Here is a 110,230-nt window from a genome sequence, read left to right on the forward strand (position 1 = left end):
TATCAATGAGGTGCAAGTTTGCGAGATGTATTACAATCCATAATCGTTGCCAGTTACGATGGCAATTCGTCACTCAGTTTGAAGAAAAACAGTAGAACAAGTTGAGGAAAAGCGAAGAGTGTTATCAGGGTCAATGGTCACGGGTGTAATATGGATATCTATTCAAATAGAATCCTCAGGTACCTCATTTCTGTACGCCCCTATCCCTATCCATAAATGAAGAACTTCCGAAATCAGCTACTGTCGGATTTCCTGGTTCTTGTGAATCTCCTCCACAACTCCTTGATCGACGTCCCACCTCCTAGAACAAAAAGAGGGCAAGAAAAAGACAGAAAGCGAAACGAAAACTGAAATACGGCTGCATCATTAAATTTAATATGATACTCATTTAATGAAATTGTTGCCGATTTGTTTTGAAAATACACGCGCTTGCCTTGCTCTCCGCTTTTTTCCCTTTTCCCCAGGAAGCCCCTCAGCTCCTTTGGGTTTGACGCCTCCTCCGAAGAAATACTGTGAGGGCGGCGAGCTTGTGTCCCCTTCCCCTCCACACTTTAAGGCCAGGCTTTGGCATCAGAAACAGTTTCAGTTCTTGTTTCGGTTCCACTCTCGTGCCAAATGCGGGCGGCGTTTGGGGGTGGGGCTGAGAGAGTGCAATATTGCGAACATGGCCCGATAATGACGACAACGTCATAGCCATTGACGCCGACGTGGGTTCGAATGGAAATATGTATGCACTGGCCGCAGGCTGAGGACGGGTGAAGAAGGCTAAAAAGAATAGGTACACCGCCGGTGAGGAATGCTACCGAAAAGTAGTCCCTTTTTCTTCATAAAAGTTGAAAATCCAAATTTAGATTTAGAGTTTTAAATTAAGAAACTTAAAAGCGTGCATTGGAATACATTTGGAATTTAATGAATACATTTAAAGTGGAACATCGTAATAGAAGAGTACATATTAAGTGTTATTATGAAATCTTATATTTCAAAAACCTGTAGTTCACAACACTTATTTTAAAATTAAAAGTCTCATTAAATTAAACTGTAATACCATTGAATATGTTTTTATTCCGATTTACATAATTATAAATTATTATGAAAAAAAATTTGTAGAAATGAATAAGTGTCTATTATTTCAGTGGTTACACGTTAATGCTAAAGCCAAGTAAGCCAGTTCCACCACTTCGAATTTCGTTAAACGATTCAACAAACGACACGGCTTTCTTTCAGTGCGTTTTGGGATCGTAGTTAGTGGCAAAAATCAATCTAATGACAGCAAAACGCAAAAAGCTCTGAAAGTGTTAAGTGGCTGCTCATTAAACTTTATGTACTGACTTGCTCTTCGCCGGCTGTTCGGTTCGGTTTGGATCCGTTCAGCTCGGTTCGCTCCTGTCCCGCTCCTCGAAGTGTGATTGTGTGTGGGGAGGAGGTTGGTACTCGGGGATGGACCTTAAACGATTGCCCGACCAGCGTCATTAGCACTTTTAACCGCATATTACATTTAGTAAAGCCTTGATTAATGAGTTCGCACATAATTTTTGTGCATTTGACCAGCTCCAAGTTCCGGCTTCCGTATACGAATCGGTATCTGGGGCTCCCAACGAGCGGTCTTTCTTTTGAAAATCGTATCTTTCAATGAGTCGCAGAGACAAATGACACGTGATTTTATTTGATTTACTTACATCTGCAGCTCAATTTTCAGTTTGGCTTCTGGAGAGTCGAGTATCTCGTTCTCCCGCTTTTTGTCGCTGGCCTTTCTTATGGCCAACAGTTCCAGATACAGTTACAGATACAGTTCCCTGCTTCTTCATTCGGCCCATTATCCGAAATGATTCGATCATTAGCGACGTCGTTCCTGGTCGCAGTCCGGATTGTTGTGTTCTCTTGGCATTACGGATAATTACTGGAATGTTGTGACAACATCCTCCTGCTTGGTCTTCAAATTAGTTAATTTTAATGGCCAGATATATCGCAAAATAAGATTGAGACATATAGGGAAATGTTGTAGGCGAAATGCTTTATTACTTCTTCGTTTTATGAGCTTAACAGTTGGTAGCGATAATTGAAATCAAAATCTTAGACAGAGGTTTTCATTTTGGAAAAGAAAATGTATTCCTAACGGAATTATATAAAAATTTAAATACGTTTTAATAATGAAAATATTTGTAATTTTTTTCTTTTAATTTTTGCTTTATTTTTTTTTAGACAAAACCACCTTTCCACTCTTCTTATTCAATTTAGAATTCAGGTAATTGGGATAATTCTTAAAACGCAGGCCATTATTTATTAATAAGGTGCAGTTGCAACAACCATTACAATTCAAGCAGGAAAGATAACTATAAATTACCTCCTTTTAAATACAAAATATGGTGTATCATTTGAAATCTTTCTGAACTTAAGTTGGCATTTATAAATACACATATGCATTATTTTCAGTTTTATATAGTTTTGAGATATAAAACGATCAATGTTGCCTTTAAAATGGAATTTTATTATAATAAACATAACATAATTAGGAATAACTTATTCTTAAATATAAAATTAATCATACTTAAATAAATGCATAAATAAGAAAGCGTGATAGGATTGATAAATTTAATATATCGTAAACTTACAATATATATTTTTTTTCATAATTTTAAAACAAGTGCTTTTTTGTGAACAATTCAAATAAAATTCATAGTGTTTAAAAATATTTAAAATATGGAAGTTTAAGATAACAACTACAGAATCTTATCGAGCTATGTATGTACATATGTATATTATCATCCATTTTATAAAGATAAATTGGTAAATAATTAAAACAATAATTGTAAAAACTCATTGCTAAGATAACTACAAATTAAAAATTCTGCATCTACATTCACTTGGCGGTTTTAATTTCCGGTCCGCCGACGGCAAGTGCACGCCGACTCTGTCGGATCGCAAGCAACCATTTGGTCCAAAGCAAATACATTCTACTAATACTAGCACTCACACTAGCACAACAGCAACAGACACAGCAATAGGAGCTGTCAAAACGGCGGCCATATTGAAAGTCAGTCAAGTATTTCGAAACTCGGAGGGGCGGAGCCAATCGACGCGCATGCGCATGGGGCAAGTGCGCGTGTGAGCGAGGCGACAAGTGTGTGCGTAGAGTGCGTCGCATGCTGAGCGGCCATGCCACCGTTATTTCTGTATCGCTGTGTTTTTGATGGTGTGGAAAAGAGCGCTGTACCTTCGACTTCGCAATCGCATGCGCGTCGCACGGCTGAGAAGGAGGAACTGCACAGGTCCGCTCGAGGGTCCGGGTTTCAGGTCCGGTAGCGAGGTCTCGAAATCGAAATCGAATTCGAAGTCGAAGTTTCGATGGTGTGGGTGCGCTCTCTCCAGGTGTCTGTCAGTGTATTGGTGGTTGGCTGCACTGGTATTGGTGCGATCTCCGAATTTTCATCTTCGAATGATTTTCGAACTCGATTCAAAACCAGACTTGGATTCGGTGTTCGGTTTGGTCCCATAACTGGTTTGCTCTGGGCCCAGTTTACCTGCCTTCTATTCGGGTATCTCTGCATCTGTATCCGTCTCTTTGCATCTGTGAATGTGCTAAGTCCAAATGCGACTCCAATTTCGAGGGATAACCACTGCAGTCGGTTAGGCGGTTGCCCGAATCGCTTTTTGGGAGGTAATATTCTATTAGGAGCTCATTTGGCTGATTGCCATCCAGAATGTGTAATGGCTTTTTTGCACAATTGAATTCGGCACTGGGAAGCAAGCAAATGAAGTTTGTTCTTCACTTCTAATTATCGAGCAGTCCCCTTTCATTGATTTATGGGAATTGATGGATCGAGAGATGGATCGATGGCCGATCGGTTGATGGATTGTGTGAACCCGGTCTTCAAGCACTTGTCCGCTCGCATAACATCGTATCGCGCTGTCTTTATTATTAGCTCGAGTGGATTTCTGACATCTTGCTTTGTTTCCTACAAATTCTCAACCGGTCTCAATTTTCTTTCCGTAATTAATGATTTATCTTAGTTTTCTTGAAGTGTTGTCTTAATTCCAGCGAAGTGATTATTGATAGTTTCTCCATGGCGCTCACTCGATCCGAAAGTGTGAGATGTCTCAAGTGTCTTAGTATCCATCTCGGGTTGTAGTTTGCTTGTTCGCAAGTGGCGGTCACTGGAGGTAACTATATATTAGCCTTTTACATCTATATTTTGTACCTCCCGTTATTAATAATTATCCCTTATAATGGGTAATTGGACATTTGACGGATTTTACAAGATCATATAAAAACTTGAATGATATAAAATTCGTTGGAATGGTTTCTGCATAATAATAATAATATATCAAAATAACTGATATACCTTATAGAACACTTGGAAAACAACAAAACTATAAAATCATTTTTATCCTTTTAAATTAGTTTTTAATGGCAGTTTTATGATATAGTCATAGTGTGATATAGTCCAAGTGTTCTATAATATAGAAATGGAACTCTTTATGATGAAAAACAACAACCTCTGTATATTATTTCTATGTTAGCTATGTATATTATGTGGTGGTACCATGCTTCCCGTTTCGACTTATATACTACCAGGAAAAGCAAAAACACTTTTTGGAAAGTTTCACGCAGATAGCCCTAGAACTGAGAGGAAAGTTGCGTCGAAACGGAAAATATCTACCTTGCGACGTTCCAAACATCTGTCTGAAATTTATACCCTCTGCAAGGGTATAAAAATACAAATGGGTTCTAGGCAAAATAAAAATTCAAAAGTTTTTTGTTATGCAAAAAGAGTTCGATTTAGAATAAATCGATTTTAATGAAACCATTTAACATTTCGATTACCTATATTTTTTAAATAAATTTAATTATAAAATTACAAGTAAAAATCATTTATTCGGTTTTACAATGGTTCAATTATTTTGTATTTTTTAAGAATTGTTTTATAGATTTTGTTCAAATAAACAACAAACTAATGTTAGTTTTGGTATATGCTCTCGCAAATTATGTTTTTGCTCAATCAGTATGGATAATTTGGCAGGAATTACAAAACTGTCCCTCGAATATATCTTTGTAATAAGCCATTCAACTCATTATCACACCCCATCGAATATGAGACTCACGTCATAAGTGTGTACTATTTAAGATCCATATCTCTTCACTCAGTGGACTAGGTAGGATTCATAATGAAATTCTATTTGAGCGCCAAGTAGGAACCATTTTAATTAACTTCAGCAGACCGAAAACCAAATAGAAACTCAAACTTGTCAGAAATTTGTGGGAAATACGCGTTCCCTCGATGTCGCTGATTCGGCCATGGAAATGCCATATTCACATTCGCATCCGTGAATCCAAATTGGCAGCTGCTCAAATCGGTGGCTATTTATGTCATCTAGGGATGCGTTGTCATTGCCTTGAACACCTCTGTGAGAAAGCTGACATCTCTTCCGCCAGCAGCCATAGAAGGATGTCTGCTGGGCATTTTCCAAACTGAAAATTCTGCCTAAATTATTCATGTGATTCTGTGACATAAACGTGAGCACAGTCACTGAATTTCGCGATTACAAATGGCTGGCGATTACGCCAACAATGAAATTTCAATTTGTTTGAGCTCCTGGCTGGCTCAAAGATCGGGTTGAGTCAACCTGAAGTGAGTTTATGCGGGTGGAGCAGCTGCTGATCGTGGTCTTTGGGTCCGGGGCTCAGGTGTCTGGGTCGGCCATTGGTCAGTGCTTTGTTAATGCCAATTGATTAATCGCTTATTATGATGTCAGATTATTAAGATCGTTTCAAAAATGGTCCGCAGTCGAGGCCTGCAAAATACAAATTTTTAGTGACTTCAACCACGTGAAATTGATATATCAATTCCGTGCTTACCCTCTGACGTAATCATTGGCCTTAGAAATAGTGTACAATAAAAATCCCTGGGGATATACAAAAACTATTAGTTGAATACAAAATAATTAAATTAAAAAAACTTACCTTCGCTCTTAGGAGCTCCAGACAGGATTCACTAAAATAACCCATCCTAATAATAGACGCCTCGTAATAAATTTTTAAATACTATATTTTTATTATAAATATTACAAATAAAAACAAAATCTCATTTGTAATTTAATTATAATATTCTTTATGCTTTCCGCATTGCAGCCCTTCCACTGCGTTCTCCGTTCACTTCTTTACACTAACGTTTAAATTTTATTTACAACAAATTGTTTAGCTTCCACATTTCGTTCCCATTTCGCACAAATGCTTGGGTTTATTTAATGTTTTAGTTTGTTTCAAATATATATATTTTATTCAACGCTTTCAAATTTTGTTTCTTGTGAATTTCTACTTTCTATATATTTTTTTCGTTTCATTTTTTTTAATAATTTTCATAATTGAAACTTAAATAATTAGTTTCTTACAGAATGAGGCCGAAAGTTACGTATCTGGATTGAGTTGAATTTTGCTCTCAAAGTTGTTTCGCCAATACTTCGCTAAGTTTTTTCAGATTTCAGATTTCTCTTGACTATTCTGTTCTATTGCAAATCACAAATCCTTTCACCTGGGATTGGGAATCGGGCTGGGAAGGGAAATGGGATTTCTGGGGAATTTACAAACGAAACACTTTATAAAGTTACATGTTTTGTATTAGGCTTGTTAAATATATATATCTACATATAAACATATGATACTTTATAGTTTTCCATTCCGTTCTCCTTTTTTTCTCCTTCGTTCCTTTGACTTTGGTATATGGATTTCCACAGATGGCGTGGAAAATGAGTTTAAGTTACGTACACATACATTAATATAGTTGTTAGGCAAATATTCATATATAAATCGTTCGGTTGCTCTTTCAAAATGGGTTCCCTACTTTCTCGTATAATAATGCATTTTAATTTACTACTTTACAGGGGTTTTGTTAGAATTCATTGTTTATACATATTTTTTGTGTTCCTCTGTTAACAATTTTTATTTCTCTTCTTCACCTGCCAATTGATATTTTTTTTAATTCGGTATACTTTATATCCTTTTCGACCTAATTCGACTTTTGTTTTTTGCAAGAACTAAAAATTGCACAAGAAATTACATATAAAAGAAAGTACAGAGATAATGGGTATTAAAACCAAAAAAAAGAGGAACTCTCAAATCGGTTAAGCTTAAATATCCACTTGCGAGTTTTCTAAAGTTGAATTGCCGTAGAAATTTACATACATTTTTTTAGGATGTCCAATCTTTTGCTATTTCTTTCTATTTATAGTTAAGCTTCTGCCAGATTATGGGTTTTGCTTTTATTATATGTGCAAAACGATTAGTTTACTTTAAGCAACGCTCTTTCGTGGTTTTGGTATTTTTTTGTCTAAAAGTGCGACATTCACCTAGATCAAAGTTTTCTGTTATTATGTTCAGAGCTATTTAAAATGTATAGGTTTCACGAATTAGCATGCAATGGATTGTGACGCCATTTGTTTTGTATTTTATTTTTATTGGATTTTACTTTATATTTTTGCGCTAGGATTGCTACAAACATTGATTTAGTTTAATCATTATGTTTTAGGCTTAGGTTTTATGCTGGGGTGTATATATAAGTTATTCGTACAGTACTTATGACGCGTAGAACTAATGTTGTAGTATATATGCTTCATATATATTTATTTATTTATTACTCCTTGCCTTTAGCTTTACTTGGTATCATTTAAAGTTATTCATATATTTATGTGTATATATATGCATTATAGTTAAATATAGCTTATTTAGATCTGAGGTCACATGAGTTGGTTTTGTTTGAGTTTTACGCTTTACTTGTATCTTTATCGTAATCGCTATCTTTACGTTTATCTTATTTCGCTTTCTCCACTTGCCTTTCGTGTACAATTAAATAATAAGTAGAAAATAATAACAATTAACTAAGTTGTAGGTAGAGTTCTCAGCTCGTCTCTTTGTTTAGTTTAGTTTAGGTTTGTTCACGCGAAGTTCAACGGATTGGATAGTTAATAGATAGTCCTCAGGGATCGAAGTAAATTCATTGCGCTCTCCGAACTAACGTAAATTTTATTTAGATAGAAATTTCATTTAACTGGATAGACTCCGTCGATTCTACTGCGGACTGTTGGGTGGCGTTATCTCGTCGCCTTCGCCTCCGGATCCCGGCTCGCCCTTCGTCTTGTTCTCCTTCTTCCACTTCATGCGCCGATTCTGGAACCAAATCTTTATCTGGCGCTCCGTGAGACACAGGGCGTGGGCGATCTCGATCCTCCGTCGACGGGTCAAATAGCGATTAAAGTGAAACTCCTTCTCCAGTTCTAGAGTCTGGTACCGGGTGTACGTCTGCCTTCCGCGTTTGCGTTCTGTTGGTTCCAAGTAAATAAAAAAATGTTCACAATTAAAATCAATGCAATGCATGAATGGCCACCAAATCAACGACAACAAATTCTACAATATCTACAGGTCCACTATAGTGCATACGACAACCAGAGCTCGAGTAAATGTATATATACTTATTTATTTATTGTTGTCTTGTATTTTTTTGTTCTTTTTCTCCCGGAGAATGGGACGAGGGAATCAGGGAATGGGTAACACAAAACCACATGAAGCGAGGCGCTGCGACTCTGAAACTGAGGCTGATTAAAAGACAACCTTACCGAATTCGGATATTTGTACTTGTCAAAAAAAAGAGAAAAAACGGAGCCTACAACAGGTCTGTGATGAGAGGTAGGAGGCCGAAGGGTCTCCCCGATAGGAACTCCGGGTTTGATTTTCAAGCTATACCCTTTTTAGAGGTATAAAGACTATAAGGGGCATTCAGAAAATACTTATTAAAGAATAGCATAATCATAAACAGTTTGTAAGTTTCGTGGTCTTTTAATTTGTTTAGTATACCTAGGTTTTGTTGTACTAATTAAATTTATATGTTATAAATTCTATATAAATTATACTCATTTTAGGTTGGAGCAATCATTGTTCGTTTATGCCCGAATTTCGGTTTTACTTGTGGATTAAACTCGGCGGAGATTTCATGGGCATCAAGCGGCGAGCAGACAAGGTAACTAATTATGCCCCAATGCGGTCTGTCCGTCGTTCATCTGCCCGTCCGTCCTTCTGTCCGTATCTTTGTCCGTAAAGCAGAGAGGTATCATGCCGCTGATTCAGGCAAGTGCAGTTTCACCTTCGAGTCCCGCTTCAGCCCCTCGAGCTTCTCCCCTTTGGACGGTAGCTGAGCATAACTGTAAAATAATTCGGCATAATTACGAAGGCTGCCCCTCCTCCTCGAAACAGCTCCATTTTGAAAGCAACCAACCAAATGAGTTCGGCGCCTAATGACACTAACTATAATTATAATTTCGGTAATGACAAAAAAAAGAGCTTCGTGAAAAGGTCGGGAAAAAATATGTCAAATATAATACGCAGCAGCAGCAAATATTATAATTGTCAATGGCAAAGGTAGGTAATTGAAATGGGTTGCTAGCGTGAGAAGCCATTATTCGGGTGGAGTTTTCCCGCCCGCCTATTGACTGGTTTTCCTGAGATGGTTTTTTGGGCTTGGAAAATGCCCGGCCGGAAATTAAAAGGCGACCACAGCAGCATTGGCATTGCGGTGGCTTTTGAACAACAACCACGCCAAGCGGCAATCAGTTGGAGCCACTTCACCCCAAAAACGCAGCCCCCGAGGTGGGCAGTCTTAACTATTTTTTAATAACATCTTCAGCATTTGTCTTGCTCAACTCGCTCGACCAATTTTTTCTATTTTAATATTTTATGTATTTTTTGTGTCTTCCATCTCGGGCTCGAGGTCATTACATCATAAGCTTTTTTATGTATTTTTTCTTTGCTTTTTTTTTGTGTATTTTATGCGGCAACCATTAAGGCGCGCGGGTCCAAATCATATAGAACAGGGGGAGGAGGTGGCGATGCACACAGGGGACCAGCACAGCGGTGGTCAGAGCAGCTACCTTCTTTTAAATGACACGGCTGATGCCATGTCTATAACCCGAGGCGTTCGCATTTAATCATCATCAGTTAGACGAGTCGCTGTGCCGGCAAAAAATCTTGAAAAATTTGTGGCAAAAAGCGTGCGTGGTCATCCCCCTCGGCTTCCGCACCCATCCTTGCAGTCCGCGAAGAATCCACGGAGCGAAGTCCAAAGAATTGAGTATTAGGTGCGGATTAAGAGCGGAATAAATGGGTTGGACTTTCACCCCAGATGATATTCAGCAAATGGGAGGAGGTACCAGGGAGTATGATATTGGAAAGTATAGAGTGTATACGCAACCAAATATTTAATGTTTATTTTAATTTAATCATAATCGAATACCAAGGCTGACAATTATCACTCACTTTCCAAATCAAATACACTTCACTTGCGCCAGCCCATTACCATTCCTGTGCTTCCCATCTGATTACTATCTTATTCTCCACCGGTACACGTTCAGCACATGACCATTTCCATTTTCATTACCATTTGCATTTCCACTCCCTTTCGACGTACAGAAGCTTTTGCTAATAATTAGCAACACAAAGCTGCACGCCTGCCCCTCATGCATTGCAAATAAATGATTATTTTAATTGAATAAAACACCTACAAGTTATGCACACAAGACGTGGATCTCGCTGGAAAACTAAATACACTCGAGGGGCGGCGGTAGTGTCTGGAGTGCATTGGCAATTTAAGAGCGGGCGCTCTCAGAAATTTGTTTTTAATGATGCCTTTTCACATTTCATATTTCCATCACTCAGAATACAAGAAAAAACATATGTATCAAAAAGAAGTAGGGAACAACCATGAGATACTTGTTTTTCTATATACTTTTAAGGCGAGTGGTGATCAGTAGGGGCGCCCCTTTCTGGGCAGGAGCTTCGAATTCAGCGCTGAGAAATTATTATAAACGCATTAATGGCGCTTTGGGAAGGGACGCCAGGAGCAGGGGAAAGTGGAACCTCAGGTGGAGGTATCAACAACAGAAATATAATAAAGGTGAAACAATTAATATGAGGAGTAGCGATATATGTGAAGTAGCAAAGGCAAACCTCAGAGGTTCTCCGCTCCGCTCCGCTCCCCTGCCACGCCCCCGCCCCGCTGCCACTCCCCCGCCCCTCTCTGACGGCTCATACATCTAAAGTGGCTGAGTGGTTGACTGGCGTACCGAGTGGACCGAGAGCATTAATGCTTTTTGATATGAAAGCGTATTGTAATTAAATTGCGATTAGGCCACCATTTTAACCATTTTACTCGTTTATTACACTGCTCCGGCTCCATAATGGATTTTATTTCATTTGCTTCCCCTTCCAGCCCTCCGTCTCCCACCAACCGGGCACACACAATTACATTAGCGGCAGCTATTGGCTGTACGTGTGTCGGTTAACGTTTAAAGGAAATCATTAAAATAATTGCTAACAACATTTTATGGAATTCGTTGAAGCAGGAAAAAATTAAAAAGCATTATTTAATAGCTAAAAAAATTCTATTTTATAATGCCCACAGTGAATTATTATATTGGCACCAATTGCTTTTTCATAACACACGCGCTACGCTGTGCGGAACTAAAAAAATGGCCAGCATCGTGCATCGAGAAAGTGAAAAAAATGCAAAAAAATCCTAGGGGGAAAATCAGGAAAATAATGGCACTCTAGGCCTCGGTATTTAATATGAAATAGATGTTAAATGGATTGGTGTTTTGTTTATTACTGCAAACTTTGAAGATAGAAGATATTTCTAAAAAATTTTTATTTTCGTAACACATTTTCAATCCAGTTTCTATTCGTAAAGAGACAAAATTCGCAGACAAAATAGAATGGAATTACTGCTAATAACCTCCAAATAGATGACTTGGCCCCAGGTTAAGGCTATATCCATTCGCAACTGCAGTTGGGTGGTCGCCGCAGCACCGGCAGTTATCTTAGCCAAAAACACACTCGTCATGCAACAAATACAAAATGCATTTAGCAGCAAGCAAAACGAAACTTAAACAAGTACAAGCCGTCGAGCAAAAAAAGCTCACATCAAATGCGAGTAAATGTTTTTTTAATTGCGGAAATTACAGACAAACGCAAGCCGCCGCAACAAAGCTGGAAAATTATTATTATTTATGATCGTAAGTTGATAAATTTTTCATTCAGCTGAAGAGTGTTCGTGTGTGGCATTTTGTAAAAAACAAGACGAATACCGGTGCTTGATGTCACTTTTGTTCTCCCCGCCGTTCTGGTCCGAATCTGCCAACTCATTCGATGACTTTGTGCTAACTAAACAGAGGGTTAAGGGAGGGCTTCGGCGAAAAATTGAAGTGGGTGCTCCGTTCTAGCGAAAAAGTTTTCCTCCAATTTGATTGTTTTGCATATTTGACGTATTTTTTCCGTCGCAAACTTTTCACTTGATGTTTTTTCACAACCTTCGGGGAGTTTACCCAAAAGGAGCAGGAATAAATTCATCCCAAAATCCTTCTGAGGTTTGTTGTCAGCTATTTCACTTTTTCCCTTTTTTAATTAAGTTGAAGAATTTTTGTTTTTATTATTCGAGGTAAGAGCAACAATTAAATATTGCCATTGACCATTTGATTATTTGTTGGCAGTCTTTTTTAATTTCCATCTGGATGCCCTTTTACATCTGGTTATATTCTCAGGAGACCCGACAACGTTTTTAATTTGGGACTTGTTAAGCACTTAAGAGGGTTAAAAATCGACGAAAGTTGACAAAAAATGGAGCCCAAAATCGAGGAAAAGAAGAACTAAAAGGATCGCCAAGGAGTTGACTTGGGGCTTATAAATGCATTCATTTCGAGGAAATGTGTAGGGGGACTTCAAACTTTATTTAGTTATCGTTTAAACAAAAGCAAAACGTGAACTGGAGGGGAAACGGAAAACTATGCGCGCCATCTGATTGTTGTTGCGGGCTATTCTTTTTTCGGCCGCTCCGCTTTCTTACCACCGTTTCGGTATCCTACACTTAAAAAAGTGATGGTCATAACCAAAATGTATTGTATTTAAACGGCGTAACACGGCGCTTCTTACTTATTTACTTCTATAAATAAAGCAAGATGCGCTTTTCCCAGTGCATGCCCTCCATTCCCCATTTTGGATGCTCACTGGGGCCATGGCTACCCATGTCAAAACATTTGACAGCTGACTAAAACACGCTATGCGAGAAACGCGAGAGAGAGCAGGCATTCAGTCAGGCTTATACTTATATCAAGTATCCCTGAGCAGCTGAAATTTCCTTCTCTGTCTCTCTCTCTCTCTCTCTCTCTCCCTCGCTTGCCATCCCGCTTTCTCTAATGGCCGCTGGCCGGCAGCCATTGAAACATGTGGCTGACACTGACGACGTCAGGATGTTGGGGCGGAAACTGGAGAGGATGCCCTCGTTCAATAAGAATTAGGCTAGTGGGCCTGGGTGATTACAACTACGACGAAAGCAATTAAGGAATGCAACTCAACTTCAACCGAATTATTTCAAAAAATATAAAGCAATATCAAGCAGAACTAAAACTTCTAAAGTTCGCAAGCATTTAAAAATCATTTCATTGTAAATAATTGGAAGTACAGCCTAATTTTCTAAGCTTCAAAACTCTTTTATAATGATTTATTGTTGCTGTATTGGTTTTAATTAAAATGTAATAATTAATTAAATTACATTTTAATTAAAATGTAAAAATGTTATTAAACATTGTATTAAATAGTATATATTTTCTATAAGCTTTGTTTATATACATTATAAACGATTCTACTTTTGAAAAGGTACTTAAATGGTAATTTTTCCTAATTGAAATAATTGCAAGGGCTTCAATTTCAGGTCCTGCCGTCCTTTTTCCCAGTGCTGTGCATAACCTCAATTAATATTTCCTAACTAGTTAGGATATTCCTGCATTCCTATTCTGCCATCAGATACATTTTTAAAGGAATCGAAACGCCGAACTGCGACCGCAGGAGGCCCAAGAGCTTCCTCACTTCATTGCTGCATGAATAATATTCGTAATTTGTCAAAAGGTTGGCCAAATCCCAAAATACAAAAACAGCAGCGGCCCCGAACAGAACAGAAGATGAAGAAAAAATGGAATGCGAAAACAGAGCTGCGATTGAGCCACATTCGGGAGGGCCCCGAATGCCTCTCCCATGTCCAAAACTGACCCATCTCCGAGTTCTGGGCCCCCAAGGACCTTTGGCGAGCTGTTGCCATTACTTTGCGCTCCTCAGCTGGCCACAAAGCCAGGGGCGGGGCGGGGGCGTGCGCGTGGAGAAAGGGGGTGGCTCTGCCAAAATAAAAGCGAAATTTCCTCTTCGCATTTGCTGCGCTTTATTAAACTTTTCCACCCAGTGCTACAGAATGTTTGTGTTTGTTGTGGGTTGGAAATCCCCAAAGTTCCTGTGTCATTTTTTGTGCTTCACGTTGCTCAAATTTTTTGACAGACCCTGTCAGAGGGGTGAGTTTTTCTATATGTATGCGAATATATTTAGAAAAAATCTTCACGCACTTGGCAAATTATCTTTTGATCCGCCCGCTTAAATTGCCAGCGGCACAAAAAAAGGTGATGGTAAAGTGATTGCAACTATGAAATACCTGGTATCCTGTTTTGTATCCCTAAATCGGATATATTTCCGCCAAGTATTTTTGGTTTAAAATCACACTAATATAGAATTTTTAAACCTATTCGTTTATGATTCGTTGACTTATGCGACAGCAGAGTAAATGCAAATGAAGAAGAATACAGCCTTCCACAGCTACAATGGAACTTCGGTATAGGGTATGTATGGCAGAGGAAAATACGTTAACACAATTTCACTTTGGGTGGACACATCTAAGCCGGGCCAATCGTCTGCCTAAGTAGTTGTCCTCTGTCCACCGCCCACTGTCGCTCTCGTGCCATCGAAAAGTAGTTTGCGCGCAAATCCTCAAGTTAAGCAAAACTCTCCAGGACATTAAGTGCAGCGCCAACAGACAACAAAGTCCAAGGATGGAAAAGTTCGCCCTCCGCTCCGTGGATCCCGGCAAATGCCAAACGGATGATGGCCGGGATCAACGTTTTACCAAAGCCAGAGCAAAAGTTTTTCCAGCAGACAACGTGCAACTTTTTGGCCAGCGAGAAGTTCTTTTCATTGTCTTGAACCCCACTGACAGCTTTCAGGGGTAGAGGAGTGGAAACTGTCGCTTATAATGCGCACAATGAAGTGCACTTTTCCCGCTCGTCCTGGCCAGAATTGAAAAGTGCTCAGCTTTGGCTCTGCTGGCATAAATATTTCCATTTTGTGTAAGCGAGAGATTTCCCTGGCAATCTCAGTGAATCACAATGAGCGGTTCTGACAGCGGCAATAAAAAATGCATTTACTCGACAGCAACTACACCAAACTTTAGTTTCCCAATAAATGCACTGTTCCCAATTTAAGTGTTCAATCTTACTCGCTCTATAGGTTAAAACTTACTTTTTTAAATAATGTTGATTATTCTATTTAGCACATGCTAAAAATGACCACAAACACTATTTCACTCCTTGAATAGTCTACCAGCTTTAAGTGGTATTTGTTGTATGTGTGGAAATGATAGCAAAGGACGGAGCCAAACACTTGTTGCCAAATTTGTTGACTGTCGCTTTAATTTATGACCCAAAACTCCAGGACCGCAATAAGAGCAAGCAGCATCAAAAGGATTTTGGCTTGGAGTGCAAGTTGCCTCCTCTACTCGCAGCGAATTATCAAATAGAAGAAAGACAAAAAAGGGGAATGAGGCGGAAATCGAGCTGAACTTGGTAAATATCCAAACAACATTAAGTCAGGAAAGCCGACTAAAGGGCCAAAGAGTTTCCAGGTCCCATTGTGCTGAATGCCATCATGAGTTACAACTTAATTGAAACGAAGCTTCGTTCCCCCACACTTCTTTAGCATCGGAAGACGCAGAGCAGACTCTTCTCGCCTTGCCCAGTCACGATCGGAACCTTTGTGGCACCTTTATCTTTTTATTTGTTCGCCTTAGTTGTTGCCTAATGCACGCTTGAAAAATGTCCAGGCGTTAAGTAGTTGCAATCGTGTTACAGTGGAGTTGGGCGAAATATATAGGACTTTTATATAGAAACTAAGGGATTTGCTGGCTACGCAAGGGCTTTCTCAACTGATATCGTAAAGGATATGGCAATAGGCTATCGGATAGGCATCTAATTGAAAAGGTAGCCAGTTGCTCTCAGTTCGGAAAGGTATATTTAAAATATGTGTCTGGTATTCATACACTCAACCTGTATCTAATTATTATTATTTCATGTTCCTTTTTCAAAATAAATAAATAAATACAAAGTCCAGAAGTAACTGAAACTCTAACCCAGGCCAACCCTGATCCAGCCAATCCCTCAATGTAGATCTCATCTATTTCGTCAGGCGCCTGAGGCCCTTGGGCAATCTTCGATTATTTGTCCCACTGTCTCCGAGTTTTTATGGGATATGCAAAATGCAGCGAACACGGAGGAGGAAGCGCAGCGCAGGCGAGGCAAAAACCTAAGCAGAAATAAACTCGTATGCATTTAATCATCGTAACTTAAGCCCGGGATCATGTTGTGGCACAGTGAGAATGCCGCAGTTGCCGCCGCGGGAGATGCAGACCGAGCTTTGGGCCAACTCCAGCTTTAATTCTCCAGGCTCCCTCCTCCCCATCCTCCCTGACCGCTTAATTTTTAATAAAAAAAAAGGAGCAAAAAGTCCAGAAAGGAGTATATAATAAGAGAAAAGAGGGAAAACTTCATGTCACCGCGGAGCCTGCCTTCCATCGCGTTATTTTTTGAGGCGCGTTCTTTTTATTTTTTGCACCGCCGCGGAGGATGAGGGAGGGGATTAAGACGACGAAGTGGCCACTGCGGAGTGGTGCTATGAATGGGGCCTCGGCGTGTTCTGGAGATTAATAAATTGATGGCATCCATTGCACATAACGTGTAACTAATGGCGCTCATCAATTCTGCTTTACATCTCAATCTGGCTTTGGCGAAAAAATACAGCCGGCTACAAACAAAAAACCACAACAGCATCTAGAGCTGGGTACGGGTAGAACTCCTTGGACTCCGCAATGACCAGGACAAGCGAGCAGGTCGGCTGGAGGGCGAGGAAAAGGCACCGACCACTTGAGGCCTGCTTTCACTTTCTCCGGGGAAAGTGGCATGCCATTGAAATGCTATATTTGGAAAGGACTCGCCTTCTTGTCTTTACACCTATTTGGCTGGAAAGGCGGGCACCCACATCCCCACTTATGCAACATCCTCTAAGCCTAGAGCAGAACCACATGCAGTCTGTGTGCTCTACTTTCCAGCTACATTAGTTACGCCTAGGGTTTTGCAAACCTTTTTCTTGCAGGATTTCCAACTATTGTCAATTTGCATTAGCTGGCAGGACCGCCTCCTGTGCTGCGATCTTCTGGCGGATCTGGCAAGCGGAACCCAAGGAGCTCCTATTCCGCCACCTCTTTCGTCTTTCATCTGCCTGCATTCATCGATTTTCGGATTTGGGAAATTCGCAAATTTGAACAAATGTCAGGTATCGGGTTGTCTTTGCAGATGGATTACGGCTGATGTCAAGCAATTGGCCAAGGCAATAGAGTGAAATTACCCGGACGTGTCAAGGCCAACGCAACGCATTCAAGAATATTTGAGGTAAGATTTTTGCACGAAGCTAAAATCGCTTTGGGCTTTACAAATTTATTTGAATAAATCTGTTCAGAAACTAAGAAATATTTTGTTTGTGGCATCTATATGTACAATTTGAGTTTGCCATTTTGAATCGACCAAATGCGTGACAAATATTATATTTTTGCATTTTATAATAAACTTTTGCAGTATTTCAAGAAATATAAAATACATAATACTTTAGGGTTAAGCCTTTTGCTTTAAATATTTTTTCGAATTTTAACTACACATTTAACAGGTATAAATGCGTACTTCTTTTTGGGCTGCTTGACCTGTTTTAACTGCTTACACGACTGCTTGCGCATTGATCTCGTATCAAGCAGTAAACACGATAGCAAGCAGTACACTTCGACTGCTTTTTACTGCATTGCTTCGCAGCAAGAGGCTCGCTGTAAAAGTTATAGTATTATTAATATTTAGGTAAGACAGCTCTAGCTGTTGTATGCACAGTTAAGATTCTAATGGGAACTACGACCAAATCTAAACAGGGAACTAACTACTTCAACCCACTACGATAAGAAGAAGAAAAATTCCACTTAATACGTTTCGTGGAATTGTCGATCACTTTCCTTGACACTTACCAAACTGACTTCGCATCCAGGGATACAGTGGAGACGGCATCCCCGAGGACTGCGAGTTCGGGTTTTGGGAAGGAGGCGTGTGTTGGCCAGGATGTCCCTGGTGCATCTGTGGAGGACCCTGGCCCTGGTGCATCATGCCCTGAGGTGGGGCGCCCACCGGCGGAACTCCCGACTGCTGCTGGTACATGCCCATGTTGTGGTGGTTCTGATGGACCTGCGTTGGGTAAGATTCCAGATTAGTGATATTGCTATTTCAGAGATATATCTTTAAACCATCAACCGGTGAAAGAGGTTAGGTTTCAGCGGATGTTGAAGTAGCTGACAAGCGCCATGTGGACTCAATCTTACCTCTGTCACGTCGGGAACTCCCACGTCCGTGTAGCCCAACTGCAGGTGCGAACGGCAAAAAGCGGCAGTAAAAAAGATGGGAAAAGCGTTAAGTGGTTGGCGAGATATGCGTGTGATGAAAGGTTTTCGGTTTGGGAAATTAGTTAAAGTAAACAAAACGTAACCTTAAATGTGCCAGGAGATACATATAAAAAGGATCTAATAAAGAAAGTTGTATTGCCCTGTGTTGTCAAGATTAGTTGCAAATTAGGCACTTGGGTTCATGTTCATGTTATAGGAAGCGAAAAAAGTAACTTGTTTTTATTTTTTATAGAAATTTGAAATTCCTAATTACGAAGCATAAACCGATCATTTCGTAGTGTGCCAATTAAAAATGGGTGCCCCAAAAGCCGTGTGCCTTCACCACAGTAACCCATCAAAGCTACAATATAAGATCTGTGCTCACCTGCGCCTGAGGATGTCCCATGTGATGGGGCAGCGTCATCTGGGCGTTCATATGGTGCCCGGACATCTGATCCACCAGCGGAGGAGATCCGCCCTCGGGAACCATGCCCAGTCCGCCGACGGCCGCCTGCAACTTGCAGCTGGCGTAGACCACGGGCTGCTGTTGCTGCTGTTGCTGCTGCTGCGGATGTGTCACCTGTTGCGTCACCTGCGGCAGCTGCTGCTGCAGTTGCTGGGGGGCCTGCTGCGCCTGCTGTTGCTGCTGGTTCTGCGAGGGCTGTTGCTGCTGGGGCACACCCAACTGACCGTTGGTCTGCGCCTGGGGCATGACCCCGCCCACCTGGCTGGAAGGGCTGTCAGGGCGGGAGTAGACCTGGTGCTGCTGCTGCTGCTGCTGGTCCATCCCCTGGCCGTTGTAGTAGGGCATGCGATCGTAGGGCGGGAAGCGCGGATAGGGCATGTTGCCCTGGTGATTCGCGTTCTGGCTGTAGTGGTGCATCTGCTGGGCGTCCAGGTCGGTGACCCCGTTGCCCGGGTAGTGGCCATGATGCATGTCCGCCCCCATGTACGAGTTCGTGAAGTACGAGGTCATGCTCTCGCAGTTGTTTGTACTCATCGTCATTGTGGCAGCTTCCTCAGCGTCTGCTGATCCCGCCCCGAGTCCTGATCCTGGAGTGAACGTGATCGTGACTGTGATTCTGCTTAGTGGCTAGTGACTGTGGTGCTCCTGCCTCCCTGTCTGCGTGCTTTTAGCTTCTTCTCTTATATACAAAGTAAACTGGATGATACGAAAACCCCAAATTAGAATATTGCTTTGGATATTGAAAAGACATTTTTAGCCGTATTGACGTGTTTAAAATAAAACGCGACTTTATATGGCCAATTATTGGTGATCATCACCCTTATTGTAGCATACTTACCTAAATTTACTTTGAACACTTAAGTACAATGTACAGTTGCGTAGCCTAGTCTTAGTTAGTGTGTAGTTGTGATGTGAGGTATAAAATGATTTCCGCTTTGCTGTTCCTCTATTTGCTGTCTTGGCCAAAAATGACGAAATTAACCTGCCCTCCTCTCTCGATTTGGTAAAAACCTCGTCTCCTTGGTGTTCTTTGATCCTTAAGTAGCCTTATCCCCTAGTTGGTATTCCTCAATTTTGTTTTTGAAACTCTGTAAATAATTTAAGGCGAGATTTGATGTTATTTTTGGTGTGCTCATCTCAAAGTATCAATGTATAGTGAACTTTGATGTGGGATTTTGGCGGTTTGATTTCACATGTTCCCTAAGATGGGAGAAACATGTGGAGTTCGCTTATAAATTGTTTCTTGCTCGCATGGACGAGTTCTTAAAATTATTCCAAAGTCCGACACTTTGGAAGCGGGAAGAGTTTGTGGGGTGTGTAAATTCTGCAGATGTTTCTTTCATGATTACCGATTATCTTTCGGCATATTGATTGCCAGTGCGAAACCCGAATTAATAAAATAGAAATCTAAAAAATGTTTTTTAATAATAACCGATTTGTTATGTTGTCACGTTATACAGGAATTTATACTCAACAGTAAACCACCTGAGCACCCTGCAGCCGCCGCTTGCTGCAGAAATTGGACAAAGTCAAGCCAAGATGACATTCTGAAATGTCCTCCGAGAACTTTTGTAATCCCCAAACCAAGGATCTTCCACTGGCATGCGATTGCCCCCGTTTTCCACGCTCTTGACAAGCTGACAACATACATTGAATTTATGAATATTAAATCACTTGTGTTATCCCCTTCTGACCTGACATCCTTCCGGTCAAAGTGATTTAATTTCCTGGCTCATTATCACGAGTCTCTGACCTCATAAATCACAAAATTGCCCGCTCCAACTCTAGTTGGACGATAATCCAGACAGAAAGGGGGAGACGGAGACGGAGACACACGTTCAATGCCGCGCCATGCATATTCACATGTCGTCCCGCTCGCTCCGAATTGAGTCTGCGGTGATGGTGACAACCCTGCCGAAAATCCACAGCTAACTAACGGTAACTTGCTGTCGGAAATGAAACTTCCCCGACTTCCATAAAGCACGAAGGCCCAAACAAAAAAAAGGGCATAATAAAATAAGCGGAATGGTAAACTTTAAAGTATTTCAGCTGTGTCCCCTTTCCCTCCTTGCATTGTGTTCGTCCTGCATTCTCTGCGCTTCCTAGTTCTCCTCCACCCGCCACTTTTCCTGGCATTTCCCTTTTGTTAACGAAATAATTTTCTTGCCTCCGACGCTGCCAAAGCCAAAAGCTTCCCTTTCAATTACACATTTCCCAATGATGGCGATTGAGCGGGAGTCTGAGTCTCGGGATGGGCAAAATGGCGCGAAAGGACAATGGGTGCGGCGGAAGGAAGCGTGCGTTCGTGGTTGTGTGTTGAGTGCTCTCATTGTGTACATATGTGTGTTTGTGTGTGTGTTTGTCGAGGGCCAAACGGATGCTGGCAAATCGCTGGACTCTTCCCCGATCTCTGTCTATATCAGACATGTGGGTGGATAAGCGGTGGGCGGGGGTGGAATCAGAGGCCAGAGCCTTGGGGTAGGCAAAGAAACCCACTCAAGCACAAGCGAGATGATAATAATGTCTGATGTGTGTTTTGTCTGTTCTTCCTGTTTTTGCCGCTGCTGCGCCAGCGGGGGAGTGGGGAGGAGTCACATGCCTGCTCGGTGTATGATTTATGTTCGTCTGATGTGATTTATTCAAGCGAAGAAATTGCTCAAATTTGATTTGCCGTAACTGATTTTGCAAGCGTAAAGCGCATATCATTGAGTTTTCCACAATTTCAATAATTACATATTTATAAAATAATCCAAAAACAATTGTACTGATTACACATTTATTCCTTTATGCATTTTATTTGACGAATGGAGGTGAGTCGTACAAAAATGTTTATAAATGAGTTTTCCAAGATGGCGTAAGCAAGGTAAGCAACAAATTGAAGGTAAAGTTTGGAATAAAAAGCGATCATTCCATTTAAATTCAACACATAATTAAAGTCAGCTTCAACGCCACCTAACGATAATTCCAGAAACTAACGCATTTACATGACAATTGCCAAAGCTTCGTCAGATTTGACAGCCTGAAAGTATGCCACGTACATTGTAGGTCTGGCAGCGCCATCTAGCAGAATGTCAGCGCACTGTCAGCACTCAAATCGAAGTTGACGGCTGGTACAGTGGAGCACCAACACGTGCATACCAAAAAAGTTAGAATAAACTATAAATATAAATTATAAACTATCTTGTAATTAAAATATTTGCTAAGTTATCAACGAAACATTAGTGGTATATAAATATATTTTCCCTATGCCTAAATTTAGCATCAATCTGTGCTACTTTTTAAAAGTATTTTATTAATTTATGTTTAGCTGGGTATTATAGAAAATTGGCAATCCAAGATATAATCATATACATTCGTCCCACTGTGCAATGCCATTGCTCGTGCACTCAGGTTAAGCCGAGACAGGAACCATAGTTTTAAGCCCAGCCCACTTAGCTACGCACACATTCGCAGTGGACACACTTCTACACAAACAAATGCACACAGTGCGCATGCCATATGGGCAGACCCGTTGCCAGTTTTAAGCCACACACCTCGACAACTGATTGCCCAACCCATATCGGATCAAAAGGCGATCCGTTGGCCAAACGGAGGACCAGTGGACGGGTTACCCATCACTCACTGCAGAGATTTCACCCAGAATTCTGGTAATGAGCACATCAACTCATTCCCATCCAGCTCATACACTCCCACGCATGCGTCGTCCCTGTCTAACCAATGTGTCCGGAACCGAAATGAACACAAATGAAACGACATGAATGACTTCTTTCTTCGGCCATCAACTTCAGCCTCAGCCATTTTGATTTGCGACTACCATCGCACAGTTCAACTTAAGGGGATGAATACTAGACGTTCGAAGTATTTTGGAAATGGCAAACCTATTTCCAATATATTCTTTTATAGTATCTCAGTTGTTGGAGTTTGGTTGGAAAGAGCTTTGGCAGATTCGAAAAACATTAAATAAAAACTAACTACACATTTAGTTAGGTTGAAAAATCTTCCCTACGCAATACCAGACTTTTTGGTCGTACTAAGAAAAAGACTTTAAAGTCCATATGGAGCTAAAATTGACTTCTTTCAATACCTTTTCTACCATTTATTTTTTTTTTTCATTTTCAGCTGTTAGACGAAGGCGTCGCCCGTCAACTGTCAGTTCATGTTCTCGTTCTGGTTGTTCCTGTTGCCACCGCTGCTTGAGTTGCCATTGTTGTCGGCATCATTTGAAGAAAGGCGTCCGGGAGGAAGCGGCAACGGTAAACCTATAGCAGTTAGTGCGACTTATCTTCAGGTGGAACAGGGGGAGGTGTTGTGTGCCGGGAGGATGTCTCTCAATTAAAGCGAGTCGAGAGAAGCGTTCTGCTCGGCTGCTTCGACCTCTGCCGGCGGCTTGAATTGCTGTTTTGCATTTTATTTAAATAATAATTGGCTTGACTAACTTTTCGCAGCGGCTGGAATGTGCAGAGGGGAAGTTAGCAAGACCTGGAAACATGGGAGGTGGAACGCATAACAGTGGCCTTAAAAAGATTACTCTTTCCAATTAAGGAAATCACTCAAGAAACTCTTCGAAGTGGAAGCGCTATTTCAAAAAGTACTCTAGAATAAATCAAAGACACACTAATGCCATGGCCAAGTAGGCTAAAAAATAGTTCACTATCATTTAGAACCGTCTGGAGAAATTTATTACATATTGAAACCCACATTCTATTTTAACAATGACCTTGAAACCAATCGTACTCAATCCGTGTCTCGCTTAGAACATATATATATTCAATATATTCACCTGAAGAAGAAGACCGCGAAGCACGTGCTCTTTAAGGGTCCGAAAAATGCCAGAACAGTTTATTGTGCCATCAACTAAAAGAGCAAATAAAGTTTTATTACCACTATAAATTTCAGGCACTTGAAGCAGCCCACCAAAAACAGAGGCAAACGTAAGCCAACAACAGAAAAAAGCAAGAGAAAACCCTACAGAAATTGTACAGAGGCGTATGCCCAAAATTGTTAAGGGGCATAATCAAGAAATATGTTAAGGGTAAATGCAAGCATTCGAATTAAAAATGTTGAAGTGCTGGAAACCATTGTTTTGGAAGTATTTCGCCCCTCCAATGCGACGCCACTGTGCTGCAGGCCGTGGTCAGGTTCTGGCTCAGACTGCAGGAGGCTAAACCCACGCGATTTGGAGACGTCGGCCAGACAGAGACGCCAAGAACAAGAAGTCGAGGAAGGAGGGAAAGGAAACCGGCGGCGATACGGAAAGAGGGGGATTTGGAAAGGGGCAGAGGGGCAAGGAGCAGGGCCCATCGATGAGGGGTCTTCGAGGACGAGGCCTGCATGTTTCTCACATTTATCTTACTGCGAGTGCTGCGTTTTATTGCGATTGGAAATTGAGCTTGTCAACGCGGCAGCGGGCAACGCATGGCTAGTTATCGAAACCAGAGGCGGGGCGGGGAGGGGAGGGAAACCAGGAGCCCTTGAAGAGCGGGCGGGGGTTCTGCGAGAGGGGTACGAGCTGCAGGGACAGCTGGTCGAGTTTTTTGGTTCCTGGTTCCCTGAGATAATAATAAAAATGTCAGTCTTTGGCGATTCTCCACCGAGGCGATTCTCTGCCGTCGGTTCATAAATAAAGTGCTGCACTAGGAAGAGTATAATGGAATTAGTTAGCACCCCCATGTTATTAAATACAAGATGTTAAATGAAATTTTAAAAATATGCCATCCATTATTGAAAATCAGAAATGTTTTTAAAGTTCTAACATTCGGAAAGAGACTCAGAACACTTCAAAATTTAATGTGCCGTATTTGTTACAGTGCCGTGTCAACTCTTTTTCCGGCCAGCCTTCGTTTTCCCTTTTCTGTTGCATTTACATTTTGGCCATGATCCTGGTATCCTGGTCAAGTGGCAGAATAAGGCATTTTCCTGGATATTTAATTGGCGCATATTTAGCATTTACTAATGGACATGAGGCACAGTGTGAAGGCACCTGCCCCAAGTCAGCGGCTCCCGGGGGAATAAGAAACGGGAGGGGTGGAGCGAAAGGAGGGGGTTCAGACAGTGAGCACACACAGAAATGGACAATGACAAGAGCTGATAATAAATCTAATTGACACATTTGCAATGGTTGACTCCCCGTTTGCAATTCCGCCGAGAGATCGGGCGAGGATCTGGATCCCAGATCCGAGACGCAAGATGCGAGATGCAATTAAAACTGCAACTGCATTGCTAATGATCGTGGCAACTCTCTCTCCGTCTCTCTCCGACACAATTGCGAATTGTGTAAGAAAAAGCTGAAACAACTTGACAATCTACACGCACACACGAAATACATAAATTTTTGCGATCATATCGAATCATCGATCAATCGGGCGCTGCGGACAGCCATCGATGGACCATTCCTGCCGCGATAACACCGCAGGACCTCAACCGCCGCTGTCTGCTGCTGTCCACACTCGACGCACTTGAGGCACTCGGACCACTCGGACCACTTGGCCACTCGAAGCTCCCAGAAAGCCATGCCATGCCAGTGACATCCATCCATGTTGGACTTCATCTGTTGCCGTTGATTGGCAGGCAAACGGCAGAGAAAAAAGCTGGTGGAAATTGATTGGCAAAATGAAACATGGCCAACACATTGGGCTCATGTTTGCGATGGCAAAAATGCCTTCATTACAACGCGCAATGCGTAAAACGCAGGCCACGCATGCGCATTGCTCTTGGATGCTGGGATGTTCAGATGTTTGGATGCTCGGATGCTCGGATGCTCAGATGCTCAGATGCTCAGATGCTCAGATGCTGACTCCTCACGCGGATCCCGGAGCACGCGATCCTTGGGATCCAATCCACTATCTCCGTTTGTCACCGCAAAGCCCCTCGTTAAGTGCAGTGGTTGGCTCGGAAATATATTGTGCTACAATTGAATTGTTAAGTGCCTGGCCATCGGACCGGGTTGCGTGTGAAAATTATAATTTCCTGACCAGTTTTGGTTCCAGTGCTGCTGCTGCTGCTGCTGACCCCAGCAAACAAGAAAAAAATAAATATATACATTGTATGTAAAAGGAAAAACACAGAAAACCAGCACAGCAATGTTGTCAACAATTTGCAAAGGTTTTTATGTTGCTGCGGTATCGCAATCAACCACGCGTAGAAACATTTAAGTGGAAGGTAATTAAATTTCGTTTTATGACCACTAGCCGTACAGAAACGAAGGGAAATTGGTTGCGCCACGAAAATAAATATTGTTTAAGCGCGGAAAGTGAAATTAGTTGAGCTACAGCCGAGGGAAAAAGAGTTGAAAAGGTCACCAAAATTGGCTGTTTGCAAGGCGCAAAATACCGACTTCTCTCTCTGATTTCACCTCGAATACTTTAAGGGAAAACTATTAGCAAGAACCTGTCCTGGGAGACCCCGCTGGTTTGGGTTCACGAAAGCCAGCGGGTGTCAAAGGTGAAAGTGCAATGCTGCAATGGTTGCATAAGGATTGACGCAGATGATGCAACACCCGAAAAGGACCTAGCCAGGTAACCGCAATAAAACGCACAAAATTTCCGAACTCCCTACCTTGAGCACAACAAAGAAAATAGAGCAATTAACCTGGCCTACGTGCTCTGGGTTTGGACCAGTCTAAGTCGCAGGCAACTCTGTAATTTGCTTAATTGCCTGTTAGCGGCAAAGATAATCTAGACTTGCTTTTCCGAAAATGCGAAATTGTGACCGACGCAACTGAGGCACTTCGCTTCGATCAATTGCGTGGAAATGTCACAAAGTCAACACGTAATGTGTCCGCCCTAATTGAGGCCAAAAAGCTTTAATTAATCAACTACGCAGCAATCTATTATACGTTGAGTTTAGTTGGCCAGAGTCATCGACAATCTATCAAAACGATCGTCTTCGTAGATTTGTATGTTCTTAGACTACATCGGCGCTTTTGACTCCCTAGAACTACTCACATTGAAGCCTTTAATACATTTAAGCCAACTTAAAAACAGGTAGCTTCTGATATCGTTTTGTTGCGGTCTTAACCTTCTTCGATTATCTGCCGCCGCATTAGCAGTGTCAACTTCATCTGCCGCCATGTGCTCCCGTTTCATACTTTATTTACTTATTCAAATCGTTGAGATTCCCTCCCTCTGACCCACTACCCCGCCCCACTACCACTTTCCCCGCTCTCCTTGCAAAGCATTCAACTTTGCCGCCTGACACTTTTGTGACAGCGACAAAAACTTTTGTTCTATTTTCCGCAGAACAGAACAGAACAGAAGCCGGCGACGAGAAAACCCTCGACAGCCAGGCAAAGCAGGCAACATTGCAAAATGCTAAAACAAAAGGCTGGAAAAAGTCTATATGTATAAGACGTATCACCCCCCAACTCGTGGCGAATGTCATGACAGGCTCAGTGACTTCGGGACCCGGGAACCAACTGAATTGCTGACTAACAGCCTGTCGCGAAATATGAGTCCATTTCAGCAAAAGAGATACCGCAGCGGAGCGTACTGCGATTCTGGCTACGGTGGGTAATCGCACACAAGTGCGAGCTTTGAGGGGTTCTACTAGGTTCCAGGTTCTACTGCGCAGTGCTTTTATCTAAATATTCGATCAAGCTTAAATTATTTTCGAATTATGTACATGTTTGAAAACATTTCTTACTTGGACAAATTAAATATTTGGATTTAAAAGCCAGTCTCTAGAAATTGGAGACATTATTATAGTTCTGAGATGGTAACATTAGTTATAACTTCGAAATTGAACAAAGTGCATCACTCAGTAATTTTATTTGGTGCAAACTATTCCGAAAGCAGTCCAAAAGGGCTGCCTGGTGACAATGATGATGTTGCCCCAGGGCCTGTCCCGTAATCCCCAACTGAATCCTGCTGCCGGCTTTCGGCTTTCGCACCACTGTGCGTGCACGTGCTTAAATACTTTGGCATTACCCACCGCCCACTGTCGCTCCCCTGCCCCTCCGACTCCACCGCCCATGGAAGTCTTCGGGATGTGACACAAAATGCCGCCATCGTCGCTGGCTGTCATCATTGTCTGCTTTAAAGATTACACAAAATATTTGTAAAAATACAAAACAGAACAAGGGGTCGCTGCCGAGGTGCGGGCGGGAAAATAAACTCAGAGCTTTACAAAAATAACAACTGCGGAGGCAGAGCCACAACAGACAAAGCGAAATCAAAGAAAAACAACGCAGCAAAACGAGAACGGGGAATACACGAAAATATTTACAAAATATTTTCCACTTCAACGAAATGGAAAACGCGACCGCCCCAGTAGCCGCCACCTTCTGCCGCATAGCTTCTGCCTGCCTTGAGTTGACTTGGCTTTTGTCTGCCCATTTTCCCATTTCCCATTTCCCGTTTCCCACTTCCCATACCCACCCCCTTGCGCTCCACTTCTTTTTGGGATGTCTCGCAACGGCTCGTTGGCTCTTCTTTTTATCTCCAGTGATGCCAGGACCTTGGACTCCAATTACTAGAGACTGATGATGAGATGTGGTGAGATGTCCCAAAAGCTAACTAATGCCTTTAAATACGTTCTGCACGATAACCTTATTTTACTTTTTATTGCAGCTTAGAAGACCTTTAAGTATTTTAATTACTTGTATATATCTATAAATGTACTTAAAGCTGAAGTGGATTGATTTTAAAAATGCCAGCTTGCCATCGCTGTTTCCCACCGCTTCAGTTCCAGCTTCAGCTTTTCTGCGGCGCCGACTGCCAACGAGCGTGAAATGCCTTGTGAGCAGCGGCAGAGACGACAGCAACAACGCAGATGCAACTGCAGCAGTTGCACATAGCAACAATAAGGCGAGAAAAGCGATCCGAGCAACAACAAATTGCTTAAGTGAACTTGACTGAGAAATCGGCGGCAGAAAAAAAAGGGAGGAAGAAGATTTTCGCACAAAGTGCGACAAAATGCTACAGCAAACAAAAGTTGAGCAAATTATATAGATGGATCTGGATAGGTCTGACACACTTTTTTTTATACACATTCGAGTGTGTCTACATATGTACATATGTATATGAGCTTTTTCGTCTTGCACACTTATAATTGGAAAACGAGTTTATATTTGATTTTAGTTTTTCTGTTGTCCGGAGCGAAGCCTGAAGAGGAATAAAACTAATAGAATACTTGGAATACTAGAATTAAACATTTTTAAATTAACTTTATCTGGCATATCAAGAGATTAAAGTTGAAAGTCAGCCAACAACAAAAAGAAGATAGTAGTTTGCTGTCCACAAAACCCTAATGCTCATCCAGGGTTAATCCCTTTTGGAGCACATCCCCCACACATGGCCCTCGGGGGACTGGAAACTCGTCCTCGGACTCGCCATGATATGATAATTACATGGCGCCACAAAATAGAGCCCAGGGAAAAGTGGAAGTGGAAATGGAAATGTGAAATTCATTTTCATTTAGCGCTGGCCGCAAACTTCAACGCGACCACTCAAAATATGAAATGGAAAATGTGTGAATATTTTATTTGCTTTCAGCCAAACTCCATTTTCCCTCCGAGCCAGATTGTAAGGCACATGTGGCAGCGGCACCAACAACGAGCTATGTCAATGTTAATTTAGCCAACGCCACAAAAAGAGAAAAAAGAAGCCGAACAATTCCATTGGGCATTGTTAGCTTAGGCAACCTCCTACTCAACAGAAAGCCAGCACCGGCTGATTTCACATGTGGCCATGTCAACTTTCATGAAATTAGTTGGCAACATGACGAGCTGCCAGGGAAATGTCGCCGTATCCGCCACGAACACGCCCCTCCGAGGGGCGTGGCGGGGCGAAGTGGTTTCTCTACTGCACTGAGAGAAAATATTAGCAACAAAAGGTTACCAAACGAAATTAGTCGAATGAAATTTAAATGTTAAATAGGTATATTTTATACCAAACTACACACTCTCAGTCATAATTTGCTAAGAGTAATAAGTAAATTTTATGAAAACATAAAACCCTGAATACAACTCATTATATTGTGCTTTCTTCTCAGTGTTAGGCTGTAACTTTTGGCTAATGCGCAGCTGACAACGGGCCACCAACCGACACCTTGGGGCAAAGTAGTTTTCGCTGTTTGGGAACCAAAACCAAAAACCACACTGAGCCTGCGTCCGTGGGGATTACAATCGTAACCGTGAGTGAGTGCTCATATATCCATGTGCCGCACTGTACACGTGTTGCAGCAACGCCACAAAGCAGCGCAGAACGCAACAGAACGCACCACAACGACCACGCTGACGGCCCTGCCTGCTAATTAAAAAATTTCCCGCACCTCGTCACCACCCACGCCTATTTTCAGTGCTATTTTCTCCAGCCATTTAGTCTAATTATTACAAATGGACGAGGGGCAGGGCGCTAAAAAAGACAAAATGAACGAAAACTGCACAGAGAGTTTGTACGAAAATGCACTCACAAATTCATTAAAGTAATTAAAAGGCCATTTGAATGCTAAAAAAAAACTCAGTTGTTATTCCAACTTATATTCTAAAACTGGCGAACAGTAGAACCTGCTCACAGCACAAAGCCAAAACATTTATGACTGCAGTCGGAAGATGTATTAATTTGTAGAAAGTTTAGAAGTATTTGTTATTTATTAATGACACAACACTGCACGTCCAATTAAAGTTCACATTTCAATTTCATTTCATTTCAATTTAAAAGAAAAAAATGGATTTGGACACACTGTTCTATGTCTTAGTTCCATTGAACTTTGCCGTTGTCTCAGGAATCTGTTTTTCCTGCATTTCAACTTTGGCGTGACAAACACTAACTACTTCGCTCCCACCTTTTTTTCCTCACCCTCCTAAAATCCAAACACGAATCTGTTTAATCGATAAAAGCATTTCAACTGCAATTTGGCTATCGCTTAGTGCGAACATTTAGCAGGACGAGTAAGCAGCCAAAGGGAAGGGTAGCAAAAGTATTTGAAACTACTTTGCAGATACAATATGGTGGTAAAACAGCTCCCACACACAGAAACAGATAGAAATAACACTAGCTGAGATTTCAGATCTCTCCCTTACCCCCATGGGAAAATTCAGCACATTTCGAAGGCCGAAAATGGGCGGTAGGTCTTTATTTTTGTGCGTGTGTGCTACAGTAGAAATTCAAATAAGTTTAAAGGTGAGAAAATAGGAAATTTTTAGCTAGAACACACTTAATTTGCTTTAGGTGTGTCTGAATTAGATTTTGTATGCATCCGTTTGAACTTAAACTGAAATATGTAACTAAAATGATTATCTACAGCACTTAAAATCATTTAAATTATCAATCAGCAACGACGAAATATTTCTTTCCGTGCAGAAAGGAATTTGAAGATCCATAACCGAAACTAAAACTGGCCAGGCACCCAGCCGATAAGGTTAGTCCAGTTTCGACTTGGTCCTGCTCCTGACCAGCTGCCATATGGATGAATACCAAATACGGCAGGCAAAAAAAAAACATTGGAGGTGGAGAAACGAAAATGGCATTAGAACATCGTAATCGCAGGCACCACAAAAACCGGGTGGATTTTTCCTCGATTCTTTCTTGTTCTAGCCATGCTGTTCGAATGGGAAAAACAACCCCGTCCAAAATGGGGTAACTCAGTGCATGTGTATGTGTGTGATATTGTGGGGTGGTTTTCCTTTGCGGGGCTCAAGTTATCCCATCTCCCAGTTATTGAAGTTTTCCTTTCGCTTTCCCAAACACAAGCGGGGAAATTGCAAACGCATTTAATTACATTGTTCGGGGGTTAGGAAATGAGATTGGAAATAGTTTACTCTACCGTGAACTGTTATTGAATCTTTCCGTAAAGCGTTGAAGATTTACCTGAAAAAGAAAAAACGAAACATATTAAATATTGCATACATATACATATGTAAGAGAAATAAAGCTTATAGACCATTTTCTGTACATTCGCCCAAAGCCTATAACAATTATCCACTACTTCTTGGTAATTTTCAGCTCAATTGGCTTCGATTCAAACCAATTAAATCATTGGCCAGCATTAATTTAGGAAAGTCACTTGCAGACAAGCGGTGGAGCAGCCGAGAGAACACATCAACGGCAGCAAAAGTCACAAGAGCGCAAAAATTACTTAATTAGTTGGCCAGCCGCAGAAAGGAGGAAAAAAGCGGTCCACGGCAAAAGTGTAAATTGAATGAAATATTCATGCGAGGCCCAGACTCCTGTCTTCCTGCCTTCCTGCGTTCCTGCGTTCCTGCCTTCCGTCCACGGTCCCCACCAAAATTGGCAAGTGCGAATGCCAGCCTGGTGTTTTATTGAATTGAAAATCTCATTATCACCTCGCTGCATTCTTTGAATGCATTCAAAGGGGAAGTCGAGGCAGAGGAACCTGCGTTTGGGACCAGTCAGGCCAACGCTCTTGGCAGATACTCGCAGCTAATTATCGTAATTATTGCAAATTTACAAATTGATATGAAATTGATTAGTGCCCCTTGGACGTGGATGCTGGACTGGGTGCTGTGGATACAGGTGCTACAGGTTTCCCATCCTTCTGCTCCAAACTGGTTTGTTATGCCCAAGTGTTGGCCTTATTGAAGATGCCGAAACGGACAGGGAGAATCTCTTCGAATATTATTTAAATAAATAAGTTATTACATAAGAATCAATACCTAAGTACTGGGAATATTGTTTTCTTAACCTTAACCGATTTTTAAATTAATTGGTATTTCTAGCCGTATTTACAATATTTATTCGACCGTCTGAAACTGTATCGTGAAATTACAGTAAGTTATTCATCTGGATCCAGTTCAGCCAAAACTAAGATCTTTGATTTAATAATAATAATTTTTAAAAATTGTGAACAATTTTTAAAATCTGTAAATGCATACTGAGTATGTCGGCACTGTGGAAATCCCGCAATTTGTCCACTCGACTGTCACATTGTTTGCCTCCATTGAGCGGGAAGCAGGCACAGTAAATGTTCATGGCGAGAACAAATTTTTCAATTAAGCCATTAATTCACTTCGCGCCACACAAATGCAAACGCACACTGACAGCACACAATCGAAGCCACACACACACACACACACACACTCAATAATTCGCAGTGAGTTAAAGCCATCATCATCGTCTTTGATCATCATGAGCCGCATCCTCGCCGCCGTCGGTTCTTCTGTCGCATTATTTTATTAAGCGAGCGGGCCATCTACGGGCATCGGAGACGGACACGGAGACGGAGTCTCCTTCTGTTTATCTCATCCCAATTGAAAGGCCGCCCTGCCACACCCCCTCCGCCCCTTTCGCTGTTGTCCACTCTTACGCAAATTTTATTCATGTTCGTCCTCCGCTTGGCGTTCCGTCCCCCGTGTCGCTTTGTTCCCTGCCTCTTTAGCTTTGTCCCCAAAAGCTGGCTAAGAAAGAAATAAACAAGTTTTCAGTTTACTGTTTAAAGCGAGAAGGAAAAGAGGCAGAGCCAATTTTCAAGAATTTTGATTTGAATTAATTGAAAGCAGCCTAAGCACTTAAAGATTCGCATGAGGACAATTTCTCGGACCAGCCTTAGAGCTGATATAACTTATTAAGATTTGTACAGAGTCTTAAAGCAGGAGATATTTTGTATAACATAAAAGAATGTACATGGTGTGGAGGTATCTAGGCCCTTGTTGCACTCATCATACAGCAACCGACCGCCGACCGTTAGTAATTTTCAACACCTCTGCAACGGGGCACTGCTGGTCGCCCCGCCCCTTTTTCGCCCCATGTGTCTGTCTCCCTCGCTCTCTGTTTTGGCTGCCTTGGCTGCCCGACGACAACGTCGTCATATTCATATCGACATACACCCCGTGGGTGTTCATGCAAATGGTTTACTTTTCACCTGCTTCCTTTTTGGCCAAAATGTCCCGCAAGTAAAACTGTGTGTGTAGGGGCTTATATTCTGTACTACTATGTAAAATATGTGGAATGGATATGCGTGCCGTTCGTGGTTGCTGTTGGTGGAAATTGCATGTTATTAGCCGCATACACGATCCCTTCCACTGATAACAAAACCATATTTTATTTATTCTCCCGATGTGGCTTACTTTTTTATACGAAATTTGCGAGCTTAGACATTTTATTTGCCAACAACCAGCAACCAGCGACCCACGAGCCACGTTCAAGGGGGCGGAATACGAGTTTCGGTCGCAACAGTGTCGCAGCATAATAAGAAGACATTATACCAACAACGGTGGCAGCAACAACGGCCAAACGGCAACAACGGTAGGTGAACAGGAGCGGGGGAGTTGGGGAACGGACCCCTAACTTGCGTGCTAACATGCAATTTCAATGTAACCACCCGAAAATGCAAGGGGAGCGGGTAGTTTGGTGAGAAGGAGCCAGAGCTGTAACACGTCTATAAAGAATTGTGAATAAGTTCGAAATAGCAACGAGATGTAATGACGAACTAAATCGCTAAAATCAGAGGAAGCAACACATTGAAATTGAATATTTTAGACTTAAAGTTTAACTTAGAGTTACAAAGAAAATCAGCAGATCACAGCTTATCGAATTTTCAATTTCTCATTTCAGCTTCGGCCCTGTTACCTTACACTTAACGAACATAACGTACACGCCACGTGTAACGCAAACGTATCAGACAGTTAAACGTTTTTTGTCCTGTACCGCTGGTATCTCAAAAAACCCTCTTTCTACCTCTGCGAAATCCTAACCGTAGCCGGCAAAACTTTTCTGTTTGTTTATCATTAAGACATTTTACACTTCGCACGGTTGCCCTTATAATCTGCCTGCTGTCATATGTGGATACTACACATACTAGCTGTGTATATAGGGTATTACGTGTATCTTCTTTGTGAGTGTGTGCAGGATATTGGCGGCGCCTGTCGCCGTTGGCTGTTTGTGGAAAGGATTACAAGGCGGCCACAAACAACTGCGACTGTTAACTGGTAGCAGGCTAACCAAACTTCAGCCACTTCAGCTCCACTCGTGTCTGCGTGTGTGTGTGTGTGTGTGTGAGTGAGTGTGTTTTTGTGTGTGTATGTGTGTGTGTGCTCCTTCCCGCTCGCACACCTCCTGCTCTCTAGCTTGCGCGCTGGCTAATTACAATAATTTTTCTAATGTCGCTGCGGTATAAATTTGTAACGTGACGTGGCGATAAGCATCTCTGCTCAGCGACGGAGTTCGTCGGGCCGCAAAACAACATGACAATTTCCAGAGCCTTGGAACACGAACATGGAGGAGCAACATAGAGTTGGCCAACATGGACAAGGTGGCCATCAGCCTGAGAAGAAGCGGCTCCAGCAGAAGCCGGCCTGAAAGAAACTAAAACGGAGCCTCAGCCAGAAACGTGTGCAGCGATAGACATCAGGCGAATCGCTCGGATCGTTGTCAATCAGAGGCCTCAGCCAAGGCATACACTCTCAGAAAATAATTACTAAGAAGGAGGGTCGAACTTTTAATCTGAGAATCGATTATGTTGGTTCGTTTAATTGTTAATGGCTTAATTTGGCTTTACAATTGTTGATCAACGTTTTTTGATTGTTTAGGCTTTGGGGAATGGTGAGTGTTCCCAAGTGAGACGTTTGTATTTTGTGAGAAAGTTATAAAAACTCACGTCATTGAATGGTCGAAAGGCATATTACAATTATATGTAGGCAAATGTAATTTAGTTTTTATCACGACTAGAGTTTTTTGATTTCTTTGTCTAGCTAAAGCTCAATCCAAAACTTTCCGCAGTGCCCAACTTTATTGAAAGTGCACAATAAACGCCACTGGGCCCAATTGGACAGTGTGCAGACCGCTCAATCGCTCTACGGTCGTACCGCCCGACTTCCCGCCCGAAACGCCCGTGAGTGTTGGCAATGTGCGCCGCCGGTGGCATTTAACCGCTGTAAATGAGTTTATCTGGCGCAATCAGCAATTTTCGGTATCCGCTTTGTGATGTCGCTGCGCATGTGCAGTTGAATGTTAATTAATTCAAATGTACTCGAACTTACAGCGAACAGCGGCGAAGAAGACAGCGCCAGGGCAACAACAATGCCGGTGCCCCTCCCCCTTTCGATCCCCCACCGCCCCTGCGGGCTCCCTATTGACAATCGCGATCGCCGGGCGATAAGCAAATTGCAGGCGCTGCAGTTCAAAGGAAAACGGCAATTATGCGCCGCACTCAGGTCTCGTTTTTTGTACATGTTTGAGTTTTGGTTAACTTCTTGGGGCTTGTGTCGCGAATCGAAACAAAAGCCTTGAGTTGGGGCAGAGGCTACAAAAAATGGCGATCAGGCTGGGAGCAGGGAAGTCGCTTCAGGGATAAGCAAATTAGCTATGAAAAAATGTCAATGCATGCAATGTGTATTATTTGTGTATTATTTGGCAACAAGAAAAGTCTCAAAGTAACGCAGTTTCCAAATTCAGTAAGCGTTCATTTTTTTTTATCGATATCTCATCGTTATTTCTATTTATATTTATTAGATACTCGATTATTTATTAAAGAGTCGGACTATAATAAAAGCACGGATTGCTCAATTAACCCCAATGACAACTTTCAGCGGTCTGGAAGCTTTGAAGCGCACTCACATGCCGCAATGCTTACATATTCTGGGCCCAACCGGATTACATAATTCCGCTTAAGCCCTGTCCGGCTCCTTCTTAACCCCATCCTACCCACAACAATAAGGAAACAACAGCAGCAACAACAACAACAGCGAACACATCATGGAGCCTACGTCCACTCCAAGGCTAATTAAGTTATTGGCTGCACGTTGGCAACTTGTTGCGGCATTTGGTTGACATTCGAGTGCAATTGACTTAATCCCCAGTAAGCTGTGGCCCGATGTTGTTGCCGCCAGACTGCAGAGTGCAGCTGCAGCTGCCACTGCCACTACCACTGCCACTGCCTCTACCACTGCCACTACCACTGCCACTGCCCCAAAGGTGCACTATTGTGCACTCGCCTTATTTGTACCGACAACACAACAGCAGCAGCAACATCCACGGCAGCAGCCGCAGCAACTGCAACAGCTACAACTGTTGCCACTGCAACAGCAACATGAGCCAGTGGATCCACTGCGTTGGCGGTTCCCTCTGCTTTTCCCCTCCTTTCCGGCCTTGTATGTTAATTTGTTTTGGGATCTCCTCAGCAGCGTCTAGTTGGGCGCGTGTCATCATTAACGTGGCCAACATACCCGCGAACTCCCTTCTCCAACTCCGGCATTATTGCCTGCCCTTTCACATTGTTCCCGCTGCATCTTGGCCAAAAGAGACCTCAACAATGGCAGTCGCCTTAATGGAAAGGCTAACACCCGCGGCAACAACAAATGACCCGGGAAAATAAAATAATAGGGATACACATCTAAAATTTAGGAGGGGCTGACTTGGGAAAGGGGTAAAAATATATATAGTTTTAACTTAAGAAAGATAATCAGCAGTCATAAAGAAATGTTTGTAGTAAAAGAGAGGTTTTAGGGTTCACTTTAAAGTACTTAAAATTCGTTAGAATATATTAGTAAATGCATTAAGTAAAATGGAGCTTACATTAATATTCACACGAAACGAAGTTTATATATAATATATTGTCCATAAATTTCGTGCCCGTCTCAATAATTATGCCGCCCAAGACATAAACTCCACCTTTTAAACCACACATCACCTCATCAGTGCTTTTCTTTAGAGCCACCTCTCCCACATTTGATAAATCTGCGAGTCCGCAGCTTTAAATTAAGGCAAATTAATGGCTATTCACGGCCAAGAGTTAAAATCAATGGGAACTAGTTGGCCGACTGAAATCTGGGCCAGCAGAGGAGAAATAGCGAATAATATCGCCGAAATGTCGAACGGATCTTCCCAAGCTGCCGCCGGCGCTTTGATTAAGCGCTGTGACATTTCTATCGCTTGCTGCAGATAATGGGGAAAAAACACAGAAATTGAAATTGAAATTAATGCCAGATTGATAGCAATCGCTGGACGACATCGCTTGTCGTTCCATATTAATGGACACCGAGAGCGCCGGAGATTATCTGGCCATAGCCTTTGATCATTGGTAACCACGCAAAGAGTGCTGCTTCTCGAAGTGATTTTATCATAAAATAAAGCGAAGCGCATAACATTGGTAAACTAATTGCAATGCCGAACTGCAGCTGACTACTGCAAGTCTGAATGCATTTGCATATGGCACATACTTATATTATAGTGAGAGGTGAACAAACGACATGTGACAATGATGGCTTCATCAAACTTCAATTAGGATATTAAAGAATGAATTCTGTGTTCATGTTCCCAAACATACAGGGTAAAACGTGTTTTTCAAATTAGAACATTACCATGTAAACTACATTGTAGTGCATACAATTTGAAACTAATTGTACTGCCGGACTACAACTGACAACTGCATGCATCTGCCTGCCGTTGGTAGATACTTTTGTAGGAGCGAGAGATTATCGGACGACAGGTGACAACGACAGCTTCATTATAATGCAATTAGTGGGGTTTATGGCAAAATTAATTTTTAATACAACGCGCTGCGAAAACTGCAAGTGACAGGAGTCACACGAGAGGACACAAAGGACACCCACATGGGACCCACACAAAGTACCCCCTGTTCAAGCTCAACTTTAGCTGACAGCCTGCACTTGTCCGCCCCAGACTCTCGGGTCCCTACTCCGGCACATATGTACGTACGTATAGTACACATACATATATGCATATAGCAGTCTGCAGTCTGAAGTCTCCAGTTCGAGTTGTTGGAGTGCGTGTGTTATTCAATATAACAGCATGTTGAACAGCACTAACAACAAGCAACTGCAGCGACTTTGAGCACGCTGCAAAATCTAACGAATATGTAAACGATATGCTAGAAAAATGTCAGTCAAACTGTCGCTTCCAACACACGCGCAGCAGTCACATGCACGGCAGCAACAACATTTAGTCACTTGATGCTTATATTGAAAATTGTTCTCTGCATTGCATTTTGCAGTAGTTGCATCCGACGTTTACTGCTACGTTGCAGTGAAAGAAAGGCGATCAAATAGTAAGTACTTAAGTAAGTACTTAAACACAAAAATGTCTTAAACAAAATGCATATCTAAATATATGTATACAACTAAAACAAATTACTTATGGAAGGTATCTTCAGAAAATACAATACATTACATGACTAGTTAAGGAATCAAGTTTAAGCTATAAATTAAGTATTCTGTGTTTCACTTTCGATTTTCGCCCAGTGCAGTCGCAGTTCACCTCAGTTTTGATCAGACTTACGGCCAGAACCAGCTGTAGTCTGAGCTCTGGGGCAGGCAGACGACGAGCAGAATGAAAAAAATAACGAAAAAATAAACACATTTATGGAAATTTATTCATAGAACTTATGAAACCGATAGACAACAGCAACAACATGAGCAACAACAAATCCAGGGAAAAAGCGCCTGTCTGACGGGGTCCCACAAGTCGACCTGCCGCCCCCTCAGCCGCCCATTTTGCACCGTTGGTGGCTTGTGAGCCTGGTTTAGTTTCGCCGAACAGTTGTCAGTTTTTTCTCTTTTCCAGTGATTTTTTAGTACTGTTCGTGCGCCACAGCCTTGGGCTTTGGGTTTTGGGCTTTGGGCGGGGGGAGCTTTGTGCAACGGGAGGCGTTGAAATGATTGCCACAGCATGTTATATTTACTATATAAATATGCGCACGAGCAACAAAGAGATTGTTTTTATCTGTCTCGGAATTGTTTGCTCAATGAAAGTGCCGTACAAATAAAGAGCGTGGTGCGAGATGCAATTTGTTGATGATTTCATAAAGGGAAACGCACAAAAAAAAGCGAAAATTCGTTGCACAGTGTTTAAAAAACTCCCGAAAATCTGCTATCAATTAAGTTGTATATTTCAGTGAAAAAAACATACCACTTAATCCGTATCCTTATAGTTTCATTAATTTTATACAGCTGTTGGATTAAGTTTTAAAGGTTTTAAAGTAATCATGTACACAGCAGTTAAAGCATAACTAGCTATGATTCCATAGTCTTAGCTTGAAATCACGACTAATAATAAAAGATAATTAACTCAGTTATAAGATTTAATTATTCCGCAATATCTAAAAATATGCTGCAATCGTTTAATCAAACAGTACCCGATAGAGATCTCGAATTCGAAAGTCCATAGGATTTTCCGCTTCTCATTACACGCTTGAAACATGAAAACATTCTTGTAATTTTTTTATTTGCACTAGCAATTAAATTAATTGTTACTTGAATACTTTGACGCCATTCAGCGGCACATCATTATTACCCGGCTACACGGATACGCCAGTTTTTTGCTGTTGTGTGTGTGGCGAACATATTCATATGCCAGATGAGAGAAAACTAAAAAATATGCGCGAAATTGAGAGCGAGAAATGATTTATGGCCATTGCCAATTGCAGCTGAGCGAGCGAGAGCGAGAGCGGAGATATGGCGGGGGATAAGTTTGAAAATTGGGGAATGGCAGCTCTCCGTCTCGCTCGCTCGGTGCAGGCCCCTCTCGCTCTTTCCCTTTCTTATCTGCCATGGCTGCATCTGCGTGTGCTAATTATTTCATATGTTTTGCGGATCTCTCGCTCTAATTCTACCTCTGTTCCTCTTCCTCCACAAACTAGGTGCCATTCCGCGAGTTTCCCGGTTTCATTTGTATATTTGGTGTTTGGAGAACAACTTGTTTGATTACCGAGGCACTGAAACATTTGAACCACGATTACAAATCGCGATTTCCGATTACCCGGTGCTAATTTGCTTTGTAAAACGACGACGAGCGAGCCGAGAAAGATTTATGAACTGCTTTAATTATCTAATTAAATTGCAACTAGCCGTGAATATCATTCGACGATCCCCCCTCCATCGCAGTGGTATTCTATTTTTTTCCATTAATCATCGGACTGTTGGTGCTCGCTTCTATGAGAATTATTCTGATTACATTGAATTATAGACACGCGTTTGTGGTTATTAATTTGATTACCAACTAGTATCTCTTCGACTTGGAATTGGCTCGGTATTTCATTGTATTAGGCCGGTTGAAGGGAATCTTAATGAATACTGTATTTCACTTCATTGATTGCGGTTAATTGTGTGAGAGAGTAAACTGAAATATGACGACAATTGAAATATTGTTGCAGCTCTGAAAACAGGAGCTTTTAGGTATGAAAATTTTAAATAAGTAATTCACTTAATTTAATTGAAGCCTTTGTGGAAATTAAGTGGCTTAAATATGAAGCAGATTTAAGGCAATAGTTTTATGAAATCTATTTGTCAGAAAAGTAAATTTTTAAAAATTATTTTATAAATATATTTTCAATTTAACCCTAAATATGGTTGTTAAAAGATTTATTAATATTTACCTTAGTTTTCTGTGATTGTTTTCGTGTCTTTTCTATCGATATATATAATTGTTGTGTAAAAGTCGGTGCCCAAAATATATATTCATGTATATTTAAATTTATTCGTGTGTACTTTGCCCAGCTAAAATGTTCATTGATGTTTATCGCTCACTTTATATACACAGTTTGGTTCGGATACTTCGAATTTTCCGATTAATATATAATATCACAAATTCTTTTTTAAAAACGTAGACGTTTTGTAAGATTTACACTTAAATTACTGCTTAAACTGTTATATTTAATGCCGTTAAATATAATATATGTACAATCACAATTCTGGCGAGCTAAGCATATTTGTGTGGAAACGATGCGAATGTTTTGAGATTGAGATTGGGTAAATGTTTATGTTTGTATTGATAATTGTATGCTGGGCTTTACACTCGTTTGTTTTTGTGTTGCGGCTGCTGATGGCGAACTTTTTGAATTTCTTTAGGTTTTGCAAACGATACAGAAGCAAAATTAATAGAATCCGCGCCACCACGATGGCAATCAGAACGATAAACGAAAGGACGAGAAGATGCAAACGCAAATAATTTCGATGTTGGCGCGACGCTCTGCGTTTTCTACCCATAAACCCAGAGGTATCCGTATCTCCGCTGGCTTTCATACAGGTCAGAATCGAATTCAATTTGCCGCGGACCGTCCTCCTGGCCTTATCAGCATGGATTTCTTATCGCCGGAGCTCAGAGAACGAGCTGAACGAAAATTGGCGATCTCGGTGTAGTCTCCTTCGCAGCCGGAAAGTTCAATGCTGCTGTCGGCTATCAGATAAGCCCTATTTCGACTCAGGGTCCGTGTTGCAACCAGAAATTATGAAAGAAATCAATTTCGTGCTTTAGGACTGATGCTGCTAACATGCGCGATTTTCGGCGAATTTTCCATGTCATTTTCAGGCGGCTCCACCATGCGGCACTTGGCGCCCGCTCATTTTGCGCCAAAATATTTGCGAAAAGGTCGCTTATGTCACTATTATCTGGTTCCTGTTCCTATGCTCCCTCTTGTTCTTTCCTTTGCCTCTTGGTGTGGCCCTCGTCCTGAGCAGGCAGCCAAAGTAATAGAGAAACCATCGACTTTACGAATTTATTTTTATACTTCTTCAATATTTCTTTATCTTATTTCTTTGCGGGTCCGCTGGTGTGTATTTCTACGTCCGATATTTGGGAATTGGGAACGAACCGAACGGAACTAAACGCGTAAAACGACGGCAAAACCGAAAGCAAAGTGCGAATCGAGCGGCGGCGGCACGTCTATTTGGCACGTCCATTCATTCACAACTGAACCGCCAGTGAATCACAATGAGCCCGGCTCGTAAACATCGCATGTTGCCAATGGCTGCCGCCGGCAACATGTTGCTGCTGCTGAGCAACATCAACAGCAGCAGCAGCAACACGGCCAGCATCGAAAATGATAAATGGCGGCATTGTTTTTGTGCAAACACACACTCTCGCCGGTTGGAGAACGCAAACAGTGCGGGATGGGCAACTAGTAGCTCGTGCAGTAGTTTTTGCGCAATGTCGGGTATCGTATGTTTTAGTTACACTGAGAGTGATTTAATAAAGCTAACTGCAGGTAATTTTTTATCCAAATTTGACGTTTTTGCAGCAAAATTTTTAAGCTTTTCGAAACTTAATGTTAAGAATATTTTATGCACTAAAATCTATATCAATATTGTCCCTCTGACTTTTTTTCCAATTAAAGTAATGGAACCCTTTATTTATCTTAAATATATAACACAGATTTAAGTTTACCAATTCAGATCGTTTATAGAATAAAAACATACAAATTGTTATTATACATTCGCGCGCACTGTCTTTAGCAACATTTGTTGCCGCGCTCTGGCCAACTTGTTAGCAAAAATTCTGTCGGCGAGCAGTGAAGTAATATACGAAATAATTATTACATTATAATAGGTGAAGTTACAACTTGAGACTGGACATTTATAAATGGGCATAAATTAAATACACATAAAGAGCAATAAAAAATATGTAAATAATTGTGGAATATAAATGATAACTAAATAATTGAGAGCTTTGAAAAAGGAATATTTTAATTTCATATAGAAATTCTTTGTCGTTTTTAGATTAGCACTTTGATTTTAGCCGATAATTGCTGCCATGAATATATAATAATTCAGTAGCCACGAAGGGTAGGAAGTTGTGTTTGTTTAGTAGCCAGCGAACCCTTTTTATATCTATTTTTGTTTATGAGAACAGGCTGAACTTGAATATTTGTTTCTTTGGGCTACATACAGCAACAACATAATCACAAAAATTACCGCCATGCATATGAAATACAAATATCCCCCTCTCGGAAATCCCCCCTCGAAGAGCACGCACACAAAAAATACATAAAAAGCGGAGAAATAAGATTTATGGCTTTTGGCGGCGCAATTGTTGTTGCCGCTTCTATATAGTAAAAAGTTGAGCCGCAATTGAAAGTGAAAAGCGTGGAAACGGGGAAGTCATCGAGAGTGTCGTCGGTCAGTGAACGCCGAGGACCAAGGACCTTGCTTCCCTCTCCTTTCCCTATGTCAGTGGTATGGCTTCATTACGCCCTGAGGTCCTGTTCTTCTCCTGCATTCAAATCTATATCAGATTTTCAATATCCCTTTGCATATATTTAAGCGCTAATTGCGTGAAGCCATAAATCTAAATTCTGTGTTTTATTCAGACAGAGACGGCACGAAGCCGAGCAGGCCAGACAGAGACGGACAGATGGAGTTGATAACTTCATTTAATGCATTTGCAACGCACCAACTAGCAACAGTTGTTGTTGCCCATCTTTTCTCGTTTTCTTTTTATTTTGATAAAAAAAAAACGTAGAGCTGCCTAGGACTAAAGGTTCGCGCAGATGCCAGGAAAAGGTAGTTAGGTCCCATTCATAAGACCTATTACAATTTAACATACGAACAGCATTTTGAAGATAAATTCTTGTATTCCATTTTAAATGAATTAAGAAAAGTAAGAGTAAGTAAGTAACGGCAAAACATTTAAAGCATTTATTTATTGTCTACTGTCGGTCTCTATAATAGTGAGATGATAAAAATTAAAATGTCTGAGAGGGTTAAGATTCAATATCAGAGTGAAATCAATACCATCTTTAACTATATTTCCTCGCTCCTGTTTCACTCGCGTTAATTTAATTTATTTCGGCATCTGTTTCGAGCACATTTAACATCCATTAAGCGCTGCAATTATATTGATTGCACGGCATCCCAGTACACAGCCCATCCCTAAAGCATTTCCCCACCCCTAAAAGGACACCCTCATGGTGCACATCATCCTGTCCCCTGCTCAGAGCATCGCCGTTCAATCAGGGCCACTCTGAAGCGGGACGTCATTAGCCATATCCTGGATTCAAGAAGAAACTGCCATGCACAATGGCCAACGACGTATCAAAAACAATTTTCGCCGCAAAATCCGTTGAATTGAAATTTCAACTTAGGGAAAAGGGTCCACTCCCACTGCCACCCTCTTCAAAATCCGAACACCCTCCGTCGACCCACTGATGTCAGGCCAAAAGCTGACAAAGACGAAAATCAAAAACGTTACGTGGTCCTGGCAGCTTCCACTTTAGACCAGGACTCGAAATTAGAGCCTCCCATGCAAGTGCTAATGGGAGCACACACACAATGCCTCCAACTAAAACACACGCACACATGTCCACTGTTACAGTCAGGGGCAGGCAAATACTGATGATCAACATAAATAAGATATCAGCTCCGAAAATTAAACTGAAGATAACTAAAAGCCGTGAATCCTTGTGAAACAATAATAAATTTGTACACCGATACTTGCTGATGATACACACTTATAGACATTTAATCCATAAGTTGTAGAGATATGTTTTAAGAATCCCAAATAAAGAGTTAATATGATATAAAGCACATCCTTGATATCCTGTTAATATTCCATTTAATCCCTATTTTTGTTGTCTTCTTGTCTAAATTTAATCAGTGGCTAAATTTCTAACTATGGGCTCCTGCCTGTGCAAATCCCGCATCCATATCCAGGGTAGCAGGAGGCTCGAAGCGAGGGGCGGGGAGCGAGCGAGTTGACTGGCAAAAGATATTCCAAACTCCCATATCCGATCCGCACACACACTCGCACGCGTGCACACACACACACACATTCCGGCTCGCATTCGCATATGAGTATTGAACGACGAAATGAAACGCACATAAATCAAAATGGCCGGACAGCGGACCCAGCGACGGGTCCGTTTTAGACTGACAGGCGGACTCCGTTGCCTGGTACAGGGGCGGTGGACGAGGGGGAAAACTCCGGGGACGGGGGAAACTTCGGGCGCACGGGAAATGAAACTGAAAAGGGAAAGGAAACGGCATTTTGCTGCCGTTACCACTGCTTCTGCTTCTGCCTGTGCCTCTGCCGCTGCTAACGGTTTGGTGGTTGAGTGGAAGGGGATAGAGGGCAGGGTTGTCCGAAGGGGGTGGCGAGTCGAGGGGGTGGGCCTGGAGGCAGGGCGCCGGCGAGGGGGGTGGTGCGGGCATGGCTGAGTGCGCGCTGCTGAACAAATGAAATGACGACGGGTTGACTGCCTGTCAAAAGAACAAACATGGGCGCACAAGCCTCTGTCGCCGTCGCTGCCTCAGTCGGCGTCGATGCGGCGTCCGCGACCTCGCTGTCTTCCACTGTGCAAAAGTCGGTTTATTTACTCAGTACCTTAAAAAAAGTGTATTCCAATTGAAGTTACGAAAATTCAACCAACATATTTAGTAAGGTGGTGTTTTTTGACAGAAAACCGCTTAAAATACATACTGCTTTATTTGTATTGTATTTGTATTGTCAAATCCTTCGTATTATATCGATCAATATATATAATTTATGAATTGACTCGCCTGAACACTTTTCGTCCAGTGCAGTCGCCATAGGAAATCAAATGAAATGAAATGCACACATGACGAAACAAAAGCCAAAAAACACAAAACACCAAACCGAAAACCGAAAACCGAAAACAACAGAAGCAGCAGAAGCAGCAGAAGCGGCCGAAACAAAAAATTATCAACCGAAAGGCCGCTGGCAACAAACAACGAAAGCAAAACAAAAGCTCGCAAATAAGCAAAGAGGAAGAAGCCGGGAGAAGCCATCATTGTAATCATCACCAGCAGAGGGTTAAGGGTCCTGCCAGTGGGGGAGTATCGGAGTGGAGAGCTGGGGAGCTGGGGACTTGGGCGCAGGAAAAGCTGGAACGAAGCAGCGGCAACAGGAACGGAACAGCGGGCATCCCAATCCTGACAGGCCCTGTCTGTCGGTGTCTGCGTCTGTGTCTGTGTCTGTGTCTGTGCCTGTGTGAGTGGTAGTTGGCTGAAGGACGAAAAGGGGGAGGCGTGGGTCTTGGAGGAAGGCCTTGTGTTGGTCACATTTGCGGCTTCGCCCTTTAACCGCTGAATATTAATTAACGCTAATAGAATTGTTAGGAAAAAGAACATTTACTAAGTGCTAGAGTGCGGCCATTTGGACAGGATTGAGTTTTATTTTATTAAGAAGCTTTGGTAATAGATTTCTACGAAAGTTTATTACCATTAATATATAATTGCATTTTAGCACAAAAAGCAAGAAAATTATTAAATTCCTAGTTGGAATTTTTCTTACCAGAACAATTACCCCTGCCAAGGTAACAAGCATTTGGTGTCCATACCCAAAAATGAGAGCATAGGTCAAGCGAGATGATTACACTGAATTACGAGCCGCACCTGTCATCGATTCGGCCACAAACCCATCTTCGAATAATTTCCACCGAAAATTAAAGACATGATAGAGAAAGAATGAGGAAAACAGCATTGAACACGCCCCCGTTTCAGGTCCGAAAACATCAATAGGAAATTGAAATGTTTCTATTGTAACGAATATCAGTTTCGACATTTTCCAAAGACAGCAAGGAAACCCAAAAAAGAGAACAGCCGAAGGACATGAGATGAAGGGGCTGGACATGCTGCCCTGTCCTGTCCTTTTTCTCGATCCTGTTTTCCCTGCTGGTGTTGGCAACGCACATGTTCCAATCTAGGCGCAAAAAACTGTACATGAAATGATTACCCGAACCGAACCGAGCCGAACCGGGAAAAAAATGGAATAGTATTTCAATTTTAGAAACGTGTTTCGGAGGGCGAAAAAAAACATCTTCAACATCTTCAAAACACGAAATGGAAATTTTTCCCGAAACTAGAGAGGGCGACTTGACTTGTCTTTGCCGGATTTTTGGACACTTTCTAGTGCGTGTGTATCGGGAAAAACACCCCCGAAAGGCAGGAACGGAAACTGAAACATGGAGGCACGGACACGGACACGGACAATGACGGATGAGTGCTGTCATTATGGCGGCAGCGTCGAGGGCTGAAGTGTGTCTAAAATCGAGCTGACGAACTGTCACTCACTGGCGCACTCCCTCGCCAGTCGGAGAGATTTTGTGGCATCTGGAATGGCGTCTGTCTATCCACCAGATACCAAGTACCGGGTACCAGATAACAGATACCACGCACCAGATAGGGGGAGGATTTCCTCAGATTGATTGCACCCGAAGTGGATGATACGGCGGCAACATGGCCGCCAAAGATGCCAGCTTCTCCGGTTAATATTCATAAATACGGCAGTCACGAAAGGTGCCAAGCTGGCAACCGGAAAATGGAAAATGTTAATTGTATGCCACGCACTCAAGTTGAAAGCGCACGCAGTTGAAATGGCAGCGATTGGAGTTGTGAAAATGGATATGAAAATGGAAATTTTTAGTTTATTCATGGAGTATTATTTTCGTCTGGAATTGGGTTGGGCTCTTTTCGGCCTTAATACAAGAACACAAACTTTAATTGGTTGCGCTTGAGAGACACTTGGATGAGTTGAGGTTGAACAATGCGTAATAGGTTATTCTTTCCATGGGAGTCGAGTTTGGCAGTTTTGGGGTGATCTGATAAAACTAAAGTCAAGGAGATCAAGATCGAAATATCTTACCAGAACCGAAATAGTCAAGAAAAATATATGGTACCTGGAAAGAGAAAAAATGAACAGTTCGTTAGCCTTTTGTAAATGATTAATAATGGACTTATGAAATATTTTGAATGCAAAGTAACATATAGTTGTTACCCCCGTTACTCAGTTATACATACAGATACATTCTTTAGACTTATCTTCTCAGTTTAGTCTCTAAACAAGCAGAATCTGTGTACAGTACTCGAACTCTTAAAATGTTATTGCTAAGAAGTAGAAACAGTTTTTTAATTCGCACAAGTAAAATGCACTTAAACATTCGTCACACGCTTACACGTGACCGAAGGAAATTAAAGCAGGAAGGCCGTTCCCCCAGAAACCTTTCAGAGCAACCCCTTAACCATGTACTCCCAAATGAATCAATGTGCCAAGCTAACGCACAGCCTAAAATCAGTTCAAGGAACTCCAGTCCGAAATAGCGCAAAACAACAACCGCCGGAGCCGAAAATGGTCAACTTTAGGTGGGAAACTAAGGATGGAGTTGTTCGTCCTTGGAGGAGGAGAAATGGCAGGGCTACAACCCGCGCCATACATGAGTTACAATATTTTTCAATTAGAAATTATTCTGTTGAAAGTAATTCGATTATTTTCACTCGGCAGGCGACAGGACTGCCGACTGCCGACAGCCTTTGGCCGGTGGCTGTTGTCAGCATCCGTTGGGCGCAGGAGTCAGGACTTGGGGCACAGGACCTCCCCGAAACTCCTCACAGAAGCTGGCACAGAAGCGAAAAAAATGCAAGCAAAAATGTTCGCAAACAATTTTCGATTGGCGCCCCCGGCAAAGGTAAGGGAAGTATATATATTTTTCTGTTCAGTTTTCAATTTCTTTTCATTTCCCCTTTCTCACAAAATGAATTATTTTCCCCGAAAATGGAAAATCTGTTGCTGACAAAGTTAATAGTTGCCGGATAATGATTTCCTCGTCGCAAAACAACTAAAGTCACTTAAAGATCAAGCAGTGAGAACTTAATCAGGGCTTCCCTTCCAAGATCATTCAAGGGAACCCCTGGTTGAAGTGACTTCAACCTTAATCGCTGATCGTTCATTCGTTACAAATGTCTCTGGCACTTCATAAAACAAATTTATGAACTCGCCGCATTCGATCATTGATCTCGACATCTTCATCAGGTGATCTGGATTCAGCACGAATGTGTCCCCGAAGAAAACACTTAAAGAAACAGAATTTAAAGTCCTTAATACAAAAAAGGAAATTTCTCGAACTTTTTTTGAGCTATTCAAATCAAATTTTAAAACAAATTGGTGGTTTGCGGGTGTTCGAGTAAGTCAGTTTTTTAAAAAACCTTTTGTTATAAGTAGAATGCGATTTCAATATCAACCTTCCAGCTTTCAGAGATTGAATTTGTTCTGAAGAAAGAACGTTTAAAAAAATTCATGGAGAAATTTGTATGATTAGTTGTCTCTTATATTTCGTTAATAACTTAAGTGAGATACACAATATTATATAATTAAAAGAAATAAGTAATAGAGAAAAAAGACGATTGATATAAGAAGTTTCAACACACAAAACTTCTGTAATTCTGTAGATTTTTGTCGTCTTGTATCCTTTACAACGAGGGAAACACATATTGTATGCGCTTACTTAGTCCTTATTTATTCAAGTGCACGTCTTGTTATATCTCAATTGTTTGATCCAAATTTCATGCAATTGCTCCGCTGGTTACCCATTGTGGCGGTTCTTTCCGATCCGAGCCCATTCGTTATTGCAACTGGCCAAGACTCCTTCTCCTGCTGCCAAAGTCGGACTCTGGGCTAATGAATTTAATGCAACTTTCAGCCGCCTCAGGCCGCTGTGCACTCGCACTGTGAGTCTTTGTTTTTGCTTCTGTTTCTGTTTCAGCGTTTTTGCTGACTTTTCATAGCCATTTGTGTCTGACGTTTTTGCGCCCGAGTTATGCGTATTTATGATATACTGAGTACGTTTTTCTGGTTCTCCCTCCTGAAGTCTAAAGTCGGAGGTCTGGGATCTGCGCATGCACAAGATGCCTGCGACTATGTTGGTTAACCTGTTGCGTTGTTGTCGGCCTTTTTTGCGCCTCATTGTTAGCCGGGTTTGCCGTTGGCGACCGGTTTGTGACATTTTCTTGTAAGCCACGCACCTACAAGTCAAATTTTATCTCGCTCATTGCGGAATGAAGTTGTTACAGTTTTTCCCTCCCATCCGATCCGATCCGATCTGACTTGCGTTGATTTTTGATTGTCACACAATTGTGACATGAAATGACGCAATGCACGAGTTATGCCCCTGTGCCCCCTATATTACACTTACGTATGTATGTCCCGATGCAAGATAATCAAGATTGGGTCTGGTCCAAGTTTATCGGATTGCATTTCAAGTTTCGCCGGCTTCGACGATGGGCATTAAATTAAAAGGGGTTTTATTCGAAAATATATGTTCACACTTTAAGTGGTTAAAAGTATTGGCACTAATAAAAGCAAAAATAACTTTGAGGTATGAATTATTATAAGTTATGAATTGTTTCACACTCGATGTTTCCCGTACATATGTTTTTGAATGCGTCCCAGCTCCTTTCCAATTTTTATGAATTGCAATACTCCAAATCGCGACCTTTGGCCCTTGGCCATGACCAACACGGTAATCCAATTTGGCCTGGAACTTCCTGGAACCTCTGTGTCCGCTCCCTTTTCGAGTTCAAATCGATTCATTAAAACTGAGGAAAGGGATCGATTTTGGGCAGCGGCCAAAGACACAAAAAAAAAACAGAAATCTAACCAAAATAAAAGAGCTGACCAGACAGAGACGCCAACCCATAATCAAATCCCAGGCATATACACACAGTGGGCCGGAGAAGTTCGCAGCTTGGGGTAATTTTGTAGGCGTTCTTACTCAGATTAGGTCAGGAAACGTGCTTGGAATAGTGGACCGTCTTCTAGCCTCGACGCGCTTCTAAGACATCTAAGCCATATCACAATCCGAATCCGAATCAGAATCAGAATCGAAGTTGTTGTCCTTCCTGTGTGCGTGCGAATCAGTTAAACTTGTTTTATGGCCAGAACGGGGGCTTCACTCGGACACATGGCCATCTCCTGTTGGCCCAATATATGCATGCAGCGCACATAAATCACTGTCAACCATAATCATTTAAAATCAATCAAAATGCGAACGCTTTGACTGCAGAATTGCCGGGAATTGGTCGAACGTGGCCAGTCCCAGCTCGACGTTCGGGCTCCAATCGGGCCAATATCTCTTCTCATCGCACACACATGTGCATTAGCACCCTTGCCTCCCCCCAGTAGCCCCCACTAGCCCCTAGCAGACCCTGTGCTCCTCCCCTGACCCCCTCTTAACCTCCTATCAAACGTCTATGATCTCGCGCAGTTGGTCAGTTCTGGCTGTCTGGACTCTTGGTCGAGGGTTGCCAGGAGTTGAAGCGATTAGTGGCGCAATCCCTCTCCCATCCTCCCTCCCCTATGGCCGTCTTTATCGCTCACCCACTCTTCGCAATCTTTCCTCTCGCTGGCCGCTGGCCGCTGGCCCGTCAATTTTGTGCAGTTTTTACGCGTGTGTCTCAACCTGTCCGGAATGGCCCAGCTCTTGTGAGCGGCGAATGTTAGGAAATCGCACACATACCGGGGTATTAGCATATCGATGTCCCCCTTGAGCCCCGCCCTACCCTGAAACTGTATGCAGTCGGGGGTCCTGGTCACCCCCTGCCATCGACATGGCCTGTTGTTTACTGGTGTCTGGAACTGACTTTGGCTCGAACTGTGCGTCATGCGTCCATCTAGTGACGGGACTGCACAGTGGGGTCTGATACAGATACAGATTCTATACTATTGGCAAAGTTAAAACAGGTAATAGTATATAATCGGGTTATGGAAACGTTCTAAAATGGATTTTATTACTGATCGAAAACATATCTTAAATTTCTTAACAATTACCAAAGTTCCCCATAGTACGTACAATATCGTCGCAGCATGAGCCACTCTGAAATTTTGAAGTTGTGATGCAGTGGCGTGTCAGTTATAAGCTGCTCTTTTTTGGGTGGGCTCTACAAGTTCGCCTTATCGACACGATGACGGCACCAAACTAAATTCTTGCAACGAGGCGCAAATTGCGCAATTGCAAAATTATCGATAGATGGGCGATAGGCCGGGAGCAAGTTAATAAGCTAGTACTACACGGCGAATCGCTTATATATCCCATGCTTATCGATCCCATCTGGAGGTGTTCGTTCAGGTCCTATCTCTTTCTCGTTTCTCCCCCAAGCAGATGCCAGTCAATGTTCAATGCCTTGGCACCTGTCAGTGCGAGTGTGTGAGTGGACGAGTATCTGTGTGGGTGGACCTACGTGTACATATACTCAAACATACTTATGTATATACATATATATACATATATCGTGTGAACTGCTGCATATGTTAATGTTCCCCTGGCCTGGCCGCCATATTCCACTATTTGGTTCGCCCCTCTTAATTTGTTTTTGTTTCAGTCGGTTTCTTTGACCGAAAACTTTTGGCCAGCGTCTTTGAAAATTACAGTGGAGACTACACACAAGTTTCTATTTAATTTTGTTTTTTTTTTGCTTTTTTGAATAATTTAACTCAAAGAAATTCTTTGAGTTTACCTTTTCGGCTTTACCTCTGTGGCTCTGCTTTGGTTTCCCTGGCTGTGGTTTCATTTCCAGCTCCGGCGGCTTTCATAATAATAATGGCGATAAATCATAAAAATTGCACCTTTCATTCAAGTCGAGATTGGGGTCGGGGCTCTTTGGCCCTTTTTGGGCTCCCAGACTGAGTATTTTCCCTCTTCCTGTCTGAGCGTCTAATGATAACTTGCACATAAAGTTCCAAGACAACAAATAAAACTTAAAATTTCGTTTAAAATAAATAAAAAGAAGGGTTTCAAACAGAATGAAACATATATTTTAAACAAGGAACTCGGAAAACGTATGCTATGTTTTTAATCGTTTGGAAGCCAAAGATAGATAAAAGATAATCGCAATTTGTGAGGTACATATATTTTTTCTTTGATATTAACCGATTTAAACAAAGCCAAAGGAGACATATATTTTGGACTTGTTCATATCATGGCGCTTAAATCGTGTAGGAAACTATTCTTTTTCGGGATGTCGCACAACTTTTGGTGTCCAAAACAATCCATTTGACTGAAATTTTGGTTAACGTGTGTTTCGTGTTGTTGCTCTTCTGGCTTTTGAATTCTGCGTGTTTTGAATAAATTTTATGCGTTTGCAGTTGACATGACATGTGCGTGCAAACATTTTTCATTTCCCCATTTTGTATGCCACGCTAGTATTTCAAAATATATTCGTAATTAAATACAAACAACGCAGGCGGCGCAGAGTCGAGAAATATTATGCTCCAAATTGGGTTTTATTGTGCCCCATATGTTTGCCCACAAGGATAACGATCGACGCCCGGCTCATTGCTCTAATTACAGGACCCGCTCCTTCATAATCCGGATACTGGATTCCTGCTTAGCTTTGCGTGCGGGAATTTCATTTTTATGTGTATGTTTTATAATTGAGCAGCAATTAAGATTGTAGTGGGCGATGTGACGCGTGTGAGGAAATTTGAGTGCTGATTTTGAGGAGTATTAATAAGTACTTGTGAGTTAAATTTAGATTAAATCTCATTTTCATATTTTAAAGTATGTTCCATGAAAAAAGGTAAGAAATGTAGAACTGTATCAAATTAGTGTTGAAATCCACATCTATTTTTTGCAGCAAGATCCCATTCCACTTCTCTCTTTTTGTTCTGCAGAATTATATTCAATTATAGTTAAATAAAGTCTTCATAAATAATCCGCACCCGCTATTATTTGTCAGAAGTCGCTTTCAAGCCAATATACTAGATCCTTTTCAAATTTATTATCCCACATACAAAGTGCCAAATCAGCCATCAGCACTGGGTGCCAAATGGGTTTTCTCGACCATGACAAGAATTTGTTTAAACAAAAAGAGCCAGCAGGGAATTAAGCGAAATTGTGTGTTTTAATTATGACAAGAGCGGGAAGTTGACAGTTTTAGCGCTCTTAAAGTGTCACGGTCGGGAAGAAACTGATGTTTATTATTTAGAGGGAATATACATATGTACATATGAAATAAGCCAAATATTTTAAGTGTTTTGCAACATGTTTACGAGACAGGCGGATCGGAATACATATTTATAAAGATTTCTTGAAAAGCTCCCCCGAAAATAAACACAGACATTTTGAAAGGGACCGGGATTGATTTATGGCCCCGAATTGAGGAGATTCCTCCCCTCCATCGCGGATTTTATTGGAAAGGTATCAACTTGGGGTCGGGACAGCAAGTTGATTTCCATTCATGGACAGCTGCAGGAAACACATGGAACTAATTTTTAATAATTATCTAAAGTGCCCCAAACGCTTGCTTAACCCTCGACTGCCCGCCCGCTCGCTGTGCACGGCACCTTGAAATATCTATCTTGTTTTCCTTTTTTATATAAATAATTTGTTGAATTCATTATAATTCTAATAAACGCTGCGCATATTCGTATTCCCTTCACGTTTTCGGTGACCTTACCGCCCCCAAAATGAAAAGCAACTAATAAAAAACCAGAGTTTTCCCTCAACTGTAGTATTGTTTTCTGTGCTAATTAGTTGAACTTTTCATTGTAGCTAATTAATTATTTGACACGCTTATCTGGACACTCAGATAAAAAGTCGGCTGTCTTCTTCGGCCCTTTGGCGGAAGTGGTTTGGATGGGGCAACCTTTCGCTTCCGACTTTTGAACTGGCCACACCTCCCGCTCGGCCATAGCAATTAAAATCCAATAAGCAGCCAATCCATGTAATTCACTTAACCAGCCCAGCCGACCTCGGGCTTTCGCAGCAGCGGTTCTAAGGCCATAAAATCCGTTTTACTGCCGCCTAAGAACCTTTTATGAAGTGGATGTGGATGTGGATGTGGAAGTGGAGCGGGGGCTGGGCCACACACTTTATGGGCAACTGCCAGCTGCGGTCTGTGCGGCAAATGGCGAAATGATTGCTTTTTATGACCTCATAAAATTAGATACAAATCGCTTTGTCGACGTTTATCTTTGCTCTGTATCGCCATCTCCTTCTGGCACCCGTTTCTTCCGCTTTCCCCTCTCCAGTACACGCCTCTTAATAAAATGTGTGCCAAATGCTTGTTGGGTTTTCGCCCGGCCAACTGGTTAAGTAAATCATTTAACGCTTTTTTACTTCTTGTGTCTGTGTGCGGAAATTATCAAGTGCTCACTGTGGTTGGCTTTATGGCCTCGACGGATTCTAAATTGGTAATGGATTTTCCTTTCCCTTCGGTTTAAGATGACGATTTTAATGGCGTTGAGTACAGCTGTGCTAACTTGGGGTGATATTCACCACTGTCTGTGGAGATGTCAACAAGTCATAGCTATAAAAATTATGCTACTTTGATTGATTACAATTTTCATACAAACGGGATTCATTTTGTAAAGCTTTCTATTTAAAAATGTATATTATTTACTTATTAGGATATCTCCCACATATTAAATTTTATAAATTGGAATTGTTATCCACTGGCCCAATCTGATTAAAGTATATTTTCTCCTTTCTCTTAAATTTATCAATTATTCTTCATACCTTAAACGGAATAAAAGGTCTTTATTCCAAAGAAGTTTAATTGAATTCATTACACTTAAAAAAATATCTGCCCTTATAAAACGGGGGCAGAAATCGGAACGAACCAGAGAGGAGACCGGCAGAATAAAAGGGGGCTCAGAAAATAATAATAAACCGCCGCTTGAATTCGATGCAGACACGGGCGGATATTTTTTGACGTTGCCCAAGGAGAAGACATGCTGTGTGATCCCCCTGTCCCCTGCTTCATCCCGCCGCCTACCCCCGCAGTCGAGGGGCGTAAATGGTTTCAAAGCTGCAAAGGGCAGCCAAAAAAAAAGAAAACCCGAATTCTCTGACGCAGCTGGAGGGCAGAAGCAGTAACAGGAACAGGAAAAGGATGAGGATGGCGATGGGGATGAGGATGAGGACGAGCACCAGCACCAGCACCAGCGAAACATCCTTTGTGCCAAAAGGTAGCCGCGAAACAGCGACAACAACAATGGTGGTTGCAATTTCCAAATGAAAACTTTTTGCATAACAAAAAATATGGAATAAATTGAAGAAAAATAATCCAACTCATAGCGAATTCTTGGCCAATCCGTAAGGGATTTCGCACATTTTTACATTTTCCACGGTTTTGGTTAAAGGTGTCACAACTTTAATATCCGCCATGGCTCGAACACGACAGCTCTGGCCGCCACCAGGAGAGATCGGAAGCAAAAAAACCTTACGACATGTTCACTTTATATGTAAATCATCCCAGAGCAACAAGAACAGGATGCAGCACGAAAGGGGGGAATGGGGAATGGGGTGGCTTCCAGGATGCGCCGTAGGTGGCCAGCGGTATGCAGCGACCGCAGAGGGCGCCGTAAAAGCTTTTTGTGTCAACGCCATCAACGCTGAAATCAATTCAGCCGCCGTCGCCAGAGGACCGAACCCAAAGCACCCCATCCAAATGCACTTCAAAAATGTCGGTTAATGCAGAAAAGCGGTCTAGAGGTGGTTAGAAAGGAGGCAAGATAAGATTATAAAAGATTTTCTTATAAACGAAACAAATTCGGAGTTGCAAAACAATTTTATAAAGTACATTTTACAACACCTATTGAAAGGACAAATAATCTTAGTAATTTATATTGCTCCTTATTTTTCAGAGTGGACCCAGACCCACCGGACCATCGTCTGCTCCTGGCATTGTTGATGATGCCAAGCTGAGGTCCTGTGGACAACAACGACACCGGCATCGAACAACGGAGGACACTGTTGTGCGTCTTTCCCCACCAGCCGGAGTGAACTTTCACCTACGCGTTTGACTGCATAGCAGGGGGCCCAGAGTGAAAGAGATGGAGCCACAGACAGAGACGGCCAGAGAAAGAGATGCCATCAGCAAGTGTCAATAGCAAAAGCGTTGAGGGAATTATGAAATATTTTATTAAAACCGAAGGGCAAATGAAGATGGGGATGGAAAATGAGCTGAAGAGAGAATGCGAAGCCTTGTAAGGGTGGAAATTTCTGTGGTAATTGTTTCTAAATGAAAGCCCAAATGAAAAATGGAAATGAAAGTTCGGAAGCTTTATAAACTTTCTTTAATGTACATATTTGGTGAAAACGTATTATGTGCCGGCATTCTATTTATAATGTTCTTTTAATTAGCAATATATTACTGCATAGAATAAATTTTACGTTCTATATATGTCTATATTATATCTCCCTACTTCTCAATCGTTCTCAGCTTACTATCTATCAAACTCAAAACCCCTTTCAACCACAAGACCCATCAAATCAATAGCCATCACCAAATTAATGCATATTCATTGGGAATCATTTAAATACCAAACGGAATGACCAGCAAAATCCCGATCCCGAAAGTGTCAACGCCAATTCCAAAACGCACAACAAACTGTCACAAAATAGGGGCCCAAAGCAGAGGAAATATGACAAAAGGGCGGAGTGCCCAGCCGTACATAATTTATTGCTGCCATTTTCAATTATTTAATCAATAATATTAATTTTCGTATCATATTTTGTCACGGCCAATAAATGGGAAATTTGTAAAACAGGAGCCAGAGGACGGACAACGACATTTCACTCATGCAATGCATTTCCCACACACACGACTGCGGGGAACGGCATTCGTGTTCACATATTCGCACATGGAAAACCAATTGTCCTGAAACAACCCCACAACACCCCCTCCGGCACCCGCAGTTGCGCATTTCATTTGCATTTTGTGCAGCGGCTGCATTTTCATTTGTCATTCTTGTTCCCCCCCTCCTGGAAATTCCAGATTCCTGGTCAGCCCCAGTGAAATTAGCCACTTAAATTCGCCGCCCACTCCCATTTTTCATTAGCAACAATTACTCAAAGCGGATGAATCGGATGAATGGCTTGGTAATTCGCAGGACTTTTTCCGCCAGCGCAAATTAAATTCAGGACAAAACTTTCCCTTAAATGCTGAGTGAGGAAAAGTGTAAATGCATCCTGGCAGCATGCATTTTTCCACTCGATACTCGTTTTTAATCAAATTGTCAATCGCTGTCGCTTGTTGTCCTCGCTCGACTTGTAGTCCGAGTGTCCTTCGAGCCTCTGCAAAGGGGGGTGTTCGAAAGGGGGTCTCTGGCCCCTTATTTATGGCCAATAAACTTCAAATGTTGCATTGGAATTTTTTCATTTATTGCCTGTCGCACCACCCCCACCCCCACCCTCAATCGCACTTCGAGTTGTGTTGTCTTTCCGCCTCGAGGAAAGTGGGAATTTAATTTTGCGTAAATTGTAGCAACAGAGTGAAACTGACAAAATACTTCGCACGACTCCGGGACATTGGCAGAGAATGGCTGGCCAAAAGGAATTTAATCTAATTTCAGAGGAGGGAAATTACTTGAATTTACATACAGATTAGGTTGAATTTTGCGATGGGAATTTCTTTGATGAAAATTGAAATAGAAGTAAACAAGTATTTGAATTTTTATTAAGTAATAGTGTTAACGTCTTGCAATTAATATGTACCAGAAATGAAAGGAATTAGTACACTTTTTCCGAATAACTTTTGTAGATTTCCCAACGATTCCGAATTGCTATGCATATGTAAACCAAATGAAAACGGCAGTGCAAAAAATAAATTAGGAATTTCCAGCCGCCCTTTGACCCAAAAATTATCGCAACTTAGGAGGTCGCTAAAATTATCATTAAGTAAATGGCCATATAAGTAATAAGGACACAGCCATTGACCTTGCTACAGTTAGCTGACCACACGCCTCTTCCCACACCACTTAATCTGAGAAAACGAGGATTAGGGATCGGTAGTCATAAAACCCTGAATAACTTGCCCTTTCCCCTGACCTTCGCGTGGTTCCGAAATTACATAAGATTGCGATGGGCTGCAATTCAGGGACACAAGTCAGGAAAACTGCAAGAGTGTCCTTGCCATTTGTCCTTGTTCCTGTGTCACCGCTGGGAAACTGTAACTGCAGCGAAGCGATTGCATAAGTTCTATTCTCTCGGCAAGTCAATGTTTTGCCTATTGATATCCTGCGAAATTCCTAAACTACAATGCCAACTTTCTCTTTTTTTGTACTGCCTCTAATCCGAGTTGGCCTTTTGTCCTAAACACTTTCGCCTCGAAAGGACTTGATCCTTTGTGCAGGCGAACAAACAGGTTGCCTGCCGCTCAAAAGGGATTGAAGAGGAGAGTAAGAGAAAACTGTGGTGCACGGTGAATAATATCGTGCGCATTGTATGCAATTTCGAATACTTTACATTTGGAAATTGGACTTGGGTTTGGAGAACACACGTTATTTAAGATTTATACATATTTCAATTAAATGCGATTAAAAACTAATACTTAGTTAATTTATTGTGAACCATTTGCGTTGTAACGGTAACCAAATAAAATATAGTAAAATTCTTAATTTTTTTTGAGTGTACCGATTGAGACAGATCTCAGTGTGGCTCAGTCAGCGGCCCAACGAAGATGGATTGTGTGTGAAAATCCTTTCAAATGATTTGTTTACCAACAGAGCCGCGGCTGCCTCAGCCAGTAAACCTCCTCTGTGAAGGAAACTCTTCGTCGACCACTTTTCCTTCTTATTCCACTGGCGCATCAACATCCACAACTCCTGCCGGCTGCCTGCTGCCTGCTGGTTCGGAGCGTTCTTATCCAGCTCTGGCAGCTGTTGCATTTTCCACGCATTTATCAGTCGATGCCATGTCCATGTCCTCCGCATCCACATTCACATCCACATCCACATCTACATCCTCATCAGCTCTCTGGGGCCGTGGACAACACATATTTCAATGTTCGTGACTCGATTTTCCGCTTACGTTTTCATTTCGGCCCGTCTTCGCTTAAGGTCCCCTCTCTGTGCCCCCGTTTCACTCCCCTCCAACTTGAGCGTTTTTATATTGCGCGATTTAATTTTTATTATATGCGCCTTGGTCAATCGCACACCTCTCACCTCCTCACCTCCCTCTCCACCATCACCTTCGCCTTGGTTTATCGACAAACACTTTAGCAACGAAGCCATCATGGAATGGCAGTCTTAGATGGTCGTGCAGGGGCGTGCCATAATGGGGATGAATGGAATGATTGGAGTTGAAATGATTGCGCACTCGCAAACATTTGATTGTATTGTGAGCTTATAGTTATTCCATGCAGAATTTCCAAAGCAAAAATTGCTTTCAAATTTAGTAGCTTAAAACTGGAATATATTTCATCTGAACTGGCCTTTCCGATTTTAAGATAAGTGTATATACAGCATAGTCGTATTAAAAATCTTGAATAATTGTATACTTTTTTACCCATACCATCACACATACCTCCCACAATACACATCCATAGAACCCCTACTCGCGCCGCCTCTGACCACATCTGGGGGCATTTAGATTGCCGTGTGTGTTTTCCTCCTTTATTTCCTCAGTTTGGTAAGCTTTCGCCCGGGAAGTAAAAACATGTTTGTGCCGGGTCTGGATGTGAGCCTTTAACCCGATTCGGCGGCTCAATTCCGTTAGGTTTTCCCGACTCGGGATGGCATGGGAGATGCCGAGAGTTCTTCATCAGATCGGACTGGTTTTTGGAGTAAGGACACGAGGTTCAGTCACCATTCGAGCTACGTAGTGCACTGCCTTCGCGCTGTTCAACTGCCCGTTGCGGCCTATTAAAGCCAAGAAAGCCCCCATAGTCACTACTACCTACCTAATCGCACTCGTCACTTGTGTCCACGTTGTTTGCGCCATACTCCCTCCCATGCCGGTCAGACTCCCCTTAAGTGGTCATAGCTCATAAATGCGGTCCGGGGCAATCTTCAATTCATTTACATTTTTATTCACGCAGATTAGGAGTATCGGGCAGTGTCATCTGCTTTTTGGCCCTGCAGCGGCCTTATGCTAAGAGCTGCCAATAAAGCAGGGGCGTGCTGAAGGGGGTGCTGAAGGGGGTGCAGAAGGGGGCGGCATCACCTTCGACGCGCTCGCACGTTCACCAAACTGTTGCAATGTCGCAAATTTTTATCGCACGTCTACAAGAAATTCAACGCGTGCACATTCCGCATTCAAGATGCTCACACAGCATCCAAAAAAATCTTGATACAGTGGAATAGGCTAGTGCTCTTCTTGGTAGAAATGAATACTCTGTTACATAAGCAGGAAATAATTGAAGTTGATCGACATCGACTTGCTTATGTTCAACATAATGATTGAAAAAAAGTAAGAGTTTCTTGGAACTGAAATCCTTTTGATATGCAGTTTAAAGCCAGCATATTTCCCAAACACCAAACACTTTAATTCAGAGTTCCATCTGCCTGGCCCATGGTGAGCCCATCTCTCCAGCACGACGCTCCTCCAGCACTTTGGCAGCTTGGCTGCTCGCACTCGAACACATCTGTCTGTCTATTCACTGGTCTTGGTATTGGCCGAGAATCGGGACTCGAGTCTCTTGGCCAGACTGAGTTGGCAGGCTGCCGGCCTGGGAGATGATGGTCTGAAAGCAGGATGCTGGCCGGGAGAAGGAATCGACATGGCTGCAATTGACTAGCGCTTGTTTGATTGCATTCGAGGAGCAGTCGAAGAAGAAGTCGAGGAAATCGCACCTTGGTCCGGGTCTCAGTTCCATCTGCGGATGGTAGTGCCAATGCCAATGGCGTTGCCAGTGCCAATGCCATTGCCAATGCGATTGCGATTGCCTGAGAGACTTCGGCTTGTCGGTTTGTCGGTTTGTCGGTTTGTCGGTTTGTGTCTGTGCCATTTCGCAGAAATAAAGATGTTAAACGTTTTGCTGATTCGTGTTTTATGAACTCAATTTCAATTTATAATCTCTGTTGCCACTCACTGGCTCTTGCTGCAACCAGTTTGGGGCGTTTTAGCCATTGTGTTATCGCCTAGGAATACACATGCCCAATTGGCCGCAGCCTCGTGTACTCCCCCCCGAAAAACCCATCCGATCCCCACATTATTCTGTATCCTGTCACTCTATCTGTGGGTTACTTAGCTTCGTCCGCTTTGCTTCAGTTCTCCTCGGCTCAATTCTGTTCTTTTGTCCGTGGCATTGTCAGGTCTGCAATTTTAATGTTGACAGAAATCAGATATAGCCAACTGCTGGAATGCTGCCTGCGCATTTAAGGTATTCGAAATGTATCCCATTCAGCTACCCATCCCATAATCCCCCTCGCAAGTCCCAAGTCCCATTCCCCCTTTCCCCTTTCCACGAAATGCCTTACTTGGTGGGACAGACAGAGATGGCATCGGTGGCAGGTCAGTCTGTCCCTCTCTTTGGCGGTCTGCGAAGTTGTTGCGTGTTTACCTGCAATGACAAAGAGGTGAGCATAGGAAATTAGTTCAATTTGCTAGATGCATAACTAAGAGATCATATTGGCAGTGGGCGATAAGGAGTGGATATGATAGAGTGTAAGGAGAGGATGACATGTTATGGCTCTACAATAAGTTAGATTGAGCGATATATGGGTTTGTATATGGAATAAGGTGGCGGCTTTTTGTCTATATAATCCACTGAAGCTTAAATGAAATTTTTAGTTTAATATTCCTCTGTTTCCCCTGTTAAGATATTCAGAAAGTAAGATTGGGCTTTGTTCCTTGTTCGTTAGTACGACTTATGTTCTGAGCATCTGACTGTTCTACAACGACTAGGTTTAGTTACCCCCAATTAGAACATGCATATTCATCCCTAAATATGGAATATTAACCAGAACCAGAACGAGAGACCGATGCTCCCCTTTCAAATTCGAGTCACCAGAAGAGAAGTCATATTTCACAGACGAAATCATTCCAATTAAGTGCAACATGTATTTTAGTGGCGCCACCGATGCCCCCGTGGGACCTTTGACATACATGGCAACCCATCTCCTTGCCCATGCCCCCTGTCGCCTCCCCTTTCCCTCCTCCACTTTTCAATTCCTCCCGCTGCTTGGGAAATTGTGTGAAAGATTCTGTACTCGCTAGGCAGTTGTGAAGATCTAATTTCCCCACAAGCTGCTTGTAATATCCTGTTTGCTTTGGGCCAAAGGAAGTGCAAATGCTCATAAGGACATTATATATGTGTGGCTGTGTTCCTTTGACACTTTGAAACAATCTAGCTATTTCATATTTGCTGACATCATCTAGTTGTAATGCAAAATGCCAGCTTCCCCCACCATGGCCTGGGATTTGGTCCTTTGGGGTTGGGGGCGTGGCATTTGCTCGAGGGTGGTTTCCGACACTCGTGCTTTCCCCCTCGCACTTAACTATTGACGCCGTTGACGTTGACAGTTACATTGATTTATGGTCCCGCTTGGACCTCTTTTTTTGGTCCTACGATAACTGAAATCTTATCCGTCAGGCTGGTTTTTCTCCCCGCAAAGTTCGCGCTGGCCGGGGCTTTTCCTCTAATGAATATCATTTGAGGACAATTAGTTAATTGAGTGGCTTATCCTGGCTTATCCTTTTTCCTTGTTTTTCCTCTTTTATTCCGAGGTGCGTACGTCTTATCAACTGGACTTCCACCACTCACCGTTTACCTTCTCCACTGTTTTCCCCGCTAACTGACCGATCCCGTTTCCCCTTCCCCTTCCCCTTTTCCACTCCCAGGAGCATGTGGAAAATGGCAGTCGATTGCGGTAACTGCAGCACTTCCGATGCCAGCTGATGGTTCTAGGAAAAGGGTGAGGGAAAAGGGAGGCGAAAAGTGTGTAATGAATTATTACCCTTTGATAAAAGTGCACGGGCTGTTGTTTTCTTTTTTGTGGTTTTCCGCCTTATGAATGCCGTTTTACGGCGTTTTAAAGCCAGCTTTAAAACTATGCTAAAAGTGCCGTAGTTTGTCTAGCTGAAGAGTGCTTAATTTCCAGCTGACAAGCTTTTAAGTTAAAATACAAGTCAAATGGTTGAAGAGCATATTTCAATTTAATTGAACATTTAAAGAAAATACATTGTGCCGTTCGAGTTTAGGTATGAATTTAGGAAATAATTGCGAAACTTTGGCATGCGTTTGCTTAACATACACTTCCTCAAATAGGTGCCAGCATTACCTAACCATATGTTCAGTGGCTTGGTAGAAAGGAAATCCGCGTATGGAAAAAATCATTGGCCTCCGCTGGGATCCTTGCACTCCACCCATCCTCCGTCTCGGATCGTTTAACAAGTCATCCGCAGGGCTCGGATCGGACCATCCACTCTGCCTTCCATTTGCTAATCACTTGCAGCATTCACCGCTCCGGGGTCTAGACAAACACTTCAATTAGAAAAGACCGCCGCTCCCTCCCCCAGAAAGCCCAGTGCCCCTCCTTGCCCGACGGCCCTGTGCGCTCACAAATGAATTCATTTTGTTTCGGATTCGATGAATCAGTTGGCAATTTTTTGCTTTCCGATTGCCTGGCCTCCACGAATAGGGGGGCGTGGTCGGAGCGCAAAAAAAGAGAGGGCGGCAGAAGATTTGCGGATGTTAAATAAAAATGTGGAATGAACAAAATACGAAACGCAACAAAAGCATCAGACACAAATGGACAAACGATGCTGCACCTTTCTAGATGAACTGGCAGTCGTGGAGAGAAGATGAAGTGCACTAAAAGAAATAAAACTCATTTTCTTAGCACCCCTAAGATCATTTGAATACGATTGATTAAACTTAATGTTGGCAAGCTAACGTTTGATGTAATGTACCTACATTATTATAACATTTATATTTCCACTTGCTTTAATTGAATTACAAAATGGATATTTTTATAATGAACCATCAATACTATTCCATTTTTAACGAAACGCTTAATGCCAATATATTGGAACCAGAAAATGTTTTCTGTGCATTTTGTGTCCAACTAAAACCAACCACTCTTCAATGCATATTTTTACCTATGCAAGATATTTCTTGTAGTGCAAAGTAAACCGGCCGAACTAGCTGGTTGGGATTAAGTTGTGAGTCGTGATCTCGGCAAGCACTGGGCAAGTGCACGGGACTGAGCTTCACTCTGAAGACTTCCAGCTGCAGTTGCACATGAAGTTCGAGCTGGAGTGGGCCGAGTCCGAAGAGCCTTGGAGTCTGGGGCTTGCCCTGCCCGCGGTGATTAATCCACGACCTCCTCCGCGCTCCCCAACCGCGGTGCTTCATGAAGAAGGAAGGAGGAAGATTCTCAACTTAAGATACTTTCGGGGTTAAGACGGCTGTGCAGTGCGAGCAGCTGGCCCTGGCTTTGGCGATATTTAACCCGTGATTACAATGTTTGTAAATTTTTCGCTGGCTCGGCCTGACTTGGCTCCTCTCGAAGAACTGGGCTTAGTTTTTTTTTCTGCTCTGGGTTCACCTTGCGGGCCAATTTGTTGTCGAGAGACTGCTGAGAGTCTGGCAAAATGAAGCTAAATTGCCGCAACAGGCGGAGTGGAGTGGAGCTGGAGAAGCTCATGCTCCTGGTAGTTGAGCAATTTATTATAGCCGCAAATTGATTTTTATCTACGCCTAATCGATTGTTCCTAGGAGTGACTGGGAAATGTGCAAGAGCGGGACCAGCGAAAATTATTTATGTTAGTTCACACGTTGTTTTACACGTAATTTATTAACTCGCCTTTAGAGTCGCCTTTCTAGTGCAAACTCTCTGACCTTGGGGGCAGTGTTGGAAAATCGCTTTTCCGCCCGTCTTGGTGTGAAGGTGATTTACAATTATTCCGCCCCTCTCGAACGGCTTCCATGCATGATACGATAATTGCGCCAGTCTGGAGCTGGCCAAAAAGATATTTATGACAGAGAAATGAGCGCCAATTGCCGCAATTACCAGCGCGTGTTTGGCCGTCGGCAATGGCGGGCCCAAACGAGCTTAGATTTAGTTAGATGGACTTAGTGCGCAGACAGGGATCTATTGGGGCTGCTAGAGGAGTCGTTCATGGAGTGGTAGATGGAGTTGATTTGCTAGGAATTTGGGCGATCGGCGGCGAGAAATTCCTTTGAAACGGGGTAACCTATGGCTCACTAAATAATTGGCATTAAATATGAGAGTGAGTGCTGGTACAGCAGAACTCTGTCTTCTTTATATGCTATATACTTTAGTACGTAATAATTTATTAATCCATTCCTAAGTAAAGTCTCAGTTTTGATGGTAAAGCATTTTTTCCCCATAGAATGAAAAGTATTATTGAAACTGTAGCTCCTGACAACTTCAGACTCGGCCAGCAAATCGATACATTTTCAATATCCGCAATTGTAACATGTAAATTCGCCCACGGGGGAAATGTAAATTTCGGGGGGATGTGGAGGCGCAAAGGGACCGCAGAAAAGCCAGACCGCATCGTTGTGTTTTATATATTAATTTGCGAACAATCGAAAATCGACATGTGACACGCGTTCGCTGACCCCCTCTGCCGCCCGCCACTGCCTCATTTTTGTGTTTTTTAAATTTATGCGTTACGAATTGCATTTGCAATTTTCCCCCTCTTATTGTTGTTTTGCGGCTGCTTTTGTTGTAAATACAACATCGATGAATGCGAAATGAGGGAATCGGAAGGGCGAAAGGGGTAAAGAGAGGGGCAATATCCGATCGAGCGAGAGGGAAGACACCTTCCCTCCGTTTGTCACAAATAATAATAATAATCGAGGCAATGAGGGACCCCGAGAACCGTTTCTGTAATGTACGGACTTGTATTCCGGTATACGTATGTACGCACGCTCGTTCATGTAACCGACCTGCATCTGTCTTTATGTCTGTCTCCCTCAGTTGGGCCTTCCCTCTCCCTCTCCCACTGCCGCTCCCGCTCCCGCTCGCTCCGCCCGGGACATATCAAAAACAATTCCAGCTCATCAGCATCATCGTTGTCAGCCCCTTTCCTTTTCCCCCGTATGTATATCCGTACATTTTATACTTTTTGCCTCCCCGACATTCGCACACGCCATAAATCAATGTTCGATTTCCCAGCAACAACAAATGGAGGAAAATTCGCAAGGAAAGAGAGGCAAGACAGGCAAGGACACAGGACATTATGTTCGCGCCATGTTTAAAATTCCTTTTTCCCGGTCTGCTGTTTTGCTTCCTTTTTTTTCGCTTTTCGCTCGCCTGATTTTCAATTCTCGTTTTTGTGCAATTTTTTTTGCCCTCAGCGCGTGTTGCATTTCATTTCATCTCATGCGTTACACACATTTCATTGTTGTTGCATTGCTCAATTCCATTCCATTTTCAATGTGGCAGCCGCGGTGGAAATGCATTACGTTTTCCTTTTTTTCGGTGACATGCGGGGCGCCACGAAAAAAGAAGTGCAGGAACATAGGGACAGGCAGCGGAAACCGGAGGCCAGGTATTTCTATACGGCAACCCAAAGAATATTTGTGGTAAATTGAACAGATTTCAGCTGTGCAAGACGCTCAATGGAAAATAGTTCTGGAAATAGCTCAGCGAAAGCAGAAAGTGAATGGTAAATAAAGAAACACAAAAAAATGAAGAAAGTTTAACATACCAGGCGAAATTGTTAAATGATATATTGTCGTTAAGCGTTACGCAGCACTCTACATTTAATGTTGTGTTGAATCGAAAATTGTTGTGATAAAGTACATAATTGGATATCGCCATTTTTTTACCTCAGACAAAGATGCTAGCTTGAATACTATAGTAGATATAGTATATTTCCATTCTAGCCATATGCCACTAAATTTCGAACAAAAAATCCAAATGGTCATCATCAACGACTTTCTCTTAAAAGTTCATCAAAATAATGCACTATGACCCCAACGATTTGTGGCGTAACAAACCCAACTGAATGCAGCCACAGAAATTATTTAAACAAAGCATTTTCGGCACTTGCTGGGCGGGAAAACTTTCGCCTGAGGAGCAGCTGTTTCGAAACTTTATACAACTTTTAATAGACCTACAATATACAAGAAAGAAAACTAAAGAAGTCCGATCGGCATTTTACCTGCAGTGGCCTGGGCGACACTTCCCGTCGAACTGAAACCTCTGGAAAGTGGATAATTTGGGGGAAGAGAAGGAACGAAGTTCGGTTATTTGCGATACTTTTTCCGCTTTGTCGAGGACCGTAGTTTTCGCTTTTCGAGGATTATCGTGGACAGTAGCTCAATGGGCGTTATGGGGCACATGTTCGCTCGATGCGGCCGGTTGGGGGAGGTGACGCGGAGGGGGCGGGAAAGGACTCAGATCCATTGGCCGTGTCAGCCGCACATTAGGCCAAGTCAACTGGACACTCTGTTTATGCTAATTTCAAGCAATGGCCAAAACTCATTTGCCGACGGAAAATCGCACTGGGGTACTACATATGTATCTCGCTTTTCTTCCGGGAAAATTATAGCGCTCGAATCTCTCTCGACTCGACGCTGCGAAATTGCCAACTAGAGATGCCTCCAGTTTCGGTCCCGCCTTAGGAGCCAAATACAAAAGCATTTTCCGTATTTTCCACTTGCTGCTCTTCTCCATCGACTGCTTCCTCTTATTTGGGAGCGTTTTGGCTGGCGCTCGAAAATGCTTTACAAAAGCCCCGAAATGACAACAATGGGGCTAGGAAGTGGGGTCAAATCAAGGCGTAATAAATTATTACACTTAAGAGAACGGCCTTCGGGGTCAAGAGAGTGAGATAAAGAGCCCGCATAGCCACATAATAATAACGCAATTTTCAACTAGCACTAAGCTTTGGGTAAATGACTTCATTGCTGTGGCAACTATAACATTATGGCTCTTTGATGGCCCCCATTCCCCATTAGGCCAGTCCCGATTCTCTTAGAGACTCTCGGCATGCGCAGTCGATGGGGAAGCTCTCTGGCTCACTTTCTCTCTGAACACCCCCTACAAATGCCACCGTCCTCACAAATCTTCCTGCTGTCGAAAAGTGGAGGGACCCAACAAGAGCACAGAAAAAAACAATCACCAACAGAACAATAACAACCCGTACTGTGGAAGCCAATGAGGATTCGAGCGGCAATATAACGAAATTGATATATTTGTAATTTTAAATTATCTCTGCCTTTGAACTTTTCAAACTAAAATATTTCGAAAGTTATTTATTTTAAGCTACCTTTTATCAATCCTTTTGATTTTAAATAATTCATTTTAAATAAACATAATTGTGTAACAATGATTTGCTGAGTGCCATCCGAAGTGCTTTAAAAATCCATTTGATCCCATTGTCGCGTGTGGAGATTGTCGTCACCATGGCCATCATCATCTGCACATTTATTTGGCTTGGGAGTGTGCTGCATGTAAAGGCAGCTAATAAAATTAAAATGCCATATTTCAGCCGTTGATAACAATAAGTGCGCTCAAGTTGCCCTTCAGATGCTCCGCCCTCCTCCTCTTCGCTGCGATCTTTCCTTTGCCACTTTGCCACTGCGTCTGGCAAGTAGGAAATTATTTTTTGGCACGAACGCACGAACGTGCGGCCTTGCCGCAAAGTGTGGCGCCCCTAGTGTGGGGTACTATTTTCGGGGGGCGGGCGTCTGTTGATATGACAAAGCAGTTGAGCTGAGAAAAAATACCTGTGGAAAACAGCCTGCAAGGAATTTTCCTATATATTGATTTTGGTGTCAACGCCGACGGCGCAATTCTCTCAACCGAAAATTATGAAAATTGAAAACACATTTTTGGAAGGGGACTGCTGAAGTTTTCCTAATTTCCCAGACAAGTGCGATATGCATCTAGCAGACAGGAGGAAATGATTTATGCGGACTTGATTTTTATTATTGATTATCAGCAAAGGCCTAAGAGAATTTTCGCCTGCACTGCGAATGCTATCAGTTTTGTGAAAATTATTATTATATAGGAGATAGGTAAAATCAAATTTTAAAGGTGGACTTCGTAACATAATTTATGAGTTTCGGTTTCTAGCGAATAGCTAAATTTTTAAATTATTTTTCGTTATCCTTGGCAGGATAATCTATTATTGTGTGTGTTTATTTTTTTTTAATTGATAATATTAGACTACTGTCCAGCACTTATTGCCCCAGTCCAGGCTTGTAATTAAATTAAAATTCTTTTCATATGACAAGCCAGGAAAGCAGACACACATACACTGGCATAAAGGAGTCAACAACAGGCTTTCGGGTCCTGGTAGTGGAAACCCATGTGGCTCTGTGTGTGCACTGCATCTCTTGAGCTCGTTTTGTGCAAACTAAGACACGTTGTCAGCATTCATGTCACCGAAAGAGAGAGGTGGCCCTCCGGGAAGGGAGGGGAGAGTTGTAGGGAATGAGGGGGAAAGCCCTTTCAAGTGGCTTTTGATGCTGGCCAAAAGATTTTTCATTAAAATTTTCCCTTCCATCACCTAATAGTTTTCCTGGAGCCAGAGAAATTTTGCATTGTAAGTGAAAACATGTAACAATTTTCCGTTTTCGTTGGAGGTTTGGGGTTAACAAAGTTCGGGTCTTTGAATTTTTGTAACTTTAAGCTTTTAGTTGATTAATAGATTACACAACAAATGCAAGCTTTAATCGATTGATAACAGGCTTAAAATTAAATAATTAAAGTGCATATTTGAATTGCTTTATGTATTTATTTCTATAAAATTAAACACAGAACTCAAATCCACATGTTTTTCCCAATGAAATGCTATTTTTAGGCGGATGTCTATTCATGCGTCCTCATTCAACCCCAATTTCTTTGAATTTTTAACATTTAATTACAATTTTCCTTTTCCACTTCCTATTTGCTACTTGCTACTTGCTACTTATTCCAATCTAAAGTCGCACGCGTTGAAATGCTCTCCCCTTCCAAGTTTCAGTAATGGACTTCGCGGCGTTTGGACAGCGCTTAAAGATCGCACTCGCATTTATCGTTGAGGGCGAAAGCTTCATGATGAGGCTTCAATCCGGCCAGACGCCACCCCCCAGTAAGTGTGGCCAGGGGGATGGAGGTGGTTAGCCGGCCCGGGGGAAACACAAAAATCTTTTTACGTCAGTTCTGCTTGTCTTGTTGCCTGGCATTTTCTTGCGTTGTTACCTTCGGAGCGGGAACAGTGCGAAATGCTTGGTTGCGTTGTTGCCCCAAACCACCCGCTCCATTCATACCCTTCCCCCCACCAAGTTGCCACCGCCGATAGCCTCCCCTCCTTTGGGAGCTGCTAAGTTGGCTCATTTCTGGCCGCTTGGAGAGATATGTACGTCCGAATTATAACCAGATTTTCAGGTTCTTATAATGGATCACATTCAAATTGAAATTAAATTTCAGATAAATAAAATAGTTTAGTCTGATATCAGGTATGGCTTATTAATTTTGTAATAGAATTTTTTAAATAATTGATTTAAATGATTAAATGATTGTTGAGTCTTATGCTTAAATAGTTAGGATAGTTTCAACTGAACAAGATTTGCTTTCATTCTTTGAAGCTTAACTTTCTATTTAAATGCAATATCTGCCCAACGCTAAACAACATTTATCACTTATAGACTTAGCTATATTTTTTGGAATTTATTGTTAACAACACTGCCTCCGTTTCGTCTGCGACTCGCCGGCAATTTCCTTTAGCGCAGAACATCCAACGAAAGCGGAGCGAAAAGTTTTTGCGAAAAACGTTAAACGCAATTGTCCGTCCGTCCGCCCCATTGTGTCTGTCTCCCTCGCGCTCCGTCCGTCTCTGTCTTCCCTGACTGTCTGTCTGGCTGGCCTCGTTCATCCTTCCGCTTTCCGCTTACCTCCGCCCGAATCCCGAATCCCGCTTCCCACAGCCCCCATCCCACTTCCCGCTTCCCAGTGCCCGCCCCTCGGGCAGTTTAGTATATAACAAGTCAGCGTCAGCTGCTCCTTTCCGCTCCGCTCCGCCCGCTACAGTTCCTATGAGCAGGGCCATGGCTGTAGCTTCAGCTATAGCTACTGCTGCCACTTTGTCGGCTGCCTCGAATACTTCCATGTTCATTTTACAAGTAAAACGGAAATGACAGTTCCGCAACGACTCGAACATCTTTCGCTACTCCGCTTCTCACGTCTGGTTTCTCCGGCTGCCGGGCTCTCGGGTTCCCCGATTCCCCGATTCTCTGATTCTCCTATATTCCGCTTCTCCGCTTTCTGACTCCCCCGATCCTACGCTCCACTACACTGCACGGCCGCGGAAAGTGAAAGAAACCTTTCTCGCATAATAGTCTGTCAAAGTGCTCCGGTTGCTCCTGTGACGCGCAGCTCGCCACTCTGGAGCACTTAGCACTTGACAATCTGCAGAAGTAATGGATACAGATACACATACGGAAGTAAACGGATAGATAAGAGAGTATATGCAAAGATACATCACAGAATCGACGGGATTCCAAAGAATTGTGCGCTGATTTGGAGCTACGGACTTTTAAGCTTCAAAAAAGGCATATATAGTAAAGAAGTACCTTATCCAATTATACAATTACATCCCAAATATTCTATCGCTTGTAACATTTTTCATTTTTAGTTTGCCAACTGCATAAGCCATTTCAGTAGCAGTAACCTAGAAGTATGCCGCGATTTTACATTTACCCAGTGTTTCTTTTTTAAGCGTGAAATCACCATCTAATTTTTCCAGCCGCACCACTGGATTTACTCGAACTTATTTTCTAATTATGAGTCTAGAGCCCAGAAATCTGTCAGCTTTCTCACTCGCTCACTCGCTGAGTGATTTATGGCTGCTGCTGGAAAAATGTCAAAATATTTGTTGACCACTCTCTCTGCTCCCAAAGATTTCCCCCGCCAGCTTATACACTCGCCTATACAATATCGAATTTATCCAAATCACTTGGCAAAGTTTGCCCTCTTCTCAATGCCCTCGCCCCCGCCCCGCATCGTATTCTTACTCCTGCTATTGTTTGTTGTGAATTTGATTTATTTATTTATTGTTGGCTCTCGTTTTGTAGTCGCTAATCGCCAGTGGAGCGACTGATTAGCGTAATTTTCCGGCTGCTGAGCGTTTGGATTGCTGCCTTCGATATTAGTACGAGAGTTTGGGGCTCTTTTTTGGCATTATTATTCTAAAAACTTTGCTGATACCAAATACGATTCCCCCATTCATGTTTATTAAGTGCGAGTGGGAAAACGGAGTATTACAATTGTTGGACATTGCGTACCCATCATAGCAATAGAGACAATATATAAAGTCGAATATTCACGAGCTACAGAAATAAAAGTAATTAATGAATATGCATTTTGCATTTAAGTTTTCTTCGCAAGCAAGAAGAGAATTATATAAACGGATCCTCTCCTCTGGGTTCTGACTTCTAAAAGACGGCCACACATGTTGCTTCACTTTGCTATGCCGCTGCTCCGTGCGAGCGAGACGGCGAAGCGAATTAATGAGATAAAAAATAAGCTAGTGGGTATTCTTAAATGCTAAGCGATACCCAGAGGTCGGAGGAGAAAACTTATTTTGGGGCATCGGCGATGCGATGTCAAGTTCCAAGTAATTTGCAAAAGCCTGCCACTTTTTTGTTTCTGTAGTTTTGCGACTTTGATTTATGTGGTATCGTCAAAGAACAAATACGATGTAGGGAAATACATATGTGACTCAAGTCGTCCCTTCATAGTGGGCGTGGCATCTCAGCTGAGTGTGAAGGTCAAACTTGTTAACCGCCGAGAAAACAATTTTCTATTTCCGCAGTCGCAGTTTCGGTTTTGTGACACATGCAAAACCCAAGCAAAAAAGGAAAAATAAAAGGTGACAGCCCAAAAGCTCCACAAAACTATGAATAAAGTCGCAGGCACACACGAATAAAAGTGGTGAAGAAAACGTAGAAGCGGAGATGAAACAAAAGTCCATGTTATTCTACCGAAAGAGTCAAAAAGTCAACTTCACATGCCCGAAAAGTCGCACAAAAATAATCCCAAGAAGTTTTTGCGCTCAAAAACATGAAAACGTTCAACACAATGACAGAAGATGCGGGGAAGGGGGTTTCCAGAGGGGGCGGCTTACTATGGCTTACGAATGAGTGAAAGAGAACGCAGACGTTGATCACAAAAGGAAAATGTCAAAGTTCTTCTTTTGCGGTCTCCGAGGTTCCTTAAATGTTCTGGGTAACAATTTTTGTTCAGTTTCTTCGACTTCTGTTTTTTGGGGGTTAAGCCTTTTTATTCTTGGAACCAGCGACAGGGGAATTTCGCAGCGAGGAAGGCGACTTTTGTTTTGAGTACAGTGGATTCTCAGATATTATATCTTTCATTGTCCCAATCAGTCAGCTAAAATCTCAAATCGAGCTTAGGACTACGCATATAAACCATAAAATGTATAATACGAAAAAGCATACGCACTTAAATTATTAGCCACTGTTTATATTTTTGAAGTTCGATAACTTACGTTTCGATCTTAATTATTTTATTTCGAATACAAAATGTGAGTGTGAAATATTTATTAGTATACCAATATTCTATTCGAAATTAAATGATACATTTGTTAAGGGAGATTTTTCTTATTTGTCTTTTGTGAATTACCTAATTCATTATTAAAGCTAGATTTTCTCATCATTCCACCCTGATTTTCCTTAACTTTTAAAATTTCTTGGTGGAAGTGGTCCACCTTCCCCTGACTTACTTATTTCTTAAGCCTTTCACGCTTCTGTTAACATGAAAAGGAAGTGCACGTCAAAGCTTAGACACAAACTACGAAGCGTAAAGGTGCAAGTGAAGCCGAAATAACAACATTCATTGCAATTGCCACCCAGAGAAGGATAGAAAAGCACCAGCCTACAGAGAAGAAGCGCGGCAGTAATAAAAACAATGGATTAAAGGGCATCCGTAGCCAGCAATGCGTGCCAGCGAGAATTTGTTAAACAATTTCGCCAGAGAAACCGAAGGAGAAAAAAGCGCGGCTTGCATAAATGAATAAATGACTGGCAAACGAAAAGGGAAAACTAAGTGGAAAACAGGGGGTGGAAGGCGGAGAACGCGAAAGCACAAATTACTAACAATTAAATGGCGAACAAAGTAAGCCAAGCTGAGCCAAGCCGCAATTATCACATCACTGGCTAACTGAAGACCCCTGGAAATCCCCCGAAAGCCCACAAAAGCATACAAATAAGAAGAGGGAGCCAACTCTAATTTATGAACTGGTGCCGAGGACGGAGGCGATGCACTGTGGAATTTTGCTATTTATCCGCTCTTTTCGCTATAGCATTTTCACTTTGCTTTCGAACCGTCTTCAAAGTGAACAGCTATTTGTAGAGATGCAGCGATAAACAGGTAATGAAAAAGAGGAGGAAGGGAACACGGCCATAAAAAAGTTGTAGGCCTAACAGGTGCTAACTGTCCGCGCGGCAAATTTCCGGGCTAACAAGTAATAACCATAATAACCCGAGGCCTTCGAGTTTTCTCTCCTTTCAAGCCACCCCTTCTTCGCAACCACTTTTTTCCAGCCAAATTGACAACGATCCAATTTCATAATGAAAATTTTTGCCGCTGTCAGCCTTCAATTGAATTGGATATACAACTAAGAAGCAAGCGAAAATACAAAAAAAAAAAACTGAAAAACAAGGGACGGCAAAAGTTTTGCAGGCAAAAATAGTCCCAGGGAGGATATATGTACACTCGTATTTGTATACATAACCCCCATGAAGAAATCCAGCTGACAGGCCGGAGAAAGAGACAGAGATAGCGCTGAGAAAGAGACAGTTGGAGGGAGTTTCCCCCATCTGGGTGCTGCGTTTGCTTTTGCTCTTGGTCTTGGTGTTCCTTTATTTTTTCTATAGTTACATATAGTATATCGAGTAAACGAAAAACAAAAACTTTTTCCACTTGAGTAACTTAAGTGCCAATTCCATCGAAAGAAAAAAGAAGAGCCGAGAAAACAGCTACGCAAACCAAAGCCCCAAGCAAAGTTGAATTGAAGAAGCGCATGAACAATATTTGGGAATTGGGGGAACGAGCGAATGGCTGTGCATTAAATTGATGTGAGAATCGATTGAAAGCCAAATGAAAGGCTGCTTAATGAGTCTCACTCAGATTAATGTGCGCCATGGGAAAGCATTTAAATATCCATAAATACTACACTTGTTGAGGTACTGTAATACGTGGGCTCAAATATTGTTGGTGATTCGGAATTAAATTTTATATCATACCATTTGTAAAATCAAATAAAAAGGCCAATTGCTCCGTAATAGCTTCATAACGCTAAAACTCTAATTTGTAAATAAAATATTCGGCTTAATTCTCTCTAATTCTTGATTTGACTAAGTCGTTCCGAATGGATGTACAACAATACATTTAACATTTATTTCCCAACATTTTATTTTTGGCTTATGTATGTATGTACATATGTAGCTTAAAACAAAACTGTTGACACTGAGTTGCATCCTCATAACGCCCATTGAAAATATATTCTTTTTTTATTTAAGTAAAAAATAAATTAAAACTTAGGATTAAGCGATGTTATTATAAAACATACATACTTATTCATTTCAAATTTTAAAAATTAATCAATGCAATTAACTTTGGCCATTTAATAAAACATCAAATAGACGGTCTTTTTTTCTGCTTTGCCGTCGGTAAGTTTAATTTCAAATTTGATGAGTCAGACAAAATTATATGAATTAGAGTGTAAAATCCAAAATGATTTCAAGGCTGAAAATAAATGAAGATTTTGATGAGCTCGAAATCTTAAATCGACACTTAAATGTTTTTACAGAAATAAAATGAGTAATGGCCGCGCGAATCAATTTGCAAAAAATACCCAAAAAGGGAGGCACACACACAAACACACTCGCACAGAGGCACACAAACACACCACAAATACAACAACAGAGAGACGAGTCGGCCATGATTTTGCCGACGGCAATTTCCAAATATCCTCGATTTCAACCATTGCGGTGCGGAGTTCAAAGTGAAGAATTCGAATTCGAGTGGCGGATGCCAAATGGCGAAAGCCGACCCGAAATGTGAATGTGAGTCGGCAGACCCTGTGTTGAGAAACTGGAATTGGTCAACAGCTGCGCTAAGAGAATCCTCTCTTAAATTATTCTGCTGTCTCTTAAGAGTAGCGCACAGCTGTAAGCAACCATCCAGAACAGGACCTGCCCATGATCGAAAATAAATGGATAAGAACAACATAAAAGGCATAAATTCGGATGTTCACTAAAATAGCAGTGTTATGAAAAAAAGCAAATAAAATGCAACTTGACTTTGAAATAACTTCATTATTCCTACTAATAATTTGATTAGGGTATAATACTTTCTTGCATAGCCTTCGTAGCTTATCAGTGCCTTACTGTATAAGACAGCAATGCAATAGCAAGTATATATACATATGCGTTTAGGTCCATTATACCATCAATCAGATGTTTGGGACTTATACCATTGCATGAAAAACAAGCCATACCAGGATATTAGGTCCACCATGCTTAAAAGTCCAGAGTGTGTGGTTTGGGTGGTGGTCGACTGACATACTGTCAAGAACCTGTTCCACCAAATACCATTACCTGCACCTGCCCGGATCCGACCCAGATGTCAGAAGTCTACTCCTCCTCCATGACGCCCGGACTCCATGACTCCTATTTAGTTCCTTCCGAAAAGGCGAGTGCTCTTCTTATCATGAGATAAAGTTTATCAACATATTTCGATAACATGGAAAAGTTCTTTAATTACATTGGTTTTGAGTTCAAACACTGGGAAATTTTCGGGAATTTCCGCTTGCGTATCAATTGAGGCACTAAACTAATCGAGTTGCCCAGTCCTAGCAGATCAAGGATCAGGAACAGTTCCAACTAGATTTGTAAGGGTCATGTAGCAACTGCCAAAACCACCTAGTTTTTAGTGGATGTATCAATACCCGATCTTATAAGCTTAGTGTGCCCATTAACTAGATGCTAACTGTTTAGTACTTTCATCATGTTCGTTCCCACGGTCATATTGACCCCATGTATCTTGCAAAATCGTAGTTTTTAAGTAAAGGGAAATACAAGTAATACATACACATTATTTAAATGAAAACCATTGGCTCAATAATCAAATCTTGACTTTGTCTTTTTGCCTGACTAGTTCGTCCCTTTTTTTATCGGAATTTAATTCCATTGCCAAATTGAACGATACCGATAACTGCCCTCAGCTGACTCGCATATTGATCGAGTGTTTTGATATTAACATAAATTCTCCGCTGCCGTATTTGTGGCACGCAACATAAAGCTTTCGATCATTTAAGGCAACCGACAAGAATTAGATTTGGCTTTGGTTATTTTCGTCTATTTGGCCCATTCGCACGTTTGACCCCCTTCAAGGCAATCGCTTTTGGCCAAACAATGGTAACGGGCTTGGGCAAACAATCAAATTAAATTCGCAACACTGCAAGAAAAAAATGGGTGCAAGCAAGTTGGAATACTTGCCAGATCTTGTGTGAATCTAAAAAATGATTATTTTATTTAATAAAAATTTGTTGAATTTATTATGTTTTATAAGTCTGAAATAAAATGTTTTCTTAGCTTCTTCCAAAGATAAACCTATACCCTAATGATTAGTTCCATTCCTTTTTAAAGATTTTAGTTTTTACCTTTGGGAAAATCACTTATGGTAATAATGGGCAAAATCTAAGCCAAAGAAATGTATCTATGGTTTCTACTAAGTGTTTGTGTTAAAGCCATTAGTCTTGTACTTAGATGTACCGAAAGTTAGCGTGATGTGTGATGCCCTGCAAAAGCAACGGGACTCTGACTTATTCCTAATTAATTAGGAAACCTCTAAAAGCCGATCCATTAAAGCTCTATAACGAAGACCTTCGCATTCCAACGCTTCCGCTCCAGTATCTCAGTTTCTTATGCTGTTTCTGTCCCCTGTCAGTTGGTTAAGATATCGGTTATACATACATACGTGCATATGTATGTATGTATATAGTGTATATACCAGTCCCATATCGATTTCAAATTGCGAGTCCCAACTCGTACGGCTGGCGAAACAGAAACAGAAAATAATTAAGTTCTCAAAAGATAAAAATCATGTTAGCCGCAGATCAATTAGCTGATTTTTACCATAACCCAGGCATATATCAATTTTTGCTCGCCAGCTCCACAGCCTCTTCTTCTTCTACAACTACGCGATGTGCCCGAGGTGACGCCCCCACCACCTCCACATCCTCCACCGACGCCCACCTCATCCCCCTCACCACGCCCTCCAAAAAAGTGGTCCGCTTAGTGCATAAATTTGCATATGAGAATGTCTGGAAATGCCTTTTGAAGGCTGTTGAAATGTTGCTGCGGGTTGAGTAGGTCAGGCGGCGGGGAGGCGAGGGTGTCGAAGGTTTCTCCGTGGATGTAGCACCTGCTTTTTGGCCTGGAGCAAGACACTCGAATGACCAAGAAGGAGCCTCGAATGGAGCCTGATACTGGACATGCACATGCTCGAACGTCAGTAACTCATTTATCGCTTAACTGCAGTTGCCCCTCCAAACTCCTTCTTAGCATGTCCACCTTTTGCACGGAAAAAATATAATAACAACAAAATTGTTGACTATCATTCCTGGGACGATTCCAGACTCCTTCCAAATATAAAAAATTACCAAATGATTAACCACAAGTAATAATACAATTTCCTTCTAGATTTCCCAAAATTTCAACAGCACGTTCACACTAGCAACCAAATATTCCATACTATTTGGAAGCAAGGTCACACTGTGCAATGTACAGTAGCAGCAATTAAGTTAAAGATTAATTTAGTCATTCACGGTTGCTACATTTTATTTGAATAGCATTTAAGATCTTTTATTTCTTATTGTGTACTATCAGTTTCTGTTTCGATTTCACTGGTCTTATTTTACTTTATTTTGACAACGAATTTGCATGCGCTGGAAATTGTGTTTTGAGGCTTGTTAATTTTGACTAAAGTCGCTGCAGTTACGTGCTGCGTTCGGTTCTGTTCCCAATACAAATCCCAGATCCAAAATCCCAGAGTCGCGGCCCATTGCGTGACTGACCCAACCTGAGAGACTTACGCATGTGCGCGCTTACAAACGCCAAACTGAGTTTCACAAAAAGGCAGCAAAAAATATAGTAAACTGGTAGAATCCGCAAACGAAAAAGACTGCCAAGGCAAACAAGTAAAATGTGAAACAAGAACCAAAACAAAGTGTTCGATGTTTCCGTTTCAAATTCTGTGGAAGAAGACATTTGCTGAGGCCCCAGAGTCTGGAGGTCTGTTCCATTGTGGGACCAAGCCCGAGCCCAATCCCAAACCCAAGCCCAAGCCCAGACCCAGTGAGATGGGACAGTGGTACCTCTGGACGAAGACAATTGGCGCGCGAACAATTGTTCGGTTCGTTCTTTGGTTTTACTTTGGTCTCTGCTTAGTGGACATACGAAAAATAAGAACAAGTTCGGTATTTTGCTTTAAAGCACGCCTAAAGAACTTCCAGCCAGTGAAGTTGGTCCAAACAGTGGATTGAATAGCAAACCATGCAGCTATAAAATGTAAAATCAATTGCTAAATGTTGAAACTGATAACTGAATTTAAGCTAGTGTCTATAAAGCTATTAGTATTTCGAAATGCGACCGTATTTGACTACAATAATCAATAAACTCGGTTTTTGGACATCAAACAGAATAACATTTTGAAAACAATCGTGCGGCGTTTTGAACTATCGAATGTCCCTATTTATTTAAGTGCCAATTCTAGCCACATTTGCCCCCACCACGCCCATCGTACTCATCTAGAAGCTCGGCCAACTGGCGATTGTGGCGCAGATAAAAGAAAGGCACTTGAGCATTACATCGGCGAAGGCAGGCAGAAAAGCATTCTGCACTCGAAACGGCCAAGAATCGCTTTGGGCTGAGCCCACAAACAGCAAAATGGGAAGAAAACGGCGGAAAGTGCCAGGGTGCAAGGGTGCAAGGGAATTAACAATTCATTTTATTGTTAAGTATGCGGTCGGGCGGACCCACGGACCCACGGACCCACAAAGGGGGAGTTCGGGGTGGGAGTGCCAGCCTCTTTCTAGACCATCTTGTTAGGCCCTGTCTGCGGGGTCCAAGCGCTGCTCTTCCCCAACGGAGCATCCAGCCTCATAGTTAATAATGCGATAATTTCATTTTCATTCAAAGCAAATCGAAGGCAGCAACAATAACAACAATAAAGGTGCAGGAAAGCAACAGCTACCGGATTACGAGCCATGAAAAGGAATAAATAAAACCGTTTTTTTTAAGGGGGGTGCTGTGTTGCTGGGTTTCTTGGCGTGTTGCGGCAACATGTTGCCCGGGTGTTTTCTTCGTTATTTTATTTCGTGGAAGGAGAGAAAACCTGATGCATGCGCAAAATTTAAATTATGTTGTTTTGTCGCATGTTTCGCTCTTCTTCTTCCCGCTGCGCTTTGTCGTTGTTGGACTTTTATGTGGTTGTTGCTGCAGTTCTTAAAGCATTATCAATGAATAAATGAAAACGTCTTTTGTCCGGTGAAAATTGTCGTTGCTGCCGATGTTGGCATGCAACTTGCAGAGTGCTCAACATCTTCTTTAAGTCCCTGTTTTGTGTCACAGCCAACTGTCATTTGTACACCGAATCGCGGCCTCTTCTGTCCTGCGTTCCCCGGCGATATGTTCGATTTGCATAATATCACGGGAAGCACTTAGGATTAATAGCGAGCGCCCCGAATGTTGCGGGTTAAACATTTGTGTAGCGAAATTGATTCAATTTGCGGCCTACCTTTTGCGATGCGCGGCTAAATTGTCGTTATCCATGTGGGTAATCCACCTTTGTTGTCCATTTACTGCTGGGTTAATCCATTATTGCACTGCAATGGAGAGAAATAGGTTATTCAAGTTGTGGCTTGCATTGTTTAGCAGGAAAATTAACGCCTCCGCTTAGTGGCGCCACATGTGGTCGGGTAGCGGAAGCACATATGTAAAATGTCGTGTTTATCTTTCAAATAAATGAATATAAACTATTTTTGAATTTTTGTTTGGGAATTTCTTAAAAACAATTTTAAAAGATTATATACCAAGGAATTTCAAAACTTTGGTTAAAATCTACTGGCTATTAGTTCAAGAAATAGGAAACGTAAAATGGTTCAGGGCCATTGTCGTTTAATGTAAATATCCAATTTGTGTTTTATAGCTAATGCTTTTAAGTTTATCACTTCATGTGATTTTTGTATTTTATATCGACGATTACATAAACACCCAATGTGTATCTTATAAAATTTTGATATTTTTTCTACTTAAAATTTTATACTTGAAGAAAATATCCCACAGCAATTATTTCGGGTATCAGCTGAAAGACAAAAGATTCGTACGTTGCCAACTTTTGACATTTTCCCACCTTTTAATGTCACCGAGTCGCTCCGCACACAGAACGCAGGGAAAAAAGAAACGATCGGCAGCAAAAAGAACACTAACAAAGTGCACCAAAGTGCCCAAGTACCAAGCGAAACAAGGAAGCTGACCACGGCCAAAAGAGCCAGAGACCAAGTGGCAGGCTGTCAGGTTCGGTTTCAGTTAAAGTATAAGTTTGGGACTCATGCTTAGGTGCAGGCTCGGCTTCGAAGCTGCTGTCATATCCTTTTGCGGTAAGCTACTGAGAAGGAGGGGGAAGGGTGGAGGAACGGATGTTTGAGCCCGCTTCTCATTCATTTGCGCCAAATGTCATTATTGTTGCTCGTTTGTTGTTGCCTCTTTTGTGGCCGCTGCTGCCTCTTTTTGTGGCATCTTCGGGTCTTTTGTAAAACTCCCTCGTTAAACAGATTATTTTCACACCCGACTTCTTGGCTTGGCCGCTGCCAATTTGGTAAGTGAATTGAATGGAATGGCCCAGACTATGCACTGCAGCTCACTCCTTGCAGGCGTTAATAATGCGATTTCAATGCAGTTGATTGCACTGCGAATAAATGTTGTGTATTTGCATATTGTAAAATATTCTCTCAAGTGAATTAACTAAAATAAATATCAGAAATTGGCAATTTCGAAACAATTAAATATAAGAAACTCATGTGTGTGGGTGTGATATTGGTACAGTCATTACTTGATTTAATCGTTATCAAAATATTTATTTACTTTTGATTTGTATTAGTTATTATTGTACGGGGTTTACGGGGTATACGTTTAAATATAATAATAACATATTTGATCGGTGTGTACAAAATTCAAAGACCTCAAGGCGCGAAGTGTTTTCCTTTTTATATTTATTTGGGGAGACCTTATGAAAGCGACAGAAGGAGTGACACATGTATGCACCTGGTTTAGAAGGTTGCGGTGCCAACAATGGGCAGGCTTCGATTTGGCTTCGAGTCCGCTGATTGTTAATTGCGCAAGTATAAAGAATTACCACAGCTTTGGCTTGTAGTGTTCCGTTTCAGGGCGAGATTTAAGGATCGATGACTAAAATTAGATAAAAAAACATTGAACTTTGATCAACTCTGGTTCTAGAGATTTATGCAAAGCTAGAGCTAACTAGAGCTCGGACTTTTTTGAACTAATTTTGAAAGAGACTTTCGATTTATTTTTCAGTATATTGCCAAATTTCTCTTGCTGCTCCCCTTCCAATCAAAATAATTATCGAAGAAGAAAGTGATCGCAGCTGAATTTCAAGGGGAGGGACCCCCTCCAATTATTTTGCACTCAAGTAAAGTCTTGAGCAATTTTTCCTCAAGTTGCTTGAAATTGTTTTTGCGGACACGCTCTGCCGCACGTAGCACTCTCGAAAAAAAGCAATGGAGAAGCAAATAAACCCTTGGAATTCGAAAACATTTTATGGCATTGGAGGGGCGTGGAGGACCACCTAGGCGTAACTGTTCCCAAATTCATATGCATAATATTTGCGCTATTTGCGCCGTTTGTTTTGATCGCGAAAATATTTTGCGCTCGCTGCGTAATTGTTGAAAGTCACACAAGTCACACAAAGGAGGGCCAACCCACCCAGCGATGGGGAATCTGGGGGGATCGCGGACTGACACGTGAATGACAGATCAGACAACCAGCTCACGCCCAACATCAGAAAACATCCATAAATATTTTTGTCATTTAGCCCCCGGCAGCGGCACTCGTTGCGATTTATGGCCGAGAGTCGTAAAAAACCGTAAAAAGCCTTCCCCCGAACCGAGAGCATCGTAAAATTAAACAGCGAAAATAGTTTTTGGCCGCTTAAGTCGCCGTTTGTGATCGAAATACTAAATTAATTGGTCGAACCCCCGTATCGATCGATGGATCGCTGAATCTGATCGTGGGTGGGCCACCCATCCCCAAATCGGAGTGCGTTCGTTTGATTTATGCAGACAACGCGGACACATTTAATGAGCGGCATTTGAATGCGCAGTCGCCGGTGCCCAAAACCAATTTTGCACTTGTAGCTAAAAATAAATTCCGGGGAATGGAGCTTGCACTGACTAAATGCAAAGAAAAGCAGTTGCGATGTTTGCCAATCTTGATTGATAGTCTTACAAATAATGTTCCGTACGCTGTCATAATTGAAAACTTTCTTTTGGATTCAGATGTAAAAATATTTCACTGCTCCGAACAGGAAGAAAACTGATAGCGCCTATCAGCGGTCGGTGGCTGAACTACGGTACAAACTCAGGATGAAGGACATTCACTGCGGGTTCATGTCCCGACTAAAGGATAATAGGGGGAATGCGCAAGGGACCTAGTCCTGGCTAAAGGATAATAGCTGTGAATGTAAAACAGAAAGCTGTGGAAGCAGTGAAAAACTCAAAACGCCACCTATTGGAGCAATTTGGTAAGGATTTTTCTAAGGATAACTCGAGACCACGCGATTTTGACCGCGTAAAGTGGATCCTGAAAATCGCGTTCGGCATGTCACATATCCACCATCGTCAAGCAAAACAACAGATTTCTACTTAATAACAAATATTAAAACGGCTTCTAAATGATTTGTATACAACGACGAACAGAACTGTACCACACACTGCCACTAGATTCAAAATCAGCGACGGCAAGAAAAAACCAAAATATAAGTATAACAAAAGAAGCCAAAACGTTGCCCCAAAAAAGTAAAGTTCCTTTTAGTTTAATGACAGAGCCGACACTTAATAAACAATAATCATCAACTCGAGCGAAGATTATCTCGATCTTCAAGTGGAACTAACTCCTCGACTCCCATACGTACATATATTTTTCCATGTACATACATATATACTTTTTAAACAAAAAAAACAACCAGTGAATCCCAGGCGTTCATCCTATATTTTTTGCTGTCGGTCTTGTGGCAACGAGATTTGCATTTTGATGAATAGCAGGCGAAAGATGGAGAACTGAGCTGAAGTAACCTGTAAGTCATTTTCGTGACACTATCTGGAATGGCGGTGGGGAGATGGGGGGACAAAGTACCGCAGCAACTTCTGGTCTCTTGTGTGACTTGAAATTTAAATTAACCTTTGGTTTTCGGATTTTTTCATTCGCTTTCTGCCTCTTGAGCTCGGGTAATTATTTTTTCATTTTGCGAAAAAAGACCGAGTTAGCTTTGGTTGTTTGTGAGTTATTGTGCAAATTAAAATGAACGATGTGTCGGTGAGGTCGCCTTTTGTTGTCGTAGCGCCAACGATAAAGTCCCCCCTGCGGACCCTGAACCTGAACCGCAAGTACGATGTATCTGGCATTTTTTTCTATATTTTTCGTGTTTCTATATCTTGTTTGGCTGTCTAGCGCGCGCATGATGTGACTATGATTCGTGTTTTTCGCTCCACGCCATGAATTTGCCCTGTCCATTGCGGTCGAGGCGATAAGAATCTTTTCCGAGCTCCCAGTCCGCAGCGGTCCAGATGAAAAGCTCGACCAGCGAAATATTGACTAAGTGTCGGCGGAGCAGGAGGACCGTCCAACCTGACAGCGGTAAGTGATTAACTCTTTACATGACTCCGTCTTCATGGTCAGCGCTTTCTGATTCAATCTAAATTCACAAGACAAAAGCGGCCATTTCGACGTTTTTTTTGGTTGGTGACTCAGTTTAGAGAGTGCCGTTATGTGGTAGAACTAGTTTAATCGCAGGTCGGCCATCTGGATTTATTAATTGCCCAAGTGATTGAAGGCTAAAATGTTGGTTGAGCGGGAAGCCGCCTAATGGATCTGAGCCGAATTTGAGATCATTAAGAAGAAAGTGATAATATAAAAAAACCAACTTTCATATTTACATACTAACTTTCTTAGGATGTCAGTGTTGTAAATATACTCTATAAAATCTCAAATAAAAGTTATGTTTTGTCCGTGTATAACAGTGCAATAAGTTATTCATTTTTGACATCGAAATCCATACTAGATTTCCTGAAACCAGTTTTTAAAGTTCTTAGTTCAAACTTCCGCCCGCATTATTAGGTTTTCTCGGCTCGATTTAGGTTTAACTTGTAGGTAGTACCCTGCAAACATTTACCGCCTCTCTTTCTGTTTCTCTTTCTCTCAGTCTCACTTCAATTTCCATTTTGGGAACCAATTGAGACTTGGAATTTGCCATAAATTGCATGTGCGACAACTGTTCCTCTGCCTGTGTGTGTGTGAGTGTGTGTGGTGTGGTGTGGTTCTCTGTGTGGGTGCAGTGGTGTAGGTGTGATTGAGATTGTGTGGGTGGAGAGGAGGAGTTGCGGATACAAGCTGAAAATGCTTCTCAATGAAGCCAGTTCATTTAAGTTCAACTTATGATGCGGCAGAAATTTACAGACAATGTTGGAAATATTTCAAACTCAATTCCGAAAGGGCGACCCCAAATGCTTAGGTGTGTGTGTAAATGTATATCTGAATGGGTGTGTGTGGGTGAAGCTGAAGAATATGCAAACTTGGTTTGAATTTTGAATGACCTTGGCATAGAGGAAATGGCAAAAAGCATTATTTAAACTTAACAAGCCGACAACTGGGGATAACCCCTCACAGATACACACACGTACAGGGGCGGATTGTGTACCTTCATATGTATATGTGTGGGAGGGAGAGGTTTCTATGGTCGTACGGTTGATGGTTTCGGTTGAGTAGCAATTTGTGCCGAACTCAATCAGAGCACACGGCAACCCATTAGTCTCCTCACTCCTCCGGGAATTTTCAACCCGAAAAAGGAGGTGTGGCGTCGCACACGCACACAGCACGAGGTAGGAGAATAGCACCAGAATTTCAAAAATCCATCTTAATATTCAACAGCTTCCTTAAAGTAGGATGTTTACGATTGTTGAATTCGAAACCCTTTTCTTTTCAGGTCAGTTCAATACTTTCAGTATTGTATTTTTAGCGCAAGTGCGACGTTTTCAAATGTACACATTTTGTTGCATTATATTTAAGTTTTATCATATTTTAAAAAGATTTTCCGATGTATTAGCTCCATTGTTTCAGCCGCAGCAGTAAATACGTTTTCACATGTTTGAGCCTCTGTCCCTGCATGTATTTTGCTAATTTACTAGACAGAAATACGCCTTTAACCCACCTAGCTCATTTATTATATAAAACACAACGCCCAAAGTGAGTCGAAGAGTGCCGTTCGGGGGTTAAGGAGGTGGCCGGAGACAAAGGACAGGGCGACAGGGCGACAGGTTAACTGGCAAGGCAGCTGCTGAGCCTGATTGCAGTCCTTGGAAAAAAGGAAGTCGAAAAAGCCGCAGGATTCATCGGCGCCATCGTTGCGTCGTCCTCCCTTTGGGCTTTGAACCCTTTTTTTGCTTAGTTCCTGCTGCTTTTTGATATATGTGAATATACATGTGTGTTTCGAGGGTAGCAAAGTGGAAAAATCGTGTTAATTTTGGAAGTCAGAGGGCGGCGGAGATTTCGGGTATCCATATTATATGAGTTTTTAATTACCGAAATTAGTTGGTTTCCTTTGGTCGCGCCCCTGCAAATAATCTCCCTTTTAATCTGTGTAACTGGGATTTTTTAAATTTATTTTCTTAAAATATACTAGAATTCGTTTATAATGTTGAATTCTTCTCGGTAAAACATAAATACATATATTGTATATTCAAAATTGTATTTAATTGCTTTTTAAAAATAATACGATTTTAAGTACTTCACATTAACCCTCTTAAAACATTCGATTTCACTTTGCACTAGATTTAAACGAGCAGAAAAACCAAAAATAATAAATTATTTAAATGCAATTATCGAGCTTCAACAGGCATAAAATCAGAGCAGAGTTGCAGAATACGAGCGCAGCCAAAATAGGAAAAAAAAGTTTTGTCAAATCAACTTCCTTCCGTTCCCGTTGCGCAGAAAATGAAAAATATCATATGAAATTAACCCTGCAGGCAGGCAGGAAAGTCTCCCCAACCCCCGTGAACCACCCCATTTGAAAAAAGGGTAGCTCAAAGGGCAGCGGGGTGGGTGCGCGATGGCCGAGGCAGACAATGTGGCAACAAATTTGTATGTAAATGTATGCAAAAGTAATTAATCATAGTCGCACATGCACGCGCACTCTCTCACAAAGACACTCGGCCACTGCGGACTTTACACAGACATGCATGCCAAGGAAGGACTCTCCCTCACACAGATACTTATATATATCTGAGCATGGAAATCCCGGTCGTTGGCTGAGAGGTGCAACTTGTTTAAAGGTTAACTTCATTTTTATTATATTATGACAGGACTGGGCGGGATTTCGGCTTGGAATTGGGCGCGAGCTAAGTCCCTTTGTTCAGCGATGTGAATTGGGGGTAAAATGAGTGAGTTTAACGCGAACGAACTTCTTTGACCACAGCGCAAAAAATTCTATTATTCCTAAATTGAATAAATCATGTGCAGAATGAATCACCTGAATCTGCAACGTAATGACAGTTTTAAAGCCTTTTTACACCAGAATAAGGAAATATAATATAATATAAAAACTCTTAATCATCCGACTGTGATGTGTACAAAGCGTTGCATACTTTCTGGCGACCGATCATGGTAGAAGAAACAAAATGCAAACCTCATATTTTCCGAGTTTCTAATTTATTCTATTAAAAAATGGATGGTGAATATACGTTTTCTTCATTTCCGTGCGAGTGACAGTTTATATTTGCAAGATCCAGGAAAGTGGTGAACTCTCTTCTCTCTGCGTATATTACTTAACTAAATGTTAAGACTTATCCTTATAAAACCCTTTTTAATACTTTACTGATTTGTTTAGCATTTCGATCATTTTGATTATATTGTTTTGAACTTTTCTAAGAAACCACTGAACACAATGATTTGCGGACTCCGCACTTATAAATCGTTTAGCCTGCCTGCACGAGTTTCATCTTCCGGAAGATCCCTTGCCCCCCTTCCCTACCCAACACTCCCTTATCCGTTCCACAAAAAGGGTCTCAAGTGGAGTTGTGTGCGTGTCCGTGGGCGATATTGAAATTTGAGACCGCAGAGGTCGACAAATCCTTTGGCCCGTCGCTTGACAACATGTGGCGATGCAGGAGCATCAACGGCAGCCATTCGCCTCTTCCCTTTGGCTCCTGCCAGTTTGCCAGCTGGCCTGTGTACATGTGTGTGTGTGTGTGTGTGTGTGTGTGTGTGTGTGTATAAGTCGTCTGCGGGGTTGGTTATATAACGATAACGGAGGCGGCCATGATACCGCAGCCTGATTTTGATGCTGCCGTCGCTTAGTGCGACCCAAGCGATACCGACCCGAGCAGACAATGGCGGTGGTGGAAAATTCGAGCCAGCGACACATGTGCTTCGTTTCCATGGACGGTGAGGGGGACTTAATAGGTGGGGGTGGTATAGTGGCAAGAGTGGGGGTGGATCGGAGGCAAGCTGGCGTTGGCGTGGCCGCCGTGTTTTGGCTTTTTTCCTTGCGCCCTTCTTTTTTCAGCTCATAAATCATCGCTGAGACGACACCGTGTTAAATTGGAACTTTTCCCATGCTTGAATGGAATTGGGTGAAAATATTAAATATTGTATTAAATATTGTAAATATGTAATATTGTATTAAATATTGTAGTCGAATTTTTAAAAATTTCTAACTCAAATATTGCGCTTACATGAAGTCATTTCCTTTCCCAATGAATATAGCGTTCAAATAAAATTGTTATAAACCGAAACAATAAGCAGAATAAACTTTCATAACCCACCTAAAAACACAATATTATATCCAAATGAAGCAACATATTCAACTGCAATGAAGAAGAACACTTTGAGAATGGTTTTCTCTTTGCAAAGAACACAAACAATTTTCAGCATTTAATTTAAGCATGTGCAAAGCATGCAACATTTCCACTCACATGCATGCAAATCAAACACACGCGGATCGCCATCCCCCGTCCCTTGCCCCATGCCCCTTGCCCATTGACCAACCAGTGCTCCGTACAAGCCGAAAAAGCCATAATTTTCCAATTAAGCGAAAATGAGCGATTTATTTGCCATGAAATCAGTGAGAATCGCCGATAAAAATCTCTTCATTCTGTTGCACAGTTGCTCTGGCCAGCGGCAATTTGTGGGGGTGCAGAGTGGAGCGCGGGGGTCGCGGAGGTGGGAAATGCGGGGGCAAAGTGGGCAGGACCCGGCGTACGAAAATGTGGGAGGGAAGTGCAAGCGAGTGCTGTCCCGCGCAATTGTTGCTGCCTTTTTCGCTTTGGTTGCAGAAAGTGCAACGCGAAATGTTTGCCGCCGTTGCAATTATTTATTATGGCCTCGGTTCGAGAGGTGGAGATGTGGCATTTTCAGGGAGAAGATTGCGAAATAAGGCAGGGGCGTAGAAGAGAGGGGAATTCCGGATAATAGTTTGTGGCGTTCAATAACACAACCTGCTGACCTAAGCTAAACAAATTCAGAGCATATACATACGTATATTTTTAAAGACTAGAAAATAATTAACCATCCCTTTTAAAAGGCATAATTTTGTTACAAATAACTTTTATAAAAGTTCTTGAAGGAAAATGCTCAGATTGCACAGAACGAGAAACTTGAACCCCCATTAAAAAGTCCAGGTATACGGCTCTGTTCAGTGGGGGTTTTGCAGCAGCAGCTGCTGTGGGAAGGTTCGTAATGTTGACGCTGTGGCTACGGATGACGAGGTGGATGTGAGTGTGGATGCGACAGTGCCTGAGCCACTCAATCCCAAAAGGGGTTGGATGAGCTGGGGGCAAACATCGTAGCTTACTCTTTTTTTATACCCCTTTTCAGGCGAGAATTGGATGTCCCGGGCTCTGAGATTGCAGTGCTTTTATTTTTCCCCGCACGTTTTCCGTGGCATCTTTTTATTTACGTCTGCAATGTGAAGTGGAAAATTGCTGAATATGTGACAGACTATACAAAAAAAGGCACGCTGTACGTGCCAGTTAATAAAACTTAAATGAGAGCAAGCTCTGTTGAAACATGACAAATAAAAATAACATAAAATTCACCAGGTATTGAGCAGGTCACATTTTCAAATAATGAGGAAGCCCATATTATCACTCCAAGCTGTGGTTCTTTAAAGTAAAATAGAAACAAAATACATAAAAAGCCTCAGATTGAATCAATTACACCCCCAAGTCAGCCGTAGTTTGTTCATTTTCATTTTATGTAAGGGCTGCAACACCTCGATAAATGCTCGAGCAACAATCTGCGAATGAGAGTTGCATGTCCAAAAAGGGACATGGCTATTTAGCACCTGTGAGCCGCACTTAATTAAAAATGCAATTTTGTGTTGTTTTTTCGGCCACACGCCAACACCTTGAAGCAAACCGAGACTTTGATGCGAAGTAGCGTGTCAGTGGACTGTGCCTCGTTTTGTTGCACTCACTGTACTTGGCATTTTGCTCTACTGACTAATTCAATTGTGCGGGCAAGCAAACCCCTCGATTGCTGTGTTTCCCATGTCTTTAACCCATGGAATAGCTTTGTTTATCAACAACTTTTCACTAGCTCACTCGTCTGCCACTTCCGTTTCTTTTGTTTTTTGCTTTTGCGGAAAGGGGCAAGTAGAGGGGTTGCCCAGGTGCCAAATACAATTTGTGTTGCATTTTTAATTCGTGGAAGACTCCCCTCCAAAACTTGTCTGGTAAAGTGCTGGACTGGGTAAAGTTGAATGAGGATGTGATGGAAGAATTGTTTAGTGCAAGGATATGTGTTAATAGATGTGCATTTTACAAATAAAATTGTATTTTATTTCCTAGTATTTTCCTTTTTATTTGGACACCAAAAAATGTGTATACGCACGTTTATAAATTACATTTTTTGATTCTTTGTTTTAATGGACTTGATAGTAGTTAGGACTTACTCTCCTTATAGGGTACAAATTTTTGTTTTTATTTTGTATTGATTAAATATATTTGGGGTTACATTAAAATGAGAACCAATATTCAAAGTTGTCTTGTACAAATATCCCAAAAGCTAGTGAAAATATTGCTCGCCATGAAAATGCATTTATCTTATTCACTGAAATGTCAAAAAAGGTCAGTGCTCTCGCCGAGAATTCCCCCATCTTGTGAGTGCAGCCAATGCATTTGCATTGGCGCCAGTTGCAAAATATATATGGACCGGGGGACTTGGAGTTGGGAATCGGCAATTTTTCGGACACACGCATTTCGCAGAGAGGAGTTCGAGTCCTCAGGTTCGAGTCCTCGGACCAGGACCAGGCCATAAATTAAACGCATTTTCCGCACACAGAAGCGCAGGGGCAGCGGGAAAAGCAGAGCGGCGTGAAGTGAACTGCACAAAATTTCCATTCTCGTTTTATTTTCTGTTAATTTGGCCGAGGCAAGAAAAAAACAGCCTGTGGAAAATGAGGAAATGCAGAGTGCAGAAATGTATGAAAAATTAATTTTAAAAATCGTTAATTGAGTGTTTATGGCTCTGCACACACAAGCGAAAATATGCATTTGATATGGAATTTTTAAGCGCATAAATATGAAAGCATATTAAATGTGAGAGATTTACGACTGCCGCCAAAGCCTTTAATTATTTTTAAAATCATAATTACTTTTTGAAAAGGCAAAAGCGTCGCACAACTCAACCAACCACAAATAATAAACTGCTTGAATCAAATGTCAGTCAGCCAGTTGACTTCAATTTGCATAGGCAGTTAAATCATTTTGTCGTGTCTTTCGAGTGTTAGTGCAAATGTGCGCAAACAAGAGCAAACAATATTTCTCACATAAATTCACACTTTAACCAATTTGCATGCAATCTGCGGGGGTGCAACAACTTTTCCCAACTGCCACCGAACTACCACCGAACTACCACCCAACGCCCCTGTCTGGGGGGTGAAAACTGAGAGCTCTCCGTATTTTGCGCATGATTGTCGAGGAAATGGGGAGTCCTGCGGGGGTGGCCGACTCATTTCTGCTGCATTCAGTGCGAACTTTTTGCATATTTAAATGGCCATGGTCTGGCAGCCAGAAAACTGCACGAGTGACTGAATGAGTTTGAATGAACTCGCTGCACGGAAAAAACACAAAACCAAAACACCAGCAACCCAGCACAAACCAAAACAAAACAAAACTCTTCGGCTGGGGCTGGGGCCCACGTTGCGGCAGAGTTTTTCACTTCCCTCTTCTCTGGACATCGTCACCAGCAACAAAATCGAGAACATTTCAACGCAACCGAAACAGAGGAGGTTTTCGGTTTTCAGGAGGAATCGGGAAATAAATGGGGGGCATACAAAAATATACATGCTTGGGTGAATTTTTGAAAATATATGCACCCGAATGGAAAGAAACAGAGGGCACAGTGTCCTAAAAATAGTTAATTTCTTGTAAAAGAAAGCTAATAACTTTGATTGCAACACAGTAATGAAAAAAATGTAGAAAAAATGTACAATACCAAATAGATACTAGAGAAAATTATGACTGCTTACTTCTACAAAAGAGAAAACTCATGATAATTCAATGCATTTATGAATAATTTTATGGCAACATCATTTTATTTAATATATCAAAAGCCCAAGTCGTTAATTACTGTGCATACCAAGAGCAAAAACGTTAAATTCACCCGTTAGCTTTAGGTCTTTCCCGTTTCATTCGCATATACATACATATATATCCTGTTTAGCCAGGACAACCTACTAACCAAGCTATAGAGCTCTTCCTTTTCACCCCTTTTAAACCTTGGAGGTGCAGCTGCACTTTGCCATTGTACGAACTTAAATCAAAAGGTGACTAAACGAGAATTTCCTTTTTAAATTAATAAACTCGGTCGGTCGGCTGGCGTTCGCTTTGGCCTAAGAATAAGTTGGTTTGCCTTAGTTTGCCGTTGGCTTTTGGCTTCTGCCCAGTTGCTTTTGCTGCTGGCCCAAAGGCGGCTCAAACTTACCCATTAACTGCGTTCATAAATTCATTTTTGATGGCAAAGTTTCCTGACGTGCAGTTTTTTTGTTGGGTCGCCAAAAACTTTTTCCTCTCAGCCTGCATTCGTTTTTTATTTACTTTTAAATACATATATTATATGTATATATTTTGATAATTGCTTGGCAAATCATTAGTGGCAGATACTTGTGAACAGAACTCACCTGAAACGAGGGCAGATAAAAGCATTGATTTATTAATAATAATTTTTAACCAAACTATTGATTTATGCAAAAATAATAAACTACCTAATTTATGGCTCTGGTTGTTCAATTAATCAAATACAATCTATGGGTAATTAAAATTCGACCAATATTAGTGTATCTCGAATATTAATAATAATCGAGTGTGTATTATTGAAGGAATATTATTTAACCAATTAATAAGTTCAAATATTAAAAATTTGTTTTGTTTTGTCCTCATCGAACTCAAAAATATTTTGAAGTGCCCACCTTTGAACAATAGATCAATTAGCTTTATATTTTTTTCTATTACATATTTATTCTTTTAAACTAATACATTTGTTAAATGTTATTAAAAATAAAAAGTATTTATTACAAAATTGCGCATTTTCTCAAGGACAATTCGCATTGTATGTATTCCTTGTCTTTCGACGCAACATTTGCAGTTCGGTTCAACTACCCCAATCAGATGGACGTAGATTGTTGGCCAGGATACGGGCCAGCAGGACCACACACTCGCCTGCCAGCTGATAAATATCACCCTCTGCGAAAGAGACGGGCAAATGGGGCAGAAAGAGAGAGCGCCTTGGCTTCGGTAGGGCGCTTCCAAGGAATGCCAAACGGAATGCTGCTGAAGTCAACCCGAGGGCAGTGCACATGTCCTGGGCCCAAGTGTTTTAATTATAAAAATGAGATATCGCAGGACTGCCGCGCAGACATCTTCGATATAGCAGGGTGTCCTCCAACCCTCGGCATTGTTGGCCAAACTATGCGAAACGCGTGTCAGTTGCACGAGCCTTCTGTTTGCCCACGAGGGCAGCAAAAAACGAGCCGCGAAAACAGCCGGAAGGAAGCGCATGTTGACTGAGTCCTTGTTCTCGCCCTCAATTTCTGGCTCGTTACTATCACCGTTCCCTGACTTATCGGACCCAAATACAGGGAATCTTATCACAGACAGTTTGAATGCAAAGCCCGCCAAGGAGCAACCCTGGGGTTAGGGTTCCAAATAGAAGGACTGCTCACGGAACTTCTAACTTCATCCAGCACATGGTATTTACTCATTAATGCCCTGCATTCATGCATGGAACTCGCGATGGGTCGTTGATAGCACCCAGCAGATAATGGTACACGCAAAAAATACTTTAAAAATGTTATATTTAAAAAAAGATATATTTCACACAATTCACACATGTGTAGTCATGTCATGATTTCCTGCCTCACCCAATTTAAATCCTTTTCAAAGATCTCATCTCGGAAACCTTATTAATTATAGCCCAGAAACTCATCGCTTTGTGAACTACAAAGCTACTACAACAGAAAATAAATTCAAATGAAGTTCCCAACTTTAGGCTGACGCCATTTGAATAACGACGAAAATCGCAAAAGCTGAATCGCAGGACTCGGGCGAAAAGTCACCGAAAAGTAGGCAAAACGGAAGCCATAAATGAAATTAAAACAAAGAGTGGGGGCGCTAGGGTGGACCCAAATTGCAGGGTGGGTTCGCTGGTTCTTCGGATGGATTTGGCCGTGGCCGTGGTATTTGCCGGTTCTCTAAGGACTGAAAATTAGGGTCACTGGGTGTGTGTCGCTTATTTTTTCCAAGAAGGTTTTTCGGGAAAACATTGCGTAACACAATCGGACAAACGAGGATGGGAAGATAGCGCTGAAAGGGGGAGTGTGGGGATATAGCCAGAGATACGGAAAAAGCCAAAATATCTAGACCGAAAATTGGTTAGCAAGTGGAAAATGTTGCTTCGCTTGTTGGTCTTATTTTCCCTTTTCTTTTGCTTGTTTTTATTCTGCGGCGCCCATTTTTACATTTTCTGCCGCGGCGTTGACCAAAAAAGTTGAAAAAAGTTTCCGCCTTTTTGCCAGCCCGATATATACCATATATATATATATATATATGTATACGAGTACATACATAAATATATGTATATATTCTTTGTTCGGACCCATTCCGTTGGCCAAATATATATATGTATGTCATTCTCTGAGCAACTTTTGTTGTTTGTTTTTGGTTTTTGTTTTATTTGACTGCCCGCTGTTTTTGCCATTTTTTATATTACCACGCCGTTTATCATTTCCCTCTGCCAAAACACACTTCCCCAGCAACAGTCCCGCTCGCACAAAGGCTCCCACTCTTTTCTCTATGTATTTGCATATTTGGAACATTTTTGGCATTAGTTACCCAGACTTCAGCAGGTAAATAAGACGATTCTCATGCGACTTTAATTTAATTTATTAAAAGGACGCATAAGCTCGACTATGGCAGCGATTTTCCCGGTTATTTTCCCGATGGGTGGTGCGTGCGAGCCTTCAGTTTGCCACTCCCCCAGCAACTCCGCCCCTCAACCACCTAGCTAATGGAAAATCTAGCTGCCACTGAAAACGAAATCGAAGCGGGGGAAATGCCTCCAGACTGCGTTTTGTTTTCGTGTTGGGTTTACTTCGCTCTTGACATTTCCTGCCGCCAGAATCGGGCCTTCTGACTGCGAATCCGGCTCTGCTCCTTGGTTTTCCTTGGCTCCGACTTCTCTGCGTGTTTGCATTTGACACATTTAATTCCTGGCCCGGCACCACACCCCCTAAACCCACTCCCCCTTCTACTCGGCGCCTGACGCTGACATGATTTATTAATTATGAGCCAAAACATGAAACGAACTTGAGCTCTTAATATTCGACCTTTAAGCGAAGGTTTTTCGCAGAAGGTATTGAATGGGGGTATCTTGAATGAATATTCGGTTTCTTCAAAAATGTAAATAGCATTTTAATCACATTACCTCGTAGTCAAAAATTGAATATGAACCGATAGCAAGCATATATAAATCTTGTATAGCAAAACCGTTGGAAATCACAATAAATGAATACTAATTCCCAAGACAATTTTCAAACAAAACTCATTAGGCATCAGTAAAGAAAACACACGTGTTTTTATTTCCACATTTTAACCAGCTACTAAAAGCAAGTGACCCGGCGGCCAAAAGTAGAGGCCAACAGAAGAGCCAGACGACAAAGAAGAATGTTTTATTTTCGAAAAATGTACTTTTGTAGAAAAACAACAAGGAGGCGAAGCCACGGAAAACGCGGGGATCAAACCGATTCAGCATAGAAAACAACTTTTTGGCGCTGCACGCGGAACGCGCCAAGCGAGATAGATGGATGGCTCTGGGGCCAAGATTTATGGTTGATCAAGAATTTTCCGTACGCTGCATGCGTTCGCGTTTTCCAACCCAAAAACTCCACCTTCCCCCTATTTTTAGATTTCCTTTTCATTTTCGTATCGGCTTTCAGTGCGATGCACCCATCTCAGTCAGCATCTTCGTGTGTTTTCCCATTTCCCGAATTGCATCTAAGCCGGGTGCGAAGAAGAGAAATGTCTCTTGGGTGTATTCGTATTCATAATATGGCCGCACCATAAATATGCCGCTTTTCCTACAAGACATCCGATGTCGGTGCAACGGGCTGCGGCCAATCGAAAATAGGAAAACAGGAGCGTTGGAGCGGAGGAGCGGTGGAAAATCAGAAAACTGGGCGTACGTCCGTCGACGCCTTGACGGATTGGACGGATGTACCCGGCAGAGGCAGATGTAGTTGCCGAGATTCAAAGATGCAGATGGGGACGCACTGCATCAAGTGGCGATCGCTGGCAATCAGATTGCAGGCGAGTGTGCGCCTGGTTAATTGAGAAACTTGTTTCACTTGGCCGCAGCAGTTTCACGGCTGCACGTGGCCAACGAAAATGGTAAAACTCGTTGTCACCAAAGTGGGGAGACAGTGGATAGGGCCATTATAGTTTTTGGTACATGATATAATATATCATAAGAAAATAATAAGCTAAGGAGTCCTGATGAACGTATCTTCTTGGTTACACATGCAAATGGTTGTGTTTTAATCTGTTAACCACTCCATTTTAAATTTTTATATTTTATCTACATTTATATTCCATGTTTTTAAGATCTCGTAAGATATTAAGTTGAATTAAACTTTTTCAACTTAACATGGAACTATTGTAAATTATATACATATATTTTACCATAAAGCCACATCTTACTTATTGCCTTCTATGAAATCCATACAAATAAAATATTGATAATAAAAATAATAGAACTTGAATTCATTTATCGTGTTTATTACAAACTACCTTAAAGTGGTTATATTTTCTACCGATATGCTATATTTAATTTCGATACTTTATAATGCTCTAAAGAGAAGAGAGTTTCACCAGTGAATAATTCATAAATCACATATTAAAAGTCCCAAAACTGACGGTAAATAAACTCTGATATTTTTCAAGCTTAAAGAAATGCATTACACCGAGTTATTTATTTTCTAGTCTAAGTGCACTTTTTGGCCCATGGTGCCATTGGCATAATCTTGGTGCTTGTCTTGTGTCGCAGGAAGTGTTAAGCGGAATGTTTTAATAGTCGCGCAGGCATTGAGGGCTCGTCGAGTCCTTTGGCACACACACGTATGCAAATTACAAGAACTAAGCTAATAACACGTTCCCCAGACATCTGAAGTGGGACGAAGAAGGGCGGAGGAGCTGAGATATTTTAGTTCTCAAGAGCCGAGAAAACGGGTTCGATGCAATGTCTCAATTTGAGCCCATTGGGTTGGGGATTGGAGACTGGGGATTGTGATTGGGGATCACCACCTACAGATTCGAGATCCTCCTTTTTTTGTGGCGTAGTGAAATTCATAAAAATGCAAATAAATAAAATTGAAATTAAAAGTTGTTGTGCAACAAAGTCGAAAGGTGATAAATCAGGTGACAGAAATTAATTGAGTTATTCAACATTGGAAGCATCCGATATCAGACACCTGCAAGAGTGTGTAGATACTTGTCGTCGATGTTGTTATTGGTGGAGTCCCCAGATCCGGCTGAAGCCGCACCTCATACAAAAAATAAATAAAAGGCCGGAGAATCGGCAAGAAGAAACCGAAGTCGAAGTCGAAGCCGAAGCCGAAGCCGAAGACACTTTGCCAAGATTTGCTTTACTTTTTTCGTTACTTATTCACGTCCTTTTCCCATTTCCGTGGCTTGTCGCTGGCTGATTTTGGATTAATTTGTTCTGCAGCCAAGTAAATCCCCCACGCCCGTCTGCATTGCAGTCCCATTGCGTCACAAAAGGTATAAACGCCGAGGGCACGGAACCAAATCCTCGAAAAAGTGAAGTATATTTGGTGAAGTAAAGACGACAGTCACCTCTACCTGGCCGTTCTGGTTGCGATTTTGCGACTGTGCGGCAGGTTTTCGCTTTACGTTTTTTAGTTTTTTTGGTTATTTTGGCTTTTTGCAACGGAATGATATATGAAGTATCTCATGGTATGACATTAACAGCACACACGAACATGTAGTTTTGTAATTTATTGAGTTTTCAGATATTTTGAAGGCATTAACATTGAAACAAATTATTATGATTATAAGATTTATTGCCGCCAGCCAGCGAAAACACACGAATAATCATCTCAGATGCAGATACCAGAAACCGCAGAAAGAGACGACACCGCCGAATGGAAAGAGAGAAGGAACAGAACATATCTCATTTGAATGAAATGCATAGCCGTCTCCACCTGAAACACCTTTGCTTTCTATCTTATCTGCCTCATTCTGTCGCCTGCCCATCGTTTTTGCAATTTGATGGATTGAAGAGCATTTCTTAGGTTGTGAGAGTTATTTACACTTCTCCCTCCTCCTTTTCGAGATAATTAAACCGGTAAGTCATTGAGAAAAAGTGTATACTAGATTCGTTGAAAACTATGTAACAGGTGGAAGGATATAGGCGCTGCACCCGTTTATTACGGATGTTTCCACGCGCATTCTATATGTTTTTTGTTTTGAGGTAAACCAAATATCCAAGTATATAGGCCATCAGGGTTCAGCAATTGCAAAGTTAGTTTGGCAACAAAGTTTAGGAAAAAATATTTTTGTATCCGAACCAGAAGCATAAACCTATTTACCATGAGATAATTTCTGTCTATAGACAGTATATAAAGAAAGCATTAGCAAGTTGAACAAAATCATCTTTATGAATAGCATTATTTATTTTTATGGATTATTTTTATTTATAAATACCTTCCTTATTCCCATAAAAACTAAATAAATGGAATTAGGAGTCTGCTTGGCATCCTTTTAATATCCATGCAAAATCAGGGCATTTCATAGATGATTTAAATAATGGCCGATTGTAGGCACTTACCACAGAACTTCTTCCCAGAACCGAGAGCCCACCAGACCCATTTGTTATTGCCTTATTAACATTGATAATCTCTGGGCAGTGGCCAGCTAACCAAATGGCATTACCCAGACTCAACTTGGCCAACTTTGTCTGCTGGTGACCCACGCATGCGGCGAAATCAGAATTTGCCATCGAAGCGTAGACGCGACACTTTTGGCCAATTGCGATTGCAGCCCGGCCGCCAATTGCATAATTGGCTAGTTGAAATGCGCAAGTGCGAGTGGTTTTTTATTGCGGATGCACTGGCAGACGATTCAGCGGCTTCGATAAGGTAAGCGCCCTGTCTGGTTCTTGGCCAAACACTGGCAAAATTGCTAGATGTATTCATCAACCTCGAAAAATGAAAGACAACTCTTCAAGTATATGGAGAATTCAAGAACAAAAGATCTTTCCGATATCATCACTGATAATAATTTTAACAGTGCCCAAGTTTCTGATTTAATTTTAAACTTATTTATTTTTTTCCCTTTAAAGTTGAGTTAATAGCCTAAAGTACACTATTAAAGAGTTTAAACACTGAGTGTATTTTCAATTTTTTGAGTGTAGCATTTGCTTTTCTAGGTTCTTGAGCTCTGAGGTTGGCGGCTTTCTAATCGCGTTTATTGATTCAAAGACAGGCCACGCGGACACCTGACCGCAAATGGCTTGGGCCTGGTTTTTCTCGGGATGATGTTTGGGTGCCAATGCCGGCGGCGTTGCAACTTTGCGCCGGACTTCATAATTGCCACAAGTTGACGCGCATCGCACGTGGGGCTATGTGTTGGCATTAGACTCTTTTTTATCACACTTTTATTGCTTTTTGCGCCAAACGTCTAATGCGATTCTTCATAATTTTTACAGCTTTTTTATCGCTATTTTTCCCTGTTGTCTTCCTCCAGCCAAAATGTCTTGGTCGTGGAGTGGTGTTTGTTATTATAGCCTCGAGTTTGTGTGTTGCTGTTCGTGGGACTTTGACTAATTGCAGTGCACTTGCCACATGGAGTTGTTGCCGTTGCTGCCTTCGCTGTCGGTGCTGTCAGTCAGCTTGTCCAAACAATTTGTCATCTTCTGTGTCACGTCACAAATGGGTGGTGTTTGGGGTGTGTGTGAGCAGGTTAATTTTTATTAGATTTTCATGGAAACCCTACTTTATAGACAAGCCAGCGATCCAGTCGTTGTGTGTCTGTGGCGCACCGTTTATCACTTCCTTTGACAATTTACATGCTAATCAAGCGCTGGCTCACTTTTGAAAACAACCAAGTCTCAGGGTAAAATTGAGTCCCATAGTTCCGTAATTAAGTCGTCAAATGGAATTTCGAATTGAAACCACTTTATTTATTATTATCTTGCAGAAATAATTCACAGTATAATTCAAAATATATATATTTATATAATTAGATATGTTATGTTTACCGAATGCATTTCCTAGAAGCCTGAAAACGTTCTATTTATAAATGTCCTCGGAAACTTCCAGTAAGCAATAAATATTTCGCAATTCCTTAATCTCAGCGCGATTCCTGATTTTTTCGCCAGCCAACCCGCGGCCAATCAACTTCAGTTTCGTTCAACATTCCTCATCCCTTTTCCTTAAAGCTCAGACATCCCATCCACCAAGTATCGACCCTTGGCTAGAGGACCTCATAAAGCTTTCGGCTCGAAGGAAACCAATTTGTTCTGCCGTTTGATTTAAACGGTTTTATGGCCCGTCCTGTTGTTTTCACTCCATGTCTCAGGACTCCCTTTCTGTCTGTCTGAATGTCGAGATGTCTGAATGTCGACGACCACGACGCGCCCTTAAGTATGCCACTCACAGGGCGCAGAGTCCAGAAGAACCCCTCGAAACCACCCACCCAACAACTCAACCACCCGAACGGCAACCGACTTCGACCACTTGGGACTTTGGCAAATTGCAGCATATGCACGGATGATAAGGACAAAGGACAAGGGACATTTCGGTTTCGCAAGACATTTGGTCAGAACTCAAATATATTTGGGTATGTGTGGGGGCTTCCGAATCACCCCTCCGTCCTCATTTCTCCACGTTCCTCTGCGTAGGGTGCAAATGGCAGCCGTAACGGATTAATCTGTTTTAAATTATTTTTCCTTTCGCAAATTCGGGGATTTCGGTTGAGAAGGGAGATTTGAAGAAATACAATCTCTAACTGGATTGGCACAGAATATGAATATATGTATATATATACTATGAATGTATAAATAAACATCATTAGTAAAAATAATTATACTTGATATTTTTAATTCAAAACTATTATCTATGGAAAGTCTTAGTCTTTTTTTTTTAAATAATTTAAAAATTGTTCTTGCTTTTAGATCCTTGTCCATTTGCATCTTCAAAATTTTTCAGTGTAAAATTTGATTTTAATAAGAAATGAAAATTTGTGGAATGGCCAAATTCTTGGGCATCTGGCTTCGATCAATTTTTGTTGGAGTGCCCTGCCCCTTTAATCCTCCAACAATGAGCGCTGTCTTTGTCACGCCAAGCTCTTGCCTTCTCCCTCTCCCGCTCTCAACTCACACACGACGGTGTAGAGTATCTGTGTGAGGGTCTCTCGTTGCAGACAACGCTTTGGCATCAAGATTAATTTTAGACGAGAAAAAAGGAAAGAAATAAGTCAAAATGATTAATGGGCCTTAATTTTTGTTGCTGTTGATGCTCTCTCCTTCCTTTTTCGGCACATGCATCTGTATGGGCAGCGGATTCGCCCTCTCTTTCGTTTTCCCTTTCCATTTCTATCTTTTCCCCTAAGTCACCACCGCCCGGAGGTTTAGTTTTCGGCTATCCGAAATAGTTCCGAAAGGTTAATGCATCATTTCTGTTGTTTGCAACCATCTCCGCCATCCCTGTCCCCTTCTTACGCACCAGCTGTGCGGATGCCACCATCTCTTTCACACCCCTCCTCCATCTCGCTCGCACCCCTTCAAAGACGGCCATGCATGCTGTCGTATTTTGGGAATGGGATTCGGAATGGAATTGGGATTATGGCTGCTCTTTCTGCCGCCACCTTTTATGCTGATAACTCTGATCCAGAAGGGGATGCATGGCGTCTATTATTTCGTGCATTTGCAGATACGGAAATTTGTGCGCCACATTACCAAAAACTTCTAATTAAATAAAAATTACGAATTATGTTGTGCTTTTTAAGAACGAACTATTTAACCATGCTAGTATCGAACTGACCTCATGCCTATTATTTTCTGAAATTAAGCGTTAGGCCACTACGTCATTATTATTATTCCTTTATTTTATTCTATTATTTATGTCCATCCTGTATCTGTATATTCCATAAGGAAGTGCTATGCTCTTGAAGGTAGAAAAAGTTAAGAATATAAGCCTTAAGCGAACCCCCCAATTGTAATTTTGTTGCTCTTATTCGTGTCCATTTGAAATTTAAATTAAAAATTATTAATCATACAATATAGGAAAAAAATTACCCTTAAAGTATTTTTAATGTTTTATAATTCTTTCTTTTCATCTTTGCAATGATTGAAGCCGTTATCAAAACGAAAGATCAAATATTGCGAACGGATTTTGAGCTAACTCGATTGTGTATCTGTATGTTTGGCTTCATATTCCAGTTAAGTCTTTCCTAAGGTTTTTTTTTTTGGTTTTGTTTTCTTTTTTTTGTGTGCGCTTTTAATTGTGAAATTTCCACGAAATTTTGCGAAGCGACTTTCAGTGAGTTGATTCGTGTTTTCGAGGCTGACACGATTCCGCCAAAAGACGACCCGGCGACGTGGAGTTGGAGTTGAGGTGGAAGTTGGATTTGGACTTGGATTTTTTCAGGGGTCTAAGTGGCAAGACCGAGATCGGGGTTGCGGTTTGGGTCAGTGAGCAATCCGGACCGCATTTGTGTCATTTGCGACAACTTTGACATGTGTGACATTGTTTTTTCTTGGCTCTTTTGCTACATTCGTTTCCTATATATATTTCGGTTTTTTTGTGACATATTCGTGTTGTTTGTCGACTTTGCTTTGCGGCTTGCAGCAAACAACAAACGAATTATTTCATGTATTTTATCTGGCTTTTTTTTCTCGGGGCTTTCAGAGTTTTTTGTAAGCGAAACTGAGGCAGACTTTTGCCCATGGCTAGTTAGTTTAGATACATACTCGTAGATAGAGATACGCGTATGGGTAGATGTGAGTTCCAGCTTTGTTTGACTTGAATTTGCCGCCCAGGTTTTGAACAACATATCGCAGTTCTCCGTTTTTTCTTGGACTTTCTTGACTCATTTTTCTGTATTCCGTTCGACAGCTCGTGCTGCTTTGAACAATGAGTCGTGTATGTGCGGCATAAAGCGTTTGAAATTCAAGATGCAGATCTAAGAACAGATTGAAATATAGCGGACTCGAAAGAACAGCTTGAGAGAAATACGAAAAATCTGTAGCGTTGCTAATTGTTGGCTAAAAAATTAAGGGAAATTCACAATTTTCCAAACTCCTATTTGTCATATTTGTTTGGACATCTTCGAATGCCGGCGGCACCGCCACCCGCAGCTGAAATATGCAAATATTTTCCACATGTGTATGCATGTTTACCTCCCACTTTCTTAGGTCCCAGGACGTTCTGCCCGACTTTTCTATTATATTCCCTACCTCTCGTCGAGTTCTCTTCCTAGGGAATCTGCTCAAAAAATCAAGATTTATTTCGATTTTTTATGACTTATTGACTTCTTCACACAGATAAATCACAAAATTTTCTCCATTGTGATGTGTTTGTGAAAATATTGGAAGTGAATGTGATTTATGGTGGAAGTGCACACGTGGTGGAACAATTCTCACGGTGGGCATAATTGAAGTAGAGGAAAAATAAAACATAAAACGAAAATGGGATATTGTGGGTGACCTGATAAATAGCGGAGGTCGCCAAGGGTAGGTAGACGTATAATTCTAATATGTTGTTCTTCTGTTATGGTAGCTATTTCACTCCAAATGTAACTTTTTAATTACACATTTTAAACTATTAAGATTATGTTAAACCGCTGACCAACTCCTTACTGACCAACTACTTACATATGTATGTAATTAGAAAAAGTTAAAAATATTAAAATTCATGAGTTCCCACTTGGAGAAGCCTGTTCCCGCCATCCCACACCTCTTAGTCCCTTGACGCAATGCACCGAAATCTAAGCAGAATCGCCTTTGATTTATATCCACACAAACAAGAAGGCAAACATGGAACTGCATCTCGAGCACACAAAAATGATTTGATTTATTATGAATTTCGTTTTCAGTTGAAAGTAAAAATCTTGAACTGCATTTGGGGCTGAAAGGCGAAGTAAGCCTATATAGGAATCGCTGGACTGTTCGATTTCAGATCGACGACAACAATGCGAGCTCATAAATAATAATTTGAGAGAGTGCCGAGCAGAACGATGTTGGACATCTAAAAAGAAGGCCGTGCCCAGCCGAGTCGACCCGGTCTAAGCTGTAAAAACAGGTAACCTTCAAGGCACAGATACAATGGTTGCAGACAGCGGGACGTGGATAAAGCCAAAAGTCATGTACTGCGACTCCAGCGGCTTAGCGTCTCGAGTTCAAAGTCAGATAAATGGACTATGGAGATGCGTTTACCGAGATATGCGCACCAAATTGCCACTGCGAAGGACGCATATTAATTTTTATGACCGTACAAAATGACGATTGCATAACCCGGAGCCAGTGCCAGGTGACTTCGACTTCCTAATGACCGTATGATTTCTGCTGGAAAATCCTCGATTTTACGACCCCGTGACAAGTGACAAAAAGGAAAAGTATCATAAAAATCAGCAGGTTTTCACTTTCGGTTTCGGGGTTGTGGTTCCTAGTTGTTGTTGCGTTCTCAAGGACACTTTGGGCATTAAAAAATAAGATTCTTTTGCGATTTTCTGGAAGGTGTTGCGAGTTTAGGTAGTTTGTTTTTCGGGAATTTCCCATAGTTTTGTGAGTTTTCATTCCGCTTCCTGCCGCTTTCCGAGAGCGTTTTGCTTTTTTGGTGTGCGATTGGTGTTTTTTAGTTTTCGAGTTTTGAGTTTTTGCGTTCCTTGTCGCGTATCTCTTGGCCATAAATCATTGTCACCCGCTTCGGCGCAATGTCACTGCGAGCGCTTCCCGCTGGGTTTCTGGCCCCCGACCCTGGACCCTCCCCGGTTCCCTGCTCCTCACCCCGATTTTCGACCCTGTTTTCCTACCACGAACCTACAAAAACAAGTATAAAAAAAGTTGTACTTTTAAATATAAAATAGTAAGACTTTCTCCCATTTTTTCCCTTTTTCCGTGGCCAAAAGGAATTGCAGTCACTGCTAATTGTCACCCAGCAATATTGGATTGAGTTTTAGTTTAGTTTGACCTTACATTTTTGTTTTTCGAAAACATTTTTTCGAAGTTGCAATGGACAATCTGTATATTTCAATCCCGAAAATGTAAATATATTTGAAATAATTTGTTGAATCTAAAAACAGTTGGTTACTTAAATTTTTTATAATAACGTTATTTTTTATTGTTTTGGAATGATATTGGAATTATCATATCTTTTATAATCCATTTTAAAGAGGGATTGTTAAACATAAAAAAAATGTAAGTTATATCTTTAGCTTAAAAACATTCAGAGAAAGCAATTAAAGCCAAGTTTGTGGTCCCATTGGTAAAGCGATAAACAAATTACCCAAGGTTCATCATTTCCGGCGGCTTATCAAAGTTAAGTTCTCTAGGGTCTGAAAATGCTGTGGTCCCGACCAAAGTCGAAAATTTGTTTGTTGATTTAGAATAAAAAACGCTTATTTGCCGTTTCTGGGATTTTGCTTTGTTTTTCTAGAGACTATTGTGTGAAATTTTAGCTTTTATTTGAGCGTTTTTTGTTTTATTTAAATTTACTGGGCTTGCATATGATTAATTAGCCGTTTCATGTTGCCATCTATCAATGGGGGCTTAGATATATTTTTTAATTTCAAAAGCAAGTCAAACAAGTTTTCTTTGTGGCCGGCTGTTTTCGTTGAAGTTTTTTTTGGAACTGTTTTATTAACAACAATTTCGTTTACTTTTGTTGCTTAGTTTTGGGCTTTCGGATGAATCTCAGAGGTCGTGATTAATGTTTTTACAAAAGAGTTGTCGCCATTGAAGTGCTGATGTATAAATCTTTTTGCTGCTTCGCCATGAGTGTGAACTTGATTAAGAATCCGTTTAAAAGAAAGTTACTGCTCTCGTGTTTGGATATACATACATAAATAGATATGTAGGTAAGTAAGGTATTTTAGGCCGATACAAAAGTGGTTAAGGAAACTGTGTATTTTTGAATTAGGAAAATACGACCTCTGATGTAATTGGGAATTTTCCATACAAACTTGATGTTTTTGCCCCGATTCTTCGACCATTGCATCAGTTTATTTTTCTGTCTGACACTGGGCCATAAATCATAAAAGTTTTGCGGGCAAACAGAAAGGAGTTTATGATTTTGTCAGCTGTGTAACATTTCCAGCTGATTAAATCGATAAATTATGAGAAAATAATATCATTTGATGCCAACTATTTGATTGCGCAAAAATCGAAGCAGGCAAAAATGCTAATGGAAATGTGTTAACAATAAGCCAGGATAAGTTCATTAAAGCCCATTGGACAGATCGGCAGAGATTCTGGCCAAATTATGGGACAGGTTTTTAAAAGTTTATTAAATTACGACTAAATTCTGCACTTCGGTGGGGCGCAAGTGCAATGAGAGAGCTGGAGTGGAGAATGAGAGAAAGGTAGCGAGCGACAGACAGAGAGGACGACAAATATGCAAAGGCCAGACAACTAGGACAACAACAAAATCAGCAACAACAAGGACAATGCACTGCAACAATGGCCGCATAAATTTTCTATGCGGAGAACCCGAGAGTGTCCTGTTGGTGCAACAGTGTGTGTGTTTGCGTGTGTGTCTGAGAGAGAAATGGCTGCCCTTTCCCACCATTCGGAAGTGAAACTATGTTTCCCAGGATATGTGCAATAATTCAAAAACGAATTCCAAGTTCAAAGAGCCCATTACTCGTGGCCAGTTAAGTTCGGAGCTCCGTTTTCAGTTTTCCAGCTTCAACTCCCGGGATTCCTGAAAGCATCCCACAACCCCTCTCCCACTTTGCAAATTTATGCAAATGGCTAATAAGCCTGTCAACAGTTTGCAGTTTGCAGGCCAAATGAGTGATGACCTGGCTGTAGCTTCCGAAAAACGCCCTTTGAGTTATGAAGTGTTGAATCTGAGTATGGACAAAAAACTTATACCTTGCACAATGCACAACGAAAAACAGATGTGCTATTCCTTGTACAGAAACATTAAGTTCTAAGCGGCGTATAACATCAATAGATTTATACAGGTATATAAAAAAGTAAGAACTTTCCGCCAGTATATGCATGTTACATATGTATATGCTGTTATTCTAAACGGATTTTATTGACAAATTTTAAATAGTAATAAAAATCAAATTGACACACAAGCCAAAGAGTAACCTTATATATTTTAATTATTTATTGCAAAATAATGTTAAAGGAAACAAAATTTTACTGTTTTCAAAAACGATAACATAATTTTTCTGGTTGCGATCAAATATATGATTAACATTATTCAATTTATTATTCAATCTATCCAAAAAGTTCAAACCGATAAATATAAAATTTTTATCAATTTTTAGCATTATTTTAATGAATTGGCTTGTGCTAATAGAGAATGCCTATCCAAAATCAATCTTGAATATTATTTTCAATCAGAAAATGTATCGGTAATAATATCTTCAGTATTTAAAAGGTATTTGCTAGTTGTCTTTTATCCTTTTTCTATATAAAGACATTATAATTCCAATTGGCGCATAAAAGTGCTCTAAAGAGGAATAGGTTTTCAAGCCATTTTGATTTCAGTGAAGAAGGAGTGGAAATTGAAAAGTCGAGCCCTGGCACTTACCTCTTAAATCCAATAACGTGCGCTTATCCTTCAATCCTGCTGGCTTTCGGGTTCTCAGCTAGCGGTAGCTTGCACGTGCGCCAAAATAAAAACTTTGCCCGCAGTGGAATCGAAACTTTTTCTGCTCCTTATTCTTTTCCGTTTTATATATTTCGGTTTTTATATTTTATTTTTGTTTTTTCTTGTTGTTTTGGCTGTCTACGTTCTATTTCTGTTGAATTTGCTGTGGTTTGAGTTGAAAGCTACAGCTTTAGTTTGCTGCTGGTGTGTAGATATTGCTCGATTTACGGGGGACTAGAAAACGTTGTCGTACAGATTAGAGTTTTCGATGCACGGTGCGTTTTTAAGAATAGATAAACACTTAGGTAGTAGGATTTGGCTTGATAAATTTGAACTCTAGCTCTTCATTTGCAGCA

General features: G+C 41.6%; 2 protein-coding genes and 1 long non-coding RNA gene across 6 annotated transcripts; 1 reads left to right on the top strand and 2 right to left on the bottom strand.

Annotated features, from left to right (window-relative positions):
* Positions 1-6,116: 6,116 nt before the first annotated feature.
* LOC122619660 (homeotic protein antennapedia) lies at positions 6,117-110,003 on the bottom strand. Of its 4 annotated transcripts, XM_043796718.1 has the most exons (8): positions 109,815-110,002; positions 81,981-82,068; positions 31,819-31,862; positions 19,895-20,144; positions 18,976-19,752; positions 18,531-18,569; positions 18,183-18,396; positions 6,117-8,310 (listed from the first exon to the last, which is right to left on the bottom strand). In XM_043796718.1, the coding sequence occupies exons 5-8, from the start codon at positions 19,594-19,596 to the stop codon at positions 8,060-8,062; spliced, it is 1,125 nt and encodes a 374-aa protein (XP_043652653.1). In that variant the 5' UTR covers positions 19,597-19,752; positions 19,895-20,144; positions 31,819-31,862; positions 81,981-82,068; positions 109,815-110,002; the 3' UTR covers positions 6,117-8,059. The 4 variants fall into 4 exon arrangements, with proteins under 4 accessions (XP_043652653.1, XP_043652652.1, XP_043652655.1 ...); XM_043796717.1 differs by lacking the exon at positions 31,819-31,862; XM_043796720.1 differs by lacking the exons at positions 18,531-18,569; positions 31,819-31,862 and having other exon boundaries at positions 109,815-110,003.
* Positions 68,420-68,515, bottom strand: LOC122619661. The gene has a single exon (XM_043796721.1). It carries the CDS (start codon positions 68,513-68,515, stop codon positions 68,420-68,422), a length of 96 nt encoding a protein of 31 aa, XP_043652656.1.
* LOC122619662 lies at positions 94,973-96,016 on the top strand. The gene is made up of 2 exons (XR_006326089.1): positions 94,973-95,083; positions 95,143-96,016. It is a non-coding gene; the product is annotated as an uncharacterized LOC122619662 (long non-coding RNA).
* Positions 110,004-110,230: the final 227 nt, after the last annotated feature.

Source organism: Drosophila teissieri, chromosome 3R (assembly GCF_016746235.2).
Source record: "Drosophila teissieri strain GT53w chromosome 3R, Prin_Dtei_1.1, whole genome shotgun sequence".
Taxonomy (NCBI): domain Eukaryota; kingdom Metazoa; phylum Arthropoda; class Insecta; order Diptera; family Drosophilidae; genus Drosophila; species Drosophila teissieri.

Bases quoted from the DNA above. Each gene is read 5' to 3' on its own strand.
- LOC122619660 (XM_043796717.1), bottom strand. From the start codon at position 19,596: ATGACGATGAGTACAAACAACTGCGAGAGCATGACCTCGTACTTCACG. The intron at 18,570-18,975 runs GTGAGCACAGAT...TCGCACCTGCAG, and splicing joins TGGGACATCCTCAGGCGCAG to TTGGGCTACACGGACGTGGG. The intron at 18,397-18,530 runs GTAAGATTGAGT...TACCCAACGCAG, and splicing joins GAGTTCCCGACGTGACAGAG to GTCCATCAGAACCACCACAA.
- LOC122619661 (XM_043796721.1), bottom strand. From the start codon at position 68,515: ATGTGCCCCATAACGCCCATTGAGCTACTGTCCACGATAATCCTCGAA.